At 48.5% G+C, this 144179-nt stretch overlaps 2 protein-coding genes and 1 long non-coding RNA gene across 10 annotated transcripts; 1 reads left to right on the top strand and 2 right to left on the bottom strand.

Annotated features, from left to right (window-relative positions):
- Positions 1–62716: 62716 nt before the first annotated feature.
- Positions 62717–80428, top strand: Adra1d (adrenoceptor alpha 1D). The gene is made up of 3 exons (XM_076570683.1): positions 62717–63946; positions 79131–79744; positions 79909–80428. Exons 1-2 carry the CDS (start codon positions 62851–62853, stop codon positions 79724–79726), a joined length of 1692 nt encoding a protein of 563 aa, XP_076426798.1. The 5' UTR covers positions 62717–62850; the 3' UTR covers positions 79727–79744; positions 79909–80428.
- A 14271-nt stretch (positions 80429–94699) lies between these two features.
- Positions 94700–101217, bottom strand: LOC143272994 (uncharacterized). Its single transcript, XR_013050772.1, has 2 exons — positions 96554–101217; positions 94700–96091 (listed from the first exon to the last, which is right to left on the bottom strand). It is a non-coding gene; the product is annotated as an uncharacterized LOC143272994 (long non-coding RNA).
- A 671-nt stretch (positions 101218–101888) lies between these two features.
- On the bottom strand, positions 101889–136764 carry Smox (spermine oxidase). Of its 8 annotated transcripts, none has more exons than XM_076570676.1 (8): positions 136605–136762; positions 115767–116000; positions 111148–111374; positions 106704–106877; positions 105797–106556; positions 104761–104921; positions 103783–103826; positions 101889–102314 (listed from the first exon to the last, which is right to left on the bottom strand). In XM_076570676.1, the coding sequence occupies exons 2-8, from the start codon at positions 115972–115974 to the stop codon at positions 102146–102148; spliced, it is 1743 nt and encodes a 580-aa protein (XP_076426791.1). In that variant the 5' UTR covers positions 115975–116000; positions 136605–136762; the 3' UTR covers positions 101889–102145. The 8 variants fall into 8 exon arrangements, with proteins under 8 accessions (XP_076426791.1, XP_076426797.1, XP_076426793.1 ...); XM_076570682.1 differs by lacking the exon at positions 103783–103826 and adding an exon at positions 102712–102801; XM_076570678.1 differs by lacking the exon at positions 136605–136762 and adding an exon at positions 121122–121140.
- Between the last annotated feature and the right edge of the window lie 7415 nt (positions 136765–144179).

Below are 144179 nucleotides of genomic sequence, written 5' to 3'. Positions count from 1 at the left end.
CCATGAACCATGAACCATGTCAGGGAACCATGCCCAATATGCCAAAGAGCTAGCTGCAGAGAATAGCAAGAGGGCATGAGGAAGTGGCAGGGATTCCCAATCTGTCTATAGGATCATAACCTGCTGTGGAATAATCCTTCTGTACACTGTGAAAATGTGTTGCTTTCATTGTTAATAAAAAGCTGATTGGCTGATAGCTAAGCAGGATTTTAGGGCCAGAGAGAATGCTGGGAGAAGAAGGGTGGAGTCTCAGGAGTCAAGAGCAGATGCAGAGGGAAGCAAGATGGATGTATAGTGTTGAAAGAAGGTACCACCATGGGGCAGAGGGTAGATAAGAAATATGGGTTAATTTAAAATGTAAGAGTTAGCTAGTAACAAGCCTGAGCTATTGGCCAAGCATTTATAATTAATATTAAATCTCTTGTGGTTATTGGGGAGCAATTGTTGGTTATATGGGAACTGGCTGGTGGGAAGTAAAAGTCCACCTACAATAACCCATGTGTTTAAGCAAACTAAAATATCTTTCACAAAGTTATCTCAACTCAAAGTTCTAAACCACCCCCAGGCATTTCCCTAGCTCTCATCATCAGAAGCTCCTACCCACAAGCCTTAGAGGTACCAAAGCTTCCAATGCTTCTGTCATACATCCTCACCACATCCTTCCCACTAAGAATTATCCCAGACTCAGTCAGAGAAGTCCTTTCTTCTTCCACAGCTCTGAGATGTAGTGGCCCAAGAAACAGTGAGCTTTAAACTCCATCTCACTGGGATGTTGTGTAGCGATGGCCCGTGGTAGGCTCCTTATTGCATCCTTGTCAGTGGCGGGATTCAAAGCATGAGGCAGGCCAGTGAGAGACACTGTCCCGGCTAGAAAGGTCCTCTAGAGTTATCAGAGTCAGTGGTCCTAGGACAAAAGGAACGGCAGCATACAGAGTCTTTTTTTTAATCTTGCACAAGCTTTCTAAACACAACATAGATGTTCCCCTGGGATCCAGATCCATTAGTCATGGATGCTGAATCAGAGGACTCTACCATTGGGGAAAGAAGAATGGGATCAGATGTCCAACATCTGTGCCAGCTGATTAACTTGCAATTAGCGTGAAAATCCCCTTTCCTCAGTTCTTAGTGACTTTTTATTCATGTAAAAATCAAGCCAAAACCAGTGGCCAAAATTCCTCACTGTGATTGTAGAGCAAGTAAGTGAAGAACCAGAAAAAAAGATCTGCATATCCCACTTGAAAGTCCAGCAGACGCCTTGGGATCTGAATGTTTCCTCATTTAAGAAGGTATGTTAAAAGATGTGCTACACTTTAGCTACTAAGCTACCACTACGACAAGGGACTTGAAGCCAAGCAATCTTGCTTAGGGTGGCCAACAATACTGCACAGTCTCTGTTACCACATTAGCATCGCCAAAGTTCCTTCCTATGCTGTAGATGTAACGAACCGTCTTATTAAATAAGAAACACAGAACCAATGTAAAAGAGAAAACCAAGAGGTCAGAGCTCAGAGCTAAAATCTCACCCTTCCTCCTGCGGTGCTCCTCCCCAACTTGGAAGTTGCTTGCATGTACTTCCTGTTTTTATTTTTGTTAGCTAATATTATTTCCTTCTTGGGTCTCTGAGGGAGTTGAAGTTTAGTCAGTTATAGTTGAAGGTTAGTTAGTTATAGTTGAAGATTAATTAGTATAGAAAGTGAATTAGATACATTTTGGACTTACCAAAATAGGATAAATAATGGAATTATTTTCTCTGATTTGTCAAATACAAATGGACTAGACATTGTTTAGGTATTTATTACTTGTATATATTGTATATAGTTATTGTACTTTTGTATATAGTTTTTCTTTTGTTAGTTATAACCTTTTGCTTCTTTCTTTTTACTAAAATAGAAAAGGGGAAATATGGTGGTATTCTATTTATACTGAAAAGTGATTTTAATTGTATATTAATAAATAAAGTTGCCCAGGGGTCAGAGCTATTAGAGCCATAGCAAGAGCATGGCGGTGGTGGCGCACGCCTTTAATTCCAGCACTTGGTAGAAGAGCTAGGTAGATCTCTATGTGTTCAGGGATACAACCAGCATTGGAGACTTACGCCTTTAAGACCTGGAGGGCTGTACTTACAGGCAGTGACGAGGCAGTCATGTGTTTGGGTTTACAACCAATGAGAAGGCAGAACAGAAAGACTATGTTAAAGACAAACACACAGGAAGTAGCTCTCTTTCGGAGAGGTAGGAGCACCACAGGAGCAAGGGTAAGGTTTTAGCTCTGAGCTCTGACCTCTTGGCTTTCTCTTTTACATTGGTTCTATGTTTCTTATTTAATAAGACGGTTGGTTACATCTACACTATGCCACTTTGCTTCTCTGTTGCTGCAACAAAACACTGACTAAAAGCAACTTTGGAGAAAAAGCTTTATTTGCCTTAACTATCCTGATCACAGTCCATCACTGGAGAAAGTGAGGGCAGAGGCATGAATCATGGAGGAATGCTGCTTACTGGCTTCCCCTCCGTGGATGGCTCAACCTGCTTTCTTACATAACCCAAGATTATCTACCCAGAATTGGCACTGGCCACCATGAGATAAGTCCTCCTACATCAATCATCAATTAAGAAAATACCCCATAAGCATGTCCATGGGTTGATCTGGTGGAGGCAATTCCTTGGTTGAGGGTCCATCTTCCCAGGTAAGTCTAGTTTATGTGAAGTTGACAAATGCTAACCAGCACACTTCCTCAACCCTATCATCACCTTGTGATATGGATCTCTCCTTGTTCGACATCACCACATCTTGCATTTCTTGTTCTTTTTCCTCTTCGCCATGATTAGAGCACCATGAGTATCATCACCAATGGTGTAAGTCACATTTCTCATCCCATTCAACATTCAAGTTCAGCTCAGTGTCTTCTCTACTGGGGAACTTCCCAAACCTGAATTTCCAGACACAGTGTGCTGCTCCGAATGGTACGTTCTTGAAGGGTGAATAGCACTGAAGGTGGCCATGTACTGTAGGTTTGCGGCTCCTACCAGGCAGTGAGTTTTGCCAGCACTGAAGTGATTTTTCGTCTTTGTCTCCATAATGCCCAGCTTTGAGTGCAGTGGGTTTTCACTGGTCACTCACAGAATCAAATATTGACTAAGAAAAGATTTCAGAAACACTGGTCCTGTCTCTGACTTCTTGCCCTTCCTACTCAGCTCTAAGCCAAGCTGCCCCTCTTCCCCACACCCCTGCTACAGCTATGATCCTCAAATAAAGTGCTTTTACTTCCGATCTCCCAGGAGGGGTCAGTTCAAGGTATGGGCCATCTGAATTCTTAAAGGAAAAAAAAAATGTGTCTATCAGAAGTGCTTGAAAATAAACACCAACACAGCGTGTGAGCACCCTTGCTGCATCCTCGTGGACAGAAAGGTAATTGTAGTTTTCACATTGTTGAAATGTACTGTTTGATATTAGAATACATTCTTAACGAACATGGCTAGGTCACACAACACTTTAATGTGTGTTTCTCACTATGTTTTGCTAATGACTTATTACTTGCTGTTTATTTTATATTTATTTTATGCTTTGGACATGATAATAAAAAGCAAATTCGAGCGGTTTTATTACTCTGGTTCAAAATTAGTCATAAAGCAGTGGTGACAGCTAGCAATACTGAGTTTGGCATCTCAGGGTTGCAGACGGACACCTGGTACACTGGTGTGTGAAGGTTTCGAAGGAGAAGAAAGCTTGGACTATTAGGAGCATACTGACAGACCATCAGAAGTTGACAGAGCCAAGGAATTCAACCATCAGACGCTCATTCTTCAGCACATGAAGATAATTGGAAAGGTGAAAAGACTCAGTAAATGGGAGCCTCGGGAGCTGGCCAAAAGTCATGCTCACTGATGTGAATGGTTTGCTACTGTGGGTCTGATCCACTACAGCTTTTTGAATCCTGGGGGAGACCATTATATCTGAGAAATATACTCAGCAAATTGATGAGCTGCACCAAAAACTGTGTGCTGGCTAATGTTGTGTCAACTTGGCCCAGGCTAGGGTCACTGAAGAGGAGCGGAGCCTCAATTGAGAAAATGCCTCCTTAAGATCCAGCTGTAGGGCATTTTCTTAATTAGTGATTGATGGGGGAAGGACCAGCTCATTGCAGATAGGGCCATCCCTGGGCTGGTGGTCCTGTATTCTATAAGAAAGCAGGCTGAGCTAGCCAGGGGAGCAAGCCAGTAAGCAGCACCCTTCCATGTCCTCTGCACCAGCTCCTAGCTCCAGGTTCCTGCCCTGTTTGAGAACCTAACTTGGCTTCCTTCCATGATGAACAGTAACAAGGAAGTGCAAGCCTAGTAAACCTTTTCCTCTCCAAGTGGTTTTGGTCCTGGCATTTCATCACAACAATAGAAACCCTACCTAAGAGAAAATGCAACACCTACAGCTAGCATTGCTTAGCAGAATGGACCCAGCTGTCCACACCAGCTGACTGCATGCCACACAACCAACACTTCAAAAGCTGGCCAGACTGGTCTACAAAGAGTTGCTTCCCCAAGCACACTCACCTGCTCTCTCACCAGCTTGACCACCACCTCTTCAAGCATCTGAGCAACTTTTTTTTTTTTTTTTTTTTTTTTGAGGAAAATGCTTCCACAACCAGCATGGTTCAGAAAATGCTTTCCAAGAGTTCAGCAAATCTTGAAGCACAGATTTTTATGCTATGGAAAGAAACAAACTTATTTCTCACTAGCAGACGTGTGTTTATTGTAGTGGTTCCTATTTTGATGAATAAAAAAGTGTTTGAGCCTAGTTAAGATGATTTTTTTTTTTTTCGAGACAAGGTTTCTCTGCGTAGTTTTGTGTAGCTAGAGTTTTCCGCCTTGCCCACAGTCAGGACAAATCTTTGTCACCTGCCAGTCCCACAGCCGCTCAGACCCAACCAAGTAAACACAGAGACTTATATTGCTTACAAACTGTATGGCCGTGGCAGGCTTCTTGCTAACTGTGCTTGTAGCTTAAATTAGTCCATTTCCATAAATCTATACCTTGCCACGTGGCTGGTGGCTTACCGGCATCTTCACATGCTGCTGGTCATGGCGGTGGCTGCAGTGTCTCTCCGCCTCAGCCTTCCGCTTCCCAGAATTCTCCTCTCTCCTTGTCCCACCTACTTCCTGCCTGGCCACTGGCCAATCAGTGTTTTATTTATTGACCAATCAGAGCAATTTGACATACAGACCGTCCCACAGCAGTTTTGCGCCTTTCCTGGAGCTCACTTGGTAGCCCAGGCTGGCCTCGAACACACAGCGATCCGCCTGGCTCTGCCTCCCGAGTGCTGGGATTAAAGGCGTGCACCACCACCGCCCAGCTGAGCCTAGTTAAGATGGTTTAAAGTTCACAGTCCGAAGCTGTAATTCTTTTTATGCCAAATTAATAGAAGATAAAAATGAGGAAGGAGCTAGATGACCAGAGAAAGCAGAGGATATTGACAAATAGAAGAGTCCAGAGGAGACCTGAGGACCAGTAGGAGAAGGCAGAATTCAGGTAAGGGTATATGGACCTTAGGTGGTCAGCAGCATTCCAGGGGAGACTCCCGGTAAACAGTGGAAGTGAGGTGTTGACCTAAGACCTCGTATGCCACGTTGGCACCAACTGAATGGGCGCTAACACCGCTGAAATGGAAACTGAGGGCAAAGCATGTCATAGTCCTCATGTGTGTTCTAAGGACAAGAGGCAGGTGGAGATGAGCATCAGGCTCAGGAGTGGGCTCTGGGCACATCACTGTGTACTGGAGGAAAGGGAAGGGAGGTGAGGCCCCAGTGAGCACAGCAGTGACAGAGGAAAATCGGGCAACGCTGATCCTGTATTTAAAGCTCTCAGGTTCTTTCATCATGACTTTGTATATTGATTTTCATTATAATGAAATACTTCATTGCGGTGCGATTTATCTCGAGAGACGGGAGAGGACATGACTGTCGATGCCTTTCCGAAGAGAAGCAGATGGAGGCAGCTGAGCCCAGTGGTCAGAACCGAAGCACTTGGCCAACTGTCTTGGATTCGAATCCTGACTCCTTGCCAATCACTTCCCGTCCCCACAGCTTTGAGGCAGCACTGTTCCCGTTCCTGGCCCGCAGAGCGATTCCTGTGTGTTCCACGCCCAGGTGTACAAGGCAGTGAGTAGGACACTGAGAAACTAAGCAGGAGGAAGGGAGCGTGGGGTGGGGTCGGAAACGACAGGAGAGCAGGGTTCTCGCCACGTTGGACAGACGGACAGAGATAAGCAGAAGAGCTAAGCACCCTATTCTGCTTAGCTCTGTCACTGGCCACACTACACTGCATTCATTACCTTCAGGTTTGGGGGTCTCTCTGAGCCCCTTCCTCTGGTGTAGGGTGGGGGAACCCAAACCTTTTCCACAGACATGGAAGCCTATTGTTCAGAGTACACTGGAGCCTGGCTGCTCTGCTCAGCCCACTTCCCATCTGTGTGCCCAGGATCCTCAGGATGATGTCACAGCCCATTGCCTTCATGGGGAGAAGCACAGAAGAACCCTCCACTTGGCTCCCCAGACTAGGGAAAGGCCAGCAGGAGAGCAGACCTGCCACTACTTCCCCAGCTCTCCTCTTGGGATGCCTGTAAGTTCAAAATTTTCTGTGCCCTGGTAGAAAATATCCATGTTTGGTGTCTGCCCAAAGGAGAATCTCTATGGAAAGTCTGAGAAAGATTCCCTCTCACTGGGAATCTGAAAAAAGCTTGTGCCTTTCCCATTTGGAAAAAAAAAAAAAGGAAAGAACATACTTGAGGCATGGTTATTTTTGCCTCTGACTTGGACACTGCTGGCTTGGCCTGGATTCCCACCACTTTGTTTGTGAAGGCCACAGAATGAGCAGCACAGAGGTGACGCTGACCCACAGTACTCATGTCTCTGCTCCAGATTCCTATTTTTGTTCTTTTATTAGGTATAGCTTACAAACACTAAAATGCACACATTGCAAGTCCTTTATTGTGGTAACCATAAGACTCCCGCACAAGTCAAGACACAAATCCTTTCAGATATCCCAAAGAGGTTCCCCACACTCCTTCCCAGGCAAGACACACCCCTCAGAGCTGACCAGATTAGGTTTACAGATTCCTAAATTCACACAAATGGAGCTGTGCATATGTGCATATGTGTGTCTGCACTATGGCTCCATCCACTCCAAATGGCTTTGAGACTCATCACAATAGCCTGTGTTTTACCAGCTGGCTCAGGCTGCCATAACCAAGTGTTGCAGACAGTGTGGCTTGAACAACAGCAATCTGTTTTCTCACCATTTTGGCAGCTAGAAGTTTGCAGGGGTAAGTGGGGCCAGTTTCTTCTGAGGAATCTTTCCTTGGCTCCTGTAGCTGGCTGGCTTCTCTGTGTTTCCCTGGCTTGCCTTATAGGTGTACGCATGCCCTGATCTCTCTTCTCATAGGTTGTAAGTTATGTTGAGCTGGGGACCACTATAAAAACCTCATTTTGATCCCATTGTCTCCTTCAAGACCATGTTTCTAAACAGAGTCATGTTCTGGAGTACTAGAGGTTAGGGACACTGATGTATGGATTGGAGGGAGGAGGCCAGAACTCATCCTGTAATAGATAGACAGTGTCAACTGGTTCCTTTTTTCCCTCCATTTCCTTCTTCTTTGTCTGCATTCAGAATTCAGATGGGGTGTGTGAAAGATCCAGACATACAAAACAAAGTAGTCTTTCCCATTGGTTTGTTGTTGCTTTGCTTTTTTGAAGTAGGGTTGCACATAGCCTAGGTTTGCATGCTATGGGCAGTATAACTGAGGCTGCCTCTGATCTTCCTGCCTCTACATCCAAGTTCCAGAATTGCAGAGATGCACCCCTGTGCCTGACTTGCCCAGTGATTTTTTTCTAACCAAGATTTATTGTTTATTACGTGTGTGTGTGTGTGTGTGTGTGTGTGTGTGTGTGTGTGTGTACTTGCCTGTGTGTTATGTGCTCCACGTGAAATGGCCGACATGCTGATTTGCTGCCAAACAGTAGTGGGTTGTTTTTGTTTTGCTTTGTTTTGCTTTGTTTTGTTTTGTTAAATACGTACGAGTGTTTTGTCTGTGTGTCTGTCTGTGCATCACTATGTGCATGCCTGGTGCCTGCGGAGTTGAAGATCATTGTGAGCCACCATGTGGGTCCTAGAACCCAAACTCAAGTCCTCTCGAAGGGAAACCGGTTCTGTACTGCTGAGCCATCTCTCCAACACTCTAAAATATGGTTTTGAAAGTCCCTGATCTTGACAGATCCCTGCCCTCTTTTTCCCATAGACTGGTACCCCTGAGAGCACTTCACACTCTTCTAGCTTAGGCCCCTCCCTAAATTCCCTATGATATTGGTTCAAGATGCAAATTCTTATCTAACGGATATTTAGACACTTAGGAGACAAACAGGCACCCGAAGGGCCTCTCAGCCCCCTGCTTATCTGTAACTCTGATGAGCTCTAAGTGCAGCATACTTTATACAGAAAACAAATCATAGCAATTTGTTTCTTGCCAACACTAAAGCACTAAAATACAGAAACCTCATTTAACACCATATGAACGAAGTCACAGTTTATCCCTTCTGCAACTAAAGACACAGGGGAGGCCGCAGTACCACCAAGTCCAGCTTACTCTTTTTTTTTTTGCTGAATTGTATTCCACTGTGTGACTCCACCCACACTTATTCTTTCTCTTATTGATAAACACTTGACTCATTTCTATTATTGTTAATACTGCTGCTTTCAACATCTCTAGGACATAACATTTTAAAGTCACTTTTCTTTTTGTTTGTTTTGTTGATTGGTTGTTTTGTTGTTTGGTTGGTTGGTTGGGGAGAGTTGGATGACTTCAAAACAGGGTCTTGCTATGTAGCCCAAGCTACACTCAAGCTTATTATGTAATTCTAGTTCACTTTCAACTTGTGATCCTCCTGCCTCTGCTCCTGAGTTCTGAGATCACAACCAGAACATCCGACATACTCTCTCCACTACATGTTTTCTGAGGGCACAGTCTTCTTCCAAGTAAATGCTATATATATTCTAAGGAATGTAGCTCTTGCACCCTAAGGTGTGGATCTTTGAACTAACAACCTGCCAGCAGTTCTCCAGTGTGCTTGTACAAAGTGGCCATGTGGTTCCACAGGGGATGCCTGAGTTCTTGCTACTCCATACCTTGGCTGATGCTGCAATCCATCACTTTTATTTTAGATTTTTCTCAAAGAATCTAAACACTGAATCAGAGCAAGTCCATCTGCAAAATCCACATCCTGGGAATTGTAAAGAGTTTTGCATCTAGATCCAGAGTGCTCCAACTAAGAAGAGCTCCATACCACTAAGATCTGACTCCCTTGGTGCCAAGAGTCCCGGTTTTACCTTGGCCTCACCCTGTCAGGAGGATAATCTCTGTCTTGGGATTTTAATGGGAAGTTTCTGGGGGTGGGATTGGTCCAGCAAATGAGGCCTTGGGAAGCCTCAGGGCTCATGGATAACTTACTACAGCAAAGGCAGGTTGTGGCTGGCCACCTGTCATCTGCCCCCAAAGAGCACGGAAGAACTCCTGGATGTTGCCTGGTGTTTTCTGGTTAATAGCCCCAGCCTGATGAGAAGAAAATCCTTGGGGGTCTTCAAATCTAGGCCCCACCAGAAGTCTTCTGGGAACAGGTTCACAAAATAGACTCAGGACAGACCCTTCAAATAGACTCAGGACAGACCCTTCAAATAGACTCAGGACAGACCCTTCCTTCCCAGTTTCCTCCCCACCCCACCTGTACTGTATTAGAGCACCCATGGTAGCATTTCCCTGTGTTTCAATACTACTGAGTGTCTTCACACTGAATGCCAGAAATGACAGGACAACCATGACTCCTTGTGAGCCCCCAGCACAGAGCTCTGATTGGAAAAAGTAAATTCTTATCTTATTCCTTATAGCAAAATACTAAAAGTATTAGAAGGAAAAAAATGGTAAATGTGTAAGTAATTCTACAGTATAAAGCCTTCTCTGAATAAATTAAAAACCGAAAAGCCCCAAAGGAAATGATTCATGCATACAACTAAATCAAAATCATTTTAAGGGCGAAAAAAACACATTAAGAAAGCCAAAAAATAAATTACAGGCAACATAGTAAAAAGGTATGTCAAAGAATCAAAATACACACACACACACACACACACACACACACACACACACACACACACACACTCCTGCAAACCCCACAGAATAAAATAGAAAATTATTAGAAATATCTTACAAAAATAATTGCAAATGCCTATTAAACATAAGGGAAAATGTACCACTTAAACAATAAACAATAAAATGTAAATTTTTAATGGGAAGGTGTCTTTTTGAAACTGATTGTACTGTCAGGAGCATGGATTCTCCACTGAGGAAATAGGCATTTGCACATTGCTAGTAGGTGTATGTTGACAACTCCTCCTAAGGATGCCTTGGCAACCCCACCATGTGGTACAGTTCATACAGTATCATGTCCTGTATCTCCATGGTTGCCAGTTTAACTTCCAGATGCATCTGATTTTCATATTTGAGTTTCTTGTTAAGTCTTTTCTGTGGAGTAGTAAAATATTGTGGTGGTTTGAATGAGAATAGCCTCCATAGGCTCGTACGTTTGAATGCTTAGTCCCCAGTTGGTGGAACTGTTTGGGAAGGATTGAGAGGTGTGGCCTTGTTGGAGAAAGTGTGTCACTGGAGTGGGCTTTGAGGTTTCAAAAGCCCACACCATTCCCAGTTAGCTTTTTCTGCCTAATGGTTGTGTCTCTGGATGTAAGCTCTCAGCTAATGCTCCAGCACCATGCCTGCCTACCTGCTGCCATGCTTCCTGCCATGATAATCATGGACCAACCCTCTGCATCTATGAGCCCCAAATTAAATGTTTCCTAAGCTACCTTAGTGTTTTGGCATAGCAGTAAAAAAAAAAAAAGTAACAAAGACAACCACTAAAAGCAACCTCATCTTCAACCAATATGCAAGTAGGCAGTAAACTGTGTTATGTCTACCATCATATTGTAATGCAATATACTTGCTAAGAGCAAAGAACTAGGTAGTTATAAGTACAAGGGTATATATAAATAAATCTCTAAGACATATGAATTTAAAGTGAAGTATTCAATTCACTAACCAGTGAGTGAGCCTTAATGACTAAACAACTAAAACATTTTCACCTATAAATGCCCCGATGCCCAAGTAACAGCGGCCGAAGTAGTAAAGAGACTTAACCATTGCACATGGCAGCAAAGTCACTGAGGATCTGTCTTTCCACTTCTCCATCCTTGGCAGTCGCTTCCTGCTCTAGGCACCACATCCACATTCAAGACAAGAAGATGGTGGAATATCTAACGCCTATGCGCCCTCTTCACATGCTTGTCTCTTACATCTCATTAGCCAGAACTGGGTCACAATGATCATCCATCTAGTTGCAAGGATTTCTTTAAAAAGTAACATTAACTATACTATCTGGCTTGGCCACTCATGGTCTACACATTGCCATGCTAAACAAACTTCTCAGCTGGGATTTCCTGGGTGCCAACCCATATTTTGTTAGAACATCGGTAAATTAAGTTAAGCCTGGCTATAACAACGTTTTAGATAAAAGGATGAATGAGGCCATCAAACACCCTGGAGGTATGGCCGTCTGGCAGCTTTACTGAGAGCTAAATGGAGATGATGAGTCAGGTTGGTAACTCCAGACAGGACAATTTAGAGACTCTGTCATGAAAAAAGATGGGGTCAGTGTCTGCTTCAAGCTCCCAGATCATCCCCAAAGTATGAACAAGTGGGCCCAGAAATTATCAATAATCTGACTTGAGGGTTTTAATTTGTTTGTTTTTGTTTTTCTTAAATTAGGCCAGGTCTCTTCCTTTAAGGAGGCTGAGAACCATTCTTTAGGGCCCAGGTATGTGACTCTGTCCGTCAGAGTCATCTCTCTGACAGGCTCAGGGGAATTCTGTTGTGCCTAAGCTACTGACTGGCACCAAGAAAAACATCATCCCACACAAGGCTGGGCAAGCATGTCTTGAGTTCTTAGGTTCTCACACTTTCTGGCCAGTCTCTTTTCTTTAGTGAAGCTGTTACAGTTTGGATCCAGAAGGTTCCCCAAAAGACCCTGTATTATAGGCTTAATTCCCAGCCCATGGCACTATCAGAAAATGGCAGAACCTTTACAAGGTGGGGCCTCGAAAAAAGGTCTTAGGCTACTGGAGACAAGCTGTAGGATGAAACTACACTCTCTACACCCTCTACCACAACATGGTTCCTTACCACAAGCTCAAATGCAGTGGACAAGCAGTCATGAACTAACACTCTAAAACTGTGAGCCGAAGTCAGTCTTTCTTCTTTTTAAAGGTGGTCATCTCTGGTATTTTGTTATAGTAATAGACAACTGGAAAACACAGAGACTCAGTTTCCTTATTTTAAAATGGGACAGGTGAATCCCCAAATTTAAAAAAAAAAAAGTTCTTTAGGCCAGAACAATGGTTCCCCTCCACCACTGCACCCATAGGATTCACTCCAGAGATTCCAGGGAACTGAACAATCTGGCTTCAAACCCCAGCTTCCCCACCAGAAGGTCCCTGACTTTAAAGAGGTTGCTTACCCCTTTGGATGCACTTATTCACCCCACAAACAAAACCCCTCTGCAGGAAGGAGAGTTACCTCCTTTTTCCTCCGTGGAGTCATAGTAGCCTCCTTGTCACCAAAATCAACAACACTCCTTCGTCCTTGTCACCCCAGTGGCCTCTGACATGTCCCTCCTCATCCCCTCTTTTCAGGGAGGCTCCCCACCCTCTTCACCCTTGTATGTCCTGATTCCACACCCGTCAGTCCTTGCTTCTAATTGTCCCTGCAGAGTGTCCACCCCTCACCCTCCAAACACCTATCTGTGAGGACGCTCAACCTCACTCAGAGCAAACAGGATGTGGATTTTAAAGGGCAAATTCTTGCCACCACGTTGGGCACCATTTCTGCCGACAAAAAAAAAAAATCATTTTCACTCATGAGATCAACAAAGCAAGACTCTGGACAGCGGTGGGGAATGGTGCTCAGGCGCACAATGGGAGTGTACTTGGTAAAAACTCCCTCGAGGTTGAGAAATTATAGCACAGCCAAAATCCTAGGAATTTAATCCAGCAATTCCATTTATGAAATTTATTTTAGAAAATCAACTAGACAGCTATCCAATACTCATTATCTACAGAAAAAAAAGAAAGATTTTTCCAGAAGCAATAAGAAAAGAAAAGAAAGGAAAGGAAAGGAAAGGAAAGGAAAGGAAAGGAAAGGAAAGGAAAGGAAAGGAAAGGAAAGGAAAGGAAAGGAAAGGAAAGGAAAGGAAAGGAAAGGAAAGGAAAGGGGAAAAAAACCAAGCAATGAAAGCCTTTGGCCACTGTGGTGGATTGAATGAGAACAGCCCCCATAGGCTCACAGATTTGATTTGAATGCTTGGTCACCACAGAGAGGCACTATTTGAAAGGATTAGGAGGCGTGGCCTTGTTGGAGGAAGTGTGTCACTTGGGGGTGGACTGAGAGTTCAGAAGCTCTAGCCAGGCCCAGTGTTTCCCTCTCTTCCGGTTGCCTGAATCTAGCTCAACACTGGGAACTGGGCAGGGTCACTTGGGATCAGGAGTGAGAGGAAAATGTGTCAGTCACCACACCCTCTTGTGGTGTGTGAATAGTGTGTGTACACATTTTTATCTTCCCAGAGACCTGTTGATTAGAATTGTGCAGTGCTTTAGCTGAGGAGGAGAGTGGGGGCGGGGAATAAAGAGGAGAGAGGGAAGCAAGGGGAGGAAAAGAGAGAAGGGGGGCAACACTGTTCATGATTCACGCCATGGCTTCAACTACTGTAGGCAGGCTAAGAGAACTGAACCTGAACTTGAAGTCCAGTGGGGTCTTAAGAGACACCTTTTATTTCTTGTCATCCACTATGGACATCACATGTGGAGGTTCCCCAGGACTCAGCTCAGAGTAAACTGCAGCCCTGTTGTTCCGGGGCATTCCTCATGGTGTGTGCTGGTCTTGGGCCACCAAGGCCCCCTTAGAGGCCCTGCCATTTAGGAAAGGAGTAAAAGGGCCAAGTCCTGCTTGCTTTCCTCTGCCTCAACTCCTCCTCACCAAAATCTGGTGTCCCTGGTCTCCCTAGAGAGCAGTGCCAGATGCCAGCCCCTCGGTAGGGCCCCTTGTTTCACCAGTGGCCATATGCACCGCACTGTCCTCCCTTCTAAGCCATGGGAACAGGGGCCATGTTTGCAACTTTCTCTGGTAATTCCTCCCATCCACAGCATGGCTCACATGCCAATTGCATGAGCTAAAAGATGTGACTATGGTCCCTGTCTTAGTGTTCTGTTGCTGTGAAGAAACCCCATGACCACAGCAACTCTTATAAAAGAAAGCATTTCACTGGAGCTTGCTTATGGTTTCAGAGGTTTAGTACTATCCTCATGACTGAGCATGGCAGCACACAGGCAGACGTGGTGCTGGAGAAGTAGCTGAGAGTTCTATTCCTGGATCTACAGGCATCTGGAAGAGAGAGCCACTGGGCCTGGCTTGAGCTTTTGAAACCTCAAAGCCCACCTCTAGTGACACCCTTCCTCCAACAAGGCCACACCTCCCAATCCTTCTCAAATAGTGCCACTCCCTAATGACTGAGCATTCAAATATATGAGCCTATGGGGGACATTCTTATGCAAACCACCACAGTGCCACCTTCCATATGATCATATCCTCTCTATTCTATGACCTGCTTGTCTACATCTCTGAAGCCATGTCCTGCTCCAGACCTGGTTACCCCTCCCTCAGTGTAGCCACAGGACTCCCTAAGACCAATGTGACCCTTCAAATATTGATGTCAAGGCAGAATATTTAAGATTATAAATTTGTCTGACCTGAGAGACAGACAGATGATGGATAAGCAAATAAACATTATAAGCTCCCATCATTATTAGACCCCCCACACACTGAAGACCCTCAGCCTTCTCAAGGCCCCCTGGCCCTGCCTCGTGCCTCTGAGTCATGTCTCAAGGCCTTGAAACCAGTGACGAGTTCTTTAAAATACTATTGCTTTCAATCTCTGGTCTCTACCCACACTCATTGCTCTCCATGGAGACTAAGCATTTCTTGCTTTACTTCTTGGTCAAACTCCTAAAACACAACTTAGAGGCTTCCTCTTTCAGGAGGCACTGGTGACCACCCATCCAGCAGGGCCCAAGCATGCCTCCCTCTGGACTACTCAGCAGGGCCCACACATACCTCACTCTAGACCACCATCCAGCAGGACTTATAAACCCCTCCATCTAGACTATAATTTCTTGGAGGAGAGAGATTGGTCATTTGACTTTTATCCCTGGAGCCAAGAAGCATGTCAAATAAATGAGAAGCTCCCCAAAATGTGTTTCTAGTGTGGTTTGTGTGTTTTGGGGACATGGTCTCTTTATAGTAGACCATGCTGGTCTCAAACTCTCCATCATCCTGCCTTAGTCTCCCAAGTGCTGAGATTATAGCCATGCTCCAGCATGGTCTTTTGCTTAGTAAATGTTTGTTGAAAAATCAAATGAATAAATGAATAGGCTCTTGGTAAAATAAAACAAGACATGTAGAAATTGCCTGAAACTATACCAGGTACACAGATGTCTAGCAAACTCACCTGAATTCCTTTCTGCCTCTCTCCTACAAGCCCCTTTCCCCAGGTCTTCTGATCCTTTGGGTAAAGCAGGGTCCCCTTGGCAGTAAGATGTGCATGCTCTCGTGTTTGCCCCCCTGCTCACACAGACATTCTGTCCCTGCTCAAAGATTCTAAAGTCCCCAGAGTGACTTACATACAAACCCATCTGCTACCTTTACTGTATGGTCACAACTAACTTGTCTTCCCTCTTCTGCCTTAGAGCCACCTCTAAGATGTACAAAGCCACTACACACACACACACACACACACACACACACACACACACACACACACACCTCCCCTTAGCACCAGTGACTCTGCCCAGAGCATTGTCCTAACACTCTTTGCTTGGATCCATAGTTCCTCATTCCACCGGGCTTGGTATGCATCCAAGGCAGGTCCAGTGTTTGAGGAGTGCCCTGACCCTGATGCCCACTCTGCCCTGTCTTCTCAGACCACATCCTTCCTTCACAACTACAGGACTCCTCCAAGTCCAGTGGGCCTAGCCCACACCATCACAAGAAAGGGGTTCCTTCTATTCTTCCTCTCTTAATCTGGGAGCCCACTCAGGCCTGGTCTGGACTCCAGGTCTAGGACTCTGCTGAGATCTAGATCCCAACAAGAGCCCAGAGTGGCCACAGTTTACTACCTCTAAATCTGAACCATGACTAAGGAAAAGAAAACAGTATCAAGAGGGACAGACAGCCGTAGGGACAGGATGTCCTTTCCAGTCACTTCCAGTTCAGTCAGGAGCTTAGTCTAAAAGGAGGCTTTAATTGGTCAAACTATGTGTTTTTCACTGAAAGAAAATGCCATGAAATGAAATGTGATTCACATTTGGCACAGTGGAGCAGGGGCCCTTCCTTCAAAGAGTGACTAGAGAAAGGTCAGGTTGGAAGGGACAGAACTCTCACCGTCCCCAGAGAGACAATATCACATCCCAGAGCAACCTGTAGCCTATGTCCGGCATCAAGAACAGTAGCCAATACGAGTAGCTGCCAGTCCTCAGTTTCCCGTTGGGAGTTCAGGGTTGACCCTATGCTGACTGTTTGTATCCCAATATATGGGATAGAGGAAGGACACCTGCAGGCAAGAAGGAGGGGGCACCACCAGGAGCGACGGCCACATCTGCTCCATCTCACTGCACTCCACATTGCACGGCATCCCTTCAGTGTGATGTCTTAGTGACCACTGCTCTATTGCTGCTGGGAAGAGACACAATAGCCAAGGCAACTCTCATAAAAGGAAGCATTAAGTGGGGACTTGCTCACAGTTTTAGAGGTCAGTCCCTTATCATCATGTCAGGGAACATGGTGGCATGCAGGGGGACGTGGTGCTGGAGACATGTCTGAGAGCTCTACATCCTGATCTGTAGGCAGGGAAAGAGAGAAGATGCTGAGCCTGGGGTGGACTTTGATTTTTCAAAACCCAGTGACACACCGTGGCCCTCAACAAGGCCACACCTCCTAATCCTTTCAAATAGTGCCACTCCCTGATGAGGAAGCATTCAAATATATGAGCCTATGGTGGGCATTATTCAAACCACACCTTCTGGGAAAGTTCAAACTCTTTGTCTGCTGTGACCACAGTTAGGGATCAGACAAGATCTGTGGAAATTTAAAGAAGAAGAAGGAGGGGGAGGAGGAGGAGGAGGAGGAGGAGGAGGAGGAGGAGGAGGAGGAGGAGGAGGAGGAGAAGAAGAAGAAGAAGAAGAAGAAGAAGAAGAAGAAGAAGAAGATGATGATGATGATAGTCAAGTCAGTGTAATCATCACAAACCCTAGCCCTTCTCTCTCCTGATTAACTTCAGAAACTTCCAGATAGACTTCACCACTTCATCAAAATCTGCCCAGAGGACACAAACCCTCCATGAGCACCATTCCATTGGCTCCAGGTCTGGAGACTGGAGGAAGAGTTGTGTCAGTTGCCTGGGGTTTGGGTAATAAGAAGAGTGGGGACCATGAAGACACTGGAGATCACCATGATGATCATGTGATCACAGCATTTGAGGGAGGAGAGAAGGGAGGAAGCTCCAAAGTAACAGAAGGAGCTAAAAGAGCTTGGGTCCATGTTTCCAGTGGTGTCTCCCTACAAATGTGTGATTGTCGTCAACAGCCCAACAAGGCTGGTGTAGGAGAGGGAGATCCAGAGAGGCCTCACTTGACTACAGCTTGTTAGTGAACTGGCGTGCAAGGCAACGGTGACAGAAAGAATTCACTGAGATTTTTGTGATTGTGTTTGAGGAAACAGTCATTCGGTTAGCCGAATAGTCATGACCCTCTCTCATGAAGTGAAACTATGTGAGCTTCTTAGTGGAAGATGACGAATAACCTCACATTTGCTATGAGGAAGCGGGTAGAAGAAGGGAGTGTCCTGGTTAGGTTTTTGCTCAACTTGACATGCGCTCAATTGAGAAAATGCCCTACAGACTTGCCTAAAGGCCAAGGTGATGGCAGAATTTTCTTAATTGATGATAGAAAAGAGGGCCCAGCTCATGGTGGGTGGTGCCACCCTTAGACGTGTGGTCCTGGGTTGTATAAGAGAGCAGGCTGAGCAAGCCATGGAGAGCAAGCCAGTAAGCAGCACTCCTCCATGGTCTCTGCTTCGATTTCTGCTTGTAGATTCCTGCCTTTAGTTTAATGCCCTGACTTCCCTTCATAGTAGACCAGACCGGGATGCGTATGTCAAATGAACCCAAGTTGTTTTTGGTCATGGTGTTTCATCACAGGAGCAGAAAGCAAATTAAAGATAGAGAGGGAGGTCCCTAAGGGTGGTGTGGCCTACAGTGAGTTGGGATCTCCCAGCGGCCTTCACTCACTAACTAGGGCACTGTCCCTCAGAGAACCTGTTCTCTAAACCACTGCTGGCCCTGGATCCTTCATTTATCCAAGAAAACATGCAGTTTCTGCCCTAGCCTTCAGGCATGGAGGCCCCACCAAGTGCTCGCTTTCTCTCTCTCTCTCTCTCTCTCTCTCTCTCTCTCTCTCTCTCTCTCTCTCTCTCTCTCTCTCTCTCACACACACACACACACACACACACACACACACACACACACACTCACACACACATGCATGGGGGTTCTGCCTGTATATGTGTTAGCATGTGTCTTTGTGAGGGGGGGTTCTGTGTATATGTGTTTGTGTGTTTATGTGTGTTTATAAGCGTTTGTATGGTTGTGTCTGCATGTTTGTGTGGGTGGGGTTTCTGTGTGTGTGTGTGTGTGTGTGTGTGTGTGTGTGTGTATTTGGGCTCGTGTGGCCACAATGACGGACCATCACAGTGAAGACTACAACTGACCACCAGAATGACTATTAGAGTGGCCACTATGGCTGGCCATATCAGTGACCACCAAAATGACCACTATGGCTGGCTATCACAGTGAACACCACAACTGACCACCAAGATGACCATAACAGTGACCACTACAACTGACCACATCAATTACCACCACAGTGACCACTATAACTGACCATCTGAGTAGGCACTACAATTACCATCATAGTGACCATAATGACTGATCATAACAGTGAGTAGGACTGACTATAAAAGTTACCACCACAGTGACCATTATGCCTGATCATCTAAGTGGACACAACAACTGACCACCACAGTGAGCACTATGACTGACCATCACAGTGGACACCACATCAGACCGCCATAGTAACCACAAATTGACCACTATGCTGACCACATCAATGACCACCACAATGAACAATATGACAGTGATTGTCATGGTTAGTTGTAGTGTCCACTGTGATGGTCAATCATGGTGGTCACTGTGGTGCTCAGTTTTATTTACTGTGATATTAGTAATAGTAGTCCCTATGGTAGTAATTTATGTGGTCAGTCATACTGATCATTCTAGTAGTCACCGTGTCAGTTATGGTGTTCACTGTGGTCAGCCATTGTGGTCACTGTCGTGGTCACTTTTAGTGTCCACTGTGCTGATCAGTCATAGTGGACAATGTGGCAGTCATCAATGTGGTCAGATCAGCGGTCACTATTGTGGTCACCTTGATGGTCAGTTGTAATGTTCGCTGTGATGGTCAGTCATAGTGGTCACTATGGTAGTACCATTGATTTGGTCAGCTGTAGTGGTCACTGTGGTGGTCAGTTTTAGTGTATACTCTGATGGTCAGTCATAGCAGTCATGGTTGTGATCTGTTGTAGTATCCACTTTGATGGTCAGTAGTAATGGTCACTGGTCATTGATGTGGTCAGCTGTAGTGGTCACTAAAGTGGTTGGTCAGTGGTAGAGTTCACTGTGGTGGTCAACCATCATGGCTACTGTTAAGGTCAGTGGTAGAGTTCACTGTGGTGGTCAACCATCATGGCCAGTATCATGGTCACTTGTAGTGTCCACTGTGACAGTCATAGCAGACACTGTAGCAGTCATTTATGTGGTCAACCTTAGCAGCCACTGTTGTGGTCACTTTGATGGCCAGTTGTATTGTTCACTGTGGTGGTCAGTAGTAGTAGCCACTGTGGTGGTCATTGATGTGGTCAGCTTTAGTGTAAACTCTGATGGTCAGTCACAGTGTTCATTATGGTGGTCATTGATGTGATTAGCTATAGTGGTCACTTTCATGGTCACAATGGTGCTTAGTTGTCATGTCCACTCTGATGGTCAGCCATAGTGATCACAGTGGCAGTCAGATGTAGTGTCCACTGTGACAGTCGGTAGTATGGTCACTGTGGTCATTGTTGATGTGGTCAGCATATTGGTCACTCTGGGGGCCACTGAGTTGATCAGTTCAATTGTAGTGTACTCTGTGATGGTCAGTCATTATAGTCACTGTTGTGTGGACAGTGGTAGACCCCACTGTGGTGGTCAGCCATCATGGTCAGCTTCATGGTCACTTTTAGTGTCCACTATTCTGGTCAGTCATGGTGGTCACTGTGGTGGTCATTTATGTTGCAACCCATGATAATCTCTGTCATATTCACTCTGATGGTCATGTGTGGTCACTGTGATGGTGAGTCAGTGAGGACTGTGGTGGTTAGTTTTAGTGTCCACTGTGATGGTCAGTCATACTGGTCACTATGATGGTCAGTTGTAGTGTCCACTGTGGTTAGCTGTAGTAGTCACCATTATGGTCACGTGTCACTTCTAGTGTTCACTCTGGTGGTCATTTGCAATGTCATGGTCAGTCATAGTGGTCACTGTGGTGGCCAGTTGTAGTGTCCCCTCTGATATTCAGTCATAGTGGACACTGCGGTGGTCATTGATGTGGTCAGCCATAGTGGCCACTTTCATGGTTACTGTGATGGTCAGTTATAGTGTCCACTGTGATGGTCAATCATAATAGTCACTGTGGAGGTTATGGATATGTTCAGCTATAGTGGTTACTGTCAGAGTCACTGTGGTGGCCAGTTGTAGTATTCACTGTGATGCTCAATCATAGGGGTCACTGTGGTGGTCATTGATGTGGTCAGCCATAGTGCTCACTCTCATGGTCATTCTGGTGGGCACCATTAAAATGGTCACTGTGGTGGTTATTAATGTGGTCAGCAATAGTTTTCACTGGTGTGTGTGTGTGTGTGTGTGTGTGTGTGTGTGTGTGTGTGTGTGTGTGTGTTATTTGGGGTTTATATTGCTGTGATAAAACACCAGGACCAAAAAGCAAATTGGGGAGGAAAGGGTTTATTTGGCTTATGCTTCCACACTGATGTTCATCATCAAAGGAAGTCAGGATAGGAACTCAAACAGGGCAAGGAACCTCGAGGCAGGAGCTGATGCAGAGGCCATGGAGGGGTGCTGCTTACTGGCCTGTTCCCCATGGCTTGCTCAGTCTGCTTTCTTATAGAACGCAGGACTACCTGCACAGAGATGGCACCACCCATAATGGTGGGGGGGGTCCTCCCTCATTGATCACTAATTAAGAAAATGTTCTGCAAGTTGGCCTACAGCTGGCTCTTATGGAGTCATTTCCTTAATTAAGGTTCCCTCCTCTCAGATGACTTTAGCTTGTGTCAAATTGACATAAAACTACCCAGCACGATTTGTATGTTTGTGTGTTTCTGTGTGTGTCTGTGGTGTGGGTGTTCTTGTGCATTTGTGTGTTTGTGGTGTGTGTGTTTCTGGATGAGAATCCCAGGCTCGATCAGGGTCAGGATCAGTGGTAAACCAATGCCCAACCCTGGGCCTCTCCACCCTCCGTTAGAACAAGGAGAGGCACGGCGCCTTCACTGCCACGGGGCATGTTAGGATGAAGCAAGATAAATGTAGAAAAAGTTCTTTGGAACTTTAATGTTATGAGAGTTTACTGTGATTATTATTTATGTCTGATTTTGCCGCCTCTGTGGAGCCCCAGCTCGAGTCTGTGCCTACACAATGCCAAAACAACCAGTCAAATCCATCAAAAAGTCACTCAATTGAGTGGGAAAAATGCAGAAAGTGCTGTTTTATATTATCAAAAAATAAAGCCAAAGGCAAATCGCTGGTGTTTTTGAGAACATGCAATGGGTTGTTTCAGGCACTGTTTTGACTTTTCCTCGGGCTTTCACCTCCTGTGAACCAGAAAAAGGTAACAATGAAAAAAAAAACCAAGGCCTTCAGTTGTTTCCCAGGAGCAAGTACCATCTCAAGATCCCAGACTTAGGAGCAGGAGTAAGTAGGCGTCAGAGTAGTGAGGACAGGAAATGGCCACTCACCACAGCAGTGAACACTCATGACTGATGGCAGTGGTGCACAGACACCCCACCACCTTCACCCCACAAAAGGAAACTGAGGTGTGCACTCTCCACCAAATCCCAAAGTCCCCCAAGAGGCTTAACTGCATCTCCATGCGATAAGTGCCTTGGGAATACTTTTGTTCTCTGCCTCCCCTCCTCGTCTCTGTCCTGCTAAGCCATCCAGTCCTGTGCACATAAACCACTGGTATTTAACTCTTTATCTCAAGGTCTACTTCTTAGAGAATACAAATGGGGGTAACGCACGTGTTTTTATCATCCCTTTGGGATTCATTTCTTATGGTTTGCTGTACTTAGTCCTCTCTCTTAGAGAGTAGAAATCATTACCATTTTTCAAATGATGGGATCAAGACACCCCAAGTTGAACGCTGATGATCAGACAACTGTTAAAAGGTCCACCTGGCGTTGCTGAGTCCCAGCCCCTGCTCTGCCTCGGTTCATTCCCTCTCTAGATAAACCTCACATCCTAATTTAGTACTAAGTTCATACTGGCAGCATTCCTAAAGGAGCTAATACATCCTCTGAGACTCTGCATGCCAAGACTGTATATTCCTGTTATCTTTACATTTGAACAACCTCGCACTGGGTCTTACGTGTGGAACACTGCCACTAATTCTCCAGTAGCTGGAGAACTTGCCTATGAAGATTAATACAGACAACCTTTGTTACTGAAAAACATGAGTAATGAAGTGTCTTAGTTGGTGCTACTGTTACTGTGATAAAACACCATGGCCAAAGAAGGTTGTGGAGGAAAGGATTTAGTTTACTCACGGTCCCATTTAACAGTTCATCATCAAAAGCAGTGAGGGCAGGAACTCACACAGGGCAGGAACCTGGAGGCAGGAGCTGATACAGAGGCCATGGAGGGCTGCTGCTTACTGGCTTGCTCCTCATAGCCTGCTCAGCCTGCTTTCTTATAGAACCCAGGACCACCAGCCCAGGGATGGCACCACCCGCAATGGGCTGAACCCTCCCCCCTCAATCACTAATTAAGAAAATGCTCTACATGTTAGCCCATAGCTGGCTCTTAGGGAGTCATTTTCTTAATTGAGGTTCCATCCTCCCAGCGGACTTTAACTTGTGCCAAGTTGACATACACTAGCCAGCACATGAAGACAAACTTTTTTTAAAAACTAAACTAATGGGCTTTCTAGATCCCCAAAGGAAGGGCAGAGTCTGTGATGTGCCGCACTCCCACATTTGACCAGGAGCTCTGGTCTGGAGACTGATTGGAGTCTGTCTTTCACATTCTCCCAAACCAATGGTGTGTACTCCTCTGCCTAAAGATGCTGCAGCGGCATTGACCCGGCTTCCCTAAGCAAGGAGTGAGCCAAGCCGACATGGACCCTTTTTTCGTTCTGACAAGATCTCACTATGTACCCCAGACTGGCCTTGGACTTGAGATCCTCCTGTCTTGGCCTTCCAAGTGCCAGGATCATAGGCTGATTTTTTTTTTCCTTGGACCCAGCTATGAAAGCTTCACCGAGGTGCTGAGTTATCCACAGTCGTTCCACTGAAACACTCTCCCCTCTTCTGATGATTTCCCATCTTAGAAAACTATTGTGTGCCTTTGGTTCCTGCTTCTGTCCCTTTCTTGTGATGAAGTGTCCTCTCTCTTCAGGAGTCCTCACTCTCCGCTGTAACTTGCTGCATGGTATCTAGGAAACACCTTTATCTTTTCTTCTCTATTAATATTTTTTCCATAATTCACGTATGAAAAGTTTAAATCCCCCAGTAGTGAGTAACACCGCTGATGTAATAAGTCAGATCAGGCCAAATTAATAAGTCTAGGTTTAATCTGAGCAGAGCATTCCTGGGTGGTCCCAGGGGGAAGAGGAGAAACCACCAGGGAAAACCACAAGGGGAGTCTTGGGCCAGACCTTAAATACCCTCCGGGGGTGGAGCCTTTGCCTGGCGGGCTTTCTCGGGGGCAGGGATTGGAGAGGGTAGCTGGGGGTGGGGAGTGGGAGGGGAAAGGGCAGCTCCAAGGAGAGATCCCCCACAAAGTGAGTCCTTTATCACTCCCAACAGATATATAACTGCTATTCAGTTTATATCTGAGTAAATCATCGTGCATATGCAAAATGAAAGTTCAAGAGGGAAAAGCTCAGACAAGGAAAATAATTCAAGCAGTTGTGTTCAGCAACCCTGCCCCTGAGCCGTTTCTCTCCACAGAGCAGAGCAGCATCACCGATTTCTCGGGCCCTTTCTAGAAGTTCAGTGCGCACAGTATCTATATCTACACTTGCCCAATATCTATCTCTGTCTCTGTCTCTGTCTCTCTCTGTCTCTCTGTCTCTCTCTGTCTCTCTCTGTCTCTCTCTGTCTCTCTCTCACATACACACACACACACACACACACACACACACACACACACACACATCTCTTCCTTTACATGTGTGTGCTGGCTAGTTTTATGTCACCTTGACACAAGCTAGAATCATCTGAAATGAGGGAAACTCAATTGAGGAAATGCCCCCATACGATCCCGCTGTAGGTCTCCATCCAGCACAACTTGGTCCTGGGACCCTGCCTGTGGTGACACCAGAATGAAGAGACAAGAAATGCTGAAGAAGTGCCAGGCCAGGTATACAGAAATGCTGCTTGCTCTGGCGGAGGGCACTCGGCAACCTGGAAACTCAGAGTTTACTCTGTACAGCCCAAGGAGGCAGCTTAGCTTGGGTAGGAGGCCTCTGCAGCAGCGGAGCAGTCTCGGGTTGAAGTCATCCTGGAGGGGGAAGCTGTGGTTGCTAGTTGTTGTTTTTTTTCCACACAGTGTCAAAATCTGCATACGGACCAGAAGAAAGCTTTGCCAGTTCCCTGAGCCTGACCCAGGAAAGGCTTTGCCATTCCTGTGAGTGCGCTGCACTGGGGTCCTTGGACACGGCTGTGCCCTTGTCAACAATACACATCCACTCAGTCCGGATTTTATCCACAGTCCACAGCTGCAGTGCCAGGGGGCACTTACTGAGGTGTGAGGGCCACAGATTCAATCCCCAGCATCCAAAAAAAAAAAAAAAAAGCAATTAAAACTAAAAATAACAGAATGAGGTGACATTAGCAAAACCACAGAGTACAGACAGACTTCTGAAAATTCTCTCACATAACAATAATGAGAAAATTGGCCAAAAAACTGGCAACTTTTTTCAGGGCTCTGAAATTTAACCAGAGTTTATATTAATCATAGAGCATTTGTTCCAGAACACTGAGTTCTGTGGCTTCCCCCCACCTCCTCTCATCTGCCCTCTCCAGGCCTCAGCGGTCTTTGTGGCCACAGTCTAAAACAGTGGTTCTCAACCTGTAGGTCTCGACCCCTTTAGGGGTCGAAAGACCCTTTCATGGGGGTCACCTAAGACCATCGGAAAACACAGATATTTACATTATGATTCATAAAAGCAGCAAAACTAAAGTTATGAAGTTGCAACAAACTAGTTTTATGGTTGGGAGTCACCCCAACACGATAAACTGTATTGAAGGGTCGCAGCGTTAGGAAGGTTGAGAACCTCTGGTCTAAAGCTGCAGCCCTCACAAGGCTGGGCATGCCTCATCCTCAGGCCTAAGGAACTCCAGTTCTTGGTCCTGGTAACTCCAAAGATGATCCTTCAGTAGCTCAGCATGGGAAACGTTAAAAACAACTGAACAGCCAAAGCACTCCCCAGTCCCAGCCCCTCCTCAGCAGCCCCTCCCCCACGCCCTTGCCAGAGTCTCCTGTCTCCTACCTCGTGGTATTTCTCTTCTCCGACCTCTACCCTTACCAGGCAGCCTCACCCCCTCCTCAGGACTCCAACCTGGATGTCAAATTGCCTCCTAACCCGTCCTCCCGGACATCTCAGAGCATCAGACCTGCTGCATCCCAGATGTAACCCCTGACCCCACATCACTAAGCAGCACCCATCACCATCGGCCAGTTATTCAACTCAGAGACGAGTGATCCATCCGTGACGTGACGCCTGAATCCCCTGCCACATCCAGCTCACCAGGAGCCTCCTCAGGTTGCCTTTCAAGCTGTACACGTGTCCTCAAAGCTGCTGCCAGCTCCTGCCTAGACTCGTGCAAAGCTTTGCCTGACCTTCCCATCACTCCTGGAACAAGGCCCAAACTCTGGACCACGGTTTTTGTCCCCCCCCCCCCTCCGGCAGCCATGTGAGCTCTGGCCTCACGGCCTTTGCTTTTCTTGACTTCTTGTCCCCACTCTCTACCTATGAACCTCAAAAAGTTGCCTCCACATGACTTTGACCTGTTGGGTTGTTTGTTTGTTTGGTTTTGGTTTTCTGTTTGTTTGTTTGTTTGTTTGTTTGTTGTTTGTTTTCCTGACTCATCCTTAGCTAAGCCATCTTGCTTATTTATTTACTCGGCTGTCTGTAAACACTGGAACCTTCTCAGCTGTGTTCACCCCCCTGTTGCCTACAACAACAAGGCCTACATGGGTCAGAATCTAGGGGGCACCTGCTTGGATTCCCAGGTTCCCGTGTCCCATAACAAAGAATTGGACCAGGAATAGATACGGGCAGCAGTAAAAATGAAGATGGTTTATTAAGGGCTCACTTCTGAGGACAGATGTAGCCAGCTTGCTGCAGAAGTTTAGAAGCTCAACCTCGTCTGTGGGTCACTGACACAGTGACCACCTTCTTCCATGTTTGGGGGTGGGGCTTTTCTCCAGCTTCTCTGTTGCTTATCTACATCCCTGGATGGGGAAAGGATCCAGGTTTGTGTGTGTGTGTGTGTGTGTGTGTGTGTGTGTGTGTGTGTGTGTGTGTGTTTGTTATGGTTCCTTTCTTATGTTAATCTTTATGCCCCCCTCTCTCTTTCTCTCTCTCTTTTTTCCTATTTTGATGCCACATCCTTACAGGTAAGAAGAGTAGGGGCTTCACAGGTATTTTGTTTAATGGCCACTAAACTGCCTCTGACCTTGCCATTCTCAGCCTGACCCAAAGGAGTGGGTTAAAATAAGGTATCAACATGGGCACCCGCTCCTCTCTGGATGCTGTCTCCTAATACATGAAATACACAGACTGAACAGGGATCCTTTGTATCATTATTATTATTTTGTGTGTTTCTAAGTGTTCATGTAATACGTGTGTGTGTGTGTGTGTGTGTGTGTGTGTGTGTGTGTGTGTGTGTACACAGATGTGCTCGTGTACTTGTATGTAGAGGACAGAAGTCAACCTTGGCAGTCTTCCTCAGAGCTGTACACCTAATTTTTTGAGACAAGGTCTGTCACTGGCCTAGAATTACCTAGACAGGCTCTGCTGGCCACTGGCTGGCAAGCCCCAGGGCTCCATCTGTCTCCATCCCCCAGTGCTGGGATTACAAGCACACACCACCATGCTGGCTTTTTACCTGGGTTCTGGGGCTCAAACCCAGCGCGCAGCAAGCACCTTACAAACTCTCTCAAAAAGTGCTCTCTCCCTTGCCTTTACAGGGATCATTTTTATAAAGACAAAAGTAATTACCTTTTTAGAAAACAAAAACATTTAAAGCACAAATATCTAACTTAAATCTCTATTTTTTTATCAACTTTGAACTTAAATATATGATCATGTAACATTCTCACCAAAACTTCCTCCATGGCCTCTTACTACATTTGGAATTCAACAGACACATTTCTGCATGACTCCAACTTCTTCCCAGCTGCATGTCAGGCCCTCAACCCTCATGCTTCCTGCTGTCAGCCTTTGTTTGCCGGAGAGGAATGCCAAGACTTGCAGATGCCCTTTTCTTCAGCCTAGTATACGCCTGTCAACTCTTCACACACACTTTCTCAGACTCTCACTCAGTTGACATGCTACTGTTGCAAGAAGGTGTTCCCTTACTACTTAACCCAGTGGCCTCCATGACCTCCATGCTGCCATGGTGCCTGCGTGTGCTCCTCGTTGCACTAGGTTTATACAGTCCATCTCCAGACAAGAAGATCCATGAAAATCAAGCTGCTTCTTACTCAACATTTCATCCCCACTGACCATGAGGGCACCCAAGACATGGTTTACATCTGTAATTATTACTTGGGGCATGCATAAAGAGGAAGAAACAGAAGGTCATGCCAAGCCCCAAAGAGTAATCAATCATACAGCCATTCATTGGCTCTTGGTTGGTCCAATTGTATATTTTCTCAACTCATTCACCTCACTGTGCATCTCAAGAAGCTGCTTCCACAGTGCATAAGCCCATTGTGTGGTTTGTCTGTTTTTTTTTTTTTTTTTTTTTTTTTGATCTCATTCATGGAGTCTATTTGTTTCCAGTATCTTTCCATAAAGGAGGCCACTCCTCTGCTGTGTTCACCTCCTGCCCTTAAGCAGAGAAGGTAGATGGGCAGTGACTAGAAATTATGGACTAAAACTACTCCTACAGTCAACCTTCCATGGAGAAGGAAATGCACTAAACAACACAATGAAAGGAACAAAGACCTTGTCATTCTTGCCACCTTCTCCCACTTCTACCTGCCTGGGAGATCTGTGGCACTGTGACATTTCGTTTCTTAATACAATGCCAAGAGGCAGTTCCGGCCTGTCAGAGGAGGTGAGGCTCAAAGCATCTTCCTGTGCAGGTGGGATGACGCTCTTATCGCACAGCAGGGAGCCCACAGGATGTAATTTCACACTGGATCCCAGTTATCAAAGCCATGCTACATCCTCCCTACACTTTAGAATAGGCCTGAAAGTCCAACAAGGGTCCAGGTAAAGTTAGAGGGAGATCCAATAGCAAGGGGGATTGTGAAAAGTAGAAAGGTTGTGACCTTAAATCACAGCTGGTTGGAAGTGAGGCTGGTTGAGCCAGTATCAAAGAGACAGCCCTACGTTGCAGCCCACATTCAGAAAGAGGTTTCGGGTCAGTCCCCTTGCTCTGCTCTCACCACTCACCTGGCTGTGGCCCAACCTCTTATCTAAGTACAGCCTAGACCTCACTCTACCCATGGCCTGAACCCTCAATCCCAGTCACGGGCAGTCTTGTCCTTGCATGTACTTCTTATTTCCTTGTGTAGAGTGGGAACTTTCTAGAATAGGACACCGATAAATATCTCATCATGAGGCCAGATAGAACAATAGGGAAAGGCTAGGGAACATGGCAAAAGCAAAGAATCATTCACCTCACCCTCCTGAAGAGGACTTACATTTCCTGCTGAATCCAAGGTTCTTCTTTCCTCATTTTTATTAGCACTTATTAATTGTACAAAATAGTGAGTTCATGATGACATTTCATACATGCGCATATATACATGTTATGGTGGTTTGAACATAATTGCCCCCCCCAAGCTTGTAGGGAGTGGCACTATTAGGAGGTGTGGCTTTATTGGAGTAGGTGTGCCCTTGTTGGAAGAAGTGTCTCGCTGTGGAGGCGGGCTTTGAGGTCCCATTCAGGCTCAAGCTTTGCTCTGTGTGATACTCAGACCACTTCTTGTTCCCTGCAAGATGTAGGACTCTCGGCACCATGTCTGCTGTATGCTGCCATGTCCCACCATGATGATAATGGACTGAACCTCTGAACTGTTAGCAAGCCACCCCAATGAAATGCTTTCCTTTATAGGAGTTGCCATGGTCATGGTGTCTCTTCACAGCAATAGAATCCCTAACTAAGATACGTCTGTAGTATATTTGATCGCCTTTAATCCCCCATTACTATATCTTGCTCCCCTCCCTCTGCTCATCTTCTTCGACCTCCAATCCCTCACCCTAAATCATGTATTATCTCTATTGTTTTCTTTTTACTTTAATTCTATTGTAGCATTTATACACATACAACTAGCTGAGCCCATCTAGTGTTGTTCATATGTATGTGTTTTTAGGGCTGACCACTTAGTAGTGGGTAACTCATTAGGGGACCCATCCCTGGGGCAGACTGATTTTTCCTCTCAGCAGTCATCAGTTGCCTATGGTTCTTCATCTAGGGACAGGGCCTTGTGAGATTTCTTTCCTCACCCACACTGGCATGTCAACTGGAGTTGTCACTGTGCAGGTTTTGTTTAGGTGACCATATTGTTGACATTTCAGTCTGCCACTATATAGAAGACACAGTCTGTCAGCAGACACCCTGTTCCTCTCTGGCCCATGCAATGTTTTCATCCCCACACTATTTCCTGAGCCCTAGGTGTAAGAGTTATGTTGCAGTTGTATCAGTTGAGTCTGGACCCCCCACAGTGAGTTTCTCTCTGCATTTTGATCAGTAATTTTACCAGCTTTCTGTAATGGCCTCCATCATCTTCAAAAAGAAGAATCTGGGGGCTGGAGAGATGAGTCAGTGGTTAAGAGCACTGGCTGTTTTTCCTGAGGTCCTGAGTTCAATTCCCAGCAACCACATGGTAGCTCACAACCATCTGTAATGAGATCTGGTGCCCTCTTCTGGCCTGCAGACACTGTATACATAATAAATAAATCTAAAAACAAAAACAAACAAACAAACAAAAAGAAGATTCTTTGATGTGGGGTTAGGAAGGGCAGGAGCTACACTTCTCTGTGGATATAAAGGTAAGTATTTAGAATACAGTTAGAAAATACTGTTTTAGGAAAGGTTCTCTTGTGGTCACAGCCTCAACAGATACGGGTCGTTGGCTGGGTTTCCAGTACCAGGAATGAATTCCCTCTTGTTGAGCAGTTCGTCCAATTAGACAGCTGTTGGATACCCCCAAGCTGTAAGTGCCTCTTATATTGACTCCTGGGGACATCTTGTCTTGCTAGTCGTTGTGGTTCATGGGCATTACAACCAGGTAGGACTACTGATTGCTTTTCTCCCTTGGAAGTTTGCATAGCACCTTCCAGACTGTGAGAATTATTCTTCATGGAGGCTTCCAGGTCAGTTCTGCTATGGGATGGTCTTTCAGTGAATATGTGTTGCTACCATTGGTTAATAAAGAAGTTGCTATGGCCTATAGCAAGGCAGAATAGAGCCAGGTAGGGAATCCAAGCAGAGAGATGAGGGAAAAGGAAAACCAAGTCAGAGGAGATGCTGAGCGCTGCCGGGGGAGCAAGATGTAATGGAACATGGATAACACCTCAAAGCCACGTGGCAAAACATAGATTAATAGAAATGGGTTGAATTAAGTTGTAAGAGCTAGTTAATGATAAGCCTGAGCCATAGGCCAAACAGTTTGTAATTAACATCAAGCCCCTGAGCGATTATTTTATAAGCTGCTGCAGGGCTGGACGGAACACAGAAAAGCTTCTGGTTACATCAGTTCCACTCAATCCCTTTAAGTACTGGGCCCAAAGTATATGGTGTGTTCAACAACAGAGCTTTACCTTGAAATTCTGGGAGGCAACCAAGGTCAACATCAATGGCTGTTTGTCAGACCCTTGGATTCCCCTGACCAATGAGGATTCTCATGCCTGGGATTGGAGTTTTGTTATGTAGTCTACAGCTTTTGGAGGGAGGATTGTCATCTCTACTGGTGTAATTGCATTGGAATTGTATGTATGTATGCACACATGCATGCAAATATACACATATGCATATATTTACATATAATATAATTTCAGATAAACAAAGATCATTTATGTTTCCCTATGGTTTTCAAGTATCTCCTACCTTCCCAGTTAAATCTTCCCCTCCATCATTTTTCCCTTTTCCACTTCACCCGTGACCTGCTCTCCCTCTCTCTCCAGCTCCTTTCCCTCCCCTCCCCTCCCCCAGTCTTTTTTGCATTCCTGGCTTAAGCACATACTCTGACTTATATGCTCAACCTAAACATTCAGAGATGGAAACCACATATAAGAAATAATATGTAGTGTTTATCTTTCTGAGTCTGGGTTACCTCACTCAACATAATATCTTCCAGTTCCATCACTTTACCTGCAAATTTTATGATTCATTTTTTGTTACAGCTTAATAGTATTCCATAGTGTATCTGTGTCACATCTTCAGCTGAAAGACATTTAGCTTGTTTTCAGTCCCTAGCTACTGTGAAATTTTATGATTCATTTTTTGTTACAGCTTAATAGTATTCCATAGTGTATCTGTGTCACATCTTCAGCTGAAAGACATTTAGCTTGTTTCCAGTCCCTAGCTACTGTGAATAGAGCAGCAACGAACATGGCTGAGCAAGTATTTATAAAGTAGGATTTTGAGTCCTCTGGGCATATACCAGAAGGTGGTATAGCTGAGTCACACGAGAGTTTAATTTTTAGATTTTTGAGAATCTCCCACCCTGATTTCCAGGGTGGCTGCACCAGTTTGCAATCCCAGCAATAATGAATGAAGGTCTCCTTTCCTAACATACACCAGAATTTGTTGTCTGTTCTTTCCTTCATCTCAGCCAATCCAACTGGAATAAGATGAAATCTCAGTGGTTTGGTTTACATTTCCCTAATTGCTAAGGATGTTGAACACTTTTTGAGATATTTCCCAACTACTTTTACTTCTTCTTTTGGCAACTCTCTGTTCGGATCTCTAGGCCATTCTTTAATTATGTCATTTGTTGTCTTAACTCTGCTTTTTGAGTTCTGGATATTAATTGTCTATCACATGTACAGCTGGCAAAGTTTCTCTCTCATTCTGTGGGCTTCCACTCCACATAACTGATTGTTTCTTTTGCTGTGCAGAAGCTTTTTAGTTTTTTGAGTCCCACTTGTTAATTTTTGGCCTTAATTCCTGGGCAAAAAGAGTCCTATTAAGTCCTATATCTTATAGAGTACTACCTATGTGTTAAAGTAATAATGCTTTCACGGAAGGAGTTTGGAAGTGTTCTTTCTGTTTCTATATATTTCTAAATTATTTAAGAAGTATTGGTTGTAGTTCTTCTTTGAAAGTCTGGTAGAACTGTGCTCTGAATCCATCTGGGCCTGGAAATTTTCAGTCAGAAGGGGTTGTTACTATTATTATTATCATTGTCATTATTATTACTATTATTATTACTGTTTCAATCTCCTTACTCATTATGGATCTGTTTAATTTGTCCATCTCCTCTTGGTTTAACTTCAGTGTTTTGTATGAATCTAGAAATGTGCCCATTTCTTTAAGGTTTTCAAATAGAAAGGTTTTATAGAGCACAGGTTTTTAAAGTATTCTGTTACAATATTCTGAATTTATTTGGTATCTGTTGTAATATTTCCATGTTCATCTCTAACACTGATAACTTGAGTTATCTCTTTTGGTTAATTGAGTCAAAGTTCTGTTGACCTTGTTTATATTTTCAAAGAATCAGTTCTTAGATTCACTGATGCTTTTATTGCTTTCTTTGATTCTATTTCATTAATTTCTGCTCTGATTTTTTTTTTGTTATTTCCTCCTATTTATTGGGTTTTGGTTTATTCTTGTTTTTCCAAATTCTTGAATTCACCAGTAAGTCATTTTTTCTGTGATTTGTATTTTTTTACTTTCTTTTTATTTATTCTTTGTGTCTTTCACATCATGCATCTCTATCCCACTCATCTCTCCATCCCTTCGTGTCTGCCCTCTGCCCTTGCACCTTTCCCAACAAAATTAAATGAAATAAAATTTAAGAGAAGAAAAAGAAAAGGAAAACATCATTTTGGAAGCTGTAGTGTGACACAGTGAGTCACACAGTAACCCTTTTGTCCATATAGCTTTACTTGCAAGTGTTCATTGCAAAGAGTCATTGATCTGGTTTGAGGCCTCTGGTCTCTACTACACCATCCTGGGCCCTCACTGGGACTCCTCCTGGATATCCTGTTGTTGCCCTGTGTCATGGAGATCCTGCAGCTTTGGATCTGCAGGATCCCTTCACGTGCTCCAGCAGATCATAGATGGGGTAGATGTTGAGGTAAGCCTACTCATAACCCTGGTTCTGGGCCTGGGTATTTGCAGGGTTGGTCAGCCTGCCAGCTCTCCCCTGTCCTCACCACCAGGGTGAGCTCTCCAGCACTGCCAGGGCTAGTTCACCCTATGTAGCAAAGAGCAAGGTGGAGGGCAGGGCTCGTTCTCCTGTTTTCATGCCCTGGGGGGGGGGGGTGTCAGCTCACACACCAATCTACACCATCAGGGCCAGCTCTACTGTGTTGCCCAGGCAAGGTGCAAGGGCCACGCTCCCGAGTGCTGCACCTGGTGAGGGGCCAGGACAGCTCTCCTGCTCTTATGACCTCAAGGCCAGTTCTCCCACCTGCCACAGGCAGCAAGGGGCAGGCGGAGGGGGAGAACATCTCTCCTCGCTCCTACAACCATATGGCAGATGAGTGGCAGGGCCAGATCTCCTACACTCACGTTCTCAAGGCCGACTCACCCATGTCCCCGTCAGCAGAGTCAGTTCTACTGTGCTGCCCAGGCGAAGTGTGGGACCCACTTTCCCGAGTGGAGTGCTGCAGCTGGTGTCGGGTGGGAGCGGGGGAGGGGGAGGGGGAGGTTTTCAGCTCCCTTGCCTGCTACAGGTGGCTGTGGCTGGGGTGAGGGGGGAAGGGCATCTTTCCCTTGCCCTCACCACCACATGGCAGACAAAGGAGGTATACCAGTTATCCCACTCTCATGCCCTCAGGGCGGGCTCGCCGGCACCCCTGCTACAGGGTCAGCTCTGCTGTGCTACCCAGGCAAGGTACAGGGCCTGTTCTCCCTACTGCTGTAGCTGATGAGGGGCTGGGCCATCGCTCCATACACACCCCCACCCTTCCCACTCCCCACCCCCGCTGAAGACAGTGAAGGGGGGGAGGGGAAGAAAGGAATCTTTCAGTCAACTAGATGAGGGAGGCCAGATCCACTCATCCATTCTCATGCTCACAGGGACAGCTCACCCATGCCCCCTCAAACAGGGTCAGCTCTATTATGCTGCTCAGGTGAGGTATAGGATCCACTTTCCTGAGTACTGCAGTTGGTGAGGGGCAGGACCAGTTCTCCCTAGTTTTACAGCCAGTGAGGGGCAGGGCCAACTCCATACAACCCTTTCCTCTGTGCCTTCAGTAGTATCAGGAACCATGGTCATCAACACAGACCATGACTGCAACGCGGTCATGAACCCAGACATGGGCCCTGGCAGCAGCCTAGGCCCAGACATCACCATGGCCCTGGGTAGCAACCAAGCCACCCACCTCAGCCGGCTCCTCACTGCTTTCACCTCTTCAGATATGCATCTGTCCACTGGGCGCGAACTAACTCTCCCTCCCTCCCTCCCTCCCTCCCTCTCCCCCCATACCACTCCATACATTTGCTCACCATAATAGTGCCCCATTGCTTGGCGTTGCAAGGCGATGGCAGGCCCATGTTTCCTCCTGGACGCCCAGGATAGAGTGCCCCAGGGCCTGTGTGTGGATCTCCTTGTCCTGTTCAGTCTGTAAGGGCACTGAGCAGGGTCACGATTCCTTCTTTCTCAGTGCCCAGAACAGAGTGCCCCAGAGCCTGTGTGGGGGTTTCCTTTCTGGCTCAGTATGTAATGGCGCTGAGCAGGGCCATCGTGCTTTGTAATTTTTATATAAACACTTAGAGCTGTAAATTTTCTTTTGGGGATTGCTTTTAGTGTATCCCAGAGGAGTTGTTGTGCTGTCATTTCCATTGAATTCCAGAATTTTTTTATTTCTTTCTTGGTTTCTTTGAGCTACTCCGTAATGAGTTGCCTGATCTCAATGAGTTTGTATAATGGCTAGAGATTTGTTTGCTGTTTGATTTTAAGCTTTATTGCATTTCAGTCAAAAAAGATACCCGGGATTAATCCAATTTTTTTTTGTATTTGTTAAGGTTTGTTTTACACACATGTTTGGATTGCAGTCTTCTTGATTAATTTTTTCTTTATCAGAAGGAAGTGTCCTTCTTTATCTCTTCTGATTAGTTTGGGCTTGAAGTCTATTCTGTCAAATATTAAGACAATGACACCTATTTGCTTCCTGGTCCCATTTGACTGGAATTCCTTTTTCTTAGTTAGAGTTTGTATTACTGTGATAAAACACCATGACCAAAAGCCACTTAGGGAGGAAAGGGTTTATTTCAGCTTACAGCTCTCAGGTCACACTCCATCACTGAGGGAAGTCAAGGCAGGAACTCAAGACAGGGACCTGAAGGCAGGAACTGAAGCAGAGGCCATGGAGGAGTGCTGCTCGCTGGCTTGCTCCCCATGGCTTGTTCTATCTGCTTTCTTATATAACTCAGAACCATCTGCCCAAGGGTGTGTGGAACCACCTGCAATAGTCTGGGCCCTCCTACATCAATCATAAAACAAGGAAATGTCCCTACAAACTTGCCTATAGATCACTTTTATAGAGGCATTTTCTAAACTGAAAGTCCCTCCTCCCAAATGACTCTGTGTGAAGTTGACATAAAACTAACCAGGACAGCCTTCTGCCATCCTTTACTTTATGGTGGTGCCATTGTTTGAAGGTAAGGGGAGTCTCCTGGAGATAGCAGAAAGATGGGTTTTCTTTCTTTCTTTAGACAGGGTCTCACTATAAAGCTCTGGCTGTCCTGAAACTCACTATGTAGACCAGCTGGCCTCAAACTCACAAAGCTCCACCTGCCTTTGCCTCTGGAGTGCTGGGATTAGAGGCATTCGCCACCACCCAGCTAGATTTTGTTTCTTAATACATTTAACTAACCCATGTCTTCTGATTAGAGAGCTGAGACCATCAATAAAGTTATTCTTGAAAGCTGTGTGTTTATCTCAGTCTTTTCATTGGTTTGTTTTTTATTTTGTTGGTTGGTAGGTTGATTGTTTTTGTTTGTTTGCTTGGTTGGTTTGGTTTGGTTTGATTTTGCCTTTTGTGTTCTTAGTCCTATTTCGTGTTTCAGTAATTATAGATTCTCTTTTTTTCTCTCTATAGTTTCTTGACTATTCTTACTCCTCTCTTCAATCCAAAGTATTGCTTCTGGTATTCTCTGTGGGATTGGTTTAGTGGACATGAATTATTTTAGACTATTTACATCATGGAAAAGTTTTCCCTTCTCCTTCAATTATGGTAGATAGGTTTTCTGGGTACAATAGCCTGGATTGGCTTCCCTGATCTCTTAAAACTTTAGTACATTGCTCCAGTTTATTCTGGCTTTTAAAGTTCCCGTTGAGATATCAGCTGTTATTCTGGTGGGATTTCTTTTATATGTGATTTGTGTCTTAACTCTTGCAGTTTCCAATACCATCTCTTTGATCTGTATATTTGGTGTTTTAACTATGATGTGCCATGGGTGGCTTCCTTTCTGGACCTGTCTATTTGGTGTTCTGTGTGATTCTTGTATGTTCTTTTCTTTTCTTTTCTTTTCTTTTCTTTCTTTCTTTTTTTTTTTTTTAAAGATTTATTTATTTATTATGTATACAGTGTTCTGTCTGCATGTGTCTCTGCAGGCCAGAAGAGGGCACCAGATCTCATTACAGGTGGTTGTGAGCCACCATGTGGCTGCTGGGAATTGAACTCAGGACCTCTGGAAGAACAGTCTTATTTACTTGCTCTTAACCACTGAGCCATTTCTCCAGCCCTGTTCTTTTCTTAATTTGGGGTTTTTCTTCTAAGATCTTGTTGAAGATCTGGTTTGTGCACTTTACCTGGGATTCTTTTCTTTCATCTATGCCTATAATTCAAATATTTGGTTCCTGCATGTCCCTTTCGTGTGTGTGTGTGTGTGTGTGTGTGTGTGTGTGTGTGTGTGTGTGTGTGTTAATTGTTCATATTTGTCTGTGTGATCTAATCCTTCTACTTTATCTTAGAAGAAGTCCTGGTGTTCTTCTTCTACTTGGTCCATTCTACTCATAAAGTTTCCCCTGACTTTTCCAGTTGAGTTACTGATTTTTTCATTTATTTTATCTTAAGTTCTTTTCAATATTTATGTCACTTTACTGAGTTCAGTGTTCAAATACTGGATTGTCTTCCTCATTTCATTCAACTTGATGCTTGAGTTTTTTTAACACCACTTGGACATTTATTACTATTCTCATTAAGTCCTCATTTATTAATTTCTCATTGAGCTGTTTGTGCCTTTAAATGTAGTTTTTTTTGTTTTGTTTTGTTTTGTTTTTGTTTGTATTCTCTTTACTCTTTGGCGGCCCACCACTCAGCTCTCAAATAAATACATGGAGTCTTATTCTTACTTATGAATACCTGGTCTTAGTTTGGCTTATTTCTAGCCAGCTTTTCTTAAATTATTCTGTCTACTTTTTGCCCTGGGCTTTTACCTTTACCTATTCTATATTCCTTTCTTTACTTCTTACTCCACAGCTGGCTGTGTGGCTGTGTGGCTGTGTGGCTGTGTGGCTGTGTGGCTGGGTGGCTGGGTGGCTGGGTGGCTGGCTCCTGGTGTCCTCCTCTCCTCCTTTTCTCACTCCTCCCTCTCTTCTCATTCTTCTATTTACTCTTCCTGCCTAGCAGCCCCACTTATTTTTCTCTCCTGCCTAGCTATTGGCCATTCATCTCTTTATCAGACCAATCGAGTGTTTTAAGATAGGCAAAGTAACACAGCTTTACAGAGTTAAACAAATGCAACATAAAAGAATGCAATACATCTTTGCATCATTAAACATGATTGATTAAACAGCATAAACACCTGCTACATAAAAAAAGTAACACATCTTCAACTAATATTTCACAACATTTAAACCCATTTAATTCCTTGATGAAATTTATGATTGTTCTTTTAAGTTCTGTGTCCTGGGATTCATCTAGGTAATTCTCATTGGAGAATATGTCTATAGGACATGTAGGTTTGAAAGTCAATATATGGTTTTGGCCTTCTTATTGTTTGCATTTTGTAATGAGACATGGGCATGTGAACTTCTTTCATTGGTTGTTTGTGTTTTATGAAATTCTAGGCCACCTCAGGCTAAGCCAGCATACAAGCTATGTGGCAAGGCATAGGAGTTGGAAGGATGCAAACTGGCCAAATTCCAGGGACTCACTAGGCTGTATCTGCACACAAATGTGCATCCTACCCTAGGCTAAATGTTGGATACAAAACAGGTAGGTTAATGTGGAAAGGGGGTTCTCATCATATTGGACCATAGCACAGGGTGTTCAACCAGGGCTAGGTCTCTGCCCTGGGGAAGATGAAGGAGGCTAGGGTTCATAGAGCCCACCAGACCAGACCTCAGCAAAGGCTATATCACCTAGGCTAGCCCTGGGGGTTAGATATCACATTGGCAGCTAGGATCAGGGAAACTGATCAAGCTTGTCTGGAACATAGGATGGGGGGGTCTACTCGGGCCAAGCCTGGGAACTAGGAACAGCCCAGCAGGACTTCTCACAGAAAGTGCAACCCAGGCTGTGTCTGGAGATTGGAGAGATGCACACAGACTAGGGTTCAGGGAATACATCAGACTACACCTGGGTATGGGATGTGGAACCCAGGACAGGCCTGGAAGTTTGATGTAACACAGATGAATGGAGAAGGAGAAGAGGCAGAACTCAGGTGGCTTACCTGGGTCTGAGGCACATGAGACAGCTACCAGTTCCCACTGGAGGTGAATCCCAAAGGCTGAGTCCCGAGTTTCAATGTAGCTGACTAGACACTTCCCTACACTGAAACTACACAGAAAAAGTGCACTCTTTCCTGTGGTGGTATTATGTTCCCCCAAAATTGTGCACCCTAATAAACTACAAAGGCTAGAAAATGATGGTGCTCACACCTTTAATCCTAGCATTCCAGAGGCAGAAATCCATGTGTTCAAGGATACAACCAAGCATGGTGACTCATGCCTTTAATCCCAGAGAGTGATGGTAGAAAGGAAAGATATATAAGGCATGAAGACCAGAAACTAGAAGCATTTGGCTGGTTAAGCTTTCAGGCTTCTAGCAGCACAGTTCAGCTGAGAGCCATTCGGATATGAGGACACAGAGGCTTCCAGTCTGAGGAAACAAGACCAGCTGAGAAGCTGGCCAGGTGAGGTTAGCTGTGGCTTGTTCTGTCTCGCCGATCTTCCAGTGTTCACCCCAATACCTGGCTCAGGTTTGATTTTATTAACAAGACCTTCTAATAATTCATGCTACACTTTTCCCCCAAAATACCACAAATAAGTCTATTATGATAACTAAGGAGCCATGCTTAGAACAAAATCATTTGTCTTAACATCTTTTTGTGATCAAGTATAGCAAAATTACCTTGATTCATAAAATTTTTATCCATGATTTTTATTAACAACATTATTACATTTCTTCCTCGTATGCCAGCCTGGCCAATTCCACAATAATAAATCATCCAAAACTTTCATTTATTAAAAATCTTCTTCACTAAGGAAATCAGACCAGCACGTTTTTCTTCTCTCACACAACCTCAGTTTCAAACACCTCCGTTAAATGCTGTGATTGTGAAGCTCCCAATTTAGTCACACAGCTACTGCTGGGCACCCCGGGGTGCACCCCTGGCACAGCTCTCCTCAAATGTGCCCGTCTTTGCTCCTAAACAATAAACTCAAGGGCTTTGATTTACTTGCTTTCCTCCTCCAAAAAAATTTTCAAGGGGTGTGTGTGTGTGTGTGTGTGTGTGTGTGTGTGTATGCATGAGTGTGTGCACAAGCATGTGCATGTACGTGTGCCTGCAACTGTAGAGGCCTGAAAATGGTATCTGATCCCCTGGAACTGGAGCTGGGACTAACAATGCTCTTTACCCCTGAGCCATCTCTCCATCCCCCTAAAACTGTTTTCTAGCTCAAGTCAAGAATCCCATGTGCACCTCAGTAGAGGCCTCTTAGACTCCGAGGGAGACTCCTCAGCTTCACCCCAACAACGTTGAGTTGTGTTTCCTGCTGCCAGGGACATCTTTTAGGGGAGTTATCCAAAAGTAGATGCTGATCTTTCTAGATATAAGAGTTTCTCCTGTGCATAGGTCCTTTTCTTAGGATCTGCCTCTAAGCAGTTCAAGACAGACAGAAGTTTTTTTCCAGTTCGGTACCATCAGAATTCTATGCTCTGCCTTAACCAGAACCAGACCTTTATCTCCTGTGGTAAGCAAACAAAAACACTGGCCAAAGCTTATACTAAATGACTTTTGCAGTACTAGGCATTGGGTACAAAGGACGCTGATCTCTGGGAGATGGGAAACAAACTATGATTCTGAAGTAATTGTTCCACATTACTTCCTCGAACCAAGTGGAAGAAGAAAGACACCCTGGTATTTCCTGAAGACTCCCTGAGGTAAGAAGACAGGGTAAGAAAGCAGATTATAACACATGGGAGAGAATACTGTAGCCTGAATCCTGGCAAGAATGGAGTTACCCTAGGGAGACACTGGAGAGACATGCCCCTGCCTCTAGCTATCAGACTATTCGATGGTCCCCCAAGAAATTGCAATTTCCCCCAGGAATCTCATTTTGAGAGAAGGAGAAAAGTGAAGCCAGGCGCTATCCAGAGAAGGAACTTGTCTCCCAGAATCAATGGCATGCAGTTCTGACAAGTTGTGAGACCACCTTGCAGGAGGGAGTGAAGCTGAGCCAGTGATGGTGGTGGTGTCACGTGATGAGGACTGCTCAGTTGCCACACCTACTGCTTTTTATTTAAACCTGAACCCACGTCGGAACCTCAGAAGATGGGTCTGGGGGCATGGGTCACTGGACCTCTTTATTCATTCCTCTCCCCTATATGGTCACATTGAATCAATCTCCTTTCTCTACTTTTCAGTATTATTTGTATTTTTACTTGGCCTAAGTGCAGGCACCAAGTCCTGAGGAAGTGAAGGCCTGAGCGCATGTGTATTGTTAGACATGAGCTGACCTTGTCAAGGAGCAAGGCCGTGGACCCATGGGAAACTGGCAAAGCCTCCTCTGTTCCTAACGTTGACAGTGTGTGCAAATATGAGTGGTTTGACCAGTGTGTTCAAAAACTAACAGCTGCAGCGTCCTCGTCTTGGATGCTTCCAGCCTAAGACTGCTCTCCAACAGAGACTCTTACAGAGACTAGCTAACTTGTCCCCCCACCCTGTTCTGAACACAACAAATACACAAAGGTTCCTGGTTGCTGGGGTGGTGGATACAGCTCGATCAGAACACGCACAGCCCATCGGACCCCAGCTTTTCTGTGGGCGTCTCTGTGTGTCTCTCCTTTCTTCATCCCCTTGCTGACCCTAAGCAGGTTTCCAGAACCAAGCTGCACAGACCCGAAGGAGAATGGCTGAGCTTTGATTGTTACTGCTGTCAAGGCACAGGCCCTGACCCTGACAACTCTGCTGATGATTTCAAAACCGAGGAGGCACAGAAAGAACTCTGGAAACATGCAGAATGCTCACCTTGAATGGATGTGAGAAAGCTTCCAAAGCAAAAGTAAACAAATACTATTGAGGATTAAATTCACATTTCTGACCCTCACCCACACCCCAAACAATACCTGTCCCATACACCAGACTGGACACTAAATAGAATCCTCCAAGTGACCTTTGATTAATAATCAGGCAAAATAGCCCTAGACACACATTTCACTGGTCCTACCTCACAAAGTCAAGTTACAAAATATAGCAAAACAAGACCAAAATGATCGAATTATTTTAACGTAACTTTCTCAGGACAAAGTTTAAACTACCTATTACTGTACAAAAACATCTAGCATTTTAAAAAGTGAAATGTATAATGTCTGGTGTCCAAATATAGCTCTTCATGCACTCCAAGAAGTAGAGAAATAAAACCCTTAATGAGAGGGAAAAATCAGTGCTTCAAAGTTGATCCAGATGTTGAGTGCACGAAGATCAAAGCAGTTGTTATCACTGTGCCCCATACATTCAAAACGCTAAACAGACACACGGGAAATGTTTGAAGGCCTCAGTCAGACTCAAATATACTTATAGAAAGGAAAACTAAAGCATCCAAGTTGGTTTTCTTTATAACACCAGCTAGAGGGGATTAACCAGAGGTTAGGTATTATGGAAAGAGACATAGTAATGGAAATACATAGCAATGAAGACTATCCAAAATGAAACCGAGACAGGGTAAATGGGAGTGGAAAGAAAGAGAAGTGAGAAAAGAGGGAGAAAGAAGGAAGAGAAGAAAAGAGCACTCAATGAGGTTTAAACAGTTTCCAATAGCATAGTGAGTAATTGGAGTGCCTGAGCCTGGTGGGAAAAGACAATAAACCTATCCAATGAATACCATAATCAGCCTGTGGATAAAACAGTATGAAGGGAAAATTTTTAAAGCAGCCTGGGACAGCAGGAAAGAGATTTATATCATAGAAGGAAGATAAGAATGACGACAAGCCGGGTGGTGGTGGCACATGCCTTTAATCCCAGCACTCGGGAGGCAGAGCCAGGCGGATCTCTGTGAGTTTGAAGCCAGCCTGGTCTACAGAGCGAGATCCAGGACAGGCACCAAAACTACACAGAGAAACCCTGTCTCGAAAAACAAAACAAAACAAACAAACAAAAGAATGACAACACACTAACTGCGTACTTACTACCAGGGGGGAAAAGAAGATTAGAGACTAGGGAAATAGCCTGGTGACTAAAATGTGCATGCACGAGGACCGGATTTTGAGTCCCAGAACCCACATAAAAGCAGACACAGTATTGTGTATGTGTAATCCTGGCTACAGGAGAGGAGCAACAAAACCTCCTCCTCCAAGTGAGGTTGTCCCATCCTCCACACCACCACACACATGCTATGGCACCCAGCCCCACACATACACACACATTCACACGTGCACATGCATACACACACACACACACACACACACATTCACATGTGCACACACGTACACATGTGCACATACACACACATTCACATGTGCGCAAACACATACATTTGCTATAGTAAAATGATATAAAAAGGTATAGTTATATAATACCTAATGCATAAGTTAAGATCTGCGATCTTGCTGTTTTGATGCCCCATTTCAGCACTCTATTCCCTCTTCTCTTGTTCTGCCTTATTTTAATTATTTTTTAACACAATCTAATAATTTCTGCCTTTTAGCTAAGAAGTTTAGACAATTAAATTTATTGTACTACAGGTCTGATAGTAATTTATTCTTACTATTTTCAACTTTTAAAGTATTTTGTCTCTGTGTTTGAAATATACTTTAGCAGGGAATGAAATTATAAGTGTAGTAGTACTTTCTCATTGGGACCACCAGCTCCCAAATAATGACATGGAGACATTATTAATTATGAAAATTCGGCCTTAACTTAGGCTTATTCTCAACTAGTTCTTATGACTTAAATTAACCCATTTATATTAATCTGCTTTCTGCCATGTGGCATTACTCTATCTCTGTTGTGGGAGACCAGCTCTCATATTTTTATGACAGGGAACTCTTGAAGAGTGAGGGATAAGAGCTATAGGTGGAAATATAGAGATAGAAGGATGGAGGGGAGAGAAACAGATAGAAACACAGGATGGCCGCGGGAGGCCTGGATCATTATCCACCAGCCCTACTGTCTCTTCTAAAGGGCTATTTATAGGAATGCCAAGGGGTGGCACAAAAGAACTCCCCCTACCACAGCCAGGCATAGACCCTTCCAATCACCTGGTAACAATGCACATGGTCAAGCAATCCTCTAATGCAGCCCTGCTGGGTAAAGCAAGCTCAGATCTCACTAGGAAACCTTTGTGAACCTCCACACTCTGTACTGCCCATCTTGCTTCCTTCAAGTCTGGCTGATGACTCTGCCTTTCTTCTTCCCAGAGTTCTCTCTTTGTCCAGAAGTCCTGCCTATACCTCCTGCCCAGCTACTGGCCATTCAGCTTTTTATATACCAATCACAGCAATGCATCTTCACATTCACACAGTGTACAAATATCCCACAACAATAAGTTGGCTCCTTTAAATACATTTTTAAAAATTATTCTATCTATTATCTGAGGGGAGTGCATGCCATGTGACGTCAGTGTTCCCCATGTGGGTTGGCAGGAACTGAATCGGGGTGTCAGCCCTGGAAAAGGGGCCTTTCCCTTCTGAGCTACCTTGTCAGCCCTTTAAAAATTCTGCTTTGCCGGGCAGTGGTGGCGCACGCCTTTAATCCCAGCACTCAGGAGGCAGAGGCAGGTGGATCTCTGTGAGTTCGAGGCCAGCCTGGGCTACCAAGTGAGTCCCAGGAAAGGCACAAAGCTACACAGAGAAACCCTGTCTCGAAAAAAACAACAAAAAAAAGAAAGAAAAGAAAAGAAATTCTTCTTTCAAAACACACTATTAAGAAAATGAAAAAAAGCAAAATTCTGGGGCTGGGGGGATGGTAAGCGGCCGCAAGCACTTGTGCAGTCACTTGAGGACCCTCGTGCAGAGCCCAGCACCACACAGAGAGCCATCATCCCACAAACACCTGTTAACTCCAGCGCCAAGGAATCCGGCATCATATTCTAGCCTCCATGTATGAACCGGGAGTGCATCCTCACACATACATGTGCACGCATGTTCATAGTCCCATACAAAATTAGTTAATTTAAAAACAAGCATGGGCTGGGAGAATATTTGTAAATCCTATTGTCTGATAAAATAAAAGAAAGTTCTGACTAGGAATGAATAATTTACTGGGCATGGAGGCACACACCTCCTTTAATCCCAGCACCAGGGAGGCAGAGGCAGAAGGATCTCTGTGAGTTCGAGGCCAGCCTGGTCTACAGATCTAGTTTTAGGACAGCTAGGATTGTTATACAGAGAAACCTTGTCTTGAAAAACAAACAAACAAACAGATAGATTATAGATAGATAGATAGATAGATAGATGATAGATAGGTAGGTAGGTAGATAGATAGATAGATAGATAGATAGATAGATAGATAGATAGATCCACTTCCTAGAATAAAAACCCCATTTAAAAAGAGGAAAGATCTAAATTGGTACATGAATGGCAATAAGCTCCCTAAAAACAGCTCCTGATGAGAAAATGTAAGTTCAAAGCACAGTGAGATACAAATCTATGAGAAACCCCGACTTACGGATGAATGACAGCGAAGATGGGAAACAGCTGCTTCTCTCCGGCACTGCTGGTGGAACTCGTTTTAGAATTTCAAACGTGAATGCTGTATTTGCATCATTTCCACCCCTCCTGGTCCCCCTCCTAATCCTCCCTTGCCCCCTCCATTCCCTCTCAAATTCTTGACCTCTTTTAAAATTTTATTTATATGGAGCTACATTTCCAGTCCAGTCCATTTAGTGTTGCTTGTATGTGTATGTGTTTAGGGCCAACCACTTGAGACTGAATAACCTACCAGGGAGCTCTTCCCTGGAGAAGACTGAGTCTCCCTCTCTTGGCAGCCATTAATCGCCTACAGCTCTTCATCTAGTGATGGGGCCTTGAGATATTTCCTCCATTCATGTTGGTTTGTTAGCCAGTGTTATCTTGTTTAGGTGACCATCTTGTGAGATTCCACGGGTGTATAATCCCATCACATACAGAAGACACAATCTTGAAGCAGATAGTGACTCTTACAACCTCTTTGCTCCCTCTTCCATATGCTGCCTGAGCCTTAGGTAGAGGATCCTGTTGTAGATGCATCAGTTGGGGCCGAACACCCCACAGTCAGCTCTTCCCTGTATTTTGACCAGTTATGGTTTTCTGCGATGGTCTCTGTCTGCTGCAAAGTTTATTTCATGCGGAATGAGACCTACCCTTATCTGTGGGTATAAGAATAAGTATTTGGAATGCAGTAAGAAATTATACTGTTTTAGGAAAGTGGAGTACTAGGCTGTCCTCAGGCTCAATGACCTTACCAGCCACAGGTACTTGGCTAAGTTTGGAGTACCAGGCATGAATTCCCTTCTGTTGAGGAGGTATTAAGTAAAAGTTTTAAATGATAAAAAAACATTTGGAAAACACTATGACATGTTCTTCAGCTGTTAAGCAAACACCACTTATGACCCAACCATTCTGGTCCTAGATATTTACACAATGAGAAGATACACATGAGAGCATATGTCCACACTTATGTACAAATTCTTTGTAATAACCAAAGAATAGAAATGTGTATAAATATTGTAGTCTGCATACACACACACACACACACTACACTCTACAACAAAAGATTAATTATCAATGCATCAAACAACACTGACGCTGAATAGAGCTATAAATTAAAGGAATACATACTACATAATCTCATTTGTACAACATTTCTGTTAGAAAGACAAACTTGTTCATAGTAACAAAAAGCAGCTGGGTGAAGGCTTACAGAGGAGAATGGCGGGAGGGGGATTTGGAGAATAATGTATATGTTGGTTTTCCTAAGTGTGGTGATGGCTTCATAGGTATATACATAAAAACTTGTGCTTGATAAATTAAACTATTCAAATTACTCACTTTAAATTAGTAACTTAATTGTGTGAGGATTACTTTTTCAATACACTGATTTCGGGGAGGAAGAATCCATTCTACCACAAAGAGAGTAGCTGAGCCTCTCTGCTGGAGCAAAGCTGGGAGGATCTCCATGGCCTTGCCTACTTTCCACAGATGGCTTCTTGAACCCTCCAAAAAGTGTCCAACCTTCTGCAACATGGGTTTGTCATCTGACAAGTTCCCTTTTTTGTGTGTAACAGGGTCTCTCTGTGTAGTCTTGGTGCCTGTCCTGGATCTCACTCTGTAAACCAGGCTGGCCTCAAGCTCACAGAGATCCACCTGGCTCTGTCTCCCAAGTTCTGGGATTAAAGGCGTGCATTAACACTGCCTGGCACAATTTCACATTAAGAACCATGTGACTGGGTTACAAAAAAGAATCACACAAAAAGTCCACCTGTTTTAAGTAAGTTCGTGGTTTTATGTTGGATCACATTCCTTTACTATCCTTAGCTGTATCTGGGCCGTAAGTCATGAGTGAACAACTGCAACCCACAGGATTCTAAAGTACCCATATCCTTATAGTGTTGTGGAAATGTGGCTTTTGAGAAACCACGAAGTACTCCCAGAGTTAGAGGAGTCAGCTTTGCTCATGCATCATTAACAGGCAATGGACTGAGCTGATGCTCTGAAGAGCCCAGCCCCTTCCTGTAGTTCCTTACAGCTTCTGTGGTCTGAGTAACAGTGTTGGACTCTCCGACCATCTGAGGGTGCTCTCTGAGTGCCGTGACTACTGACCGGAAGTCTGTAGTCTGAGCGTGTTTGCTGACATGGGCACTGCTGGGAGCCCTTGGGATGTTCTTGCTTTAGGAAACAGGATTTTGATGGCTAACTGGACAGCTGTGTCAACCATTTCTTAAGACAGATTTACAGGCATTTGCTTTTCCCAAGGTAAGAAGAAGGGGAGTCAACCTAAACAGGCCTGAGCACAAAGAGCAGAATTCAGGAAAATTTGACTCATTCTGTCTCTGCTTCATTAGCCCTGTAGCTCTCAGGTTGAAACTACTAAGGTGTAGATAATTAGGTTACCTAATCTGATGGCAGCAGGAAGACTATGTGAGGTGCATATAAGCATATAATACTGAACATTTAACTCATATTTTTTCTTTTCCTCTACTATTGCACAGAAAGGGTAGGCACACAGACCCAGCTGTGCATCTCTCACACAGAATCCCTAGCTCTTAGATCTTCCCTATACCAGAAAGTCCAGGCTACAGAACAGGCTAATTTTTACATTTCTTGAACCCCATATAGAAGCTTCTAGATCTTAGAAATCAATACAGTGCCCTCAGTTTCGCTTCTCTTCTGGACCCTCAGATGACTGAGCAATCATATTTGTCCTTGGACAACCTTTCCCAGTTCTTTCCAAAGTTATTGCAAATTTTCGTTACTATTTTCAAGTCTCCCAACCTCATCACCTCCCTTAGATAGCGTGCTCCAGATTCCCTCCACCCAGAGTCCACGAACTCCATCTTCCTCCCTGTTCATTGGCATCTGGACCTTTGTTGTACTATGCTATCGTCCCAGCAGAACAACCACCATCTTGATAAAAAACAGCTGTGTCTACCCACAAAAAAGATCATCACACTGGGTTTGTCGACTGTTGACATTGCCTCAGAGAAGAAGGAGGCAGGAAGAGGCAGTAGACCCTAAGTTGAACATCTAATCACTCTCCTGCCAGCCAGTTGTAGGCAATTCTGCCCTAAGAGCATTTGGTCTGGGTGGCTTGGGGAGGGGCTAGAGTATACAGGCTGGAGAAGACTGGGGTAAGAGGCCTCCATCTGCACAGCTGGGTCCAGACCTAGGGTGGCTGCTTTAGAATCACCCACACATCTGTCAGTAATCCCTAACCCATGATCTGCAAGTAAGCCTAATAAACTCGTCAAATTTACACCCAAGGTAGACTTTGGTGGAATGGAACTTTGGTTTGTCACTGGAACCTTATGAGAAGGGGAGAGACAATGTTTAGTGCCTGCCCCCTTCCCCAGGGGGAAAATTCTCACAACTTTGAATCCCTATTCCTGCTGCTTATGGAGAACCTGACTCCATTCACTGGCATGCTGCTCCTAAACTTGCAGCTCCTATCTCCTGCTGCTCTCTTTCCTCGGGCTTACAATCCTTAACTGTTTTGGAATGTTTATTTAACTATGTAAGATGTGCTGCATTTGTTTATGTTGCACTTGTTTAACTATGTAAAGATGTGTTGCTGCTTTACTTTGCCTGCCCAAGGCACCTGATTGGTCTAGTAAAAAGCTGAATGGCCAAGCAGAGAAGGGATGGGTGGGGCTGGCAGGCACAGAGAAAAGGGAAGCTAGCCAGCCAGCCCAGGTCCAGCCAGCTTGACATGGAGGATGCTGGAAAGCAAGATGGACAGTATTAGATGAGGTAAACGAGTCTCAGGGCAGCACATAGATTAATAGAAATGGGTTAAATTTAAATTTTAAAAAATAGATAGCTAGAAACAATCCTAAGCTAAGGCTGGACATTCATAATTAATAATAAATCTCCATGTCATGATTTGGGGACTGGCAGTCCAAGAAAGCCTTGCTACATTTGGTGCCTGATGTGGGGCATGTGTTTCTATGTAGGGCCTGAGAGAACTGCAGAGAGAGAGAGAGAGAGAGAGAGAGAGAGAGAGAGAGAGAGAGAGAGAGAACTACATAGCTTCCTAGTAGCCCAGTGTTCATAGTGTACAGGGTGCGGCTCTGCCATACAGCAAGCACTTGAGCAACCAGCATATTAAGTAGAAACAACAAGCTAAGTAAAAACACCTGCTACAGTGTGGACACCAACTTCCTAGATCTGGGGCAGTAAAATGCAGTTCCTGGTTAAATGCAGCTCCCAGTTAACCACAGCTCTCAGCCAGGCTGTGAGGCATAAAGCTCGACTCTCACAGACCCAAGCAGGGCAGAGCTAGTTGTCAACACAAAGCCAGGCAAGGAGTTTAAGATTTGGCTCACATGGTCAGAGGAAGCTACATGCGCACAGTAAAGCAGGTCTAGATGGAACAAAACCTCTAAACAAGTTACAATGTGTTTTAAAATGTGCATATGTGCTTAAGAAAAGAAAGAAAATGGATATAGATAGTCACAGAAAAAATAAACACTTTAAAAATAAAGTCTTTAAAGAGAGAGTAAAGTAATATAAAGGGGAAAAGCCATATAAAGATGGGAAATGCATAGGGGATCTGGATCCTGTATGGTGCTCTATTGACTTAGAATTTTTTGAATGTTGATGAGTGAATGACAGCTGCTGAGAGACATTGGATTGTAAAAAGAACTGCTGGATTAAACTTGCCTAGACACTTTAGGGATATCTTATACTTTAAAATGGAATTCAAAAAATGTGTTGCATTGGGAAGAGGTTATGCTTTTGTTTCCACAGAAAACAAAAGACTAGATTCCATTAAGTTTAGTGGAGATCAGGTTTAATCCAGGGAGACTTTCCTGAAAATCTTGGCTACAAACATAAAAAAATAAACCAGTAAAAACTGCAAGACAGGTGATGTATATGCTGATCCCTCTGCATGGGAACAATTCTGAGACTGGACAACAAATGTTACAACTATTTTTCCAGGACTTAACCATTGTCTCAATTTTCTCAGGGTCCCCTTGAGATGCCGTTGCCTCTAGACAACAGGAAGCAGTCTAGAGAACATAACACCCACATTCCCAAAAACTGGGGTGGGTGGTTTTTGGTCATTTGGTAGGTTATGGATGTTTGCCTTCATTTAGGGAGGATGTAGGAATATATGATAAAAAGACAATTATTAACCTCAAATGCTTTACATTGGTATGGATTTTGGTATACTGACAAATTTGAAATTATTTTTGTTATACTGTATTATGTTTTTATTCTTGTTTGGGATATTGTGCTTATGCAGCTCATTAAAAATGTAACTAAGAAATGCAGGTTAGTAGTTATCTATAATAATCAAACTTATAGTCATATTAGGTATGTTTTCAAGGTTAAACAGATACATTTTAGATAGGTGACCTTCAAATGCTTCAGAAACCTACTGAATATAGCAAGATGTTTGATAACCTAAGACTTTTTATGACAGAAAGGCACATCTGTTCCTGGTAGCACCAATCTACTTCATAAAAGGATGATAGGCATCAAAGAACCACCATATGGAGCTTGCCTTCTATGTGGTAGAGTTAGCCATTTGGGCAAGAAACCATCCTTGCCTCAACTGCTGACAGCATACCATCCAAACTGGACACGCAAGACACAAAGAAAAGAGATTGTTGAACTTTGCTAAGACAAGGTCTTCAAAATTCCTGCTTCACAGAAAAGTCTGCCAGATATTCTAGGCCTATAAGCTAAAGATGGATGCCCCAATGTTTCAGAGGAATCTTGGGTGACTGTCCAGGCAGCCAGATGTCTCTGTTATTTCCATAGCTTTGAAAGTGGCTTGCAATGCACTTCCTGTTTACTCAGGTAATATTAAATCCTTCTGTGGTCTTTGATGGAATTGAAGACTAGATAGTTATAGTTACAGTTTTCTTTAGTCATGATAAAAGGTAAATTAGGTACAAAACTTTAGACTCTCCAAGATAGGATAAATAATAAAGTATTTTCTCTGATATAAATGGACTGCATATTGTAAACATAATTTTTACTTGATAATTGTTTTTATTGTATATAATTTACTGTGTTAAAGTTAAAACCTTTCCTTTTTATTTAGAGAAAAAAGGGAAATGTGGAATAGAATATTTGTTTAACTATGTAAAGATGTGTTGTATTTGCTTGCATTGCAGAATAATTGTTTAACTATTTAAAGATGTATTGCATTTATTTATGTTGCATTTGTTTAACTAGGTAAAGATGCATTGCTGTTTTACCTTGCCTGCCTAAGGTATCTGATTGGTCTAATAAAAAGTTGAACAGCCACTAGCTAGGCAGAGGAGGGATAGGCAGGGCTGGTGGGCAGAGAGAAACTGGGAGCCAGCCAGCCAGCCAGCCAGGGTCCAGCCAGCCAGGGTCCAGCCAGTCACAGATGTAGGAAGCAGGAAAACTGGATAGACAGTATGTAGACGAGGTAAATGAGCCTCGGGGCAGCATGTAGATTAATAGAAACAGATTAAATTGTTTAAAAAGCTAGCTAGAAACAAACCAAAGCTAAGCATTCATAATTAATAATAAGTCTCTGTGTCATGATTTGGGGGTTGGTGGTCCAAGAAAGCCTGCAACACTCAACTGTAGTCAAGAAAAGGTCCACTGTCACCCCACAGTTGCCTCCAGCTGCTGTTCAGTATAGTTTCACCCCGAGTGTCTCGTTCTGGTGCCTAGAGTGAAGCTGCAATGGCATCTCAAATGGGCCGTTTCTCATGCAAAAGCCTAAGAGCACAAATCTAACCACACAAGCACATGTCAACCTCTGCTTTCATCACTCTGCTAACACCCCAGGAGCCAAAACAGTGACAAGAGGCAGAGGCATTTACTCTTTCTGCCACAAGGCCAGTGAAATTTGGTGACCAGTAACTCAATCTTCACGGGCATGGGCATGCAGACAAATCCCCCCCACCCCCTGCCACAACTGCTTAGATAATATGCTACCATGTCTTCAAGGCAGACATGCAGCTTGCTACATAGAATCCAGCCTATGGGATGTGTCTAGCACCCCTCATGAGGCCTGAGTGAGCCTGTTCACTGAGCTCCATGGCTTCTTCCAATGCTATGTGGCATCACCATACCCAGACAGACCAACCTACAAAGAGGTGGGGCCTTCCCCCAAGGAATGGCTTCCCAGAGAAGGCTCATGGCATACAGAGAGCTAAGTTTCACTCCATGAGCAGGTCACTCCCAGGTTAGAATCGGGGACGTAAAGCATTCCCTACCCAAACTCCCTCATGGCACCTCTCCAAAGCCTTGACTGGAGAATACTGTCTGCCCTGCCGTAGAGAGATCAGGCTCCTGACTGCACAAGTCGTCCTGAAGCATCTCTTGCAGAAGGCCTGACCCCGGGAACAGACATGCAGTTACTCTCTGTGACACTCAGAGGTGCTTAGTCCTTCCCACTTCCAGGCATTCATTCACTTGTTGACTTGTGTTTTCATCAATGGATTCAAGCACCTTCAAAAGGAATAAAAGATAAATGTGTCACAGTTACTGAAACCTTTCCCCCACACACATACATCCACTCCGGACTAGGATAGGACAAGCAAACGATTAAATCACAAGGCATTACTCTACAGGTAAATAAAAATAATGGAAACACAAGAGGGTGAGGGGTAAACAGGATTTGCAAACTCTCAGTCCCACTGTTGAGCAGGATTTCATCACCATTTTACAAAGAGTAGTGGAACATCAAAGCAATTACTTGCCTAGTCCGCAGAGAAAGGAGGCAGGGAGAATTCACATGGAGAACACTGAAGGGGTGTCAGCCAGCATCTTTCCCTTTTTCTTTTTGGGTTATTTTTGTCTCCCTTTGTCCTTTCTTTTCTCCAAGGAATAATTTCCAAGGGAAGTCCTCCTTCCTCCACTGACTTCTCCAGAGACTGGATCTTGGCTCAGAGAAAAAGGAAATGGAAAATGGTTTCAGGCCATCTCGTTCCTAAACTGGAGTGTTTACATCCCAGCTGAAGCTGTCTCATTCTCCACAATTAGGAACGGAGTTGTCCTGGCCTGCCTGGCCTCCCCAGTTGATTCTCAGTCACTTCCCCTAAGTGGATTAGCCATTTTCATTTGTGTTGGGAAATCTCCATCAGCATCTGCTGCTCCTTTCGGAGGCAGAGAACTTGTCAAGTTAGCAAAGCACAGCCCTGGATCCTCCCCTCACCACAGAAATTTATCGTGAGGTAAGGTATACACTCTACTCTCCCAACCTCCCCCCACCCCCCTACCTCCCCTCACAATAGAGAGTCAGATCTGAGCCACCTTGCATGCCACGTTTATCAGGAGCTAGAAGAATCCGTGATGCAATGAGAAACACGTTGAAGCTTGGAATTAGCAGACCAGGATAATCAGGGTGGAGATCCCCAACAGCATGGGGTAGACCCCATAAGGAGGAATTTCTCCAGGAAGATTAAAACAAGGGAAGCTGATCACTCAGTGCCTTCTAAACTTCTAACACATTTACAAAGGTGAAAGGGCTGGAACTGTCAGTCACCAGCTCATTCCCAAATGGTATTTCCAATTCTAAACCTTTTTTTTTTTTTTTTTAGCAAGTCATGCTGGATATATGTGCATGGAGCCTATTCCTCATGTAAAGTCACAAAAGCATCCCTTGGCCTAGGTAGGAATGGCCTCATGTAAAGTCACAAAAGTATCCCTTGGCCTAGGTAGAATGTACAATGGTGATCAAAGCAGCCAATATAATTGCTTTTTTCACAATGGGACCCTCTGCCTGCAGCTCCTGCAGCGTGGATAGGCTAGATTGTTACCAAACCCATTCTCTATTCCTGGGCATTCAGATAAATCACTTTTCTTCCTCAAATGTGTGTGGAGACGTGGAACTGAGGGACTTAAACCAATGTCCTTGGCTCCAAAAGCATTCATGTCATTTTCCATACTCTGTCTTTGGACACCAATGCAGTCAATCTATATGAGGCCTCCAGGGTTCCAGAGAATTCTGTGTCTCTAGCAAATAATAGAGTCACACATTAGAAGCAATGGATCCTGGGGTCTCAACCAGGTAAGAACTTTGCCAACAACTGTTCAGCTGGGCCCAGTCCCACCAGACTTTGACTAAATGAGAGTCCTGTTGCACTAAGGCCATGAAATTGAGGGGTTACCTATTCCAGATGTTACTTCCTGTCCCTTGAGACTCTACTGAATCTTCCAACTTTATCCCTTATCCTGCTTCTCAGCCTACTTGCTCCCCAGAAGGAAGTAAAAGGAAACAAACAATGTATCTTAAGAGCAGAGGAAAACACACATACAGCTGCAAAGCAAAGCCCCTAAAGGTCCCCAGAACAGTGGACTGCTTGCCAGGCTGTGAGCATCAATCTCCTGCCCCCTCTACCATTTCTGCTATAATGGAGATAAAGCCATTTATTTCCAACTCCATTGAATTTAGTCAAATATTATCACAAATAACCAAATTATTACTGGAGTCAAGTCTCCTCCAGCTCCTATTGATATAACTAGAAATAAAGAACCAACTCAGGATCTCCTCTCCCACAGAAACAATATTTTTCTTCCAGCCCACCATCTGAGAGGCAACCAGCCCAGAGCACTACAGTCCACTGTCCTCAACATGGAAGAAGGTGGCACTAAACCTTACCTCTTCATCCAGGACCCTGCTATCCAAAGTATGCATCATGGAAAGGATGGAATAAAAAAGGAGTATCACAAAGGGTGTGTCAGTCAAGGTTATGGGTCAGGCCAGGTTAGGATCAGGTCATTGGTAGAGCCAGGGATGGAGACCAATTTGCAGCTGAAAAATAGAATGGAGATTCACATTCTTCACAGGAGCCCAATCTCCAAAAGTGGCAGCTTTAGCAAGTAACCAGTGACATGCATACACTTGTATCCTTTCAGGATCCATGCTCAGCTCCCCATTGCTATCCTGGGGTTGAGGGGTGGTGGGAAAGAGTCCACTGGAACTGAACTGTCTTTGAAGGTTGCACTGAAAATCTTCAGGACTCAGATATAAAACCCAGAGAAAACTTTTGCTCATGACAAAGGCAAAACTCCTCCTAAATCTCCTGGGAGCAGTTTCTCTTATTAGCATGCAAGCTCCAGGATAGCAGGTGTGTGTGTGTGTGTGTGTGTGTGTGTGTGTGTGTGTGTGTGTGTGTGTGTGTGATTTATTAGATTGGCTTACAGGATATGGTCCAGCTAGTCCAACAATGGTTGTCTAGAGAGGCAAGAATCCAATAGTTACACTCTCCACAAGGCTAGACAGCTCAGTAGGTCTAGAGGATTCCTAGAGAGTTGCTGCTATTCTGTCTTTGCGGGAATCCCAAAGAAGTTGCTTCTGACGTTGATGAAGAAATTCCCCAGCAACAGGATAGATGACTTTGCTGGTGAAGGTGAGAGTAAGCAGGCAAAAAGCAAAATTTCCATTTTCCAGGAGCTCTTATCTGGGCTGCCACCAGAAGGTACCACCCACATTCCAGATAGGTCTTTCTGATTCAAGTAATCTAGCAAGAAAATCCCTCACAGGAGTGAGTGTACAGGGGCTTGTGTTTTAGTTGATTCCAAATGCAGTTGAGTTGACAACCAGGATTAGCCATGGTAACTCTGTTCAACATTGTATCCCATCCCCAGAACAGATCTTAACATGTTACTGCTGCTTAGTTAACTTGTCTTGAAGGAACTGAATGAATGAATGGTGCCCAGAGCTGATAATGTTTCAGTGGAGGTTGACCAGATGGTGCCAACAAATGAGATCTATCCCCAATGCCTTCTATCCACACTGTTGCCATTTGGTATCCTAACTCTGACAGTGAGAACCAACCTATACCATCCTCACAGTAGAGGCGCTGGTCTATAACACCTCATTCTCCAAGTGACTTCTTACAGAGTTTCTTTAAGTATGCTCACTGGGGGCTGGAGTCCAGAACTTGTCATCCCAACTACAGGAGAGGCACTAGTCCATAATACCTCATACTCCACATGACTTCTTATAGAGTTCCTTCAAGTCTGCTCACTGGGGGCTGGAGTCCAGAACTTGTCATCCTAGATGGTAATGCCTCAGTGAACCAAGCCATTCAGTACTGTTTTCTATCATTCTAAAGGTATTTAACAATGGAGAAAAGGATGAATACAGATTCAAGCGAGCAGGCTGAGTCTGTGCTGGGCTACGATATGTTGCATGAAGTAACAGTTTTCCAGTTTTACCTAGTTGTGAACAAATAAGGCAACAGCCTTGTCCTGAGTTACCTCATTTTGATGTACATGACTAGAAATGACTCCAGGTCTTGTTTACACAGGGAAGCAACAGCCACCTGCCAACATACTGGGAGGCACAAGCTGACAATTTGTTGATGCTAATAAATAATGATGCCTGAAAACGTATCAAACCATATTAGAAACCCCAGACATGCAAGCTCATAGATCACACCAGATGTAATTCCCTCACCTGGGACTATAAGAGAAGGCACACTGTAAGATGGAAATGAAGCAAGAACATTGATTAGCCACCCTGTCACTCAGCACAAGCCTCATCCAAGAAAACTGTACAATGCAGGACTCCTGCCTTGGGCTCCAGAGAAATTCCTCCTGCCAAAGACATTCAGCCAGCAAATCAACCCTCAAATGGCCTGAAATGGACCTGAATTGTACACCTCTGTGTCTGCACTTGTAATGCTTCTCTTCTGGGTCCCTGCAGACCTTTCCTTACAGCTATCAGCTCACTGCCTCCAACTTCAGGACAGTGTCTCTGAACTCAGAGGCCTCTTTAACCCTTTCATAGACATTCTGTGGATGATTATCTAAAATGCAGAATGTGATCTGAGACTTAATATTAGTAATTAAGATTAAACTAAGAGAGCCAGTCACTGGGGGCTGGCAAAATAATTTGGTGGGTAAAGTACTTTTTACTGCTGTGCAAACATGGGAACCTGAGTCAGGATCTCTAGAGCCACAACCGCTGGCATGGTAGTGTGTCCTGAAACCCTAGACATGAAGCAGCAGTGACGGGTGGCCTTTAGAGCTTGCCAGCTAGTCTAGACAATCAGCAGGCTCCAGGTTCAGGGAAAGACCCTGTCTCAAAACATAAAGTGGAGGCTGGAGAGATGGACTGCTGTTAAGAGCAGTGGCTGCTCTTCAGAGGACCTGGTTTGATTTCCAGCTTCCACATGGTGGCCCACAATCATTAACTCCAGTTCCAAGGGACCCAAGGCCCTCTTCTGGCCTCTATGGGTACTGAACACATAACAAAACACCCATATACATAAAAATAAATAAAAAAATAAAATTTTAAAAATAAATAAAATGAAGAAGCTATTAATAAAGACTCTCCAGTGTTAACCCCTGGCCTTCTTATGCATATGCTCATATATGCACACACACACACACACACACACACACACATACATACACACATACACACACACACATATGCACACACACACGTACACACGTACACACACATACACACACATACACACATACACACACATATACATATACATACACACACATACACACACATATACACACACATACACACACATATACACACACATACATACACATAAACACACACATACACACACGTACACACACATACACACATATGCACATACACACACACACACACACACACACACACTTACAATGACTTATTGACTTACAATGGCCAGTTATCAAGCAAAATTAGCATTGTTCGGCAAATCACAATCAAGCTAACATAGCTTGTGATTTTGCTAGTTTACAAGTCCTGACATGTGGAAAGACACAAACATGTCTGTGTTTCTGACATTACATGCACTTACTCTTCCATCTGAAAGTAGGCACCATTCTGCTGAATCACAAAGCAGGTTCCCCAGGGATCACAGAACCAGCACTTTGCCCGAGAGGCTCCTGGAGATCACAGTGATTTGAGAACCAGTAGGGTGGCTTGCAAGGAGGATCCCAGACTTGGGATTTTACCCCTGAATCAGCCAACACTCATCCATAATGAACTTATTTATGCTGATCTTCTGGAAAGGCTTGCCTTGGAGCCAGAATTCCATTGCTTTACTCTGCTCTGGTTCAATTCCATTTGCCCTCTGCTATAAAGAAGGCTCTTAGTTCCAGAGAATTGCTGAAGATGATTTGGTAAGAAAGTATCAGTATTTGCTTCCAATTACTGTCCTAGGAAGCCTGTACATGTCTAAGTCACACTGCCTGCCAAGGGCTCAGCTCTAACGGGTAGAGTTTAGTGAATGGTCGGCAGGATGGCAGAAGAGAAAAATTCACATCACCCCACAACTGAGGCTATCGTTGCTCCTGTCCATTCTTATTCCACCATCTGCAACAAGGAACAAAACACAGGGCACCTTCAGAAAATCCTCCAGCATTTCCGTGGCTTCGCTCCCACAAGCCAAGACAAGGTAAGAAAGCAGTGATGGAGAATGAAAGCCGGTTTTTAAAACATTTGTGCCTGCATTAGGGTATGCACACCGTGTATATGCCTGCATGAGTTTATGCACACCATGTGTGTACAGTTGCCTGAGTAGTCCAGAGATGACATCAGATTCCCCGGAAGTGGAGTTATAGGTGCTCACGTGCCACTTGGTGTGGGTGCTTGGAACTGAACCTGGGTTCTCTGGAAGAGCAGAAATCACTCTGAGCACTAGGGGTGACAGGAAGGTGAGACTGCAAGGAGCAGAAGCCACTCTTGGGTGAAGAATAAGAATGGCTCCAGCAGGGAAATGAGAGCCTGTGGTGGTTTGAAAGAAAATGCCCCCCAGAGGGAGTGGCACTATCAGGAGGTGTGGCTTTGTTGGAGTGGGTGTGGCCTTGTTAAAGGAAGTGCGTCACTGTAGGGTGGCTTTGAGGTCTCCTATGCTCAAGCTATTCCCAGTGTGGCACACAGTTGCTTTTCTGCTCCTGTGGGTCAGGTTGTAGAACTCTCAGCTCCTTTTCCAGCACCATGTCTGCCAGCATGCTGCAATGAAGATATTGGACTAAACCTCTGATACTGTAAGCCAGCCCCAATTAAATGTTTTATAAGAGTTGCCATAGTCATAGTGTCTCTTCACAGCAATAGAAACCCTAACTAAGACAGAGCCTGCCCTTTGTCTGGTAAGCAGTGAAGAGCTTCAGCCTTGGTCAGCAAATGGTCTGCAAGAAGAATTCCGGAAGTTCTAGGGTGGGAAGGAACAAACATTGTCAATTTCCTGCACTGGTTTACCTGATGCGCAAATCCAGGAAGGGGTCGGCGGGGCGGAGAGAGGGCCCATCTCTCTCTGAAAGGTCATAGCAGTAAAGGGGCTGGCAATAAAGCTCACCACCACCCCAGCCATGCCACTCACACCCACATCTTTGGATTACTCATGGGCACCTCACATTAAGAGTTCTAAACTCCCCATCCCCAACCCTAAAATCCTCAACTTGCTGGGTTCCTTATGGATACAGAAACATCATCCACGCAGCTCCTATAACTAGAAACATAGTTTACTCCCTACTACAAATCCAGCCAGCTCTACAGATAGTTTTGCTTACTTGAGTTTGTGAATCTACCCCTTCTCTACTTAATTTTTACCTGAGATCAGGCCCCAATCATTTCTCACTCCAGTCTTCATTTCCACCACGATAATGCCTCCTGCAGGTCTAAAGAGGTAGCCTCTCTAAATGTGATCATTCTGCCTTGGGTTAAGTCCCTGGCACACTTGGTCCTGGGGCGCTGAACTCTGTCTCTTCTCTTATTGTAGTGGTGATAATGTGGGACTCCAAGTAGTTTGGGAGGTGATTTCAGGAAGCATGATGAGGAGCTTGTTTAAGGTTGTTTATGTATACGAGCATTCTGTCCTCCTATAGGTCTACACAACAGAAGAGGCCATCAGATCCCATTATAGTCGATTCTGAGCCACTATGTGGTTGCTGGAAATTGAACTCAGGACCACTGGAAAAGCAGCCAATGTTTGTTTGTTTGTTTGTTTGTTTGTTTGTTTGTTTGTTTGTTTTTTAAAGAGGGTGCTTCCCTGAGATTGGGCCACATGGGCCCTGAGGTTTACCTTTGCTACAAGCAAACGTCAGAGGTTTTTGTACCTAAAATGGCCCTCACATGAAATTTGTGTTTTAGTCTTTTCACGTGGGTAGACACTGTCCAGAAGGACTTGTTCTCTCGAAATGGCTAAAGCATTCCCCCACCAAACCCACTGGTCAAGGGAGTCAGACTCCAGACACATCCCAAGTAGATTTCTGATTGTTCCAGTCTGACCATCTTTAGAGACCTTCTGCAGGGAGCATTAACATGCTTGGCCAAGGATGTAGCTCAGTGGTAAAGTGGTTGCCTAGCATGTGCAAGGTCTTGAACTGATCTTCAGCCCTTCAAAAAACACACGTGCAAGAGTACATGTGTGCACGTGCACAGGTACCGCCCCCACATTCCCACAAAAAAACGATCTTGTATCCTTCCCTACTGGTCTTATTACGGGAGGCTCCTCCTCTTCTCCCACTTCTTTCCCTTGTATCCCTGCTTCCTGGCAGTGCCGCATGCCCTCTCCCCTCTGGTTTTCCACCTTCAGATGTTGCTCTGCTGTTCTCCACTCATCTGAGAAGTGCGGGCACTGTTTACACAGCCCTAACACAGGTTCCCCTAAGTGATTTTTACTCTCATTTCACGCTGGAGGAACGGAGGCTCAAGGAGGTCCAATGGCCAATAGGGGCGGAGCCTGGAGAGTGGAGGCGGACCACTCTGCTCCCTCCCCCTTAGTCACCCTATGGTAACCTTTCCCACCCTCCAGCACTTGACCTTCTCTGCCCGGAGGGAGATCCGAGTCCTTCGAGTAGCTACAGTCAGATTTATTCCTACCTCTGATGCAGAGGAAAATAACAGGGCCAAAGTTGGTATTATTCAGAGTGTGGCCAAGGTCCTGGGCCTATAGCCACACCATCTGGCCCCACGCCAGTCACGCCCATTCAGCCCAAGCACAAGCATCCTTCAGGGCTGTCTCAATGCCACCATCCCACCATAGCGGGTGTTGAGATCCTGGGCTGGCCAGTCGCCCCAGAGAAAAGAGGAGGGGCATCAGACACATCCAGGCGCTCCAGCAGCGTTTAACCATCCAGCCCTGAACCTACAGATCCCAGGCTCTTGCTGCTCTCTGGCGGCAGGAACCCGGAGCCAGAGCCCCGGGGATCGCACCTTGTATGCTCCGCTAGGGCAAGGGCAAGCAGAGAGTGACCGCGAGTCTAAAGAGAGGAAGGGAGGCAGCGAGACGTAGCTAGAGCAAAGAGGATTGGGGTCCGGGAGAGCCGAGGAAAAGAGGACAAGGGGACAGCTAGGGCAGAGGGCGGTCGTGGGCGCCGGCGGGGACTCCCCCCCAGCCCGCAGCCGCTGGCCACGAAGAGCCCCTTCTCTGGCTTCAGCCCTCGCTCGCACCGGCCGCCCCCTCCTCCCTCCCGGCCGCCCCTCCTCCGTCCCGCCCCCGCGCAGAGTCCCAAGCGCTGCAGAGGCCGCCGCCTGCGCTGCCGCTCCCGGAGCCGCCGCTCGCCCTGGACACGCTTGGAGAAGGGCGCAGGGCGACCGCCCCGGCCCTTCCCTCCCTGCGACTCCGCGGCCACCGCTAGACCGGTTCCCTCGCGCCACTGTTCCCGCTGGGACTTTCACGACCCCGTGGCTTCCCCTCCGCTCCCCCTGCTCCACCGCTCCCCTGAGGCCCCCTCCGCGGCGGGAACTTGGGCAGGACCGACGGGACCCGCGCGCGGAGCTGGGCTCCGGCGCTGCGGCGATGCCCGCGGGCCCCCTCCTCGCCACTTGCTCGCCCTGTGCCGGGGCTCGGGCCCCGACGGCTGCGCCGTGAGATGACTTTCCGCGACCTCCTGAGCGTCACTTTCGAAGGACCCCGCTCCAATAGTAGCACTGGGGGCTCCGGCGCGGGCGGTGGAGCTGGCACGGCTGGACCCGAGGGCCCGGCGGTGGGCGGTGTGCCAGGGGCCACTGGCGGCGGCGCTGTGGTGGGAACCGGCAGCGGCGAGGACAATCAGACCTCCACGGGAGAACCGGGGGCTGCGCCCGGCGGTGAGGTGAATGGCTCAGCGGCCGTCGGGGGGCTGGTGGTGAGTGCACAGGGCGTAGGAGTGGGGGTCTTCCTAGCAGCCTTCATCCTCACCGCTGTGGCGGGCAACCTGCTCGTCATCCTCTCGGTGGCCTGCAACCGCCACCTGCAGACGGTCACCAATTATTTCATCGTGAACCTGGCGGTGGCTGACCTACTGCTGAGTGCAGCGGTGCTGCCCTTCTCAGCCACTATGGAGGTTCTCGGCTTCTGGGCCTTCGGCCGGACCTTCTGCGACATCTGGGCCGCGGTGGACGTGCTGTGCTGTACTGCCTCCATCCTTAGCCTCTGCACCATCTCTGTGGACCGGTACGTGGGCGTGCGCCACTCGCTCAAGTACCCAGCCATTATGACAGAGCGCAAGGCCGCTGCCATCCTGGCTCTGCTCTGGGCGGTGGCCCTGGTGGTGTCTGTGGGACCGCTGCTGGGCTGGAAGGAGCCCGTGCCCCCGGATGAGCGTTTCTGCGGCATCACCGAGGAAGTGGGCTATGCTGTCTTCTCTTCCGTGTGCTCCTTCTACCTGCCCATGGCAGTGATCGTGGTCATGTACTGCCGCGTGTATGTGGTCGCGCGCAGCACCACGCGCAGCCTCGAGGCAGGCATCAAGCGGGAGCCCGGCAAGGCCTCCTCCGAGGTGGTGCTGAGGATCCACTGTCGAGGCGCAGGCACTAGCGCCAAAGGAACCCATGGGACGCAGAGTAGTAAGGGCCACACCTTGCGCAGCTCGCTCTCGGTGAGGTTGCTCAAGTTTTCTCGGGAAAAGAAGGCTGCCAAGACGCTGGCCATCGTCGTGGGTGTCTTCGTCCTGTGCTGGTTTCCCTTCTTCTTCGTCTTGCCGCTGGGTGAGTGATCCCCTCGCATTAGACCCTTCCTTCCCTTCTGGCAAGTCCCTCCCTGGAAGGCTTAGATGGCCCACAACCTGTCTGTGGACATTTATGACTGTCCTGGTTGATTACTGTTGTAGAGGGAGAGGTCTCTTGGTACTTCTGAGTTTCCTTTTACAAGTTTCTCATTCTTTTTTTCTTACCCCTTTTAGCCATTTCAAACCTTGGTCTTGCTTTAGCTCCTTGGAAATCTGGGCAAACATCTCCCTGTAATTTGTGGCCAGCAGTAGTGTATGTGACCCCCACATAGACTCATCTCTGGAAACAGATACATAGTGGGAGAGCCCACATGCACTCATTCATTCACCAGCGACAGACCCAGGCCAGTCACCTTGTGTCTCAGCAGACACCAGAGGCCTTGCTTTTTCCAGTCGGCATTCATTCAGTGGCCCCTCTGGTGTCTGTGAAAACCCTGTGGGCTTTCCCTGCTGAAATCTCCTCTTGAAGGGGTTGGAGGAGGGGGACCTGTGGGGATGGGAAGGACAGGATTAGTAAACTGTCAAGTGGACAGGTACTTGGTTGATAGCACTTACAGAGTGAACTAGTTCCCTTACAAGGGCCCTGCAGTCCTGGGGGAAAGGCAGCTGTTCTCAGGGGATTCCTCCCACCCCTTGAGGCTAAAAGCCCCAGAGCAGGGCCCCAGGGACTGACCAGCACAGAGAGGAGAAAGGGGCAACGTTCCTAAGGCTCTTGGCTCTGGTCACTTTGCTCACTGCTGCAGCCGCTGCAGCTTCAGGCAGAGCCTCTCCAGCCTTCCCCTTGGCTGCTTGCACTTGTGAGACTCACTCAGGGAAGAAACAATGGCCCTCCCTCCCGATCCTCTGCAAGTCTCCCACAGGCAGCAGCCACGGTGACTTTTATATATCTTGATTCAGTTGTGTCGCTCTCCTGCAAGCCCCTTGGTGATTTCACTCTTCTTGGGGACAAAACTGTCTTCTGTAGCCTACAGAGGGTAGCCTTCAGATTTATTATTGTCCACCGGAAACAGGTCACTGTTAGTATTTACAGTGAGGGCCACAGGCATGAACTGCAGGAGTCCCCAGCAGAGGCTGTTCCCATCTGAAAGGGGGCTACTCAGGGAACTGCTTCCTTCCTCCGCCCTGGCCCTCACCCTCTGTGAGTAAGTTCCTTCCCTGTACCTATCTCTGGTCTTCTCACGTGATCTCCCCTGTGTCTGGAGGGCGCACCCCCTAAACCTCTTAGCTAACTCCCAACCTGTGGGTTTCTGCTTAAATCCCCCCATGAGTGTTTCACTCCCTCACTGGCTCTCTGGCTTTTCCTTTCAACTGCATCATCCCTGAACCCACAGCACCCCGAATGGTGCCTGGCATTTAAGGAGCAATATCACACTCTTCATTGAGGACACAGGCTCTGATACCAGACAGCTTGAATTCAAATCCCAACCCTGCTTCTCGATGGCTATATAGCCTCAGGCCTCTGTTTCTTCCTCTTTAAGTGAGGATGGGGATGACAGTAATAATTCTGACCTTGACAAGTGTTGTGAGAGCCAAGGAATTGCTGTGCATGAATGTGATTGAGGCTTCCGTGAATGTCATACAGTGACCACCCCGCTTCCCCCAGATCAGGAGAAGGAATAAATCCCCCACTGGAAAATCATCCAGCCAAAGTCTGCTTTGGGATTGGTTGGGGAATGTGAAAGCAACAAAGTTGCAGGAAGGGATTGATAGCCAGGATAAAGATGTTATGTGTCTGTTCATACACACACACATGCATACCCCCTCTCCAAGGCCCAGCCCCATGGCCCTGCTCTGGTCTTGCCTTGTGGAACCTGTCCAGAGGCACCTCATTCTCCTTCCTGTGTCTGTCTTCCTCACACCAGTCCCCACAGGGAATGCTCAGCCTGGGTAGAAAATGCCACCTCCTTTTTCACATTGTCCTTTACTTCTTTTAAACTTTTTTGTTACAGAATAGTATGCAAATGAGGAGAGACTAACCTAATAATATTATAATGATATAGTAAGCACCCATGGGCCTATGATCACCCACACTGAGCATGTGCTGCGCTTGCCGTATCTACCCTCTCTCCTTCCTCTTACTGCTTGCACAGAATAGATCACAGCTGAACCCAATGCCCCGCTTCCTCCTCTACCTCCACCTCCACCTCCCCCTCGACCTCCCCAGAGGTGATGCCGGCACTTATCACTCCCAGGTATTTGTGGAAACTCTTACCACAAACATCCACATTCATTTCAAAGCATAGCATTGTTCTGTGTGTCTTCAGAATCTGCACCCACTGTGCATATCACTCTTCAGTCTGCGTTTTTCATCCAACATTATGTCCTTGAGATTCATGCAGTGTGGGGCCATTATTAGTGCATTTGAGACTACTGCATGGTGTGCTGATCCAGTCTCCCGCTGAATGTTAGGTTTTTCTCATTTTTTTTCCACAGTTAAAAGCAACACAGCCAAAGACTAGGACTGTTTCTTGAGGTCCAGATCACATCATCTTCCAGGAGATCCTCTCTAAGTCTCTGTGACCTCTGCCGCTTGTTGGCACGTGCTGCTCTTCCTCTGCCTCTACATCTCTGCTGCTGCTCCCACATGGTATAGGAGCCCTAGAGATGTCTATATCTGGCTCCAGGAAGGGATTACATGGGCGTATGAATATGCAAAGCTATTAAGTTGTGTCTTTAGGATGTGCGTACCAGCTCAAACTCCTGGCAGAGCTTAATCCTGGGGAGCTGGCAATAATGAACAAACAGGACAGATGCGGAGCAAAGAAACAGAACATCCCACTCTGCCCCACATAGACTGAGGGCAAAGAGGAGGGTAGAGGCTGCTGTGGGAACGAGAGGGTGGCCTGGAGGCTGCTGAGGAGGGATAGGGGCCAGGAGGCTTGTGAGGGAAGAGGCGCCCTTGAGCGAACGTTCTGAGTTGCAATACTTGGTGGGGGATGTAGCCTTCAAGGGGCCAACCTGCTTTAGCTTGGAGGTGCTTGGGTTTGAGCACAGAGGTTGGGGATGAGGATGCTTGCGGGAGGGTGGGGTATCATCTCCCAGGAAGTAGCAGGAGAAGGGTGGAAGCCAGGGGAGTACCTGTTTAGAAAGAACCAAAGAAAAGTGAAGAAAGGCAGCTGGGAGAGGAGCGGTGCAGCCGAGGAGCATCGAGGCACAGCTGAGGTGCAGCCAAGGAATAGCTGAGGTGCAGCAGAGCAACAGTGAGGTACAGCCGAGGACCATCGAGGCACAGCTGAGGTGCAGCCAAGGAATAGCTGAGGTGCAGCAGAGCAACAGTGAGGTACAGCCGAGGACCATCGAGGCACAGCTGAGGTGCAGCTGAGGAATAGCTGAAGTGCAGCCGAGCAACAGTGAGGTGCAGCTGAGGACCATCGAGGCACAGCTGAGGTGCAGCTGAGGAATAGCTGAGGTGCGGCCGAGCAACAGTGAGGTGCAGCCGAGGACCATTGAGGCACAGCTGAGGTGCAGCTGAGGAATAGCTGAGGTGCGGCCGAGCAACAGTGAGGTGCAGCTGAGGACCATCGAGGCACAGCTGAGGCGCAGCTGCAGAGGTGGAAAACCTTCAGGTCCACGTGAGTGTGCCAGCTGTGACAAGCACCAGACATGGGGGTGCTGGGGAAGAGCAAGCGATGTGTGTCCACAAAAGGCCATGGTTATAGAAATGAAAAGAGCCACACGGCCACTCTCTGGGGGCCACAGTGCCCTCACTCACACCTCCCGTGTTCAGGAGACCCAGCTGCAATGGAGATGTAGCTGGTGAGCAGAATCAGTGTGGGCTAGCAAGAGTGTTAAGGAAAGTCTGGAATCCCAGAGGAATGCTACCACGAAGGGCCATAGACTGCTGCCTATCAGCCCCCAACATGCTGGCTGGTCATAGTAGTTATAACCTGAGCACTGGGGAGGCTGAAACAGCCCATTTAGTGAGATCCTGCCCCCCAAAAAAAGAGCGATATGCTTTTGGTCAAGCCAAATGTTCTGTAAAGGAAGACCAACAATAGGGTGTTCTGAATTGTGAGGCCCCCTAAGGACAGATGCAAGGCACACAAAATCATGAAGGGCCCACATAAGCTATAGATCATCTCATTTACGTCTGCCTTACTTCCCCACGAGGAACAAGCATGGAGGCAGGCAGAGACTACATAACAGGAACCTCAGACATCGCCTGTCTGGTACTACATACAGCCCCAGGGAGCACAGGGAGCTGCTGGTGCCAGGGCCGTGTGTGGACACTTGCAGCCCTTGCCCTGGTGAGTGGCCACAGGCCTGTCTGCCCTCTTGCTCTGTCTGTTTCATGCATGACAGCACACTTACAGGACGGGCCTGAGCAGGGCAGTACTTCCTGTTCAGTCTCAGAGGCATTCCAGATCAGACTGGAAAGAATACAGACATACCCTGTGGGAGCTATGGAGAAGAGAACTCTTGACATCCCTGCCCAGGACAGACACATTTCCTCTGGTCCTAAGCAAGCTGGCACAGGGCTGGATGCCATGGGGGAAAAAATCATAAGAAACTATATAAATGGACGCTGGTCACAAGCATCCTAAACTGTGGTGTGTATGGGCAAGGACAGCCGTCAGACTACTACCTAGGACTTGTCTGGAAAACTTCAAGATGGAAGATGGCCAATGTAAGGGTACCCTGCCGGAAGTGTACTGATTAGAACTTCTGCCCCTGGAGCACACGGTGCATGAGTCTGCTCAGCCCCAGATATCTAGTCTGAGTGTTTGATAGCCTTTCCTGTATGCCCTGTATGCCCAAGGGAGACAAGGGACAGGGACCCTTGCCCCTCCTGAGCACCCAACTGCAGGAGAGCAGCTGTTCTCTTCAGGGAGCCTCCAAGGGCCGTGCCTCTCCTCAGTGCCTTTTTTTTGCATTTGGTTTTGATGTACATGGCAAGTGCCTCTCAATGAGACCCAGAAGTAGGGTTGCCCTTGAAGCCTGCACATACAGGACCCAGCCTCACCCCTAGCCATTCTGATGACACTGACGGACCCTGGGTTTCCATTTCCAGCTCTCTGGTTTCTGACCAGGTCACCAAGCATCACTGGCTTCTGCAGCCGTTTTATTTTTTGCAGTGATGAGGACTGGACCCAAGCCATGTGTTCCACCGCTGAATTACACCTCAAGTCCCATCACTGTGAATGTCACCACCCAGGACAGCTTCAGAGGCTCTGACTGAAGTCCACACAGTCCATCCATGCCTCATGACTGTATTCCAGCCATCTGGGAGCCATAACTGGTCCTCTCTTTCATAGCGCTGGCCTGTCTTTATGGTACAGAGAACGTCTCTGACCCTCAGACTTAGTCCGTTGCCTTCCTCCAATGCACCACGCTGTCAGGATTCAATGTGTATCATAGCTGAGGACACTTACCACATAGCACAGTAGAGTAGCCATGTTGGTGGGGTACCCAGGCTTGACAGACCTGGAATGGGCAGTCTATGAGAAAGCGGGTCCAGAGATGATGCCCAGGCAGGAGAATGGAGAAATAAACCATTTGTTCATAGACTAGACTACTATACAGCAAGGAAAAATAACAAGTGAATTTTATGGACTTTCTGCTGAGTGGAGTAAGCCAGCTTGGGAGCATAAAGTGTGTTTACCATATGATTCTACTATGTGTATGACATTCAAAAATCGGCAAAATCTAATCAATGATAGAAATGAAAACAGTGGTTACCTTTGTGTGCACGAGAGAGTGGAGACAATGAGTGCCAGCTGGAAGCCAGTGCTAGAACTTTCCGTGATGCTCGGGGACAGATGCAAGTGTTGTCATCATGGTATACACTTAAGGCACACACACTTACATTAGTGTTTGCAAATCCAAAAACCTGCTCTGTATCTGTAAGCTCCTACCTTCCACAGAGCAGGCGCTCGGCGGACTTGTGCAGGGCAGGGAAGTGGAGAAACCCATGTATTTGCATATCCTGATGCCGTGGGTCTGGGTGGCACAGAACAGCCCGGTGTTTTGCTTCAGTCCAGTCTATTTTATCAGAGTATTACGGCATTTTATAATAAAATCTTAACTGTGCACACACTATTATTAACTTAGGAACAATGCTGCACAGCCGGTCCCTAGCACTTGATGATCATACCAGATGGAAGTTTCAACAGCTCCTGTTCAGAAACTGAGGGCCCCAAAGAGACGTCTGTTCTCCGGCATGGTTTCTAGGCATCTGTGCTGTTGTGTGGTACCTTACAGGTTTTGTGCTTGGCCACAAACTGTCTCCCTTTGACAAGCCTTCAGGATCCGAGTGTGTTCTTGCTCTCAGTCTACTGAGAGTTTCGGGCTCAGCTTGTACTTTCCAGCCCCAGGCCTGGCATTCGCAATTTCTCTTTTATTGGGAAATGACAATTAAGATACCACAATGTGAGCTCTCAGCTGCTGACCGACACCGCTATCATATCTGCCGTCAGTTCTGGCTCGGGTTCAGGACAGAGCTAAGAAATACAATACCTTTAGAAAACCCCAAAACACTAACGATGCCTGAGTATTAGGGTCACAAGCTGTCTCCTCCATTTCCATCCCTAGTCTAGCCATCCATGTGGCACCATTGTACTGAGGCTGGCCTATGATGGCACCTCATCCTCCAGGCTAGACTGACGTTCCCTCTCCTCTGTCCTCTTAGAGCCATGCTTGAGTCCCTGTGCCCACCTGCATCCCCCACCCCTGCATCCTCAGTGGATCTGTGTCTTGAGTCCATCTGCTCGGTCCTCCCTCCTTGGCTCCCATTATGGTGAGCTCAGCCTCAGTGTGGCTCTCACCTCCCTGTCTCCGATTTTGCCTGCCATGCCTGAGAGGCAGCCAATCCCATGACTTAGCCCTTCATTTGCTCTGAGCACTTTTAACTCCCTCTCACCCCTCACTGCTGGGAGTCTCAAATCCAGAATTGGGCCCACCGTTCTCCCATGTGGTACAGCCGTGTGCTGATGAATACATTCTCATTGGCTCTGGGATGGGACTGATTTGTAGTATCAGCCCATTCCTGTGGTATAAGTATTCTCAACGTAATCAATGTCAAGTTATGAAAAACACAACCACCCAGTTCACTAAATTCCTGAGAATGCAGTCAGCTCTCAAGAGCCAGTACAAACTACTTAGCTGAGCGTGCCAAAGAGGTATCAACCTCTACGTAGTCAGCCCTCTGCCCAGGGACAGCCTCCGGGTGTTCTTGGGAGCCCTTGCAGGTTCCCTTCAGCTCTAATTATCCGAAGTTCTTTCCTTCCTAAGGGAGCTGCTTCTGTCAGCTCTCCATACCTTCCATCACCTTTCCTATACACAGCACACGGTTCTGTCTAGAGCTGTGGTAACAAGTGTCCCGTCCCACCCCACCCCCCACCCCGCTCAGCAGGATGGCCTCCTTTGCCCTCATCCTTACCCTACCATCTCCTTGGTAGCTTTCCTCCGTTATAGCTACTTGTAAAAACGTCCCTTGTCACTTACTTCTTAAAGACTATTCTGATATTGGCCCTCCTCTTCCAGCCAGCAGTGCCTGGCCCCACTCAGGGTAGCTCTTGCCGTCCTAGCCCCTCCCACTTTGGCGCTGTCGCCAATGGCAACCCCATAGTCACTCTCTAGGGTACTTTGGAGCCCTTTCATCCTCTCCTGTTATGTCAGCCTTCCCTCCTGGACTCTCGCCATCCCTCAGGTCTTACCCTGCATGCACACTTCTCTGGTGGTACCCTCAGCCTCCTTAGGGGGCCCTTCCCCCCCCCCCCGATCCCCGTTTAATTTCAGGTCCATATTCCAGACCCTCAAACCGTATTAATTTCCTATCTTGCTGTAACAAATGACCATTGATTTAGTGGCTTACAACAATGAATCATCTTCTGGGGATGAAGGTCATAAGTCCTCAAATCAGGTCCTGGCTAGCTGTCTCCCTAGGGGATCTAGGGGAAAGATGTTCCCTGACCTTCCGCAGTCCCTGAGAGACAGCTCTGGTCCCTCCTCCGTGCAGAAGTGTCCACCATCACATCACCATCTGACTCTCACCCTCTGCTTGGGCCCTTGTGAGACTACCTTGTGCCGATCCGGCTTACTTGCATTAGCCATGGAAGGTCTGGACAGCCCAGGGGCCCTTATTCCATCTGCTGCACTCCCACACCCTGACGTACCAGCTTCCCTTCCTGGGCTCCCCTTTCCACTCCCCTGACTCTGCTACTTACCATCTTCCCACACGGCAAGAGGCATCTCTGCATCCTCTGGTGCTCGCAGCCTGAGCTTTATCCTCAGTCCTTCTTCCACACCCCAGCCAGCCACTCTGCCCACTGAGCATCTCTCTCTTCAGCCTGTCTCATTTTCCCATTCCCACTGCCCTGCCTAAGCAAATCAGCCGATGAATGTCACAGGTCCCCTGTGCTGGCCACCATCACCTTCCTAGCAGGAGCTGGCCGCTGACCATCCTAACAGGGCCACGATGCCAATGCTATCAGCTATGAGAGAAAATTGACACAGAGAGGCTGAGTAACATGATCCAAGTTCCCACCTCACTTGGTGTAAGGTCTGACATTGGAACCCAGGCACTTTGGCCCCCAGCATCCTTGTTATTGCTTGCCTGGATGAAAGACTGGACTGGGCTAGGGTAAGATGTCAGTCGGGAACCATATTTTCGGTTTTAAATATCACCCAGACCCTCGGTCCCTACACAGATCTCCCAGGCTCTTTGTCAGATGTCCTTCTGCACTGACTGCTCATCATGAGGAAGGCCTGAGCATGTCATAGGTCATGGCTTCTTCCTGAGTGGCCTGGGCTCTGCCAGACAAAAGCTGAGAGCCCATGGTCCCTGAGCTAAGCCCTGGGCAAGTGGAAGATTTGCCTTCCTCACTCTGATGACCCAGAACAGACGTTGGCCCTGTGATTGGACGGCGTCCAGGCTGCTCAGCACGGGGACTCCCATCCATGGTGCCCACTGCCAGGGGGAGCCTTCTGTCCTGGGCAGAAGCTTCTATCCTGCACAGCCCCAGGAGCACTGTCAGCACAGTCCAGAGGGGCTCCTGCTTGGAGTAAGTCTAGTTTGGCTAAGCGCAGGAGCCACTGGACAGATGTGCAGCCCCAGCCACCCGACTGTCCGAGGCCACAGATTGGAGCAGGGCAGATCATTAAGGAAGTGTTACAGAGGGGGAAAGGGAGGGAAGAGAGTGGGAATGTGGGGAGATAGGAAGAAGGATAAAAAAGAGTTGATGATATGATAGGACCCGGGGCAGAGCTAGAGGGATCCAGAGAAGGAGAGCCTGGAGTTCATATCCATAACATACTCTGAGAGCTGCCCTGCCGTTCCATGTCCCTCAACCCATAATGGAGGCCAAGGTTCTCTGCCAGCTTCAGGGAGCCCAACAGTCCTGAGGCCGGCAATCCTGGGGCCCAGAAGAACATCGGACCCATTCCTGATGTATCTCAAGCAAGAAGACTCTGCCAGTGGCCCTTCCCCAAGGAAACTGGCAATGCCCCCAATATGCCCTGCCATGTCCTCTTAATCTATATGGAGTCCAGAGCTTACCCAGGTCACGTCTTCCTGACAGCCCTCCCATGATTCTTTCCAATTCAAAGTAGCCTTGTTTCTTCTCATGCTCCCCTCACTCACTCTCCTCTTCAGCTCTCTGAACTCCCTGGCTTCTTCTCCAAAGTATCAGGGATTCTTGCTGCTTCCGGACCTTTGCTCACGCTCTTGCTTCCACCCAGAATCTATTTCCCAAGACACACACACACACACACACACACACCACGGTTCTCCTTATAGGTCCTCAGTTCAAGTACTGTATCAGAGAGGTTTTCTGGCTGTGCAAGGGACAGAGGTCCAGAGTCCCCTGGGGAGGAGGGACAATGAACACCAGTGTAAGAGCCACTAAATGGCCAGCTGGAGAGCTGGGACATAGGGGTTATCAGGGGTTTGCATTCCTTCTCTCCCGACCCTGCTGGTGGGAGGAGGCATGAGGACCAGAAGATGGCGGAATTTTAGCTCCTAGTATCTCTCTCGGCCACAGGAATAGCATGCTATCGACAGAGGTCACTAGTGGGGGAAGGGCAAAAGGCAGGGGGTGGGGGACACAGTCTGATACTTCATGGCCAGCTACAACTTCTGCTCGGGGCTGGCTGTGAATTCTGACAGCCTGCCAAGGACATGCTCCTTTCTGGGGATGCCAGAAGAGACTGTTAATCACAGAGCCTGCCTCTCGGCCTCAGAGCTGTCCATCCTCCTCAGGGCTTGGCCTATTTGTTCCTGTCCCTCTCTCAGCTCCTCCTTAGCCTGCCCTTCTGCTCCTTGGGAAATAACACTGGCTGGGATAAACCAGGCTGCAAAGAGGCCACCACTCCCCAGCCCCCCCCCCAACCCCACCTTCTCTTCCCCAGTATGGGCCCAGCTGGGCCAGCCAGAAGGGTTTACCTGCTGACCAGGCCCCTTTCTGGCCAGCAGTGGCCACATTGCAGGACACTAAGCTAGACCTCTTACACCACATCGGTGTTGGTCGGCATTGCCGTCTCCGTGACGAATCCTGAGACAGCTCAGTGAAAAAGAGAAAGCTTTCTTTTGGGTCACTGTTTGGAAGGCTGCAGTCTGTGATTGGCTGGCCCATTGTTTGGGGCATGTGGCGAGGCAGCATGTCAGGGAAGCAGTGAGTAGCTGGGAAACAGAAGAGGAGCCACACTCCCAGTGACCTGAAATCCTCTAGCTAGTCCCCCACTTCTTAGCCGTTCCACCACCTCCCAGTAGCTGCGTGGACGGGGGAGCACGCCTTCAACACATGGGCCTTCCGGGGAACTAACAACCCTCTTGCAGGACTTCCGGAAGGCAAGTGGGTACAACCGAGCCAAATGGATGGAAACTGAGCGGAGGTGAGAGGTGAGGAACGAGAGGGAGGCCTGAATAGAAGGACCTGCTTGGGGCTAAACGTGAACTCGGAGGAAGGCAAGACAAAGGTCGCTCTACGTCTCCCTGTGTTAGCGGAGCTGTAGCGTGTTCTTAGAGCTGTGGATGCCACTGAGAAGGGTCAGAGGAAAGAAGAGAAATCATTTTAAAGAAAAAACCTCCTTGAAGCTGTGTGCAGATTGGAGGGTGGAGGCTGGAGGCTGTCGGGGATGCTGCAGCCGTCTAAGCAAAATGAGATGAAGAGAGGCACCAGGCTCCAGGAGCCAGGTGGAGGGCCCACCTGCTAGAAGGGGAGCCAGGCATGGTTAGATGTGTGGGATAGACTCCTTCAGCGGGGCCAAGCAGAGGAGACAGAAGTCACGTCCTGGAGTCACCGGCCCAGGGTGGAAGGGGATGAGGGATAGAGAAGCTGAATTGTGACTCCAGCAGGATTGGAGAAGGCAGTCAGCACTGGAACACAATAGTGCTAGGTGACAAGTAAGCAGAGTGGAGACATCCAGTTAGGTGTAGAGTCTGGGCGGCCTTGCTGCAGAGGCGGTGGAAGAAGAGTCTGGGGGAAAGCTGAGGTCCGTGTGGGTGAGGGTGTGGGTGAGGGTGTGGGTGAGGGTGTGGGTGAGGGTGTGGGTGAGGGTGTGGGTGAGGGTGTGGGTGAGGAGCAACAAGGGAGACAGTGACCGCAGCCGCCACCGCCACAGAGTGGGGGAGGGGAGGGGCAGGTGGAGTTATGCACATTACACCCCCCACTCCCACCCCATCCCCATTACCTTAGGGAAACAGAGGGGCTGCTGGAGGGTTTTAAGCAGGGGACTAACAAGATCAGTTAACCTTTTTTCAAAAGTTGTTTGAAGGGCTGAGACTGCTCAGCAGATAAAGTGCTTAACAAGCAAGCGCAGGGACCGAATTTGGATCCCCAGCACCTGTGTAGAGGGTTGGACACACAGGGGTGTGAGCATGAAGCCCCAGAGCTGGGGAGACAGAGATGGGAGGGAAGGGGGACGTTAGGACAGTCGGGCTGGGGGAAAGAAAGAGCCGGAGCCTCGGACAGAACCAAGGTCAGAGCCTCACGCGTGTTCAGGCTTTGATCCTGTGGCTCCCAGGTTAGGTTCTGGCTGGATGAGGAATGTGGATATGGGAGGGTGGTGAAGGAAGAGGCTGGGGTGCTGGCAGCGTGAGTGCCCGCTAAGCAGGGAAGGATGCAGATGCTAGGAACAATCTAAGGAGCTGGCAAATGGTTACACTCCCGATAAGGAAAAAGAGAGGGAGGATGTGAGAGGCTGCAGTGAGCAGTGTACAGCGCCTGTGACTCAAGAGTAGACTAGCTCCGGCTTGTGCTTGCCAAGGACCCCCAGCTGCTGTGTGGACATACCGCTGGGGCAGGCGCTGCCGTTAGACAGGGGTGGTAGTCTGGGCCACAGTCACAAGGAAGCAGGGCAAAGCTTCAGGACTCAACAGTTGATGACAGGTGTCGTGTGGGGTGCCATAGGGGAGAGTCTATGGGTGTATCAGTACCCACTGCATTTCAAAGTGAGTATGATGTGTTGGGGAGGCGGGGTGAAGGGCTTTGTGGCTCACCTGCTACTGGGGTCCTCATCTGGGACCGTAACAGGAAATATCTCCCAAGACCTGCTGCTCCTGGAATCTGCAACCTGCAGCACAGATGCCTGGATTTTCTAAGCACACGGTGGTCAGAAAGAGAGTAGGGACCAGTCATGGTGGAGGCTGAGGGATCATCCATCTCCCTCGGACCTTCAGTTTGCACAGGCCCACTCCTGAGTGCCTGCCTGCATCGCTTACCCGGGGGTTTCTGCAGCACATTCATCCTTGTGGTCCATCCAAAAAGTAGGCAGAAAGTGAGAAAAGTTATAGCTGAAGAAAGCAGCTGAAGATTGATGGAAACGAGTGGTAGATACCCACATCCCTCCGCACTGGTGGGGAAACCCGGAGAACCCCTTTGGGGTTAAGCCTCAGTTTCCCATATTAGCAACTGACTTACTGGCATCCTTCCCCCTGTGTTAGCACCTACACAAGGTGTTCCCCTCCCAGGCTAAAGATTTGCACTTGCACCCTGTCCCAGAGCTTGCTTCTGGGGGAACTCGAAGTCAGACCTCAAGGGAAGCTGAAGGCAACTGGTGGGGCTGGAAGGCTGCCTTTGAATCCCAGCCCCTCCGTGTGTGTGAGGAATTCCCCGTTCCAGGAAGACTCTGGACAAGTCAGTCGTGCATAAATTAAAGAATCAGTGTTTGTAGTAAGATTGGGGCAGTACTAAAACAAGTCACAAATCTGAAGAAAAACCAGGCTGGCAACAACCGCTGGAAAGCATAGTCCACTGGTGCGTCATCGACAGCGAAACAGGAAAGACTATGTAGTCTGAGTCGGAATGTTATTTCCAGCATTTGGCCTGACTTTGCAGCCATTGAGGGATGCTATTCTTGAGGGCTATCTTCCTGCAGGGTAAGGTCATTCTGGCATTTTCCAGAATAACACCTCTCCCAGGGGAAACCGACTTTACAAGCCCCCAGTACCCACAAACCCACTGTGTTCAGTTACTGTTTCTGACCACTCTCTAGATATAGATGGCAGGTTCCCTTCCCAGGGCTGATGCCCTCTCTGAAAAGCCACAGGAAGCAGGGGGGCGGGGGTGGTGGTGGTGGTGGTGGTGGTGGTGGTGGTGGTGGTGGTGGTGGTGGTAAGAAGATCTCAGGGGTGGGTGAGTGGATGGGTTGGTTAGTTGATTTGCTTCCTGTCCTGGGGATTGAACCCAGGGGCTCTCAAGTGTTGCAGGAGTTGTCTAGCACTGATCTATACTCCCAGCCCAACACGTTTGGATTAAAATTCTGCTAAGCATTGAGATCTGAAATTTATGAATCTACATGACATTCCATCCAGAGGAGCATTACTGTCTCCAGTTCACAGAAAAAGAGAGACTTTCAGTGGCCGGCGACGACATGAGCAAGATGTAAAAGGCTGAGCTGTGTGGTGCCCCCGCCTCCTCCTGCCATCTCTTAGCATCAGGAACTGGTTTCTCCACATGGATAGTAGGTGATATGCAAGGCGGTTAATGAGTGGGGCATAGTGCCTCTGTCCCTGGGGAGGGTGGCACACTGCCCGTATTTGGAGGAATCAAAGACAGAGAAAAAATACCACAGTTTGTCAAGGATTGTCACTCCTGACATTCCGTGTCAAGGATGAAGCACCTGGCCCCAACTTCTGCCCAGGGCAAGGCAGGTGAGGAAGTGGCCTCTGTACGGTCCCTTTACGCTCAACCCCTTTCCCTTGGGAGTGGCTTCCTTAGGGTCCGTGCTGAGGATCCTAAGAGAAAGGTTTGTGGGAAACAGGTTCTCAGCACCCATCCCCATCTGCCTGGTGTTCTGTTCTCCCACCCAAAGCCATGCCAGAAGCTTTTCATCACCACTCACCCTGCGACAGCACCACATCCCTGTAGTTTTCCAGGCATGGGTAGTGCACTCTTGGAGCTTAATTCTGAGTTGTATCTCTCACTCGCTTAAAATACCCATGGTTCCTAACAACCCTTAGAGTGAAAGCTGAGCCTTCATTCAAGGCCCTCCATTATGGAGCCTAGATGAGGTGTCAGAGTTCATTCTACAGCCGCTGGCTTCATGCCTGTCCTGTCCCGGCTGAGTCTGGGATGGTTGGGAGGTGTCCCTGGGCCTGCACTGAGCCCTGAGCTTCAGTGGTAATCACACTGTCACCTAGATCCAGCACCACTTTCTCACTCCTCCACAGTACCCAGCAATGGGCAAACTTTGGTCACCCCTTAATTCCAGGCTTCTTTCTCTTTGTGCTTAGACAGTGGGAACACTACAGAGACAGAGTGCCATAAAACACCGTACAAAAGATGGCAAATCAACTCATTTTGTTAAAAAAAAAAAATAGTCGTCAAAATATTTTCATGGAACTTATAGCAGAATTGTGTTTCCATATCAACGCCTTCAAGAACAGGACGTGCTGGTGTCTTCTAGAAGGTGCCCTTTGCGGAGAAGGGGACCATGAAGAGACCTCCACACAGACCCCAGTAACTGAGCTCCATAGCGAAGACTGGAGATGGAGAAACTGAGGCTGCGTGTGGTTTGGTTTCACTCTGGTCAGGATTTGTTGCCGTGCCCAAATAACGATCAAGTCGGACTCAGAAAACAGGAAGATGACTCCTTTTTCGCCATCTATATTCACAGAGAAAGGCCCCCTTGTGCGCTCCTGCCGGTGACTCAGCTTCTGAGGTAGGCAGCTGTCAACCTCCCCGCTACCCACATCCGTTAACTACCCGCCTCTCTGTCCCCTGCAGGCTCTCTGTTCCCGCAGCTGAAGCCATCAGAGGGCGTCTTCAAGGTCATCTTCTGGCTGGGCTACTTCAACAGCTGTGTGAACCCGCTCATCTACCCCTGCTCCAGTCGCGAGTTCAAGCGCGCCTTCCTCCGCCTCCTGCGCTGCCAGTGCCGCCGCCGCCGCCGCCGCCTCTGGCGCGTCTACGGCCACCACTGGCGAGCCTCGACAGGAGACCAGCGCCCTGACTGTGCCCCCAGCCTGCGCGTCGCACCCCCGGGAGCCCCCCTGGCCCTCACTGCACACCCGGGCCCGGGCCCCGCAGGCACGAACGAGCCGCCGGCTCCGGTCTCCGGCCGTCGGAAGCCAGCCTCCGCCCTCCGGGAGTGGAAACTGCTCGGGCCGCTGCAGAGACCCACGACCCAGCTGCGCGCGAAGGTGTCCAGCCTGTCCCACAAGATCCGCTCCGGGGGCGCGCGGCGCGCGGAGACTGCGTGCGCCCTGCGGTCGGAGGTAGAGGCGGTGTCTCTAAGCGTCCCCCACGACGGGGCCGAGGCGGTCATCTGCCCTGCCTGTGAGCCAGCCGACTACAGCAATCTCCGGGAGACTGACATTTAAGGACCGAGACCAACCCAGGTTGGGGGATGTGCTGGAGCCAGGGATGGGGTGCATTGTGGGACGCTGCCTCCGGATCCAGGGCTCTGACCACACGGGGGCTCCATCCCCAGAGCAACAGGAACTGGACCTGGGGTCGGAGCCCTTCCAAGGTGGTGAGTTATGGCGCCCCCTGCTGGCCGTAGGTGTCCAGAGCTCTTCCTGGAAGGAAAAGACTGCAGGATTCACCCTTCTCATCCAGTCTGAAAACTGCTTAGTCAGCTGGTCCTGAAGTCTGGGCCACACCCCTTGGGGAGGAAGAGGTACAGATTCTTGCTTTGCTGCTCCCAGGAAAAAGATCAGTGGACAGTTGGTACTCCTACGGCCACCCGGAGGAAGTCAGTGGACCTACCATAGGAACCGCATACTGCAAGCTTTGGTGGCATATTGGATGATGCCCGCCATACAAATCTGTTGTTTTTCGCCCTAGGCCCACTGCCCCCTCCCCACATTCCTAACCTGTATGTACCCTTCACCTGGCCCAGTCCTCACTATTACCCCCCCCCCGGGGCCTTACTGTTTACACTCTGTACATAATTCATTGTGCCTGTCTGTGCCCATCACTTCTCACTGGGATTCCAGGCTGCCGACAGGGGAGAGCCTTATTTATCATTTTGAAGCCTATTTATTGGTAAGAGTACTTATATTTTGTTCAGACTGTGCAAACTGTCCATCTTTGGCCTGTAATTCCTATAGAGCCTCCTTTTTCTAAAATCCTTAGACCACCACAGGATAGTCGATGTTCACCTTGCTAGTTTTATCATAACTGCCTCTCTGACAGTTGCTGCCCTTGAGAGGGGTGCTGTAGAGGTCAGAAACATATTTTGGGAGTTGGTTCTCTCCTTCATCCATGGGCGTCACTATCCTTTGGTCACTGTCCTTTGGGTCTTTCAGCAAGGTGAAAAGACTTTGGGGCTTTGCTGGCTTTTAAAAGTCACATAAGCACACACTTTCTTTTTGTCCGCCTCCCTAGATGCATCTGTGATGCTCTGAGGGTCTCAGGGAACATAGCGGCTACCAGTGTAACTGGGAAGACGATACAGGAAGAGATAGATATACACACCCCATGCAGACAAGTGTGTGGACGATGAGAAAACCCACACTTAGGAGGCATATTCCTTCAGCTCCAAGTAAAGGCATACACCCCGGGGTCATAAACCATTCAGTCTCTAAAAAGAGAATACCAATCACATTTATCCAACCCGCATGGGTGTGATAACTGTGACCGGTGGGCTCTTAGAAGGACAGCTATCTGAACAATTCCCTGAAACTGGAAGAGCCAGGTACCGGCGCCAACATGGATAGGTGTTGGGAACCAAAAGCGTCTGTCCTCCGCAAGCATCACCACAATTCCAAACCTTCCGCAATAATTTTACAAGGTTGAAAAGGAAATGGTAGGGGGCTTAGAAAGAAGTGACTTACAAAGCAAGCTGGGATCCGGTTTCAGAACTGGCCTCCCCTAAGCACCCCGGTGCAGAGGAGCAGGTACAGCAGGTACTAGGAATATGCTACATACTCAAAAAAAAGAAAAAAAAAAAAGGCCCCCTTTGTACCTACTGACATTCTTAAAGCTAGGGGACAGGCTTTGCTATCTTCTCACAGAGGTGGAATACATGGGTGAAGTCAGAAATCAGTGAGAGAGTAGCCCCCAGTGTCAAGTAATTGAGCATTGACCTCTTGGGTAGAAGTGAGTCAGGTTTGTTTCATAAACTTGCTTAGGTTTGGGGGGCCCACCCAGTGGGAGTGGAGGTGATAGACTTGACAGCCTGATCAGTGTTTGTGCCAAGCATGATAATCATCTCAGACCCTATCTCCTGGGCACACTGCTGCTCCCCACACTAGGAACGGGGTGTGAATGAGGTGCAGAAGGCTGCAGAGCCCAGAGAGAGATCATCTTCAGCAGAGGCCTCCAGGGATCGTGTTCTCATAGCTAATAAAGCGCTGCTGCTGACCTCACTCCTGGGACATGACAGGCTCATGGCCAAGAGGGATGGATGGAAGAGTGACGGAGTGGGGGGGGGGGGGGGATTGCAGGTGACGTCAGGAAAATCTGGGAGAATGCACCATTTCTTGGGGCCTCACGTGATCTTAGAGGAGAAGGCCCGAAGACATCTATGGTTGGGGAAAGGATGGTTCTAGGAGCTGGGACAAAGACTGCCGCAAGCTTTAAAGGACACCGCTGTTTGTCCAAGTCCTCAGGCCCATCCTTAGCCTCATTCCTGCCTCCTACCCCAGGATCCCAGCTGCCGCCTAACCACTCACCTCTCCTTACTTCCAACACTCTTCCTTGGACCCCAGGTGCTTTTGCAACTCACCAGAGAACCTCCAGTTTCCCGGGGCTCAACCCCATGTTAATGACGTCTGCTCTGGTGCCACCCCTTTCCTGATAGTCAGAGTCTGCTGAAACTAACTCCTGCTCATCCCTGCTTCCTTTCTCCATCTTCCAAAGGCTCCCCTCTACCCTTAAACATTCCCAAGGGTTGTATTCCTCGTCTCAACTCTCCACGTAATCTCATCCACTCCACATCTCAATGACCACTTACACGTAAATGACTCCCATGGACTGTCTTGAGCTCCAGATGTGTGGTCAACCTCCCGGGCACACCCCAAGTCTGTACACCCCAAGTCTGTTTCCTTCCTACAGAGCCGCTGAGCATGCCCTGCCTCCTCCACTCTCCGACTTCTTGGTTTTACATCTTGCCAAGATCTTCTTCACAAATCTCCATCTCTGAACAAGCCCCCAAGTATCTTATAGCCTCTCAGGTCACTCACGCCCAGCCTGTGTTCAGTGCACGGAGGGTCCTTATGTCCCCAAGAGCAGATATGCCCTGCACTTCTATGGTAACACATGCTCCACTCGCCTTCCTGTTGACCAGCCCCTCCCCCTTTAGGCCCCTATCATCAACCAGTCCCCGGGTTCCTCCTGTTCCAGTTGCTGACAGGTCGTGGCGAAGTGTCTGAAATCTCCATCATCCTTCCTTGTATCACAGTTCCAACTCCTCAGACCCCTCTTGACCTTGATTCTATTCCCATCCTTTGATACCCCCAGGGGACCGACTACATGGTCACCGTCTGTCCACTTGGAAGGAATTTTTTATAGTTGGCCCCCTCCCGCCCTGCTTCTTGTGGCTTCAGAGAAGCACAAATCCAGATGCTCGACAAGGCTAAATCAGTCCTCGGCCTCTCTGCCTGGAATAGCTCACAGAGAACCACTGAGGGGTAGGCCCTTTGAGAACGGAGCTTGGTGCTGTTCTCTGGTAGCCTGGGCTTCCTGTCTTCCCTTCCCCCATCCCGACCTGTGCCTCAAGAACAAGGACACTAAGAGGATGCTGACCAGGGCAGAGACCTACATTCTAAAATGACTCTGGTCTGAAAGGACCCACAGGAAAACTGCAGGATGCATTCGGAATGGAGACATGAGACCTTCAGCTCAGTGGGGTGGCCATGGTAGAGTGCTTGCCTCTCATGCATGAGGCCCTAGCTCCGATCCCCAATATCCGGATAGGGTGTACCAATAAGGAGTCCAGGAAACGGAGCCACACAAACTGGGCACTCAAAGAAACGGGCTGGAAGTACAATACACCGGCAGCATCGCCAGCACGCGGGCTGCCCCGTTAATACACCTGCAGCCTCGCCCGCACTCGGGCTGCCCCGTTAATACACCTGCAGCATCGCCAGCACTCGGGCTGCCCCGTTAATACACCGGCAGCGTCGCCAGCACTCGGGCTGCCCCGTTAATACACCTGCAGCATCGCCTGCACTCAGGCTGCCGTGTTAATACACCGGCAGCATCGCCAGCACGCGGGCTGCCCCGTTAATACACAGCAGCCTCGCCAGCACGCAGGCTGTCCTGTTTGCACAGCTTTCTTCCCCCACTAACTGGCTCCACCCGGGTGTCTGTGCTCACTCCTTTCTATCCTGCCAGAAACCAAAGAAAGAGTCCTAATTCCTTTTCTGTTCTTTTCATAACATACCTCTACCAATGAAATTTTACTCTGTGTGTGTGTGTGTGTGTGTGTGTGTGTGTGTTCAGAGGATAACTTTCTGGGGTTAGTTCTCTCCTTCAACCTCTTACGTGGGTTTCAGGATCCATCTCAGGTCCCTCGGCTCCTGCAGCAAGCACATTTTCCCACATCCTGTCATCTGCTCATTCCTTTCCCTGAGAATGAATCAGATTGGTCCCACTCATCCTTTGAGCCAAGCCGAAGAGATCATGGGTCACTGGCCAGCTCAGACGGGCTGATTTGGGGTCAAACCTAACCGCAGGGGAGGCAGGTGGGAGTAGGAACGGTCACAGAGGACAAATGCCATCTGCACACCAGCATGGGGGAAGGGAGGTGCTCGGAAAGTGGGAGGAGAAGGCGGGTAATATGGACACCTCTCGGCACACTGGACCAGCTAAGGAAGCCGTGAGCATTAAAGACACTGATCGCTCCCTGCGGGATAAAAGGCGCTGTTTTTCCTCACCTGACAAGCTAAAGGGTACATGGGCTGCTAGAACTCCCAAGCTTACACTGTCTGCTTCACGATCTTCACTGAGGGCTTTTCCTCTTTGCTGCGCCGTGACCAAGGGCATGCTGCTCAAGGTTGAGAACGAGCGGCTCGGAACTGCAGCTACAGCTAGTGCCTGCCTCCAGTCATCCAGCATCCAGAACCACAGCTCCCCTACGATCTCACGCATGCCCTTAATGGCCAGAGGTAGACTCATGCATGAAAGACTGGGAAAGTAGGCGGACTGGTCTAGGAAAGGGGCCCAAAAATTCTGCCAGCCGAATTCAGACTTCCACCCGACTTAGCACTGCCATCTTAGTTAGGGGTTCTGTTGCTGTGGAGAGACACCATGACCGCAGCAACTCTTGCAAAGGAAAACATTTAATTGGGGCTGGCTTACAGTTTCAGAGGTTTAGTCCATTATCGTCACGGCGGGAACCATAGTGGCACACAGGTAGATGTGGTGCTGGAGAGGTAGCTGAGAGTTCTACATCTGGATCCATAGGCAGCAGGAAGACACTGTGAGCCACTGAGTCTGGCTAGAGCTTCTGAAACCTCAAAGCCCATCCCTAGTGACACACTTCCTCCAAAGAGGTCACATCTACTCCAACAAGGGGGGGGGGATTTTCATTCAAACCACCACACACCCACAAACTAAAAGTGAGGGAAAGTCAAAAGAATATTTTATGGTAATGTGTGAATATTACCATCTAATATCTTCAGTTTTGCCTCTTGATTCATAAAATGTAAATTTATTCCCTTGACCTTTAAGGAAAAGCATACTGGCCTCAGTCTTGGGATAACATAAAGGAATCATTGATTGCTTCTTGGTAGAACTACCTGGACCAGAACAGGGTTCTGGCAAGCAAGAAGCCTCAGAAAATATCAGGCAGGCAGCCCTGGTTGTCTGCAACGCATTTCAAGCTTGTATTCGGTTATTTAACTTTTTGTTGGAGTAAGTTCATTGTACATCATGATGGGTTATTTCATCTTCAGACAGTCGTAAACTAAGAGTTAGCCCCCCTCACCAGTCCCTGGGACAAAGGAGTTATTCTGGAATGCATCTGCTTCGAGGACGTTTTCTCAGATTGGCCAAATGTAGGGTTTAGAAAGAGACCTGAGAAAACCAGAAACTAACCAGCCACCTGTGGCAAGGTGCCAGATGTCAATGTCAGAACTGCAGGAAGCAGGTCTGGTGACCTGGGCTGTCACAGTTCACTGCACTCACTCGGGAGTGAAGTTTGTAAGCTCCAACCAGACTAGTCAGTGCCCTAATGACTGAAAATGAACTTGATGGGAAGACTGAAAGCAACTCAGCAAGCTGGAAGGCAGAGATGGAGGTCTGGACCTGGGCCAGTGAGCTACCTCCTAGCACATCCTGCCTGTTTCCATGCTGCGTTCTTCTCCATCTTCCTTGATGCATCCCTGTCTGTCTCCCATAATGCATCCTTCTGCATCCCTCTCCAACCTGAAGGTGGTGTTAAATCCTTTCTAGGTCTGGCTTGTGTTTCCTTCCCAACTCTTTCCTCTTGTTCTGTCTGTGTGTTGGCCATCTGTCATGGGTCCACTTCAGACTGGAACACCAAAAGACAAGAGATTTTATTTCTAAGCTGTCAGGGAACATCTTATGGTCACCCTGGTGGACAAGCTTGTGTGTGTGGTGAATTCTACCCGCACAGGAGGGATCTCCATGCCTCCTGACAAGCTTCAACCAGACAGTACTCTGTAGCCAGCAGCAAACACCTAGGTCACTGAGTAACTCATGCATTTGAGTTTACTGAGCACCTACCATATACCAAGTAGGTGAGAATAAAACAATTTCCAAGAAGAAAAACAAAAACGAAACCTTCAGCCTCCATGGAATTCTTGTTCTATGATATCTAGGGGGTACATGATAAACTAAACAAACCCTACGGTAGGTTGCATAGAAATAAGGAAAGAGAACATAAAAAGGAAGTGGTGGAGATAGGGACATTATACCCTAGAACACGTGGACGTTCTCAGCAGATGGTGATGTGCAAGAAAAGTCCTGAAGACATTAAGGAAGCGAGCCGAGCGAGTCCCTGGAAGGAAGCATTCCAGGCAGAGGAGACAGCTGATGCCAAAAGTCGTGACTTGATAGGATGCCTGGAATGTCCGAAGATCACCAAGGATGCCACACACTGTGGCAATTTTAATCAAGAAACGAGAGTGGCTTTGTGGGTCAGTTCAGGCATCAGGAGTGAAGGGGTGGCTCTGGGGGTGTTCCAGAGATGAGGCCCGCTTTTCAGGTGCCACACATGCTCACAGGATCCTCCCCAGCTACCGATTAGTCAGCCCTGTTAGGAGTCCTTGTCCCTTGGGGAAGTTTTAATGTCTGATTGATTTGGTTTTGATCAAAGAGAACATTTCTAAGTTAAAGTAGCATCCTGTGAAGCGCTTTCTAAGACCTTCCCTTTAAAATACTAAAAAAGAAAATGAAGATGAAAATTTCAAAACAGATATGAAAAATAGGCTATCAGCCAAGCATTTGCATGCTGTGGGAACCAACTTGAAGTCTTGTGGGCCCTTGCCAGAATTAGCCCTAAGTATCAAAGGCACCACTGGCCAGGGGTGTGATGCTCCTCCATTCCATAGACCCACCACCACCCTTAACTCCAAGAGTCTACTTGACCATCAAACCATCAACCACCATCCTGCCACCCACAAGGGACTTTCTGAATCATCAGGAAATGGACCAAGATCCACCACTTTTCTGATCCCCTCCAGGGACTTCCTATGCCCACAAGGACTTCACCAGGTTATCTAGTCAGCATGTAGGTTTGTGGTCAGAAGGAACTTAAAGAACAGAGTAAAATTGTAGTCTTCCCACTGTGGTGGTATTGTGTTCCCCAAAAGATTGTGCACCCTAATAAACTTATCTGAGGTCAAAGACAGAACAGCCACTAGATACAAAGGCTAGAAAATGGTGGTACTCACACCTTTAATCCTAGCACTCCAGAGGTAGAAATCCCTCTGGATCTCTGTGAGTTTAAGGCCACATTGGAAACGGCCAGGCATAATGACTCACGCCTTTAATTCCAGAAAGCGAGTCTTTAATCCCAGGGAATGGTGGTGGAAAGCAGAAAGGTATATAAGGCGTGAGGACTAGAAACTAGAAGCATTTGGCTGGTTAAGCATTTGGCTGGTTAAGCTTTCAGGCTTTGGAGCACAGTTCAGCTGAGAGCCATTCGGATATGAGGACCCAGAGGCTTCCAGTCTGAGGAAACAAGACCAGCTGAGAAGTTGGCCAAGTGAGGTTAGCTGTGGTTTGTTCTGTCTCTCTGATCTTCCAGAACTCACCCCAATAGCTGGTCCAGGTTTGATTTTATTAATAAGAACTTTTAAGATTCATGCTATATCCCACTGTTTCATCTGATCGAGAATGAGTGGCTGGATGAAGTTTTAGGATGTTCTTCAAGAAAAGAGTGGGTCTTCCTGGTAGGAGTACAATAGAATTAGGAGTGATCATTGGCTTCAAAACATAGCCTGCAGCAGCATACCCCTTAAGCCATGGAATGCCTCCACTGTGGGTCCAACCCTGTGGCCTGGTCCTTCCAGGCCCCTCATTGGGGTGAGGCCACACTTGCACCCTGAGTGACTTCCCAGTCTATTACCAGTTGCCAGAAATACCCTTCTGGGTCTGATGACTCTCCCAATGAAAGGTGTATCTATCAGCTATTATCATAATGTTGTGAAACAACCTACCACCACAGTCACAGATCACAACTGCAAGCATTTCTTTATCTTGCCTATGTCTGTCTTCAAGCTCCAGGTTTGGCTCAAGATTTTCATGGGTTCAGATCTATTCCCATTTTTCCCCATATTCTCCTTGAACCATCAGCTAGAGCGTGTATTTCTCATGGCAAGCGGTAATTGTACAAGAAGCCAAAACCAAGTGCACACATTATCAGCTTCTGCTGCCTGCCTCAGGAAAGATGCCTTAAGTCACAGGAAATCTGTGCACATTCCTTTAGCCAAAACAGTCACATGGCCAACCTAACCATCAATGGGACAGAAAAGTAGACTCTGGCCCAAGGGAAGAAGAGCACATGAGTGAGTATTTGCTGAACAATTCTCTAGCATATCATGAGAAACCAACTTTCCTAGCAAATGTAACCCTGTACCTTACTCTACCCTGTGTCCAGGAGCTCCAGGTAATTAATGAAAAGCCCAGTGCCCCTGAGGAACCTGGACCCACTTCTGATGACTGTTTTGCTTCCAGCAAGCAAAGATTTTTTACACAAAAGTGGGACCATTCAGGACCAGCAACCAGATAATACTGCGTGACTCAACCACATGTATAACTGTGAGGGGGCAAGGTGACACCCAGAGGGTGGCTGTGACCCTGACAAGGAGTCACAGGATCACATTTCTGCTTCTTTGAACCTTTTCTTCAGTCTATTGACTGTTGAGGGCCTGGTTTCTTGGCAGCGGCTCTCAGGAACTCCTGAGCAGTCTTTCAGCTCTACCTCCTAGGAAATAACTAGACCCCTGCAACTCCATCTCTCCCAGACTCCCTCTCCCTCTTCTAAGGCTGGCCTGTCATGGGCATCACCGTGCCACTGCCTTCTGTCACCACAAAGATGCTGTGTCACAGCCAAACACAAGATCTCGGTCATTCAGAAATGACACCGACTGCTCACACGTCTGTAGTCAGCTGACCTTGGCTAGGTTTGTGTGTCTCAGGGCTGGCTGTTCAGTGACCTAGACCAAGCCTGGCTTGTCTCCAGTATGACTAGAGTGACTTGGCTCTGTTCCAGATGCCTCCCAGCCTAGCCCAAGCACGTTGTCATGGTGACTGCCAAAATGTAGAAAGTTAAGGAGAACAGGCAAGGACTGTTGGCGCATGCTCACTTCATTCTCATCTGAAGTTGCATAGCCAAGCATGGGTTCATTTGTGAGGGCCTCTGTAAACAAACAAACAACAGACAGACCGGTGGAGTGAGGTAAATAACAGAAACTTATTTCCTTACAATTCACAGGCCAGAAATCCAAGCTCAAGATGTTGTTGAGTCGTTTTCTTCTAAAGACCTCTCTCCTTGGTTTACAAACGGGCCTTACTCCTTGTTGTCTTCAGTCATCATCGCTGTTTGTCTACGTCCTACTCTCTGTTGCTGAATTAGGGTCTATTCTAATGACCTCTGTCTTAGTTAGGGTTTTTATGGCTGTAAAGAGACGCCATGATCACGGCAACTCTTATAAAGGGACTATTTAATTGTGGCAGCTCGCTTACAGTTCAGAGGTTCAGTTCACCATGGCAGGGAGCATGGCGGCATGCAGGCAGGCATGGTGCTGGAGAAATAACCGAGTGTCCTACATCTTGTGGGCAACAGGAAGTCAACTGATTGTCACACTGAGTGAAACTTGAGAAAAGAGACCCCAAAGCCCATCCCCACAGTGACACACTTCCTCCAACAAGGCCACACCTCCTAATAGTGCCACTCCTTTTGGGGACCATTTTCTTTCAAACCACCACATTGTACTCCCTGGCCCCTAAAGGCTTAGAGCCATATCATAATACAAAAACTACATTCAATCCAACTTCAAAAGTCCCTATAATCTATAACAGTCTCAAATTTATTTCAAAGTCCAAAGTCTCTTCTGAGACGCATGACAATCTCTTAACTGTAATTACCTGTAAAACTCAAAATCGAAAAGCAGATCACATACTTCCAACATATAATGTCACAGGATATATGTTACCATTCCAAAACACAGGGGAGGGAACATAGCAAGGAAATACTGCTGGACCAAAATGAGATCGAAAACCAGCTGGGCAAACTCCCAGCTCCTTTGATCTACAATAAACCTTCTCTTCCACCATATCTGGGAGCAGTCATGTCCTTCCTTTCTTATTTCTTTTTTTTCATTCACCCGCATGTAGTAAGCTTTCTTGTCGGACTATCTTTGGATTGCCAGCACCCAAATAATCACACAGAGACATTCTTATTAATTATGAAAGCTTGGCCTTTCACTTAGGCTTGTCCCCAACTAGCTCCTAACTCAAATTAACCTGCTTCTATTAGTCTACGTTCTGCCACATGGCTTTTATCTTTCCTTGGTATGGCACATCAGACTCACTCTAAGTCTACTGGCAAATTCCCTGGGCCTAGATTCTCCTGGAGTATCTCTCCTTCTCTGGAAGTCCTACCTATTCTCTTCTGCCTATTGGCCATTCATCTCTTTATTAAACCAATTGGAAGCTTCCTTATACAGCCATACATCCTTACAGTGTACAAAAAGATTATTCCACAACACCCACCTAGAAGAATTATGTTTTTCCTGATAAGGGTGCAGGGGACTTAATGATGGTTGTGCATCATACCTGTTAGAAGTATGTCTTTGGTGTGGGAATCAGAGCCTGATGGATGGTCAGTCCTAGTGAGTGTGAGTGAACATTTACATCCTAGTATCCTAAATTTCACTTATCTCTAGTGGGCCTAGTGTGGTAGATTAAATATAATTGGCCCCCATAAGCTCATAGGAAGTGGCATTATTAGGAGGTGTGGCTTTGTTGGAGTAGGTATGGCCTTGTTGGAGGAAGTTTGTCACTGTGTGGATGGATTTTGAGGTCTCATATATGCTCAAGCCACTTCCAGTGAGTCAGACCACTTCTTGTTGCCTGTGAGTCAAGATGTAAGAATTCTCAGCTCTTTCTCCAATATCATGTCTGCCTACATGCTACCATGTCCACTATGATGATAATGGACTAAACCTCTGACTGTAAGCAGCCTCAATTAAATGTTTTCCTTTATAAGAGTTGCTGTGGTCATGGTGTCTCTTCCCAGCAATAGAAACCCTGAGACAGAAGTTGTTACCAGGGTATTGCTGTAATAGGTCTGGCCATGTTTTTGTTTGGAGGAATTTGGACTTTGGTACTTTAAGTTAGGAAAGCAGTGGAATGGAATGTTCTAAGCACTGTTTAAGGGGCCATACTAGTAGGAGCATGGAAGACAGTGGTGCTAAATGTGATTTGATGAACTGTGAGGGCCTGGATCAAGAGGTTTTAGAAGAAACAAATGTTAGTATGTTGTTTAGAGATCATTCCTGTGATATTTTGGTGAAGAACATGGCTGCTTTTTGCTCTTTTTTTTGGAGTCTACCTAAGCCTAAAGTGAAGAGTTTTGGATTAATTTCATTAATCTCAAAATAGCCTAGTATTGACTCTGTTCTGTGGTTATTACTGGTCACTCTTATACAGATTTATAATGAAAAGGAGCAAGCTGAGAAAGGAAAAAAGAAAATGTACAATTTGAGGAGAAAAGGGGCACCAGGAAGTTGAATGGAGCTAAGTCCTGTATTCAAGGAGATAAACAGATTAAGAAATGAAGCTGTGATGAGGAATCCCCGGTAGAGAGTCTGATATTTTACAGATGCCAGGACCATAGGACATGCACCAAGGAGAGCTTTGGCATTGCGTGGAGCTGGCTCTGCAAAGAATCTGTCTGCTGAGTGTGTCAGAGCTTGAAGGCTCAGGCTACGCAAACCTTCCCGAGCCCTGTTGATTACATCACAGTCAGAACCAAATCAGGGGCTAGCAAGATGGCTTGGCAGGTAAAAGCAAACCAAATGTATGGTGGTATTTTATTTGTACTGAAATGTGATTTTAATTGTATATTAATAAATAAAGTTGCCCGGGGGTCAGAGCTATTAGAGCCATAGCAAGAGCATGGCGGTGGTGGCGCACGCCTTTAATCCCAGCACTTGGTAGACAGAGCTAGATAGATCTCTGTGTGTTCAGGGATACAGCCAGCATTGGAGACATACACCTTTAAGACCTGGAGGGCTGTACTTACAGGCAGTGACGAGGCAGTCATGTGTTTGGGTTTACAACCAATGAGAAGGCAGAACAGAAAGACTATGTAAAGACATACACACAGGAAGTAGGTCTCTTTCGGGAAGCTAGGAGCACCGCAGGAGTAAGGGTAAGGTTTTAGCTCTGAGCTCTGACCTCTTGGCTTTCTCTTTTACATTGGTTCTGTGTTTCTTATTTAATAAGACAGTTGGTTACATCTACACGAATGACCTAAGGTCAGTCTCCAGAACCTGCATAGTAGGAGAAAATCAACTTCACAAAGCTGTCCCCTGACCTCCACATACATACTTTCTCTGTAACCACAATATGCAGCCTGCCAACAAAAGAACTGATTGAGAAAAATACCCTGCTTGCTCACACTCTGTTAATCTATAACAAGTTACTTAGATGTAAATGTATGTGAGTTCTTGGCATGACATTGTTTTAATCATGTAAGGGAAATGAAAAACTTGTTTTTTACCTGTATTCATTATAACCATTCACTTGAAAAACAAAATGTAGCCACTGTAATTTTTATATTGCCTGAAACATTTTGTTGGAATATATGAGCTGTAGAGGAAAAATAAAGAAAAGAGAAAATACAGAAGAAAACCATCAAGAGTGTGAGTGTCTTTTCCCTTACCCCCTTAGATAAAAAAAGTCTTAGTACGCTGGCTCTATGGATTCCCTTTGAGCCCTGTACTTCTGGAGGCTAGCCCTCATGGCAGAGGTAGGAATGTTTACTCTGCACCATTATATGTTGGAAATAAACTGTTTTATATTTTACAGGAGCTGACAAGTAAGAGACTTTAGACCTTACAGTGTCAGAACTGTTAGTGACTGTGGGAACTTTAAAGTTGGACTAAACGCATTTCATATTATAAGATGGTTATGAACTCCTTGAGACAAGAGGTAGAAGGTTTATAGCTTGAAAGTGATGTTTTTGAGCCCAGTGTGGTGGCGCACACCTTTAACATCAGCACTTGGAGGCAGAGATAGGCAGATCTTTGAGTTTGAGGCTAGCCTGGTCTACAGAGTGAGCTCTAGCACAGCCAGTCTACACAGTCTACAGTCTGTCTTGGAAAACCAGAAATTTTGGTGTCACTTTCATGAAGTCTGCAGTCACCTGGGCGATGGGCTGCTGAGCATGCATGTGGGGGACTATCTTCTTATGTTAATTGATGTTGGAAGACCCACTTAATCATGAGGGGGACCAACACCTTTTCCCTTAAATTGCTTTCATCAGTGCATTTTATCACAGCAACAGGAAAAGAAATGAAGACAGTGTGTTTACATTAAATACAGAAATGGGCTGCTCTCAGAGGTTCAGATCCTACATGTCGCTCTCAGCCGTCTGTAACTCCCTTTCCTGGCCTCTGTGGGCGCCAGGCATGCACACAGTGCACAGACATACATTCAGGCAAAAGACCCATACACATAAAACAAAAAATTTTTTAATTGATTTTTTTTAAAGAAATGAGCAAAATTAAAACTAAGATGACAGGTGTCTTGAGAGTGGCAGCCCTTTGGTCTGATTAGGATCTAAAATGTTCCCCCAAAGTGCAAGGTCTCCCCACTCCCTTCCTCCCTCCCTCCCTCCCTCCCTCCCTCCCTCCCTCTCTTTTCCAGATACTTCCTGCCATAATGCTTCACCACAGGCCCCAAAGCAATGTGTCCGCAGTGCCCTGGGCAGAAACATCCTAGACTGGGACCCAAAATAAACCTTTCCTCTTTATGAGCCAATCATCTCAGATATTTTCTCACAGTAGCGGAAAGCTGATGGACACATCCTTGGTAAAGTTAATGACTGGGAGAGACACAAAGACCGCTTTTCTTTTCTTGATGTAACACAATGAGGTTCGAATTTTTTTAAGCACAGCACTCATGATCTGTGTATTGTAGTGCAATTTGTAGTGGTTTTGAAGTAGAATACGGTAGAAAAAAGCAGTTATTAGATATGGACTTATCTAGTGATTTACTTAAGGCGCTTTTTGTACTGCCTATTTGCCAAGCATGACTTCATTTGCCACCTAAAACAGAATGACATAGAGAAATAGCTGAAACAATGGGTCATTGTCCTTAACAACCTGCCAATGGCTTCCTATAGGGCCATAAAATCTTGCTTGCTTCACAGCGCCACCTTGTGGGTTTAGGGTATAAAATGAGGATACAAACCCTGCATGGAAGCCTTTCAGGAGCTACCCTGGCCTCGGTCCACCGGCGCCATCTCCTCCCTTCCACTCACTGCTGCCATAGTGCTTACTCCAGAAAGATTTCTGCAACAGTTTGAATGAGAACGCCCCCTACAGGCTCAGGTGTCTGAACACTCGGTCCCCAGTTGGCGGCGCTGTCTGGGGCGATTTCGGAGGTTGGGCCTTGGAGGAAGCGTGTCACTGGAGGCAGCTTTGAGTTCCCTCTCCACTTCTTGCTTCTGGTTGAGGATGTGAGCCTTCAGCTTCCTGCTCCAGCTTCATGCCTGCCTGCTGCCATTCCCCCTCCCAAGATGGCGATGGACCCATCCCTCTGGAACAACCAATCAAGCCGAACGCTCTCTTCTGTAAGTCACCTGTGTCCTGACGTCCTGTCACAGCAACAGAAAAGTAACTAATACACAGCTACATTGCAGTAAATAAGTTTATCCTTTTTAATGAAACCTTATTTTGTCCCATTGATGTAGCCAGATTTAATGGGACACAATAAATAAATACATTTATACCTAATACTTATTCCTCACACTTGCATCATTGGAACCAACACATATCAGTATTGTGTGCACAACTCTGACATTCAGCTTCACTTGAGGAGTAAACTAAAGTAACACTTCTTACTTATTGACTTGGTAAATGCATTTTTTCCCTCCAGACAGGGTTTCGCTGGCTGTCCTGGAACCTGCTCTGTAGACCAGGCTGGCCTCGAACCCAGAGATGTGCCTGCCTCTGCCTCCCAAGTGCTGGGATTAAAGGCATACATCACCACTGCTCAGTTATAAATTAATTTCTTGAAGCATAATTAAACTTTCTCAGCTCAGAGTCTGGCATAGTAAATGAAATAACTAAACATCTACTAATAACTCAACATCTACTCAAACAACAACAAATGAATGACTGAACAAATAAACAAAAGAAAATCCCTCACATTAGGAACCAACAGCACCTCTTTTTATTTATTAATGAAAAGTCAGCGGCAATGTAGAAAGAGATACAATTACAATATTATTATTTGTTCATTATTAATTAAAGGGCGGTCCCGTGACGACTTGGTTGGGTCATTCTTTTGAATTCAGAAAGGCTCAGAGAATCCCTCTCAATGCAGCAAGCGCTGTGTTCCCATATGGCCAGAAGGTGGTGCCAGAGGTCACGACTTGGTCCACGGCTTGGCCTTTCTTCCAGAGAACAGGCCTATCAACGTCCGCCCCTCCCGGACCTGCCTTGTGAGAAAGGGAGCCAGTCTGCCTTGTGTGTCCTTGCAACTGGAAGATGCCTGCCACCAGCTGCCTGTGTGAGCGCAGAGGGATGGAGGAAGCCCTGGCGTAGACGATGGTATGTGAAGCTTGCCTGAGGAGAGGAGCAAAGGGCAATCAGAGCACAGGGACCCGGGTGATTGGAAAGTCGGGACAAAGGTCCCTGCATTAGAGGCTGGGGTACAGGGGTGGAGGGTCACCATAGCAGAGGGAATTCCCCCAGGAGACTGGAGAGCTTGCAGTCTGGGTGAGGAAGTGACTTCTAGTCAGCGTTTATTGGTCTATGAGGCAGAAGGGCCTATGAGACAGTAAAGAGAACAGAGTTGTGGGAACGAGGGGAGTCTCCGAAATCTAAGCTGACAAGGGAGGCCCAGAGGACTGTCACCAGCACTGGGGAGTGGGTCTCCAAGGTTGGCGTCATTTTTGCATGGTGTCCTCCTTCCCTTCCCAACTCTGTGAACTTCTTCCGTTCAGCTGCTCTTCCGTCAGGCACTATTTTAGATGCACTGGGTACACAGCAGTGAACCTGGAGCTTCCACGGGAGTGGGAGGATGGACAGAAACTGTATAAACAAACAGACACCAAATAACAAAAGGGGGAAAGAAAAGCTGTGAAGAATGGCCAAGGAAGGGAACGGAGCAGGAACCATGGGGAAGGGAAGCTTGGAGGAGTGTCCACAAAAAGTGTCTGAGTGGAAATCTTAAAGCAGCAAGGTGGGACGGGAGTTCCAGACAGAGAGAGCAGCCAGGACTGAGGGGAGGAGGAGGTAGCAAGTGGATCTTGGGACATCTCACAGGGTGCCCGCAAGCAGCACCTTGGTTCTCTAGTGTGAGGGTGGCCACCGGAAACCAGGGAGGCTGGACTGGCCATCCTGGCTGTGTGGCCAGTGGGCTGAAGGAGGAGGTTACGGAGGAACCCCATCTAGCAGGCTGTTGCAGCCTTTCAACGCAGGACAGGCAGGAACAGTGGGGGGGTGTTGAAGCAATTGGATTCCAGATGTGTAAGGAGAGTTGATGAGACTCACCTATGGCAGTTCAGGTGACGAGGCGTGGATAGGGACCTGGGTGTTTTCCTGAAGCCAAAGGATGGCAGTACCACTCACTCAGATGAGGAAGAGTGTGGCGGGGGTTACACTGTGGAGGGACGGGATGGGGAGTTCTGCTTTGGCCCAGATATGTCTGTGGGGAGATGGTGTAGGCGGCACTGTGTGGCCTGTGTCGTTTGCGTCCTCTGCTTGCTCTGGTCAGTGGGCACAGCCCTCCTCCTCCAGGAGAGCCTGCTGGTATGGCTTGGTCCACGACTGAACCACGCTGACTGGTTTCAGGAGAAGAGCCCAGGTGAAGCAATAGACAAAGGCAAAATCCCAACCCCCAGAGCCGTTTACAACTAGGCAGCACACACACACACACACACACACACACACACACACACACACACACACACACACACGAGAGAGAGAGAGAGAGAGAGAGAGAGAGAGAGAGAGAGAGAGAGAGAGAGAAGCCCAACCCAAACTCATAAGCAAAGGACAGCTCCCTGCCCATGAGCTAGAGAGGACATTGAAGTCCCTCACAAATGAGAAGACAGTGTGGTGACATGGCCCTGAGCTGGGGTGTCTAGATGGCTGTGTGACCCCATGTGGCACCACATACTGAGATAGGGGTATTAGTAGATGCAAGACAAAAAGATGAAGGGTGAACCCCAAATCCAACAGGCCCAACTCACTCACATGTGCCCCAATCTGTAAAATAAAATGCCCAACACTCCTCATCCCTTGGGAGTAGGTGTGGGGTCTTCTTGACTACCAGCAACAACCACCGCTAGAATAAAGGGACATGATCATGGCTTTACCCACCTACCTCCTCTTCAGCTGTATGGAACAGGGCAGTGGCCAAGCCCTTTGTCTAGTAGTAAATATATGGCATGAGGTTAGATGTCAGGGTCACCTTAGCAGGACACTTCATGCATGCTCTCCTATACACATGGGAAATGGGCTCAATAAACTGGCTGACCCAGAGAGAAGTCCAGCCTCCTGACACTCATTATGTTGAAAAAACAGTTAATTAGACGGGTGATTCTTAAGGACTAGCCAGCAGCCTGCCTCATACTACACCTTGGAGCTTCCCTTTTTCCCATCCCAACGAGTCCAAGCAAAATGCAGTTACTGCTACAGTCTGGATCTAGACCGTCCTCCAAAGGCCAATGGGTTAAGACTTGGTCTGTGGCACTGAGACACGATGGAACCTTTAAGAGGCAGAGCCTTACCCAGGTCATTTTAGGCATGCCCTTGAAGGGCACATTAGGACCCTGGCCCCTTCCTTTGTTTCCCAGCCACCACAGACAGACAGTCCTCCACCACACGCTCTTACCATGACCTACCAGTCAAACACAACAAAGCCAGCCAACCACAGGCTGAAACCATGAGCCAAGACAAACGGCTCCTTATTTAAATTAATTACCTCAAGCATTTGTCTCAACAATGAAAGCAGACTAACACAGAGACTTCAATCCGAGATGCCTCACTCCTACCCTAGGCTCTAGGCAGCTGCCATCACGTAAAAAGTAACCGTCATTCATAATTGACACGGTGGCAATGGCAGACACAATGACTGCCCAGTACCCCTGCGGAATGTGTCTGAGACTCCCACCAAGTGACAGCTGAAAACCTTAACTCTGGAGTCCCCAGTGCTTACGACACAAGACTCCAGGATACAAACTTTTCTTTGCAAGTGAACTTCCAGGCCATGGAAATGACATGGCAGCCCTGGTGTGTGTTCACAGAAGTGTCGCACACTAGACAGAGCCCAGATGCCACGCTTGCTTTCGGAAACTCCGTCAGCATGAAGGAAGCATGTTAGAGGTAGAGTCTCCTTCCGAAGGGCTTTTCTCTTCCTTGCCCATCTGCCTCCAATCTGTTTGGGGGACTGTGTCGTGCACACTACTTACAGGACACAGCTATTTGAGGGAAGGCAACACCCTGGAGACATCCCAGAGGGCTGACCATTTCGGCATATTCTCCAGAGCCATTGTCCTGCATCTGTCCCCATCTGCATCTCCCAAGGGTCCCTCGGCTTCCTCCTTTGGTTGATCTCTCCCTCCATAAGACAGCATGTCCCCTAAGCTGTGTGGCCCAGGAGAGCCCCAAAGAAGTACTTCTGAGAACTTTGGTTTCCTCTGCTATGAAGCCCTCACACAGTTGCAGATACAAAGGATGAGGGGTCTCGGGCAACAAATCTAATACAATAATAACCTATTATATGAACTCAAGGTCAGTTCTTATCACCAAGCCTTCGAGGCCAGCCTGGTCTATAAAGTGAGTTCCAGGACAATCAGGGCTACTACAGAGAAAAACCCTGTCTCGAAAAACCAAAAAAAAGAAAAAAGAAAAAAGGAGAGAGAGAGAGAGAGAGAGAGAGAGAGAGAGAGAGAGAGAGAGAGAAGAAGAAGAAGAAGAAGAAGAAGAAGAAGAAGAAGAAGAAGAAGAAGAAGAAGAAGAAGAAGAAGAAGAAGAAAAGGAAGGAAGGAAGGAAGGAAGGAAGGAAGGAAGGAAGGAAGGAAGGAAGGAAGGAAGGAAGGAAGGAAGGAAGGAAGGAAGATCCCCTACAGACTCAAGCATTTGGTTCCCGTTGGGTTATCTGGGGAAGCTTGGGAGGTGTGGCCTTGCTAGGGAAGTCTGTCACTGGGGTCCAACTTTGAGGTTTCTTTTCTTTTCATTATTTTATGTGTGGGTGTTTTGCCTGCATGTATGCTTATATACCATGTGCATGCAGTGCCTGCAGAGGCCAGAAGAGGATCCCCCGGAACTGCAGTGGTTACAGATGGTTGTGAGCCTCCATGTAGGCACTGGAAACTGAACTGAGTCCTCTGGAGGAGCAGCCAGTGCTCTTAACTGCTGACCATCTCTCTAGCCACCCAAAACCCAGGCTTTGAAGTTTCAAAGCTATTCACCATTCCCAGTTCACTCTCTCTGCTTCAGGCTTGCCGTTTAAGATGGAGCCCTCAGCTTCCGCTCCCCCGCCATGCCTGGCGTCCGCCGCCTCCACTCCACCATCAACCACTCTTTTCCTCTCTAGAACTGCTGAGCCCTTCCTCCTCCTCCTACAATTTGCTTTGATCATGATGTTTTAGCAGAGTGATGGAAAAGTAACTAATACAGGATGTGAGTCCTTCCTCGCTTTATCCACTCTCAAGATGTTGTCAGCCCTCTCTGCTACATGAAAGAAATGAGCTGGGCCAACATGACCACGTTTGCAGTTGGGAGGGCAAAAAAGCCATCTTCAAATACAGCTTGTTTTAAATCGAGGCACACACGAAGTACAGAAATCTTCAGTGCACAGCTTGATGTGGTTTTTTTTTAAACCTACATATAAATCTATCAGCTCCCGACAACTATGGCCACCTCTCACTGCTGATACTGTAGATTCCTTTTGCAGATTCTTGAACTTGTAATGAAAAGAAAGCACCCAGTGAGTGCAAGGCCTTGTGCCTGCGTTCTCTCATTCGGTACTGTTGAGACTGACCCACTACGTTGCACACAGCCATCTGCTCTGTCCCACCACTGCACAATGCTCTACTATATTTACATAACACGCACTAGTTCATTCTTTCTTCTGTTGGAGTGCACGGGCTGTTTCCAATTTCTAGCAATTATGAATTCATCGCTTCAGTGGACATCTGTACTTTTATTTCTCTTGGGTAGAAACCAGGAGCAAAATGCTGGCAGGCAGTGGCCAACCTTAGTAGAATCTGCCATATAGAGTTCGGGTATGGCTGTGCCTATGTCCACTATCTACAGCAACGGCTTCAGATTGTTTTGGTGTAACAGTCTCATGTTCATGTACAACATGAAAGATGGTCTGGACTATGGTGTAGGCAGACTTCACTGCCTACCTGAGAGACAAGCACACTAACTAATGTTAAAGCTTCGCTTACCTGCAGAGATAGATCATCCTTTCCAACCAGCACTGGCATCCATTGTACCAAGAAACCGTGAGCGAGGCTGGCGAGATGGCTCAGAGATTAAAAGCACTACTGCTCTCTTCCAGAGGACTCAGGTTCGGTTCCCAGCACCCACATGGTAGCTCACAATCTTCTGTAACTCCAGTTCCAGAGATCTACACCCTCTTTTGGCCTGTGGGACCAGGTATGCACAAGGTGCACAGACATACATATAGGCAGAATATCTACACACATAAAAGCTTAAAAAACAAGCCCAGTGGCGGCAGTGCACACCTGTAATCCCAGCATTCAGGAGGCAGAGGCAGGCGGATCTTTGAGTTTGAGGCCAGCCTGGTCTACCGAGTGAGTTCCAGGATAGCCAGAGCTACACAGAGAAACCCTGTCTCAAAAAATAATAAAGAAAGAAAGAAAGGAAGGAAGGAAAGAAGGAAGGAAGGAAGGAAGGAAGGAAGGAAGGAAGGAAGGAAGGAAGGAAGGAAGGAAGGAAGGAAGGAAGGAAGGAAAGAAAAAGGTTTAAAAAACAAAAATGGTGGTTGTGTCTAGCATTTATGATTGACACCCTGCCAGCATGTGATTGGTGCTGGTGCTGAATGTTCTCTCTCTCTCTCTCTCTCTCTCTCTCTCTCTCTCTCTCTCTCTCTCTCTCTCTCACACACACACACACACACACACACACACAACCTCTAAAGGTCCCCAACATGCAGTCACCAAATAAACATTTGGAGCCCCCCTCCCGCACCACCACCACCACCACCACCACCCCACCACCCCCCCGTGGAGTTCTTTACAACTCCGGCACCTGGTAATTAATTACTTCCCTCCTACTTTATGTCTTGTGGCTGCTTTGGTCTAACCTGCTGCAGCTGGTGAAGAAATCCAGGGACCATGGAAGCTAGCCGGCCTCTCTCACCACAAGTTCATAGTGAGTAAAGGTTGCTTCCGACAAAGGAACCTGGGCCCCAGAGAAGGCAGCCGCAGTGATCAAGGGAGGGCCCACAGGACATTGGTTAAGCTCGCTTGTATAAGACATCCAACACGTATCATTAGTTTAACTCAGACGCATTGCCCTGTGGCCAGCAGTGAACTCATCAGACTCCGGCATGGAGCCAAAACTGGGGTATCCGGCCATAGAATTTACCTTCATTCAACACAACCTGTCATCCAACAAGCTTCAAGAAGGGCCCATCCTAAGGGAGTGGGCCCTGGGCAGAGAGAAGTACATATTCCAGGGGGAACCCACTGAGCAGGGACAAACAGAAAGGTTTGTAAAGGGATGCCTCGGTAAACTTTAGTGCATTCCCTTTAGGAGTACAGTTACAATTCTTGCACCAACCCCTAGTCAGAGATGTGATTAAACGAATGCACACACAGAGGCTACGAACCGAGAAGGGAAGCCAGGAGCATGGGAAGGGTCACTTCTTTTATTATCCCAAAATGCAAAGTATTGAAGGCACTTGCAATAACATGGAGGGAGCGGGGGAAGCAGGAAGCCAAATCCCACCTGGTCATAACCCAGCCTGGAGAAAAAGAAAAGCTACAGGGCCAGGTCTGAGGCCGGCCCAGTGTCCACTAAAAAAGATAAAATTCCATTCTACAATTAGGGAATTACGAGTACATGGGCAAGGGAACGGACCAGCAGTCACGAGTTAGTGGTTCTTTAAGGAACACATTTGGCAGTGAGGACACCCTCAGGGGCCCTGCTGGAAGAGGTCTCGGTACATCTCGATGAGACGAGCGGCCTCGCGCTGGCCAGAGAGCAGAGCACCATGGGTGGTGGAGTAGTACTTGCGATGCGTGGCCTCCCCGGAGAACAGCACCTGCATGGGCTAAGTGGGAGGAAGCGGAAGTGAGTGCGGAGAAGCCGCAGAGGCAGTGGGCTCCCTTCCATGCCCTGGAACCCGATTCCTACAAGGCAGACATCAGGCAGCCGGATGCAGGTCCTGTTCCACCCACCTACCTGGCCCCCCTCCCATCCCTTCCCCGAACACCACTCCTCAGTTCCTTTCTGTCCCAAGGTTGTTAGAAGTCCTGGCTTTACGGCCCCAAAGGCTCCATTCACCTCTTAATAATAATCTAGCCCTCCTAAGCCTTTAATGTCTTATCAGCCAAACAGATTTATACCACCTACTCCTGAGGCCAGCTGTAAAGATTGAGTGAGACTGTGAGTGTGAGCACTGAGACTCTGGGAGAGTGTAAACAACAGTAGGTGGTAATTTAACAAACCTTCATGGAGCCCCTGCTGGGGTCCAAGGACTGTTCTGGGTACTTGGATGATAAAAGGTGACCTGGCTGCTGCCTTGTGGAGCTGCCATGCTGGTGGGGAAGCCAGACACGAAACCCAGTTACTAAACAGTGTCCTGTGTGATGACGGGTGTTTGGGTCACGTCTGGGAGATCCCACAGAGCTTCCTGGAGGGCAGGACCTTTGCACTGCGTCTCAATGGATGCCGGGGTGAGTAAACGGGCAAAGGAATTCAGCCAGAGGCAAAGTCGCCACACTGAAGACAGCGAGATCTCTGACTTCGCCGAGGCTCAACCTCAAGAAAGCAGGTGTCTCGGTGAGTCCAAGGATGGTTCAGCTTCCTGCACACCAAACTCAAGCGAGGGCTTTCTAAGAATGCAAGGTTGACTCCGAGTCGAGACTAAGAGCATGTGTCCCTAAACAAGCTCCCAAGTGAGCTGCGCCCACCACTAGGGAGCTCGGGGAGGTCGTTAATGAGAAGAGGGACGGGGCTGTGGCCAAGCACAAGCTGCCCACTCCCACACTCACCCGCTCTTCCCTTCCCTCCTTAGTTAAGCCCTGGCTCTTTCTGTAACTGTTTGTTTTGAGACAGGGTCTCAAAATATGTAGCCTGTCGGGCCTGGAACTCACAGAGATCCACCTGCCTCTACCTCCTGAGTGGTGGGATGAAAGGTGTGCGCCACCACCCCCAGCTCAAGTCCTTCCAAAGTCATTCAAAACATAAATGACACAGCTCGGCCTCTCTGTCAGCGATGTGCAATCATGTGACTAAGTTCTACATAATAGGCTTCAGGTGTACTGCTGTCTCAGCCCCAAGGACTCCCTTCTGGTCCGTGTGCTTTCTTCCTGCGTTCAGTACGTAAGAGCCGTTGTTCTTACAGCCCTCTTGGACCACTCGGTGACTGAGCATGGAAGGCAGGGGTTAACAATATTTGGTCCTTCCACGGTCCTGCAGATCGCTGTTGATCATTTCTGCTTTGCTTCGCTTCTGTCACAACCAGGGGTCTCCTTTGTAGGAAGACACCCTCTCTGAGTAAAGCTAGACAAACATACCTTAGTTGACAGAAATCTCCTTCATCAGGGACTCCAAAGAATCCCTTTAAATATAATTGTTGCATTTTAACATTTAATGTATGTTCACACTTAGTGGACAAAATTTACTGTTGGGAGCATATTTCTCTCAGTTTTTAACATTGTGTGTGTGTGTGTATGTGTGTGTATGTGTGTGTATGTGTGTGCGCGTGCACGCACCACGTTACAATGGAAATCAGGACAACGTGCAGGAATCAATTCTCTCCTTATCTTTTACATGAGCTCTAGGGATTGAGCTGAAGTCAGCCACCAGGCTTGGCAGTGAGCTCCCTTACCCAATTTTTACTTTGCTTTAAGACAGGTCTAGGTATCTCAGGCTCACCTTGAACTATGTAGCCAAGGATAACTTCAAGCTCCTGAGCTCCCCCACTCTGCCTCTGCAGTGCTACAGAATTGCAGGGATGCACCACTACACAGGGGTTCTGAGGTGCTGAGGATTGTGCCCAGGGCTTCAGGCATGCCAGGCAAGCACTCTACCAGCTGAACTACAACCCCAATTTTGTTCTCCACACATACTGAGGAAATCATTGTATTGCTGCCCAGTGGACCTTTTGTACTGCATGACCCAATGTGGCAACAATTAGGCACATGAGGCTGTTGAACCTGAAATGTAAGGAGTACAACCAAGGAACTAAAACTTTAATTCGTTAATTTAAATTCTATTTAATTGATTCGATCTAACTGTGGCTGAAGGCGTATTGTCCAGCACAGCAGGCAATGATTCACGATGCTTCAGAAGCTCAAGAAAATGTTAAATTTCTATGTGATTCTAATTTTTTCTTCCAGATGTTAAGCATTGTCTTGTTTTCTCTTTCACTATAGGATTCACCCCCATCGCTCTTCACCCTTAGTGAACACTACCCCAAGATTCTCCCCTGGCCCAGACACACGCGAAATACCCGCTCCAAGGCCCGTCCTCGCCACTCACAGCCCACTCACCGCAGTCTTGGAACTCTCGGCGTAGGGTAGGGGCTTGGCCAGCTTCTCCACATCTGCCCCACTGGAGCCCACCTGTGTGTATGAATAGGAACCTCGGAAGTATGGGTTGCTGCCCCAGGCTGAGCGCAGGATTCGCCGAGGTTTTGGTATATTGGGGTTCCCTGTTGGGAAGTCAGAAGGACCAGGACAAGAGAGCATAAGAAATGGCTACATATGGAAGGCACCCCGGCACCCCGAGACAGACAATCTACCTACCTCCTGGGCTCCAGGACGTTCAGGAAGCCAGGAGGTAGGCATAAAAGATTGAGAGAAATGAGGGGGGGCTGGGCTCAAGCTGTATTCCCACTCATCACTTCCTGGTGAACCCCAGAAAACAAATGTTACTTATCTCAAGGCCTTGATTTTCCTACTTTAAAGTATGATTGGAGGTGGGGAGGTGCTTCAGGGGTAGATATCATGGGTAGCACTCATGAGGCCAGGATTTAAAACAATTTCAGATAATCATGTTTTCCTTTCTAATATCATGGGCTCCTGGGAAGTTCTCCTGCAATAGTGAGCAGAACATAACCATCTAAAACTCAAAGATGTGGGATATGATAGCCTATGCCTGTAGTCCCAGCACTAGGAGGCCGAGACAGGAGGATCTTGAGTTCAAAGTCCAATTAGCTGCAGTCCAGTGAGTTCCAGGCCAGCCTGGGCTATACAATGAAACCCTGTCTCAATTACTATTGGAGTAAAACAAATCTACCTCTGAATAAGATGCCATGCCACGGGAAATGGCCAGCTCATGGTGATGGTGACACTGGAGTCCTTTTTACCATGAAGTCCTTAGTGCAAAGAGCCATCATTTTGAGTCATTCAAACTTCAAAATGTCAGCAGCTGAGGGGTGACGGAGGCTAAACACAGCTCCCTGCAGTGGCCCTCCCGGCAGGACAGCCACCCCAGTGCCACAGTCTAGAAAGGGGAGGACTGCCACAGACCTAGGAGCGGAGAAAGCAGCCAGGCCCCAGGGAGCAGCCAGGCCCCAGGGCCCACCTGTGAACTGCCGCAGCATCTCAGTGCAGATCTCAGCCACGGCTTCATCATCGCACCTCTCCATGACGAGAGCCTCCTCCCCACAGATCCAGCCACTCAGCACGTGGCCATAGCGCTCTGGCGGGTACAGGACATCGAAGCCACAGATCTTGCGGTACCAGAGCTCAGGTGGGTAGGTGAGGGTACAGCTCTCTGCCTCGTCTTCCCACACAAACTGCAGGCTGTTGCACTCGGGGCCCCAAAAGGGCTCCTCGAATTCAAGGAAGATCTTGTCGGTGGTACCAATGCCCAGGCGGTGGATGGCAGCCACCTTCTCCGTGGGCAGGCATGGCCTAAAGAAACTGGTGTACTGCCTCTTAAGCACACCCAGCGAAACGGTCACGATCACATGGTCCGCTGGGATCACCTCACAATCCTCGCACTCCACGACTACCGGCCACTGCTCATCCTCGTCCCACCTCCCCTGCTGGGGACTCTCTCCACTCTGGCCACCCTCCCCAGTGTCGTGATTGTGGTCACCCTCACCACAGGGCTCAATCTCAGGACCCCGGGGGCGAGCTGAGGCCTGGTCCCAGTGGATGCAACGGACGGGTTTCCCCAGCTGGATGACATGTGGGGGAATGCCCTCAGCCAGCAGCTCCACAACTCGCATGAAGCCCGAGGGGATGATGTGGTGGGCGCCAGGGATCTCCGTCCATTCTCCGAAGGCGCTCAGGGACACCTCGTCTATGCTGTGAGAACTGCTCTCACAGCTCTCCACCTGTGGGAAGACCCAGAGAGAAGGCAGGTGACGGCAGGGCTGGGCCAGAGAAGGAACAGCAGCTCGGAGCAGCACGGCCCTTAGGACCCAGACTCCCCCAGAACTGGTCTTTATTAGTCTGGCATCTATACTCCACAGCAAAGATACCTTCAGGTACTGCTGGATCATGGCGAGCTTCAGGCGCTTGGTGGCCTCTGTGTCGTCAGGGTCATCCCTGATGCGATTGCGCACCTTCTCCCGGGTGAACACCCCGACGCTGTTCTGACTCTCAGCATTGACTGGTTTACCATGCCGGAAGAACTCCTGGGTCAAGTTATAGACCTGCCAGAGAGACCCCTGGAGACTGAGCACTCATATCACCCTCCACAGCAATCAGAGGGCCCCGCTAGAAAGCCACCTGCTCCCAGGTGTCCCTGGTGCAACTGTGACTTCTGCATGAAATTGAGCAGGGCACCTGCCCTGGTCCGCCAGCTCCTCACCTCCGAGGCTGTAAGAGGTGTGCGATGGACCTAAAGCTCTCTTAGGGACAACTTCCTAGAGCAAACCCCAAACATCTCCAACCTGTAGAGCCTGGGGGAAGGAGATGCCTCCCTGTGGGCTCTGTACCTGTCTCCAAGGGCCCCACATTCCCCTGGAGAATTTGGTCTGCACACATTCACCTTTCCTAAGACCCAACTGTAGGAAGCTCACCCCCGTAGACATCCTCCTTGCACTACTCAGATCCCTACGAGCCCTGTCGTGTGGTCTGAAGTTCACGGAAGGAAGAGGGAAGAGCACACAGAAGGGAGGAGCATCTCTGGGAGGCCCCAGCAGGCCGAGAAACGGAGACCCCTTAGCAGACATTTCAGCCATCACACCCACCCACTCCTTATCCACAGTGGCCATCAGTTCCTTGGACAAGGTCCTTCGGCCTTCCTTCCCTGACAGCCTGCCCCATAATTTCCCCACTCCCACCCCCCTCAAACACTGAGCAAGGCTACCCCTAGACAGGCCCGAGCACTCACTCAGCATGCATTTGTGGGCTCCACACCCAAGATGTAGTGACCCTGTGATAGCAAAGAACCCGGGGGTGGTGAGGTTAACCCGGGGAAGCCGGACTCACTAGGAGACAGAACAATGGCAATGAGGGGAGACGGTTACAGAGGAACGCACAAAGATGCAGGGGGAGGCCGTCAAGAAACCTGCAATGGGTTAGTTTGGTGAAGAGGCCACAAGGAGAACACTGTAAGAACTAAATGGCCTTGGAAAGGGAGGTAGATGCCAAGGCAGAAAAGCAGACACCATGCCGAGGCCCTGGGTCCCTGAAGCGCTGTGAGAAAGACAGCAGCGTGATTCCCACCCACCGCTGGCATGTCTGGGGCTACAGCAAATACAGGCTTCTCAGCCGTGACTCCTGTGGCCAGGCTGATTAGCGGTTATCTTCCTCCCTGAAGAGCGTCTGGATTTGGCCAGAATGCATTCATGGGAAAGATGCCTGCTCTACACTGCAGCCCCCGCATAAGCTGTGGGGCCAGAGTGGAGGGGGGCAGCAGGGTACCCTCCAATAACTGCCGTGCCATGGGGAACGCCTCCACATGAGACAGGCGCATAAGGATGCCTCTGCAGCATAAATTACAGAGAAGAGTACGAGTGAGACCATTCACTTGTCCTGCCTACAACCACACGACGCTGGTGGCCAGCAGTAGCTGGAGCCTCAGCAAATTCCTTCTGCAGGATCACTGCCAAGAACTCAAACTGGGGACTCTCCTTCTCCTCCCTCAGTGTTCCCCTAAAAGATAAGCAACATGGTAACCACTATTCAGCTCACGGTCACTGGAGACCATAAAGTCCAGCTGAGGACTAATAAATGTAGCCATCACCAACTAGGCCATAGGTCCATTATGTGGGTACACTATCCTCCCACACATGAAAGGAGGGTATGGGGGACAGCCCTGTGACCACTACACCAATTCTTCTTAAATACTCTTCATTGGGATTACAATCCCTGTAACGTTGGGAAGGAGGTACAACCATGCACATTTTACAGATGAGAAAGTTGGGGGTCTGAGAGGTCCTATAACTTAAGTGCTCAACGGTCTACATCTAAGGCTGGGGTAGAGCTCAGTGGGACAGGACTTGCCTATCACAGGCAAGACCCTGGGCTCAATCCCAGCACTGAGGGAGGAAAACAAAAACAAACCAGGGCTGGGGAGACGGCTCAGTGAGCAAAGTGCTTACTGCTTAAGCATGAGGAGCCGGGTTCAAATCCCCAGCATGCATCTGCAAACCTGGCCCTGACAGGTTAGGGTCAGGCAGAGCCCAGAGGTTCACCCGCCAGCTGTTCCAGGTGAACCAGGGAGCTTCAAGTTCACGGAGAGACCGTCTCAGAATGTAAGGTAGAGAGCAATAGAGGAAGACACCCAACAACGTTGACCTCCGACCTACACACACACACACACACACACACACACTCACACACACACACTCACACATATACACACACACTCACAACACACACATATACAACACACACACAACACACATACACAACACACACACAACACATACATATACACACACATACCACACACACATACACACTCACACATATACACACACACTCACAACACACACACATATACAACACACACACAACACACACATATACAACACACACACAACACACACATATACAACACACATACACAACACACACACAACACACACATACACAACACACACACAACACATACATATACAACACACATACACAACACACACACAACACACACATACACAACACACACAACACATACATATACACACACATACACACTCACACATATACACACACAACACACATACACACACACACACTCACACATATACACACACTCACAACACACACATATACAACACACACAACACACACACATACACACTCACACATATACACACAGAACACACATACACACACCCTCACACACGATTTAAATGTACCCATAAGAATGGCCCTTCAGAGTCATCATTGTTGGAAACACCTACTATAAGGCTGCCCTCAGGCACAGCGTCACAGAAAGGCCGCCAGCATTGACTAAAAGCCACACAAGGAAATCCTGACCTATACCTCTTCCTTCAGACCTAAGCAGCACTGCAGTTTGATAGCCACCGTATCCATTTTATCTTCCCCAGCCCCCATTCTTGGATTTCAAAAGTGAAACTGACCAACAGGAAGGAGAACAAGTCGTGACCCCTGAGGGTCATTCTCAAAAGGTATGGCACAGCCGGGCATGGTGGCACACATCTGTAACCCCAGTACTGGGAAGGTGGGAGAAAAAGAATCAGGACCCCAAAGCCAGCCTTAGCTACACAGCAAGTTTAAGGCCAGGCTAAGCTGTATGAGATCTATCTAAAAAATAAAAACGTAAGTATTCATGCTTAAAGCACTTAGAATGGCCAAGAATCAGTGTGTGGGCCAGCAAAGGCTACTTTGAAGAACAGAGGTTACTCTCTGAATATTAGTAAGTCTACACTTTGTATGTGAGTGAAAATAAACTGTGGAGCTGCACACACACACACACACACACACACACACAAAACAGGGAGTGTATCTCCTCCACAGACCAGGGCCTCCACAGAGAAGAGCCTGGCAAGTGTACACTAAGTGCTTAGTGGTCCATGTGCTGACCTAGAGTGTGCTCGTGACGTTACAATAAGAAAATAATCACGTATTTACCTCATTTGTTCAGTGCAGTTTAGAGCACTGCTGAGAGACGCCAAGAGTAATGCTGGTGTTTTAAAGCTTGGATGCTTCAATAATAATGTACAATATTGCTTCTTTTTTTTTTTTTTTTTTTTTTTTTTTTTTTTTTTTTTTTTTTTTTGGTTTTTTCGAGACAGGGTTTCTCTGTGTAGCTTTGCGCCTTTCCTGGAACTCACTTGGTAGCCCAGGCTGGCCTCGAACTCACAGAGATCCGCCTGCCTCTGCCTCCCGAGTGCTGGGATTAAAGGCGTGCGCCACCACCGCCCGGCCAATATTGCTACTTCTAATACTGGATTGTGATACTAAGCATTGTCATAAGAATAAGAAATACTCTGAGGCTGGACTCTTAATACAGTAACCACTAGATATCTGTAGCAATTCAGAATTTAATATTAGTTCCTGCATAGTTTCATTCAGCGACATTTCAACTACTTAAAAGCCACAAGTAGCTTGAAACTACCGCACTGGATAGTGCAGGTCTAAAACATTTTCATCAGTGCAAAAAGTTCTCCTGAATAATGCTGGTTACATATAATTCCAAAAATATTATTAGAATACTAATGACTATACTAATAGATATGTTATTTGAATGAAAATAGTAACCATCAGGGAATTGAGATCAATGCACAAAAATTAGTTCTACTGCTATATATCAGGAACAACTAACTAGAAAATGCTTTTTAAAAAAATGCTGAGGTCCATAAATAACCACAGTGACAATTGTCACCACCCAAACACCGAGGAAAGTTAAACAAATGACATTCAAAGGCTTTTTGAGAAAAATCTAGCAGCATCCTGCCTAGCTCAGCACTCCTGTTGCATCCCCAAACATCCCGATGTTCCTCTTACTTCGTTGTATAAATCGCTGAATTCCTCAACCACGTCCTTCGGGATCCGGCGGCCACGGTTGGTAAGGTAGCAGGCCACGCCATTCTTGGAGTAGTGGCTGATGCGGCCCACACTGCGCTCCCCGTCTGTTGTCTCTTCCAAAAGGCCATTAGCTTCTGCTAGATGGTAGACAGGATTCCCATGGGACCCATGGATCCAGGTGGCTCCCAGCTCAAAGGTAGCGCGTCCTGGCGGGGACAACAGACCCTTAGAGTGGAGGTTTCTCAAAAGAGGCTCAGGACTGCTTCCCTTCCTTCCCCTAAGAAGACCCCCACCCACAAACACTCAACAGGGCAGGAAGGGATTTGGGAGCTTGCTCTGAGAAACAGATAAAGCCTATAGAGGGACATGACCTGACAGCAGATGAGGTGATCAGCAGGGAGAGGCACTGCCCAGAGTGACTCTTGGGTGTGCCCCAATGTTACCTCATGCCATCCGTTAGAAGTTTCTCCTAATCTCACCTTCTCCCAAGACAATACTACATGCCAGACCCCTGGACCCTGCCCACTCAAGAGGAATACTGTGGGTATCGCCCAACATTATTCCAGCTCCTTACAACCCCATGGCTCTGGAGTCTAAGCCCTTCTCTCCGATGGAAGACGCCCCCCTCCCAAAACTTTTAGGACAGAAAAGAAAGGACAACTCCAATTGAGAACATTTTCCCCAGGGTTGAGGAAGACGAACCAGAGCTCCAGAGAATGTTAAGCCCTGAAATCCTCTCACACAGTGGGGCAGACCCTGAGATTCTGTCGAGGAGGGTTGAGGAGCACTCGGGGATCCAAGATGTAAGAGGCCTAGGAACCCATCCTATGTCCTCATCCCCAGCCAAAACAGCAGATCTGAGGTGACTGCCTGTCCAGAGCCTCACTTTCTTCTTCAGATGCCTCAAAGCCGTGAGGCAGCTTTCCCTGGCTAGCTTCCAGAGCGGTTAAAATGGAGCAGAGGGCACGGAGAAACAACCTGTGTGTGGTGCTTGTTCCTAGAGGCCAGACTCAAGATCTGTATGGTCAATTTCCAGTCAAGATAGCAGTAATTTCTCCCACCCTTGTGAACTCCCCCCGCCCCCCCCCGCCCCCGGCTTAACAAAATGACTGTGCATGCCTTCCCATCCCACTCCCTAGAGGCAGGCAGGGTCTACCTCTTGAATTTGGGTTAAACTTGTGACATGCTCTGATCAGCAGAATGTGGTTTAAAAAAAAAAAAAAAAAAAAAACGCAGCTTCAGGGCCAAGGCCTCAGGGGGCCTGTCTTAGTTAGACTTTCTATTGCTGTCATACAACACCATTACCAAATCAACCCAGGGAGGAAAGGGTCGTTTCAGCCTACACTTCCACCTCACAGTCCATCACTGAGGGAAGTCAGGGCAGGAACTCAAACTGGGCAGGAACCTGGAGGCAGGAGCTGATGCAGAGGTCATGGAGGGTGCTGCGTACTGGCTTGCTCCTCACGCCTGCTCAGCCTGCTTTCCATGGAACCCAGGACCACCTGCTTGGGTTGGCACCACCCACAGGGCCCTGAGCCCTTCCACATCAATCATCAATCAGGAAGACGCATCACAGGCCAATTGGGTGGGGTGGGGGCAGTTTCAAAATTGAGGTTCCCTCTTCCAAAATGACTCCAGCTTGTGTCAAATTGACATAAAAACTAGGGAGCACAGGCTTCTACCCTCAACCTCTAAAAGTGACAACTATGGGGAAAAACACAGGCTCACCTTGCTAGGAACATAAGCCCAGACCAAAGCCCACACCCCCTACCAGACAAGAGTGTGAGGCCATCTTAGAGATCCTAACCAACTGACCCTGGGCATGCAGGAATCAAGGCACAGCCAGAAAAAGACCCACCTGCCTGAGTCCTGCCCACACTTCCAACCCACAGATTGTGAGTAAATAAAAAGACGTGTGAAGCTGTTTCATCTGAGGTCGCTTGTTCTGGTACAGTCTAAAGATGGCAGCACTATCCCTCACCCCAAGAACTGGGCATGCGCTCCTTATTTGCGTGCCTTCCCTTTCTTGGGATGTTTCTAATTAAACCATCAGTTACTAAAAATAGCCCTGTAACATGAATGTGCCTAAAACAAGAAAAAGCACAACCCCATGCTACAGCTAGCAGGGTGAGAACAGTCTGGTGTCTCTGAAAGAGGCAGGCATGCACCAGGCCCCTGGTGTAGGAAAGTAGGCAGACTGAAGGCCACCAACCAAGAACTCAAAAGTCCAGGATCTTGCCTACAGAAGCTGCCTGGTGGCCACGGAGGCCACCTCAAGAGCCTCAGGCTTTGGGGCCCCCAAAGTGTCTGTTCCAGTTTGAGCTCCCAAAAGGAGCAGAGGGAGAACAGTGATATTATTGTTATCAGTATTATTAACAATTAAATTTGTTTTTAGACAATTCTGCACATGTACACAATGCAGTACCAACCACTCTCCCCTCCCCATAAACTTCACTCTCACATTCATGGCTGTTCGTTTTGTTTTGTGACCCACTGAGACTAACCAAGACTCTGCTGTGTGACCATGGCTTCAGAGCTGCTGCTGGATCCTGGTGGGCCTGGCAGTGGGAATGACTGGACACAGTAGTCTCCCTTTCCCAGAGACTTCATAGCCAGCAGTTCAGAGCGGGGGGGGGGGGGGGGGGGGGGGGGGGGGGGGGGGGGGACAGCAATCGAAGGAGGAGCTGAACCCTCCCCCCACCCCACCCCCCCCCACCCCGCACACACACAGTAGGGAGCCCCAAACCACACAGAGACTGGGCAAGTCAGAAGCAAGGAGATGCCTTTCCTGTCTCTAGATGTTCATCAAATGTGAAAAGAGGTGAGGAGCAGGGTCAGGTCAGGGTCTGCCAGGAGCTGGGAGGACCAGAATAAGGCCGCCACTGAGGATGCCCCTCCCACTTACACTCTATCTCTGCCACATCCCTACTTCCAAAGGGTGCCGTCCCATGCCTACTCACCTCATAGCATGCGGTGTCCTCAGAGCCTCTGGCTCTAGACCCCTGAGCTCACTACTGACAGGTACATGGCCACTAAGCCATGGTGCAGCATGTCAGTCTACACCCTGGGCTCTCGGGCCTGCCTCCCTGCCCACAACACAGACACCCTGAGCGGCATGCTCTCCCCTATCTCCTTCACATTCCTCATTCCACACAACCTGGGCCCCTTTCGTCTCTGCCCATCTAGCCTCCTGCCAGCCCAGGCCTTCCCTGCGTGGTTTCAGTTGTCAGCTGCCTCCGGGGCTGGGCCACCTATCTCCCCATCTTCTGTTTCTATATCAGACTCTGAACACGCCCCAAGACTCATAAATGGGACTGCCCTGAGGCTGCCAGCCAGCCAATCAACAGTGAGCAAAGAACACTGAGGCTCCCCGGCTGCCCCAGCCTTAGGAGCGCTTGGATGGCACTTTCATTCTTACTGCCAAGAGACAAACTAGTTTGTGCATGAAAAGGGGAAACAAACCTCATATATGCCTTCCAGGAACGGCTCTAGGGGAAAACTCTTAATGTGCTCCATAGCTCCACAAGAGGAGAAAAGGCCCGGGGGTGTCCTTGATGTCCCTCGAGTCCCAGCCTGACCACCTAAGTAAGTCCATAGGCTCTGTGTGGCAAACACAAGCCCCTCCAGAGGTGGACTGTGGTGGTCACACCTCTTACTTCAGTACTTGGGAGACAGGGAACTGGAGAATGAAAGCCTGTCTCGACAGCGAAAACAAAGCCAGGGAGGGGTCTCGGTTAGCAACAGGCTTGTCACAAAAACATGAGGACCTCAGCTAGATCCCCCAAATCCATGTCAGAACTCCAGGCAAGGTAGTGCACACCTGGGATTGGCAGAAATGGGAGGACCCTGAGGGCCTACTGGCCAGCCAGCCTAGCAGAATAGTTGAGTTCCAGGTTCAGTGAGAAACAGAGACCCTATCTGTTCAGAAAACAATTGAGGGAGACACCCAATGTCAGCTTCTAGCCTCCACACACACACACACACACACACACACACACACACACACACACACACACACACACACTAATCCAGAGTGTCTGCGTCACTCACATACTCCAGGTCACCGCATGTGGTCTCACTGGGTCATCATCACGGTCTCAACCCACCACTGGCCAAAACACCCCACACAGGCTGTGGCTGTGGAAGCCCTGATTAGCAGCTCCACTTCAGGAACTATCCCTACTCTCTAGAACCCTAGCAAAGTCTCCCTACCCCAGGAGCATGTCTCTTATCTGGCTGCTTTCTCCAGGGTCCTCATTATTTGCAACCCGGATCGAGACAATCCCAAGACCACACAAGGAAGCCTAAACCCTGCTTCCCCTCAACCAACCTTAGTTCCTGTTGCCTGAGACAGTCTGATTCTGGGTATGTCCTCCCCAACAAACACTGTCCACCCCGAGTCTTGCGCCAAGCCAGCAAGCATTCCCCATAAATGGAATGTCAGTGCAAGGGGCAAAGGAAGCTTCTGGAAAACACCCACACAGGTGGCATGATCAAACATGTATCCCAAGACCAAATTAGGAAGACTTCAGGCAGGACCAGGGTACTGGGGGACAAAGGGTGGCCTAGAGAGGTGGCTAGGCCTGAGTGACGCTTACCAAGTCTCACGCTCTGTACACGGCCCCCGATGTGTCTGGAAGCCTCAAGCACAGTGACATCGGTGAAGCCCTGCTGGAGAAGTGCTCTAGCTGCAGCCAGGCCAGCCAAGCCTGCACCGATCACCACCACACGAGGCTGTCCCCTTCTCCGAAGACCACGACTGAGAGGGTCATCCGCACTGTCGCCACTGGGTTCACAACTTTGCATACCGTCCGGACTCACCTTCTAGGAGCCTGTGACAAGAGAGAGAGAGAGGAAGGGGTCAGCCCACCTGACCCGAGGGACAGTCACAGCTGTACCCCCTCCCCCAAAAACCTGATCGAGAAGAGATACCTCCCAAAAACACAAAAAGGGAGACAGGAAGAGAGATGAGAGCCAGGGAGGGAGATGCGTCTTAGGCCCCACCAACAGGCCAGAGGTAGAATCCATCAACCCCACCCTCAGATCTCTTCAGCTCTGCCTGTTCCCTGTCCGCGGGCCCTAAAGTGGAGATAAGAGGTGACCTGAGGAGAGATGACCAAAAAGGCCAAAGTCAGGGCACTGACGACACTGACGATTGGTTCAACTCAACATGGCTGCTCTTTGTGCCCACCCCAGGCTGCTCACACAGATATCGGGGCACTCACACCTCCGAGGGATCCTTGCACATCCTCATACTGCCCACACCAGCCCAGAACACACGCACACACAGCCCTGGGCTCTGTCCCCACCTCTCACCTGGCTCTTCCCTAGGCCTCTATCCCCTTATACCTTTCGCCTCCTTGCCTTTCTGTTGGCCTTCTGAGTCCTGGTGAGGTGGCGATGTGGTGGGAGAGACAGTCTTCACCTCCCCACTCCTCTAGAAAGTGCTGGTGTCCAACAAGCCTTGCTATTCTGGGCTGGTCCTTTTCCCCATCCACCCAGCCCCCCAGTCACCACAAAAGAGCAATGAACCCAGGAAACAGTGAACTGTGATGACCCACAGCACCAGAGGCCAGACATCAAATTGACAGTTACGCTCTGCCAGCTTACTTAAAGACGCCAGACTTTGGGCAGCTGGTAATGCAGGGAAGAAAGGAGGTGACCCACGCTGGAATACACTAGTCCTCTATTCCCAGAATGAGCGGGATGGTTTGCGGGTATCTGAGGACCACCGTGTAGGAGATACTCAGCTCATTTCCCATTCCTTACATTCCCTGACTCAAGTGCCTTAAAGAGTCCAGTTGTCTTGGCTCAGGTTTGAGTCGCCGATGTTGCAGAATTTAATAGTACCAAGACCCAGCAAGAAATAAATGCAGGTGGATGAAAGCTCCTGGGCCACAACCAAGAAGCAAATAAAACCCTGTCACCCACACCCATGAAGCAAACATGACCTTTCCCAGACACAGTAATCCACTTTTAAGAATCCACCAGAGATGCAGGGCACATCCCACCACATAGACATGTCAAAGAAATTTATAGCTTTATCCCACTGACCAAATCCAGAAAGAACCCAAAGGCAATGGGAACAGATGCATGAGCTACGCACTGCCCTCGCCCCATGCCAAACTCAGCAACTACAGAACCAAGCTGCTGTGCCCTCCACAGACACGAGACTGAGCCAGAGGCCAGAAGACATGAGACTGAGCCAGAGGCCAGAAGACATGAGACTGAGCCGGAGGCCAGATACCCAGCAGCAGCAGCACATACTGTACAGGTCCATTTACATAAAGTTCAGGGAGAGGCAAGCAATCTGTTGAGGACGGGGGGGGGGGGGGGGGTGAAGGAAGAGGGGAAGGGAGAGAGAAGAGCAGGAGTGGGTTTCCTGCAGGGAAGGAACAGATCTACCTTGACCTGAATGGAAGTTACACAGCATGTCAAGACACGCCAACTTCCAGCTCAGGTTTCCGTTTTCCTCAGGACACTGTTCTCTAACACTTGGAGGTTCAGCAAAGGAAGTTTTGGTGTTGTTTTGTTTTGTTTTGTTTTTTGTTTTTCCTAAATATGCTCAGGCTAAGAGGCTGCTTCTCCCCAACTTACTCCATATGATGCCTGGGCCCAGAAAGGAATGCTCCCTCCCCTAAGGCACCTCCTACCCCAGTCCCAGAGTCAGACTGGCGAAGTCAGGGTAGAACAGGTTTCCTAGGCTGCAGGCAGGTGGCGCTCGAGGCCCAGACTCCCTCCCAGTCCATCGTAGCTTTGCCAGAGGATGAGGCCACCAGTAGGTGGGCGCAGGCCTTTCCTGCCTCCTCCTCCGCTAGCTTCTTCCCCTTCGCCTCGGTCCCCACCCTCCAGGGAACATGCCAAGCAGGGCTGGCTGGACTCTCGCCCTCCCTTCCCTCTGCTCTCGCCCAGGTTCCTGAGCACTAAATTTAGAGGTGAGGATGTGGCAGATTGCACGCGCTGGCAGGGTCAGCTGTGATGCCACCGGAAGTCTGCCAGCCACCGACGCCGTGACAAGCTAGTAAATACACGGAGCGGAGCGCTGCGGAGGGCCGGCCTGCGTCAGCTGTAATGACGCCAGGGTGTTCAGGCATGGGTGAGACGTGACACCGCTGCGTGCCCCAACCCATCCTCTGGAACGAGAGTGGGGGTTCCCCTTCCCGACACCCCTGCCCCAGGGGCACCCCAAGGGTGGGAAGGCGGCAGTGTTTGTAAAGCTCACTGGTGGAGCCACATCTTGAAATGCTACTGTGTTGAGCAGGTGTTCCTGCCTGAGTTCCCACACTGACTATGGCCACACACACCTGTAATTCTAGTACTGTGAAGGCTAAGGCAGGAAGACCATGAGGTTCAAGCTAGCCTGGGCTATAAGGCAAAACGTTACCAAAAAAAAGAAAAAAAACAAAAGCCGGAGTGTGTCCTGCTTATCACTAAGGCACCATCTCAAAAAACCAGAAGTCCAGGGGCTGGAGAGATGGCTCAGTGGTTAAGAGCACTGGCTGCTCTTCCAGAGTACCTGGGTTCAATTCCCAGCACCCACATGGCAGCTCACAACGATCTATAACTCCAGTTCCAGGGAATCTGGCACCTTCACGCCAATGCACATAAAATAAATAAATTTTAAAAAGAATAAAAATGTAAGAAAAAAAAAACAACCAGAGAAGTCCAGCTGACCTTCCTTCTCCTAGGCTTGCTGGCAGCCCCTCACAACACCGCTGTGACAGTCAAATAATATTTGGCTGTCACAGACTGTCAGCATTTAAGGACCTCACACTGAAGGACCAGGTGCTGTAGGTACATTATGAAAGGATTCTGGAATGGACCACAGGCCATCTTAAAGATGACTACAGAAATAGTCTTCAGCCCCCAACACCAAATCTCAGAGACCTTGAGCCTGGGCATCATCAGGATGGTGGACACAGTGCAGGAAAGCCAAGCCCATGTGGGTCCCGTGCACCACTCACCTTCACAGCTAACCCCACAGTCGTGGCCTTCCAGAAGCCGTGTCCCAGGTCAGTTCCATCCACCCCTGTCACCCACAAGGAGCCAGAGGCACCACACACATAGCCACAGAAAGCAGAGTAACGTCGTCTACCACGGCCCCCTTGACACCCCGTGTCCATCCCCCAAGGTCCAGCTAAAAACTACGAGACGGGACGGCATGTCCAGAAAGGCTGCTGTGGCGGCCCCACGGAACAGGCTGTGGCTGTTGTCTTGTTTCCTGTTAGTTCCTATCATTTTCCCCCTCTGGGATTTTGGGGGGGTTGTAGTTTTGAGAAAGAGAGACAGAGAGAGAGAGAGACAGAGACAGACAGAGAGAGACATCATCTTATTGGGGAAGAATCATGTAGCTGGCCCTTGGTGCATGCCCGCTGTCCTTTCTCGCCTTGATCTGCATGCACAGGAGAACAGAACGCCCTGTACTTGCCCACAGATAAAGGAATGAAGAAAAAGTTGCTGGCTCAGCCAGGCGGTGCAGGAGGAGGAGGGAGCCGAGGGAGACACAGAACAATAGACACTTGCCTTCTTGCTCTGGCCTCCATGGTAAATTGGGGTGGGGGATCTAGGGCTTCCTGCCCAGCATCCATGTCCCCAAGCAGGCCAAGCCCCAAAGCTTCAAGAAATCAAGTCAGCCAGAGCATAAGTGCCCCCCTTCACAACACCCCATGGCCTCCTGACACCACTTCCCTGGCCACAGGCCACAGCTTCCCACTGCTGCCCAGTGCCAGCACCACCTCCACACCATCCTGCTGAGCCCCTCCCAGAAATGCCCAGAACTCAAAAAGGCAACCAGCACACATCTTCCTGGACTCATCCCGCAACAGCCCAGAGTCAGAGCTGTAGGCGTCCTTGGAAGAAGACCCCCTTTGTCCATTGTCAAGCCATGATCACTCCTACAACCCAAACACTATGACCTCTACCCGCAACGTTCTCAGGGACCCCCCCCCTTCCTCCCTCTTGAGTCTCACCTGTACCCAGTCTCAATCTCTAAATCACCCTCTAAATCAGCGGTTCTCAACCTCCCTGATGCTGTGACCCTTTAATACAGTTCCTCATGTTGTGGTGACCCCCAATCATAAAATTATTTTCATTGCTAATTCATAACTGTAATTTTACTATTGTTATGAATTGTAATGTAAATACCTGTATTTTCTGATAGTCTTAGGTGACCCCTGTGAAAGACTCATTTGACAACCCTGGGGGTCACAACCCACAGGTTGAGAACCACTGCTTTAAAGGCTAACTGGCTGGACCTCAGTAATATGACCAGAGAATACAACCCAGCAACTCATTTTGAGTGTCTGCTCCACACCAAACATGGAAAGCCCTTTATCCGCTGGCCCTGCTGGCCTCAGTTCTCCAAGATACTCCCCTCCACACACAACATAAATCCCAAACTACAAAGCCTTGGGCTTCCCCAGCCCACCTAATGGCCCAAGGGAAACTTCTCCCTTGCCAAACATCAGAAGAGCTGCCTCTGGTTCTAAGCCGCACAGTCCTCATTGGGACTCAGGAGCTGTGCCGCCATTTCCCAAAGCCACTGTGAACTGCAGGCCCCGCAGACTGGCTCTGAAATACAACCGCCATCAGATGGCTCCCAGAGCACAAGGGTCTCACTAGGGACCTCTTACTGCCTGGTATCTCAGGACTGAGGCTGCAGCCTCCCTGTCCCTGAGCAAGGCCAGACTCCAGGCTGGACTGGTAGTTCTCCAGCAAGGGAGCCTGGTCAGCAGCCCAGCCAGGGTAGACACCCCTGCTCTTCAACACTGGGGCCAACTCTGCCTCTCACACTCATCCACTGCTCCCCAGCTGTAGTTACTACCGAAAATACGATTCCACCAGCGATCACCTCCCAACCTTTCAAAGACACAAAAAGCACTCTACCCATCGTGGACCCTCTGACACAAGTTACTCCCTAGGGTGTCTGGGATGCTGCTCTTCCCTCAGGTCACCTCAGTCTGGATTTCTTCATCTGCTGCCTGTGGAAGAGCAAGGCTCCAAGGTCACCAGTCTCCTCCTCACTTCATCTCCTTTGGAGTCTAGGACCACACCAGCTGAAGCCCTCCAAACTAGGTCATTGCCTCTAACCAGCATCCTTCCCCTCCCTCAAGCCCGATGTCTGCTCATGCGAGATCTACCCAGGACTCAGGCGACCTTCCCTCCACTGCAGGAGACAGAGCAGCTGCCCCCTCCTCAACCAGCCCTGGGGACCTCAGGACTCTCTCCCAACAGGTAGGACTAGTGGCCTGGGGCAGTAACAGCTTCATCTTCCCTGGATACTCTTTCCAAGCTTCTAGCAGGAAGAAAGGGAGAAGGAAGGAAGTGGGGGGTTGGGGGAGATGGACTGGTCCAAGAGAACATCTTTGGGCTGTCTAGCAGGTCTGCAGAGGGATTTGGAGTCTTGAGACCCCCTAGACAATGCAATTATTCTTCTAAGGTAAAAAAAAGAAAGAAAGGGGAAAAAAAAGAAAACCTCCCAGAAATCCCACACCAGCTGCCTTGCTGTGCTGGCGAACAAAGGGCTCTGTGTCTGTGCAAGCCTCCTCCCACCCTCCAGTCGGGGGCAGGCTGGCCCAGCCTCCCAGCCAGACCCTTCCCAGCCTTCATGCCCAGGCCACAATGAGTACACTGCGCAGCACCACCAACCAGAAGGGCCAGGCCAGTGGACAGGAATAGCAGGAATAGAGGTGTGAACCCAGTGGGCAGAACAGGCCAGTCCAACTCTGCAGCCTACTTGCTTGCTAAGTAATCCCTAGGCTAGGGCCTGCCTTTCTCTAGGCCCCATTTGGCCAACACTTCTGAACTCACCCCAAGAGCATCACACACGCTCCCACTTCCTGGGGTCACATGGCTCAGGGACACCTGCCCGCCTTCAAGCTTCTCTGTCGGGAATTGGGGGGGCTCTACCTGCTTGTGGACGGCTGGGAGAAGGATACAAGCACAGGAGAGACGTATGGCCACCTGCAAGTGCTACCTCACAAGAAAGGTCAAGGGAGGAAGGTCCCCAAAGGGCTGTTAGAGAGGGTGGAGTCACCCTCCAAGATCCCAAAGCTCCATTGCATGTAAAAGAACCCAAAGCTTTGTCTTTGCTCAGAGCCCAGTATCAGCCGTGGCCCCAGCCTAAAGGAACCCTGACCCTGGTGTCAATCAAACGCCCACAACTTGACTCCCAGCCCAATCTCGACTGGGTCTGAGCCCCTCAGCCCTGACTCTGCCTGACCACCCTTCCCCGATTCAGTGGTCATTAGGCAACTCCAAGTCCACAACAGGGCAACAGCAGAGGTACCTCATTTCCCAGACCAGCAGCAGCCCTGATGACAACCAAGGCCCTCACTTCCTCCTGGTGCCTGGCTTCTCTCCAAGCACTGTGCCTTTGTTATGCGCCTCTCTTCCCTCAAAATGTAGTTCTGAAAAGGACAACTTCAAAAAGCTTCTTGTGACCCTGTTTCAGAACAGAGGAGGGGAGCCAGCACTCTTGGCAGCCCCTGACTGGCAACGCGCGTGCGCACGCGCGTGTGCGCGCGCACGCGCGCACACACACACACACACACACACACACACACACACACCTCATGGAAGGAGTGGGTAGGAGTGGGCGGTACACTGGGAGGGGTGGGCGCCCTGGGCCAGACTCAATTTCCTGCCACACTGCAAAGCAGAACAGACATAAGGCACTTTATAGTGCCCTGAACGGGCAGACCCTGTAAGAAGCCTAGTTGGGGGATCGCCAAGGAAAGAGTGCTCAGTCTCTCTCTCTCTCTCTCTCTCTCTCTCTCTCTCTCAAGCACAAATAGTCCCCTCCTACAGGACAACTTTAGCACCACAGTTTTCACGGATGTCCTGAGACGTGATCACCAACTTTTCAACGTCAGTAATTTGAATTTCCACCACTTACTGGGTGCATGACAGGTTAGTTGGCTTTTGGGTTTTTGTTAACTTGACACAAGCGAGAGTTATCTGTGAAGAGGAACCTTGCCTATAGGCGAGTCTACAAGGCATTTTCTTGATTAAGGATGTGGGAGGGGAGGGCCCAGCCCATTGTGGTCCTATCCATAGACAAGTGGTCCTGGGTTCTGTAAGAAAGCAGGCTGAGCAAGCATGAGGAGCAAGCCAGTCAGCAGCACCCCTCCATGGCCTCTGCATCAGCTCCTGCCTCCAGGTCCTGCCTTGGCTTTCTTCTATGGACTGTAACTCAGAACATGTAAGCCAAATAAACGCTTTCTTCCTCAGGTGGGGAACCTCATCAGTAAAACGGGTTGTGTGACAATACACACAGAGGCCTAGAGCCGCGCACGCACAGCAGCAATATTTCTTTATTCTCCCGCAGGCCCCCACCTGTACATAGTGGGAGTCACCAAAGAGAAGACTGAACCAGGTGAAAAGATGTAGGTGGAGCTTGGGAAGAAGCAAGCCCACCCAGGAAGGATCACAGGCCTTTTAAGTAATCTTACATTAAGTAATTTCAAAGCAGGAATGTGAAGCCTGGCAGAGCTACCCACCCCATAGAGACAATTCCCGTTGTCTTGTGCTAAGACAGAGGACTCGTCAGCAGAGAAGGGTCAGCCCGTACCCACCTGCTGCTGGTGCTTGGACCTACCAGGCCAGAATGCATGAGTGCAGCCTCCCAAGAGCCCTTCTGGGACTCACACCCTAGCGTAGCCCTCTCCGCTTCACCCGACCTTTGCAGCTAAGAGGATATTGCAGAAAGATAGAATGTGACACCTGAAACTGGGTTATAAAAGACACGGTGGCCACACCATCCTGCCAAGCAGGCGTGACCCACCACAGGAGCAGATCCTCCAGCCCCTGAGCCTCCAGATGCCTGCAGCCTCCTGGAGGACCCTGAATCAAAGCCACCCAGCTCAACTGCATCCCCATTCCTGACTCACAGATGAGCTACAAGTGATGATTTCGCTGTTTTAAAACTACTAGCGTTGAGGTAATTTATTGCCCAGAAATAGATACTGAATAATCTCCAGTTTCCTATCCAGGAAGCCTTGAGGGGGAGGGAGATCCCCGGGTAACACCTCCGTCACTCAGGAGCTCCATCCCTCCACTGTGAGAAGCAGAACTAGAAACCAGGCCCACTGACAGGTACATCACATTCCCCAGGAGACGTCTACAAACACCTACACTCACACCACCTCATTTAAGTCAGACTCTGTGGAATGGAGCCGACTCCTCTGTGAAGCTATTTCAGGTGCAGGCTCCAGCTGCAGAGACTGCAGGGAACTGATGCTGTATCGGAGGAGGAGGCTGACGAAGCCGAGCCCAGATCATGGCCAAAATCCTCCTTTATGTTGTCACTGACTGGCTTCCAAAGTCCTCTGCAGTCCAGGTCTGAATACACCTCAAGCCGTGCGTGTCCTTACCGTCACACTCCCACGTCCTCTTCCCCTTCCTCTGCAGCCTCTGCAGAAAGAGAGACCCCAGGACACAGGGCCGGGGTCTAACTGAACAAGCTGGGAAAGCCTTTTCTCATCCCCGAAGTGGGAACAGCCATCACACGTGCCCTGGTCTGGGTCCTATGCTCCCCGTCAGAAATACTCGGTGAGATCTGTGTTTGCATGTTTTGTCTCCTACAAGGTGCAGCCTTGCCTGGTACTGCATTTGACCCTGTCGAGGACAGAGCATCAAATTATAGACAGGACGGCCCTGAGGCTCGCAGCTGGGTAACTCAAAGGTACAACGGGGAGCTAAGATCCAGACTGTGGAACCTAATACAGTCTGGGAAGGGGTCAGTTCCGGTCCCAGACGGTGGTGCTTAGGGGCACAGCTGATGAGAATAACAAGTCACTTGAGATCAAGGTGCCCCCACCCCTCCCTGCCTCCATCCTGTCCTCCCTACCAAAGGTCTCCTGATGAGGCCTGAAGTCCCAGGTCCCAGAGGCATTCACCTGACCTTCCTACCATGCCCAAAGAGTTGGGAATAGACATCTAAGCAGGAGCATGGAGGACGCATCCCACCTTCTCCCCCAAGGGAAGGAGTCACCCAATGAACAGCATACAGGCATCCCAGTCTCCACAGGCCATGGTGGGCACAGGGCACGTGGGTAGGATGTGAGTTTCTTACTAAATCACGGGGGCATTCTAGGCCTAAGCTGGGCAGATCTGAAGAGACCAGACAGCATACACAAAGCGTGAGAGAAATCCACGTGGAACCAGAGCCAGGTGGTAGGGACAAACTTTTATTCATTGAGCAGGTTTTAGGGAGTGCTACTCTGTGGCAGCCCTGGGCACTAGGAATACAGAAAAGCTAGAGCTTGCCTCCTTAAGAACCTGACAGGTCAGACAGAGCTTACGAGAGCCACAGAGAAAGAAGCTGGGGTGGGGGCCAGGGAAGGCACTGGCTCAGAGGAAGTGAGAATGCTGTGTGGACCTCCCGGAACTTACAAAGAGGCAGGATGTGGAGCCAAGGCAAGGCTCAAGTCACAAGCGTGACTTCAGTGGCCAGTCATGACACACACAGCTGGGAGAAACCCAGACTAGTTCTTTGTCATCTCGCTGACCCTCTGACCCTTCATGGTAAAGTCTAGGGTGTGGGAAAGATCAAAACCTACCCAAGACCAAATACCATGATGCAGGCCCCAGGGCTTGAGGGGTGAAGCCTGGGCTCTGTGCTCCTGCCAGGGTCATCACCAGAGGTGAACAGGTTTCTACAGGTCACAGGCCCTAGCACACACCCCCAAACACAGTAGAACTGCACTGGGCATCACCTGCACTGACGAGGCACCACCTACATTAAGAGGCGAATGCACCCAGCGTCACCTGCAGACACAGGCCAGTCCACCCCGGATGTGAGTCATCATGCCCAGGGCCAGATGCAACAGAGATCTACCCTTGGTGAATACTGACAGGCGGGCACCCAGGAGGTGTCAGCTGGCAGACGAAGGAGTGGCTTCCCCACGGGCTTCTTTCCTCTCCCTTCCCACACACTGGCCACAGCTCTAGGGCAAAGCAGACCGGCACAGTCAGCACTTTCGGCTGACTCTTTCAAAACCACTTGCAAGAACCGAGGCTGTGAACACAGCTCAGCCACTCAGCTCCGCTCCCCCCACCAGCTACCCCCCCTCATCCCTCAGTGGCCCTCGTGACTCTGCACAAAGCCCAACTGTGCCTGACAGTAGACCCGGTGGGGGGTGGGGGTCCTCCTGCAGCAAGCCTGTCCTCTCTCCCGGGTCATGGAGCCTCCACTGCACCCAGCATGAGACTTGTGCTCCCTGCATGCAAAGATACCCTTCAGCCCCACAAGGGCGGAGATGTCTAAGGTCTGCTGGATCTGGGGAGCATTTGCAAGGAGAGAGTCCTTGTCTTCATAAACCCCTTTCTAGCAAAACTACCACTCAAAGGTCCCCCCATTGCAGTACAAATTACAAAGCCGAGGTACACGATCTCGAAAAGCATTTGCATCAACCAAAGAACCCCCCAGTCCAACAACAGAAGAACACCAGAGCAGACAGACAGACTGCTGTTTGATTTTCCCATTCTGTACCAAACTCTGGGCTGGGCTTTCCATTCACTACATCCTTCACGCTCTCAAGCATCCTGCCCCCCCCCCCCCCCCCGCCCCATTGTACAGATGAGGGAACAGGCGAAGAGGGCTGGAGAGAGCAGATGGAGGCCGCAGCGGGGTCAGCCTCTGCTCAGTCTTTACTCGGCACCCCCACCAGGGCAGCAGTCCCAAGGGTTGCCCCAGGCTTGGGGGCACTTCTCTTGTCCTACCTGCTCCACTGTAGACTGACTCTGTACACATTATGCCAGACACTTGGGGCTGGAAAGAGTCACCTCAAAGCCTGGCAGCTCACCCTAGTTGCACAGCCAAAACCCGGGGCTGGCACTAGGAACCACTTGCCTCTTGGCCTGGGTGCTTGGCGAGGAGGCTCCAGGCCCCTCTAGTCTCCCCGCCCCAGGCGCTAGCTTAGGCTTGCCAGGCACACACTGTCAGACTCGGCCCTTCACACTGGTCCCTCCTGCCCTAACAGGGTACGGGCTACGACAACGTTGCTTTGCCAGCCCAAATGGAACCGCCGAGAGTGACAATCCATGAGCCCCACTAGCCGGGCAGTCACCTCCTCTGGCTAGCCCAAGACTTCCCCCTCCTGGTGACTTTAGGGTGCTAACAAGTGCCGGAGACCAGCCACCGAAGGGCTCTTCACACTATCCACGCAGGAAGCACAACCCATACCCAAGCGAGCTGTCTGCAAAGCCAACGGTGTTCCCAGCAAAGGCCACAGCTGGGTCTAGGGCCTGTGACGTAGCCCATAAAACACCTGGGGAGCTAAGACACTGAGTTTATACACCAGACAATCCCTTCGCGTGCGTCTTCTTGTGAGGTTCAAAGAGACTCAGTAACTCCCTGCTTTTGAAGCCAAAGGTCTTCCGAAGCATTCTGCCGTTGTCGCTATGTTTTTATGGAGCAAGTTTGAAGGCACAGGGTGGCAACGCTAAACACCTCCCTGAGGAAGGCCTAGTCCTCACAGCCATGCCTCCATATTACAGAAGTGAGCACCAAGGCTCAAAGGTCATGAAAGCCATTCTCTGAGCTCACTATTTTCGATCAGGGTCACATTCGATGTCCATCCCAAAGCGACTCTCCGGACGCCAAACCCTTTCCAGCCTAACTCACAAAGTTTTGCATTGTGTATGGCTTTATGTTAATTTACCAAAGGTAAGGAGAGTGAGAGTCCTGAGTACTGAACAATGAAAACTCTTTTTACACATTCTTCCAAGTGTTTGCCTGCAGGCCATCCTGGGTGTCTCCTGACAGCATTATCCGAAACTCTATTTGACTTGGAGTCTAGGATTTCACTAGCCTTCCAGGGGCAGCACCCCCAGCCGCCGCATCAAGACAGCAAGCAGGCAGGCAGAGTGGGGGTGGGCACAGTTGAAGGTCTGGGTGCAGGTTCTGAGGGGGCTGCCGGATGAGGAGAGAGTATCAAGGCAGAGAGAGGGTGCAGAACCTGGGTTTCACCAGTGTCCCCTTTCTGTGAAAGGTGACAGTAGCCAGGTCTCAGCATGGGGGCGGGGGCAGGAACCAGCTCCTGGCTGGCAGGGGTGACTAGGCTCTTTGCTTTGTTTTCTAATAATCCCAACTCCCTTCCAAGTGAGGCTTCTCCTGATCGTAAGTCATACTGGCCTTAACACCCTTCCCCACGGAGGCGGAGGACTGAACGGCTGGGGTGTCAGACCCCACACCAGGCCACCCAGCCATGCCTAAATGCGACGCTTCTCTTCAGCCTCCAACCTTGGTGCTCTAAGCCCGGACTTACAGAGAACCCAGGGCTCCAGTCTGTTCAAGAGCAAGGGCGAAGGACACAATATGCCACAGGACTGGGCCGAGGCTGGTGAGAGGCCCCACGGATCATCCTCTTCCCAGAGGGCCCACGGCAGAGGCATCGGCTTGTCAGCACCTCTAGGTCCGGCCCCTCCTCTAGGACTGCTGGGAGGCCACACCCTGTTTCCCCACCTGAGCTGCTGAACAGAGTCCTCACACTGCAGATGTGCAGGGGAAGAAGGGTGGGGGAGCTCAGACTGTCCCCACCAGCCACAGGAAGGTGGGGGGCAGGCACCCCAGCACACCACCTCCTCCCCGTCCCGTGCTGACCACACCCACTCAGAGAAGGTCCTAATATTTTGCAGAATGATAGACTCTGAGGCTAAGAGTCACACACGGCACCCAACCACTCCCCACGCTCTGAGCCATGACGGGGCACAGATACTGGGGTCCTGTACCCCACCTCTTCACTGTGTACACTGCCATGTTTCTCACTAAACACTGTCCTGATCACCTGGCTCCTTGGGGCCTAAGTAATTAAGACAGGTTCCCACCCGTCTCTTACTTGGTCTTGTGTATTGTTGTTGCTATTTTTTGTTTGCTTTGGTTTAAGTTTTGAGATGGGGTCTCACTATATAACCCATCCTGAAACTCTTGGGGGTGCTTCCTACGACTGGGATTACATGCAGTTAACGCCACGCCCTGCGTAGCCACTGTTCTCTCACAGGGCTCCTCTGGCCCCCAGGACCAAGCTGTGATGTCTTACCCCTTCCCTACTTCCTCACCCCACTGGGCGCTACTCCTGAGGCCAGTTCCCGCTGCCCTAACCCCCAACTCTTCCTTTTCCTAAGCACGGCACTAGTCCAGCAGGACTCCACCCCAGCCTTGGGGGTGTCTCTGCTGGCCTCTGTGCCTCTCTTATCCAGGGTAGGCCCTTCCCTGGGTCCTTCCTGGAGACACTGCTTCCATCCATTTGTTAATCACACAAGTGAAAACTTCAAACTGGCGCTCCACATCATACAGCCCCCGTGGCTGTATATATTATCCCCGTGGCATAAATAAGAAACTGAGTCACAGGGAGGGTCAGCTTCTTGCCCAGAGATCATATCCTGCTCAGGTAACTCCTGAATGAGAGGGTAAGAGAGACGTACATCAAGGAAGTGGCAGGACAGTGTGACACTGGCCGACATCCCTCCCAGAATCAGAATGTCTGAGCCTGCGGCCGTGAAGTCCTGGGCATCAGATTAGACCTTCTGGGTCCGTCAATCACTCACCCAATGACGAGAGCAGAGACCACCAGAGCCCAAGACAACTCTGGGCCTGGGATCCATCTCGCCTATCCCTCCCTCTGCAAAGCCCTTTGTGTCCACAACCGTCTAAGTGTGTCTGTCCCATCAAGCCTACCTCTCTCAGGAAACTAGCCCTTAACCCTTCCTTTCCTCCCGAGCGCTTCTGAGCCCATCCACCAGCCATGTTTGCGGTTCCCAGTGAGCAGCATTCTTCCACAACAGCCCTTCCCAAGGGGTATTTTCCTGCTCAGTAAGACAGTAGGAAATCTTTAAAGACACATATTTCCTTAGCAAAATAAGCTTGAGAAACATGCGATCGTCTGTCTTTCCTATATAACTTGTCTGGACCTCCAATTTTCATAAACACAGCTTGACCCTCCCAACAGGACAGCAGAGCAGACCTGCCAATTTCTTCTCTCATTTGTTTCCTAGTCCCTGGGGAGGCTTACAGCAGTCCTTGAGAATAGTACCCCTCAGGAAGACTTGGCAAAATGGGGAGACAGGCGTGCCTGTACCCTCCTCTGAAGAGTTGGTAGAACACCTGTTGAACTCAAGCTAAAAGCAGACCAACCCCAGCCCTGCCAGCCCCTCGGGTGCAGGGTGGCATTCACCTTCACTGTCTGTCTTCCCACCTTTTGCCCGAGAGTGGTGACTGCATGCTTGGTGCCAGCATCTAATGGGACCTCAACCGACTGACTCTAAGCTATGCTAAGCCCGGAGAGCAAGGAGCCTTGGGAGAGCCCTAGGCGAGCCAGACGGTTTCCACACCAATTACTCACTCTACTGCATCACTAGCACACACTTTTAATGGTAAACCAGAAGTTAGGTATATTAAGCTCCTACTCTGGAAATACACAGAGCCCCACCCAACAAACTCTGTGACATCACTCCATAGGGGAACAGAACCTCTCTGTTCACAGACAAGGAAACTAAGGTGGCAAAAGGGAGCGGACACTCGCCCGTAGTGGCTCAGCCCAGGCCCTGACTCCCAAATACACTGGGGAGGCGACCAGGGCAGCCACAGCCTCGTTCATGTGACCATCAATAGCAGCAGCAGGGACTCCCACGGGGCCAAAAGGAAGGAGAGGGCACGCTCCAGGAAGACAGAGGGCTTGTCAGAAGTGCCACAGCTGGGCTGGAGCTGAAGCCAGCTGTAGCCCCAATCGCTCGCTCCGCCCTGGCTAGAGGAAGGGTGCTCACCCCAGATTGGCTCCCCCACCAGACGAGGCTGCGGGCAGAGATAAGGTGTCCTGCCTGTCATCTACACGTCACCCTGTGTAAGGCCCAGTCACCCCAGACACCCCGTTGTGGTCTTGGAGCTCCAAGAAATCAGGCCTGTGAATGCCAGCATCTGAGACTCAAGCACCCATAGGTCCCTCCCTCATCTAGCCCCACGTCCGAGCAGGCCACCCACAAGCGTCCTCTCCTACTATCTCACTGAGTCCCTTCTACACTCCCCATCCCATCAGCTCCTTTGCCCAGAGGTTGCTCCCTGAACTCTGCCAAAACAACCCACTAGGGACTGAGAGTGCCTGCTATAGGTCCCATCTAAACTGAGCCTGTCACACAGAACTCGGGTCTAAATTCACTGCGTAGACGGTGGCCAGTGGAGCAGCATTTCTGCAAGGCCTGTGCCCTTAAAAATGCAGCCTCAACCAGGCATGGTGCAGACCTTTAATCCCAGCTCCCGGGAGGCAGAGGCAGGAGGGTCTTTGTGAGTTGGAGGCCAGTTTGGTCTACCTAGGGAATTCCAGAACAGCTACATAATGAGAAACTGTCAGGAAAAAAAAAAAAAAAGAAAGAAAAAAAGAAAAGAAAAGCCAGACAGGAAAGGAAAGGAAAGGGGGGAAATGCGGATTCCCAGGCCTCACTCTGGACCCACTGAGTCAGACGAGACTGACCTGCATTTTAGTTAGCCAAACAGGTGGGATGTCTGTGCTCAAGTTTGAGAAGCATTTTTAAAGCCACAGCTCTAATCATTTTGTGACAGCCATGACCTATAACCTTCGGTGGTTCCCTGGGGCCTGGTATAAGTCCAGATTCTGCAGCTGGGCAATCAAGCTTTTTCCCAGGCTGGCTTCAACCCACTTCCCCAGGCTTGACCTCCTTTTCCACGCTGGGAATGCCACCGGTCCTCTAAAGGGCTTCAGGGCACTCTCAGCAGCACAACTGCTTCCAGGGGGCCTCTCCGAAGCGCGCCTGGCACTGCCAGCTCTCTTTGATTTCCTGAACAGTGAGGACCACACCCTTTGTCCCAGCTGCCTCTCAACACCAGGCTGGGTGCAGGAGATCCCAGGTGCCAATGACATCTAAGGAGACCTACGGTCCAGCTCAGGCTCTGCACCAGCCTCCAATTCAACTCAGCACACTAGGATGCAGGCATAGACAGGCCTCCTCCGTGAACCTCCTGACAACTACAGCAATGTGCTTGCTGTGTGCCTCAGTTTCCCCAAATGCAGAAGAGAATGTCCAACGATCCTACTTTCTCTTCTTGGGAGGAGATGGAGGAGCTGCCCAAGTGGAAGAACAGATCCCCTAAGCTCTGGGGCTCAGAATTTGTAATAAACATTACCCCTGTGTGGTCAGCAGCCCCCTCCTCAGCCAGCCAGGGCCCTAGAGGTGGCCATGTGTCTGGAGGTATCCCTGGAAAAAGGCTCACAGGCACAGCTGCCCTGGCCTGGGTCTCAGGCACCTCTTAGAAAGACCCTCATAAGAATGTAGCCCCACAGAACTGCCAACCTCCACCACCTCTGGGGGCAAAGAAAAAGTCTCTCTCATCCCATTTTACAGAAGGGCAGAGAGAGGCCAATGCATCTCCAGTCCCTCTTCTCTATCCCTCGGCTCTGTACTCACATCCTATCCAGCCCACCTCAGAGCCCAGCTGGGCCCCCAGGAGTCAAGCTTGAAGTATGCCCTCACTGTTCTAGGCAGGATCACGAAGAGGCTAGCTTGTCTGTGGACCCCCATTGAGCTTCTCCAGGGAGGGGAAATTCACAGAAGCAGTGACAGGGACATAAACCACGAGGTGACATTCCAATTAGTGCTTAGACTCCAAGCACAACCCCACCCCCTGGCAGAACCCTGATATCAGTGTGCACGAACCCCAATTCATCCCAGAAGAGAAAGTGAGGCCAGGAGCGGAGAATCCTAGCAGCCCACCTCGGCAAGGGCCCCAGCATGAAAGGGTATCGGGCACCCGTGCAAGGCAGGAAAGGCCCTTGTGTGTTAAGAAGCCCTCCACTGGCCCAAATCTAAGAGGCTAGGGAGAACTGGCCTGGCTTCCAGAGCCAGATGGTTTGGGTTCAGACCTCACGCTGCCACTATTGGTTGTATACTGGACCTCCAGCCTGCCCTCAACAAAATGGAAGAAAAGGCAACCATTAAGGTGCTGAGAGCAGTGAAGGAATCCATCGGCTGAGTCCTTAAAAACAACACCTAGTGCCCACTGAGCACACTAGGACCTATTCTTACCCCTTGCCCTTGGCCAGATTTCCTCTACTCAAGATGCTCTCTTTGCTCCCACCTATGCCAGTCCACGGCATTTCCTAGTCATGCCAGCCTCACCCCAGATATGAACTGGTAGCTCCTAACTCCAGCACTTGACTCACAGTATGACATTTGGGTCTATCCTGGATTCCCCTGTCAAGATCCCAGCTCTCCGCCCTTCCATATCAGAGGTCCCTGGCTCTCCCCCTCCACTCTGAAATACTAGCCCACTGACTGTTCTGTACAAACTGGAAAGCTGTGGATAGCAAGATGAGGCTTCATAAAAAGACACACCCCCAACTCCAGCTTATTCTTTCTCTCACCTCCCTGGCCCCCTGGGTTGGAACACGCAAAAGCCACCCAAGGGAGTAGGCTGAACGAAATCCCAGGCTGTCTCCATGTCCTGAATTAGAGACCCTGCTTCCTACATTCCACATAGCCACAGTCTAAACACACGTACACCTTGATTTCTAGCCAAGAAAGCAAAGGAAATCATTTAGCTGCAACTGACCGCCAGTGATCCCCACATGCCTGGTCTCCCCTAGTTAGACAGGAATGACCTCAAGGTACCCCTATCTTCTCAGCTTCCCCTTTTCACATCCTACTTGCTGGCTCACATTCTTGCAGCAATTTGCACAACTGCTTTTGTGGAAACAAAACACTTCAGGATCACTTAAGGCTACAGGAGTCTCCCGTGCCGACTGGAATACCCAAGTCTTTCTGCCTAACCGAACCTCACCTTTACGGCTCGAGATTTCCTGAGTGTTACCTACAGGGCACCAAGCAAGATGCTTCAGATACAGCAATGGGCCAACCTGTCAAGGGACAGAGCTTTTAGGAGACCGGCAATGGGCCCACCAGTCAAGGTTGTAGCCCTTAAGAAGGCAAACGATGTCCAGACAACTGTAACAAGGGGTTGTCAACTCTTAAACATAAAATGAAGACAGTAAAGCAAGTTCTATGGTGAATCACAAGTAGAGGAGGGGCCCTCGACACAGGCTAGGATGGTATCTGGGGAAGGAATACTTAGATTTAGAACTAAGAAAATGTAAGCAAAGCATGTCCAGTACAAAGCACTGGAAAGTCATCTTCAGGTCAAGGAAGGCATCACAAGCAAAGTCTCTGGGCCAGGGAAAAGTTCCGGGGTGCTGAAGAGACAGAAGTGACTCAATGTGCCTGCCAGGGAGACGAGAACGGTGACAAGAGTCAAATAAGGCTGGGAGGTCATCGGTGGCCACGTGACAGAGGGCCAGCTGGGCCATGGGAAGGTTTTGAGACTTCATTCAAGTGTAATAAGCCATCAAGGAACAAAGTGATCTGATCAGAATGTTCTATGTTATTCTTGCCGCTCTGTTTAATAAAAAGATGCAAAGGAGATAAGTGGAGGCACTGGGAGAGGCTGCTGTAGTATTTGGGAAGACTCGAAGGGCGGCTTGGCATGGGGCAGTAGCCTGACGTGAGAGCAACAGATTCAGAGCATGGAGAACAGATCCTAGATGGACTCTGTGGGAAAAGAGCCAAGTGTTCTGGGACTGGCTGTGAGGGGTGGGTAGAAAGGAGCCCATGCTGCCTATCCTAAAAGATGGGTAGATTACCAACCATTTTCAGATGGCAGGACCCGAGAGGCTCCTGTCCCCAGTGCTTGGGATCCTGCTTCATCCACGTTAGTCTTCTGTCAAGCAGGACAGGACAAGCGATCAGAAGGGTGGCGACACCCAGCTGGGACCAGAGACAAAATCTGCCATTCAAAACGATGAGCATGAAACACTTAAGGTCTTTGTGTTCAGGGCTGGAGAGGCGGCTCAGCGGTTAAGAGCACTGGCTGATCTTCCGGAGGACCTGGGGTTCAGTTCCCAGCACCCACATGGCAGCTTATAACTGTCTGGAACTCCAGTTCCAAGGGATCAGACACCCTCACACAGACATGCATGCAAGCAAAATACCAATGCACATAAAATAAATCAAAAAAGAGGTCTTTGTGTTCACAAATTGTTTTTGTTGTTGTTAATCATAAGAAGGAATGAAGCCGGGCGGTGGTGGCACATGCATTTAATCCCAGCGCTCGGGAGGCAGAGGCAGGTGGATCTCGGTGAGTTCAAGGCCAGCCTGGTCTACAGAACGAGTTCCAGGATAGGCTCCAAAGCTACACAAAGAAAGCCTGTCTCGAAAAACCAAAAAAAATAAAAAGAAGGGATGAAAACTGGGGTAGGGAGTGGAAGGGGGATGATGTCTCATTAGAAGGGAGTCAGGAAAGGAGGTGCTGAGAACAGAGCCCGGGAGCCCCCCAACATTGAAGAGCTAAGTGAAGAGGTTCCAAGAAAGCAGGCTAAGGCAGACAGGCAAGAGGGAGGAGCTGGAGAGCCCCGAGAAGGATACCACTCCGGGACAGAGCTTTTAGGAGACCTGCAAGGTGGGCAAAGCCTGCTAGAGCGGCCAGTCACTGGAGACCCTGGGTGTCTCTTAGGGACACCGCTAAGGACAGGACTTTCGAGGAAGATACACTGTAATGGGAATTGGGTCCCTGCCTTCAAGGGGGTGAGATTCAAGGTTAACACGGGAAACTGGAGAAGGAGAGGTGCCTGTTCTCATAACCTGTGGGTAAGAAACCCCGGGGACACATATGGGAATGGTCACAGGGCCCAGGAGCCTACGAGGAAGCATGGCCCTTCGGGCACTGTAATATCCCTTCCTCGGTAAGAGGTCGCAGAACGCAAACAAGAGGGCCATTTACACACCTTCTTGACCCTCCATTTACCCCCCTGCCCCGCTGACCCCCACTCAGCACCTGCTGTCTCCCCCCCAAGCTCGACCAAGCGGACCCCAAGCGGGGCCGTGCTGTGCCACTACCAGTCGGTTCCTCGAACAACCTGTGGGCACGTGCTTGCTCCTGGTGCAAGATCCGAGAGGTCCGCGACCGCTGCTCACCTGCTCCACAGGCGCGCCACCCCCAGGCCGACAGCCGGCCTCCGCACCCCTTCCCGGAGAAGCGACTGCTCCAACTCGCCCTACCCCTTCGCGAGCCTGGCTCCCGCCAAGCCTGGGGCAGACTGCGAGCCCCGGGACGGCCCTCGGGAGAGCTGCTCCCCATTCCTCTCGCTGTCCCAAAGAGACCCGCGGACTCCGGGCCCCCGCCGCCGCCGCCGCCGCCGCCGCGAGCTGCGCTCCCTCGGCTCCCCAGCGCGCACCCTCCGGGCCGCCCCGAGTGTCTAGCCGGCTTTGTCTGCGCCGCCGTGCGGGGCGCCCGGGGGATGCGGCCCAGACCCCGGGGTCGCAGCCGTCCGGGGCAGCTGCCTCTGCCCACCGGCCGCCGCCGGCCTCCGTCGGGAGCCCCTCGCCTGCGCGGCACCGTGGCTGCCCGCGCCCGGGCCGGGGAGGCCGCGCCATACCTTTCCCTGCGGAGCCGGGGAGCGTCTTTGCGAGCGGCCTCGGCCTCTCCGCCTCCCCTCCTCCGCAGCCGCCGGGCTTCCTCCTGCAGCCGCCGCCGGGACCGTAGGGCCGAGCCAGCCGCCGCGGCCTGTGCGGGGGCCCCGCTCCGCCTCGCGTCCCCGGCCCACCCCGCCTGTGCGCTCCGCCCCGGACCCGCCCACCGGGGGCGGGGAGCCCGAGGCCACCCGGCCTGGAGCCGCCGGCGACACAGCCACCTGCGCTCCCCTATCTCGCAAATGGGACGCCTCACCCACCCATCTGCCTAGGAACAGAGCCAGCCCGGCGCTGCCCCGCCCTGTAAAGCCGCCGAGGTCTTCCGGCACTGTAAGAGCGCGCCCGCCTCAGTTTACCCACACCCAGGAGCCGCCCTTTCGAAAGGGAAGAGAGCCCCTCTCCTCCTGCGCTGCCTCCACTCACTCAGGTCTCGGTTGGGTGTCCACGTCAACCCGGAACCTAAGGTGAAAGGGAAAGAACACTCACATCCCAACCAGTCCCCTCACTGCCAGGGCCATGGTCTGAAGTGGCCCTTTTAGGAAGTGTATTTCCCTGTAAAACCCCCAAACTTTTAATAAAAGCTGAAGTTAATATGAAGTGGCACTTTTTTCTTTAAAAAAAAAAAATTGCAATTGCTTAGAAATTATTTGTTAGCGGGGCAGTGGTGGCATATGCCTTTAATCCAATTGTTCTCAAGCTTCCTAATGCAGTTCCTCACTTTGCGTTGACCCCAACCATAAAATTATTTCGTTGTTACTTCATAACTGTAATTTTGCTACTGTTATGAATCGTAATGTAAATATTTGATATGCAGTATCTGATATGCGACCCCCCCAAAGGGGTCACAACCCACAGGTTGAGAACGCTGCTTAATCCCTGTACCCGGGAAGTAGAAGCAGGCGAATCTCTAAATTCAAGGCCAGCATGGACTACAGAGTGAGTTCCAGGGCAGCCAGGGCTACACAGAGAAACCCTGTCTTGAGCAACCCCCCCCCCAAAAAAAAGAAAGAAAATCGTGTATCCATCTCTGCACCCCCACTCAGTTTTTCATGGTTTATTGGTAATACACCAGGGCAGCACTGGATCCAAGGGAATACAAGCCCCTGGCGGCAGCAAAGCCCCTACTTTGGGCTGTGTCTCAGGAGGATACCCTGCCCTGGTGTCAACCTGGAACAGGCCAAGGCTGAGCACGGGTCACTATAGGTTCAGCCAGGAGAGAAACAGGCTGTGGTGACAAGTACGTGTGACCCCAGCCTCAGGAGGCCAAGTCAGGAGGGTTACAGAGTTCAAGGCTAGCCTTGGCTACACACCAGCTTCAAGGCCAGGCGGAGCTACACAAGCCTGCCTCGAAGGAACAAGGAGCAGGGCGTAGCTCAGCAGAACACTTTCCAACGTATCCAAGGCTCTGGGTCCAATCCCCAAAACTGAATTTTACGAAGAGGCCCAGAGAGCAGATGAGGCCCTGCAGACATGAGCTCTTACGTTCCCTGGCAGAGGGGACCACTTAGGACCCAACTTCAATGGGGGGCAAGTCCATTTCACAGGGAGTTTCTTCTCACTCAGAAGGGTCTTGTCATTGATCAAGCTCAAAGTCCCTCTTCCCATTCTAAACACCAGGTCCTCCTGGGGTTAAACTCAGGTAGACATCATCCTCTCCTCCATGACCCCTTCACCCTCCACCAAAGAGCAGAATGGTTATGGATGGCTTTAAGGACTCAAGCTCTTGAGTGAATTCTGCCTCTGGGTAGTTACTTAGTCTTACGATCTTGTTTCAGTTTCCTCAGCTGTAAAATGGGCTTAATACATAGTACCTGCTCCAAAGAGTGGGAATAAATAAACATACTAATCTGGTCTCATCGGGTAGGAAACTACTCAGATGGCTTTTGAGCAAATAAACGGGGGACTTAGTTATTTGTGTAACAGAAAACCCCAGCAGTGTGCAAAGACCCAAATAAATAAACAAAGACCCAGACTTGGTCTTCCTATGCCTACCTGCTCCTTACAGTGAGAACCTGTTGTCAGCAGCTCTAGGCTCCTTCCTCACAGGCCACGCCCTCTTTTCTTTCAGTAAAACAGTTGGTTCCTATGTCATCCCAAGGCAGTCACTGAGGTGATGCCTGGAGTCAATCCATCTACTCTAAGCCATATGGATAGAGTGAAGAAGAAGAATTGTAGGGCCCTGTTAACTAGCAGAAGGTGAACAGGCCCAGCTGTGTGTGCCAAGCACACAGCAAGTTCCCCTCCAAAAGTCATTAATGATACACATGTTCCAAATGAGACAAATAAGAAAAATCCACCTGTTCCTGGGCAGGTATTAAGCATTGTTAAAATTCTGTTTTTAAATTGCTCTTACTAGCTGGGCATGGTGGCACATGCCTTTAATCCCAGAACTCAGGAGGCAGAGGCAAGAAGATAGCTGAGTTTGAGGCCTGCCTGGTCTACAGAGCAAATTCCAAGACAGCTAGGGCTACACAGAGAACTATGTCTTGAAAAACAAAATCACTATTAGTGATAAGTTTTTAAGTTCTTTGAGACAGGGTTTCTCTGTGTAGCTTTGCGCCTTTCCTGGAACTCACTTGGTAGCCCACGCTGGCCTTGAACTCACAGAGATCCTGCCTGGCTCTGTCTCCCGAGTGCTGGGATTAAAGGCATACGCCACCACCGCCCGGCTCTAGTACTTATTGAAGTTCTACTGGTGTTTATGTTCTTGTCTATAAGCAAAAGTGTTGGGAAATGTGGAGATTTTGCTCCCTAAATAGGAGCTATTGGATTCTATCTTTATTGGATTATTGATTTCTTTGAGCAAAAGCCTGCCAGTCAGACATCCAACTGGACTACCCTTGGGCCAGTTGCAGCTGTTTGGAACTCTCCATGGACACAAAGATTGCCCTGGTTCTTCTGGCTCCTGAAGGCACAAAGCCAGGCAAGACTTTCAGTTTGCAGCACACTCTTTGCTATTTGAAGCCCAAATGAACTCAGATGATCCCACAATCATCTCCACCCAGGACAGAGGGAGCACACTTCCCCTAGTGGCCTAACAGAGGGACTGCCACGACCTATACTAGACCTGTAAACACAAATGTCCGTTTATGTATGTTAGGTGTATCGTTGGTACAAACACAGACCATCGTTTGTACATGAGACATGCTGTGATTGGTCCAAATGCTCCTTTCCTAGCTAGACAGATTTAGTTCTTGATGCATCAGCTGAGAGACACCCTCCTCCACCCCTGTTGCAACATTACACTCGGTAAGAGGCTTCTCTCCAGTGGCTTTGTCTGCTTTTAGTGGGGCTAAAAGAAGCAGTAGAGACCGTAAGAGGCAGAAACTCTGGAGTAGTGGCAGCTCAGCAATCAGCAGGCCAAGCTGCAGAGTGACCGAGCGGTTAGCTGCTTGACAGCTGAAGAAGAGATACATCAGCAGCTTTAGAGAATGGCCAGAGCAGGAACACTGGGTGTGATCAGAATGGACAGAATGGAAACCTGAGGCTGAAGCATAGAAGGCTGTAAGGAGCATGGGAAGAGAAACTGCAAACCTGGTCACCGAAGACTGCTGGAGGACCGTCTGGCCTTTAAGACACCCGTGGCTCAGAAGCTGTAACACTGGCTGCTGTCAAGGACTAGGAAATCCCAACTTCTAATCCTACCTAAGAGCTATATACTTGTATTAGTCAGGTTTTTTCAATCAATTTCCCTCTCTCTCTCTCTCTCTCTCTCTCTCTCTCTCTCTCTCTCTCTCTCTCTCTCTCACACACACACACACACACACACACACACACACACACATTGATATAGATGTAGATATATAGATATATATGGTATTTATTAGAATGACTTACAGGCTGCAGTCCAGCTAATCCAATGATGGCTGGCTATGAACAGAAAGTCCAAGAAAGCAGTAGTTGCTCAGTCCATAAGACTGGATGTCTCAGCTGGTCTTCTAGATATTCTGGAATGCAGAAGAAGTAGGCTCCAATGCCAGTGAAGGAATGGACTTGCCAGCAAGGCGAGGACCAGCAGGCAAAGAGCAAGAGCTTCCTTCTTCCATGTCCTTATATAGGCTTCTGGCAGATCTGAATTAAAGATCTGGATTAAAGATGTCTCCCCACCCCAAACATCCAGATTAGAAGTAGATTGTCTCACTTCATGCTCACAGGTGTGTCCTCTATTTTGGGTTTTTTAGTTAATTCCAGATGTAGTCAAGTTGATAAACAAGAATAACCATCACAATACTTGCAAAGCAGAAGGTCCCCAATGCCCTGGGCTGGGGAGAGCACTGTAACACTACAGGGCACCACCTACTGTGGCTCCTACCTACCTTGGCTTTACCGATTGTTGTCAAACACTGGGGGATACAAAAAGCTGCCAAAGATCACAGGTGGAAGCCCTTACCCATGATTTCTATCTGGGTAAAACAAAAGGACTCCAGCCAGAGGAGGAAGGCATAAGGTGCCGGTACTTTTGGAATATTTGTCTATGTTTGAGGAACTTCCCAGACAACAAATCCTTCTCCACATCCCTACTTCAAAGCCAGAACCTCTCTTTCCCAGGCTCCTTTGAAGCTAAGATGTGTTGTAGGATATTTATACAAGGTGTGAAAATGGATTGCTGTGATTGGTGTAATTAAAAAGCTGAGTAGCCAATAGCTAGAAAGAGGTTAAGCAGGACTTCCAGAGACAAAGAGGACTCTGGGAAGAAGAGCAGAGATGCCAGGAGATACAGAGAGGAAACAGGAGGTGCAAGATGGAAGAGAGGTAATGTGACGCGGTAGAACGTAGGTTAATGTAAATGGGTTAATTTAAGTTATAAGAGCTAGTTAAAAACAAGCCCAATCTAAGGCCAAGCTTTCATAATTAATAAGTCTCCATGTCGATTTTTGGTGAGCTGGCAGCCCCCCCCCTCAAAAAAAAATCCGTCTACATATGGCATCCAATGTGAAGGCTCGAATATTCAAACATAGGATCTGAGAAAACTAAAAAAGTTCTGGACAAGGAGCCAGATGTGGCTTCCTAGTCCTGCAGTCTCCCAAGCTGGTGCTCAGCATACAGAGGCACAGCTACCAGCCGCTGCGTGCCTTCTGGAGCCAGCCACCAGCACCATGCACTAAGCCGAGCCACTTGGTGGCTGACATGGCAGTTTAAGATTTGTCTCTCCAGCCGGGCGGTGGTGGTGCACGCCTTTAATCCCAGTACTCAGGAGGCAGAGGCAGGTGGATCTCTGTGAGTTCGAGGCCAGCCTGGTCTACAGAGCGAGATCCAGGAAAGGCACAAAGCTACACAGAGAAACCCTATCTCAAAAAAAAAAAGATTTGTCTCTCCAGCTGACCTGAGCTAGTGGGAGCTCGCAGACTCTGGTTTGACAGCTGGGGAACCTGCATGGGACTGAACTAGGTAGGCCCTCTGAATATGGGTGTGTTATGCCTAGATCTCGGGGACCCCCAAAAGACCACCATGGAGACCAAGACAGAATCCCATATGTAAAAGCAGAGAGCCTTTATTTTCAAGCTCAGAGCTTGGGCTCTCTGTCCAACGCAGCAGTGAGAGCAGAGAGCCCAGAGTCCAGGCAGGGTGGGGTTTTTAATCATAGTAGAGGTTGAGGTTAGGGGATTGGGACCCTGATTGGCTGACATTTGTCTAGGTTTTATAGGGAATGTTTGGAATGTCAGGTATTTCCTCTTAGGTGCAGGCCCCACTGGGTGGGGATCAGCTTATGGCTTTTCCTAGGTCTAGGTGTTGCCTACCAGAAGCTGTGTCTGGGCCTCTAAGCCTGTCATGGCAGCTGTGTGGTCAAGCTGTTTTGGGCCCCACTCCCCACAGGTGACAGTTGTGTGACCTGGGCAGTTTGTAGGGCCCCTGGCAGCAGGACCAGGATTTATCCCTAGCATGTGAACTAACTTTTTGGAGCCCATTCCCTATAGAGGGATGCCTTGCTCAGCCTGGATGCAGGGGGAGCAGCTTGGTCCTGCCTCAACTTGATATGACAGACTTTGTTGACTCTCTATGGAAGGCCTTACCCTTTTTGAGGAGTGGATGAGGAGGGTGCGGTGGGGGAGGGAGGGGGAACTGTAGTTGGTATGTAAAATGAAAAAAAAAAACTTTCAAATTAAAAAAAAGTCTGTGGCTGCAGAATTTAAAAAAAAAATTGTCTCTCGAAGTCAGAGAATGCAGCAGGCGCTTAGTAAAGCCAGGTCCAGACACAGAAAATCTCTAAAAAGGTACAGTATGTTTAAAAATATGTTTAGCTACTAAAGAAGGAAAAGAAAATAATTATAGACAGAGAAAAAAACTAAATGATTTAAAAATAATAAAGTAAAGTCTCTAAAGAAAAAAAGTAATATAAAAAGAATAAGCCACGTGAAGATGGAAAAATACACAGGATATCTGGATCCTGTATGGTCCTTTGTTGACTTTGAATTTTTTAAATGCTAATGTGCAAAAAACAGTAGCTGCTGAGAGACATTGGATTATGGAAACTGCTAAATTAAGCCAGCCTATACATTTTTTAAATGTCTTAACTTCAAAATGGAAGTCAGAAAATATGTTGCATTGGCGGAGAGGTTTTGCTTCCACAGGAAAAAAAAAAAGTTAGGGTTCTCTTCAAAGGTAATGAAGGTAAGATAAATAAGATTTGATTGGGGGAGACCTCCTGAAAATCTTGGCTACAGACATAAAGAAGAAACCAAGAAAGACTACAGGCCAGGTGGCACATATGCTGATCCCTCCTCATGGGAACAGCTCTGAGACTGGATGAGACATGATAAATCTTACTGGCTACAGAGTCCTCATGACTTATTATTACATGCCATTCTTTCATGTGGCATGGGTAGAGGTTTGGTTATACAGTCCAAAAAGACTTATAAAGTTGACAGATGACTTTTACCTGCTCAAACATAAAACAAAAAAATCATCTTTAACTGACTTGTGCACACTGCACATTCCATACTTGTGTTAATACAGATATGTATGTTACCTTTAAAAGTTTATGTGTTTTCAGAAAAAAAAGACCAGACGCCAATAAAAACAAGTAGTCTAGATGATCTAGCCTCTCATATGCCTCTGTTGGAGTTTCCTCAAAATTCTGCATCCAGAACAACTTCAGAGATGTTAGCTGAGATGGTCCAGCCTCACAGACTATCCAGCCAAGACTTCAGATAAGCTCTATACTTTCCCATCACACAGAGACTAAGCAAAAAATAATACAGCTAGCTCTCCCAGGACTTGACCACCATCCCAATTTTCTCAGGGTCCCCTAAAGATGTCATTACCCCCAGACAACGGGAAGCAGTTTAGAGAACATGACACCCACATTCCCAACAGGTAGGGTGGGTGGGTTTTGGTCATTAAATGGATTATGGATGTTTCTCATTGTTTACAGGGTTGGTTACAAGTTGCTGTTGATCATGGTCAGGAAAAAAGCTGAACAAAAGAGATTAGATTCAGGAATCTCTTTCTGAAGGGAAAAAGAGGGGATATAGAATGATGGGATAAAAGGGTGGAGTGTTGAGTCTACTTTTGAACAACCACTCTCAAATATTTTCTGTTGG

The sequence above is a fragment of the Peromyscus maniculatus genome, chromosome 4 (assembly GCF_049852395.1).
Source record: "Peromyscus maniculatus bairdii isolate BWxNUB_F1_BW_parent chromosome 4, HU_Pman_BW_mat_3.1, whole genome shotgun sequence".
Lineage (NCBI taxonomy): Eukaryota > Metazoa > Chordata > Mammalia > Rodentia > Cricetidae > Peromyscus > Peromyscus maniculatus.
This window is presented reverse-complemented; position numbering and strand designations above follow the sequence as displayed.

Coding starts and splice junctions, on each gene's coding strand:
- Adra1d (XM_076570683.1), top strand. CDS start 62,851: ATGACTTTCCGCGACCTCCTGAGCGTCACTTTCGAAGGACCCCGCTCC. Junction 63,947..79,130: donor CTTCTTCGTCTTGCCGCTGG/GTGAGTGATCCC, acceptor TGTCCCCTGCAG/GCTCTCTGTTCCCGCAGCTG.
- Smox (XM_076570682.1), bottom strand. CDS start 115,974: ATGCAAAGTTGTGAACCCAGTGGCGACAGTGCGGATGACCCTCTCAGT. Junction 104,922..105,796: donor GATGCTGCGGCAGTTCACAG/GTGGGCCCTGGG, acceptor ACTTCCCAACAG/GGAACCCCAATATACCAAAA. Junction 102,802..104,760: donor CCGAGAGTTCCAAGACTGCG/GTGAGTGGGCTG, acceptor CTTCCCCACCAG/CATGGCAGCTCCACAAGGCA.